This window comes from Gymnoscopelus microlampas (genome assembly GCF_963454915.1).
Source record: "Gymnoscopelus microlampas genome assembly, chromosome: 20".
Taxonomy (NCBI): domain Eukaryota; kingdom Metazoa; phylum Chordata; class Actinopteri; order Myctophiformes; family Myctophidae; genus Gymnoscopelus; species Gymnoscopelus microlampas.
The window spans coordinates 10,548,824-10,693,002 of NC_139957.1; the positions used below are offsets into that span (position 1 = coordinate 10,548,824).

General features: G+C 42.5%; 4 protein-coding genes and 1 long non-coding RNA gene across 9 annotated transcripts in view; 1 reads left to right on the forward strand and 4 right to left on the reverse strand.

Annotated features, from left to right (window-relative positions):
- Window positions 1-1,813: 1,813 nt before the first annotated feature.
- On the reverse strand, window positions 1,814-2,494 carry LOC311035864. The gene is made up of 3 exons (XR_014599797.1): window positions 2,361-2,494; window positions 2,189-2,253; window positions 1,814-1,876 (listed from the first exon to the last, which is right to left on the reverse strand). It is a non-coding gene; the product is annotated as an uncharacterized lncRNA (long non-coding RNA).
- Window positions 2,495-5,901: 3,407 nt separating this feature from the next.
- On the reverse strand, window positions 5,902-70,031 carry crybg1a (crystallin beta-gamma domain containing 1a). 3 transcript variants are annotated; one of them, XM_084044229.1, is made up of 24 exons: window positions 69,538-70,031; window positions 38,408-38,537; window positions 31,927-33,371; window positions 29,697-30,835; window positions 26,366-28,092; window positions 23,765-25,810; window positions 22,810-22,848; window positions 22,348-22,466; window positions 21,610-21,787; window positions 20,903-21,042; window positions 20,086-20,212; window positions 19,884-19,919; window positions 17,361-17,521; window positions 16,329-16,455; window positions 15,020-15,165; window positions 13,119-13,245; window positions 12,794-12,823; window positions 12,256-12,368; window positions 11,485-11,617; window positions 10,550-10,689; window positions 10,079-10,202; window positions 9,608-9,766; window positions 8,158-8,320; window positions 5,902-6,749 (listed from the first exon to the last, which is right to left on the reverse strand). In XM_084044229.1, exons 1-24 carry the CDS (start codon window positions 69,918-69,920, stop codon window positions 6,661-6,663), a joined length of 9,021 nt encoding a protein of 3,006 aa, XP_083900355.1. In that variant the 5' UTR covers window positions 69,921-70,031; the 3' UTR covers window positions 5,902-6,660. The 3 variants fall into 3 exon arrangements, with proteins under 3 accessions (XP_083900355.1, XP_083900353.1, XP_083900354.1); XM_084044227.1 differs by having other exon boundaries at window positions 23,765-28,092; XM_084044228.1 differs by lacking the exons at window positions 38,408-38,537; window positions 69,538-70,031 and adding an exon at window positions 34,324-34,554 and having other exon boundaries at window positions 23,765-28,092.
- On the reverse strand, window positions 49,825-51,580 carry LOC311035895 (geranylgeranyl transferase type-2 subunit alpha-like; the record flags this gene model as incomplete). Its single annotated transcript, XM_084044375.1, has 1 exon — window positions 49,825-51,580. The coding sequence occupies one exon, from the start codon at window positions 51,578-51,580 to the stop codon at window positions 49,838-49,840; it is 1,743 nt and encodes a 580-aa protein (XP_083900501.1). The 3' UTR covers window positions 49,825-49,837.
- A 10,200-nt stretch (window positions 70,032-80,231) lies between the features above and the next one.
- On the forward strand, window positions 80,232-81,627 carry ccr6b (chemokine (C-C motif) receptor 6b; the record flags this gene model as incomplete). The annotated part of the gene is made up of 1 exon (XM_084044786.1): window positions 80,232-81,627. The coding sequence occupies one exon, from the start codon at window positions 80,232-80,234 to the stop codon at window positions 81,375-81,377; it is 1,146 nt and encodes a 381-aa protein (XP_083900912.1). The 3' UTR covers window positions 81,378-81,627.
- Window positions 81,628-97,359: 15,732 nt separating this feature from the next.
- Window positions 97,360-144,179, reverse strand: part of pxdn (peroxidasin) — a 96,849-nt gene continuing 50,029 nt past the window's right edge. Inside the window, exons 8-24 of one of the 3 annotated variants that reach the window (XR_014599861.1) lie at window positions 142,104-142,221; window positions 141,200-141,369; window positions 137,358-137,630; window positions 136,272-136,547; window positions 132,966-133,078; window positions 130,766-130,922; window positions 128,942-129,050; window positions 125,894-126,051; window positions 121,141-122,147; window positions 120,155-120,651; window positions 119,242-119,376; window positions 118,093-118,301; window positions 108,568-108,679; window positions 106,256-106,391; window positions 103,699-103,812; window positions 99,000-101,960; window positions 97,360-98,894 (exon numbers count right to left, since the gene is read on the reverse strand). Coding sequence is in view for 2 of the 3 variants with exons in the window: in XM_084045303.1 (XP_083901429.1) it covers window positions 101,814-101,960; window positions 103,699-103,812; window positions 106,256-106,391; window positions 108,568-108,679; window positions 118,093-118,301; window positions 119,242-119,376; window positions 120,155-120,651; window positions 121,141-122,147; window positions 125,894-126,051; window positions 128,942-129,050; window positions 130,766-130,922; window positions 132,966-133,078; window positions 136,272-136,547; window positions 137,358-137,630; window positions 141,200-141,369; window positions 142,104-142,221 (3,731 nt within the window). In the remaining variant the exon portion in view is untranslated. Of the gene's footprint in view, window positions 101,961-103,698; window positions 103,813-106,255; window positions 106,392-108,567; window positions 108,680-115,521; window positions 117,524-118,092; window positions 118,302-119,241; window positions 119,377-120,154; window positions 120,652-121,140; window positions 122,148-125,893; window positions 126,052-128,941; window positions 129,051-130,765; window positions 130,923-132,965; window positions 133,079-136,271; window positions 136,548-137,357; window positions 137,631-141,199; window positions 141,370-142,103; window positions 142,222-144,179 lie in introns of those variants that run through there. The other 2 variants (XM_084045303.1, XM_084045304.1) reach the window with 2 other exon arrangements.

Genomic DNA, 144,179 nt, shown 5'->3' on the forward strand with positions numbered 1-144,179 from the left:
ATCAAGCCAGCTTTGAATTATTTTCGACAAAACAGAAGCGGGACAGCCACTTAACTCCCACAATGTTGTTCCATGCAGTCTAGCTCAAGACTGAATACAGAAGGTCATACAGAAGGACACACACACACACACACACACACACACACACACACACACACACACACACACACACACACACACACACACACACACACACACACACACACACACACACAAAGCAGTCACTAGGGCTGATTAAGCTTGATCCAGAACAGAGCAGTTAACTTCTCTTTTTTTTTTTTTTTTACACGTCAGAATCAGAATCAGGTTTATTGTCACATCACAGGTTTACAAGGTACAAAAGTGGGTGAAATTCGTTTTTGTACATCGTTCCCAGCGCAACGTTAATTTCCATAGAAAGAAGAGGGGGGGAAGAAGAAGAGGGGTGGGGGGCAAGTGGGAAGGAGATCAAACAAGAGAACAACAGAAGGCCAAACAAGTTATCTACATATTTACAAAGTACCTGAGATAATAAAAAACTAAGGTGCCTGAGCATAGCAGCAATGTATGTATACTGTGCATGATATACTTATGGACGTTAAGGTGCTTAGAGAAAAAGAGCACAATAAAAAAAAGACAAAAAAGTCAGTGCGTTATACATGGGATTAAGGTGCAAAAGGTCAGTGCGTGTCCACCTAAGGTGGACTGACCCTGGTATAATCCGCAAGTAGCTCCATGAGGGAGAGCAACAAAAAAGTCATTTGTACCTGGTGTAGTCCACAGGTATGTCCGAGGGGGGCTAAGTCCAAGTCCACGTCACTAGTCGAATGAAAATAAAATAATAATAAAACATAATAGCACAGCCTACTTTGCAGGGACACCCTTTTTGCTTGGGCCGGTTCCACAACAACTGAAAAATATTAAACAAGTGCTGTACTGAATAGCCAGTGAGCTACCAGGGTAAGGTCCAACCAGAGCTACTTCGTTGAACAGAACACAAGTTCAAATTACACAATACTGTACAATACTGTGACACTAAGATCCCCCACAATGGACAGTGAAAGTTCAAGTTAAATCAGTCCTGAGTGCCTGCTGTGTGTCCTCCGCCTCCCCTTCTCGCTGGAGCATGCTTGAGGTGGTCTGCGGCATGCTGCCTTATGAGGTCCTCTGTGGCTTCTGGGTCGAATTTCATGACTGCATCTGCATAGTAGAAAAAGACAATAAAAAATGTGCAACGGCAACATGCTGTCCTAGTCCCTATCTGACATAATACACAGCTCGATTGAACTCCTGCCATCTGGTAGGAGGTTCAAGAGCTCAGGGGGAAGCACCAGCAGGTCATCCAACAGCTGCCCCAAACCATCAGAACCCTGAACCCATGCTCGCCATATATTGCCCCCAAAACCAACATCTTGAAAGACGGATTGCACTTTGAATGCATCAGCACTTTTTACCAATGTTGTCTGCTCTTTACTTTTTAATGTTTGCCTCTTTTTAATGTGCACCATGAGTTTGCCTAGTGTGTATTGTGGAAGTGACAATAAAACTGATTGTGAGTCTCCATATTGACATGCAAAAATGCTTGTACATCCACAACTTGTTTAATACAAAGCCATCTCCCTTCTACACCTAACCACCAGTTATTTAAAATGTTATGATAGCAACGGTAACGGTAGACAGTTGGTATTGTATTTTTTTATGTCAACAGGGAAGGACATGTTTTACCCAATTAAATTTAGAGATTGGTGGGTGCCACTTGTCTGTCCTTGGTCAACATGAAATATGGGCTTACCTTGTATTGCTCTAAAAGGTCCTCTTAGTCTTCTCCAAAGCAGTCTTCTCTTTTTCCCCCTTCCCCTTCATGTTCAACTGTGCCATCAGGCTGTTACTGAAGAGCCTGATGAAAAAGAAAGAAAAAGAAAAACAAATGACATTTATGTTAATAATGTAGTAGGACTAGGATTTATTGTAAAACATGGTATAAACCGTTTATACTACTAATTTTAACTTAATGTTCAACCATTATGTCATTGACATGACATAACAGAGGGTTCAGGTGTTAAGTAAAAAAAAAAAAAGGCAAATTAATAGAAACATGCAGTCAGGCCCTCATCTAGAAGAATTAACCAAATAAGTGTTCAGACATTGAAAACCATAGCGCACCCAAACATCACACAGGGGTTCATTCATAGTGCATGTTGAAACATACCGGTCAATAACTTTGTGGACACAGTCCTTAATGTCCTTCCCTCCATTACGGGAAAGTTGCAGCACCTGTTGGAAGTCCATGAAAACTTTCACTGACATACCCCAGAAGAACATAAAAAGTGTGCAAGTGCATCTTATGCTGTTCATTACTTCCAGACTTTTGTAAAGCCTACCAGGGTATTAAAAGCTTGGACATCACTGAGGAGTTGCTCCTCTCTCTGGAGACTGGCCGCTGAAGAGGCAGGTTCTTTAATGTTTATTAATATGGTTAGGACTTTCTTCTGGTATACTGAAAAATAAGTAAGTGTATATTAACACAAATAAATGTTATCTGACATTATAGACACCACCCTACAATAATACAAAACACTGCTACAATTGAAGAGCAGTTTTTGTGTCCCGATAGGAGAGGAGACAAGGACAGAGAGAACAGTAAAGGAAGAAAGGAGAGAAAGGGCAGAAGAGAGAAGGGTTGCAAATTAAAAGTGTCCCCCAGTTTTCTTGGCCAGTGTCCTGTCTTCATTGAAATAGCTCAGAACTTACCTTGTGTTGGCAATGCCCATGTTGGCCTCTCAGTCACTGCATAGCACCTGTAATAAGAACAAAAAGTATGTCTTAGAAATTACAAAGCGATATTTTTAGCATTACAACTTTCCAAGACAGATGACTATAAATCGTACCCAGGAGAAATAATACATCTGTCATATTGTAACAATTAGGGGTGCACAATACTACTTGTTGAATTATAAAGGTCTTCATTACTTGGGGCCTTTGGACAACTCACCATGCCTGACGGTGTCCCTGGATCTGTCATGTCTGGACCTGACGTTTCCCTCGACCCATCACTGCGGTGTGACCGGTCATCCTGTCTGGACCTGACAGAGTGCCTCGAGCCACTGCTGTTGCTGTACCTGGAGTCGTGGCTGGTCCTGGACCTGATGCTGTGCCGGTATCTGACACTGTGTCTGAAGCCATCACCGTGCCTGGACCTGATGCTGGATCTATCACTGGACCTAGAACATTTGTGGCCATTTCATTTTTGGACATACCACTACAATACCATGTTACACTGAAAGAGACTCACCCCTACTGGGTGGTCTTAGATGTTGACAATCACACATGTCCTCTGCTGACAGGTGGCCTAGACCAAGCTGTAGGAAATCACTAGGTCAGCGATAAGGGCTGGAGACAAACCAGTAGAAGTCAGTCGCTACTGATGCTGTGCCCTAAACTTACCTGGAGCGATAGCCATGCCTTGGAGGACCTCTAGCTGCTTTCTGGTTTGCTTGTTGAGCTCTTGAAGAACACACATGTTCTTAGATTTAACATGGCTCCGTTAGTAAGTAAAAAGGTGACCTTTTAAAATGTGACGAATACTCACTGGGTGTGGAGGACGTTTCTCTGCTCCGAGGTGCTAGGCTTGCATGTCCAGAGGCTGGAAAAGACAAAAAATATGCTTAGATTCCAAATATTGATTTGTAAACAAAAAGGTAAATGTTTAAATGTGATGCATACTCACTGTGTGTAGACATTTCCCTGCACCGCGATCCCTCAGCACGCTCCACCGGGCGTTCCCAGAAATTACATTTAGCGCAGGCGAGATTTTTTTTTCTCTACCCCCCGGGGGGGTAGCCTACTCGGGGAAAATGTCGGGGGGAAATCTCGGGGGAAACAAGTTAACAACAACACTACACTGACTACAAAACTGAAAAACGTTAATAAAAACAATATGCAAGTATAATCAATCAATCAATTATTCAGCGGTGGTCTCTTCATGTTGTAGTTTAATGGCTCAAGCTGCTCTCAGAGCCCCTTTTATGCTAGGTGAGTACAGGTGATGGCCCAGACCCCCACACCTGGCACTCCTGGCACCCCATGAAGATAAAGGCAAACATTTGCATCACTATAGGCGACGTCGCTCTGCCGCGTGAATGGACGAGGAGGTCCGACGGCCACTATTGTCTTTGGATTTTTTTCACTGCCTGTTTTTCAGTCTTTTACTTTATTTTCTAGGGGAGGCTAGATTTTAGTTGGGCAGGCGGCCGCCTGCCCTGCCTCTATGGTGGGTACGCCACTGGTTACAGCATAAATATATTGCTCCAATCCGTGCCAAACTCGTTCAGGGGTCTGGCATGAGAATAATCATACCAAAAAAAAAAAATAGCACACATAAGGGATGCTACAGCAGTTTTTAACACTTCAAATGGTCATAACTCGTGACTATTGCTCTGATCCACGCTATATAGGACTAGATGTGAGCAGCCTGAAAACCAGTGCAAATTTTAAATTGCACTGGTGACATTAACCAGAATCTAACCACCTGAGATGAAGCGAGATCATCAGATTGATAAGGCTTTTGTGTGTGTAAACATGGGGAATTCTGTTTTGAGAGACAACGCTGGCCTTACATGATGACTAATGCTACAGTATTTGTTGACATCTTTGAGGAGGCCTACGCCGGTATGTGGGGCAGGCAGGCATGCTTGAGTTGCAGGATCAGTTAATTTCAGCCCCAAGTAAAACATAATAGTCCACACAACAACAGTGTCACAAGTTTATCAACAGCACACACCAAGGAAACACAAGGAGATTAGTAATCTATAATACCTGACGCCAATTTTCAGGCCGCAAAAATTATCCAGTGGCGCTTTTGTGATTGTGATGCATATTGGTAGAATCAAATCACAAAAAGTTAATTTGGTTTTCCCTTGGCATAACATTTTTGTTTTTGATCAGCTCAATTTATCAGTGGCTGTTTGAGCTCACATTGTAGCTCTAAAAAGTCAAAATATTGTTATTGCAGGAATACATGCATTGTTCAAATTAATCATAAAATGGTCTGTATTAGGGACCCGCGGGTCAACCCGCGGCGCGGGTGGGTCAAGTCAGAATTTATGAGGCAATTATGCGGGCTGCGGGAGAGCAGCCGCTCTCACACGAAAAAAAAAAAAAAAATCACATGCTCTTGTTTTGTCTTTATTCCTAATAAGAATAAGAATAATAACAATAAAACAGTTTGAATACACTTGGGGATTATTTTCTAACCATGATTTTACAGAATAAAAAAAAAATCGCGGGGCGGGTTGAGCCATAGATTTATATATGGGTTCGCGGGGCGGGTTGAGGCGGGTTGGGTTCCGTCGCGGGGCGGGTCATGAAAAAACCCGACCCGCGCATCACTAGTCTGTATCAATTTCAGTCTTTCAAAAGTAGTTCTCTGAGTTGCCACAAGGTGTCACTACATAGGCTTAAAAGCTTCAGACAAGCCTCTAGAGTTCAAAAACGTGCTTGATGAAACAACATGAGATGTACTCATCATGTGGTGATGAATGATCAAGGATTTCTCACACAGACAGTCCATCAGATGTTATCACTGGGAGCTCAGATACACTCTATGTTCAAACATTACCTGACCCATCAAAACGCTTAACATGTGGACAATATGGACATTATAACCGATAAAATGGCCTTCCTTACACTGAACTACAGTGTATGGTGTATTTATTCTTAAGGCCTTTTTAGGAGACCGGAAGCAGGCTCACTTCACGCAGATAGCTACGCGAGACGCGAGACTATGCAGATACGGGAAGTAAACCGGAGATGGTTTTCTATCTGTCTGTCTCTTATATGTCATCATGATTTGTGTGCATGGGGATCTAGGCCTTTTGTGCTTCAAGCCCTCGATATCTAAAAGAGAGAATACTTTGTTTGGTTTTCATGTGTATGCTTCTCCAGAAACAAAAGCAAATCTTTATTATCAAATGTAGCAACAGCAGTCTCTTCAGCATTTACATATTTACAGTCAAATTTAGACACAGTGGTGAACATCAGTATTGCGTTTCCTTAAATGTATACTGCTGATGCTTCCATGCAACCTAAAGCTGGTAAATTGTAAAAACCTACAGGTTAATAAGATATCAAAACTTTACAAAGGGCAAAAGAAGTTTCCCTAAAAGCATCTTTAAACTATTAAGGCACGTGGAACAACATGAATGAAGCAGTCAAAAAAACAGTCAGAAAAGATTGAATCCATATTGTACTATTATGAAGGAAGGTTGAATGCAGCATTAGCACAGGGCTGAGTTTTCAGTGAACGAATACAGAGCAATGGGATTGAAGGTGCATTAAACTGTCTCTTTGTTATGCTGTGCCAGATACTAACTAAAAGGAATCAATCAAGGAACAATCAAATGAACTATCAGAACATTTTCAGAACAAAAGAATACACTCATTGATAGAAATAGAAATACCTACATATGTATCTATCTGTACAAGTGAAGAGTACCACTATGTTTCACATCAGACAGGTTTCAACAAGACAATCATATAAAGCCATAGTAACACCAAAGTCCAACTGGGGCTATTTTCTGGTGCAAACTGTGTCCCAAAATGGAGCTGCATCACAGAGCTACAGTAAGTCCGATGGGCAGAGCTGCAGCAGAGGGCTCTTAAGAACATGGCAGAGCTGGTATATTATAGAATCTGCAATGTCCACCTTTGGCTCAGCTTTCTCTCATCAAACGTGTTGAGGATCACCTGGTTCTTGTCATACTGCTGTCCCCCTGTGAAACAAAGACCATCAGTTACAAATCGGGGTTTTACCTTACAATGAAATCCCACAAGACACTCAGAAGGTATTCCAGTAAGTACCAATTTTGGGCATGTCATTCTAGTGAAAAAAGGTCCCAACATGTTTTTTTTTATTTCAAAACATTTTTTTAAAATGTCAAGGATTTTCACATTTTCAAAAGTAAGATCTGATCTATAATCGTGCCATGATGCAACGACACACTGCGATCTTTTAGATTGGCTATTTTCACCATTAGTTGTATGACAAAGTATATAGTGTTTAAGTGGTTATAATTTTGGTCCCCACTCCTTGGGATATTTTTTGTCACTGTGCATTTGCACATACGGGAAATATTTCCTCTGCATTTTACCCATCCTAGGATGGAGCACTTCGACATCGAACCTGGGACCTTTGGCTTCCAGGGCGGGCTCGCCCCACAGGTTAATCCAGGGTTGCGTCTCAAAACGGCACTAATTAGCATGAATCAGACATTTTCTAGGCTATCCCAATGCCAACATCACTGTAGATGAGTGGAATTTCAGCTGTCTAAAGAATTCCCATATGCATCATAAAAAACATACACCGACTTTAGATACCAGTCATAATAATACCTCAGAATGATATAACGCTTTTCTAAGTTCTCAAAGTCACTTTACAAGGGAGGATAAAAGAGAGAAAGAAAAAAAAACTGTATAAGAAAAAAAAAAAACATATGGTTGGGGAGGGAGGGTGCAGCCACAGAGAAAGCCCTGTCACACCAGGTTCGGAGCTTGCACCAGGAGGTCACTGGACCTGAGGGAACGGGACGGATAGGATGATGGATAGAATGATAGATACTATAGGCATTGCGAACTATCCTGCCGATACATGATGTGTTGTTGACGTTAGATCCTTATCACTGTACAGTAGGTGCTGCCTTGGAATCCATCACTGACCCTTCAGTGAAATTCAGGTTTGAGACAACCCAGCTATCTTTAATGCTGTACAACTGCTCCTCACCAACACACCAGGAGATGGCGACATTGGGTTAAGACTTAAACTAATAATGAAGAGATTGATGCCAGCACTCACATTGTGTCTCTCAGATACTTCTTGGCAACAAGGCAATCAGGACGCGTTTCGTCTCTATGCTTTCATCAGCTAGGCCCATTAGCTGATCCTGAGCCGTGCACCCGGCAAGTTTGTCTCATCGTTCATGTTTGACTGTAGTGCTCGCATTCTTTCTAGTAGGACTGAAACCAAGTCATTCTGTGCCGCGCTATGAGCTTGTATATCTGCTATTTTTGAATAGCCAAAGAAATCTAAAAATGACACAGATGCGTTCCCGGTCTTGAAGGGTTAATCAACAAAAGCAACTTTAGAAGCATACAGTACAGTACAGCTCGATAAGCCAGTGATACCTTTAATCTCCAGGACCAGCTCAGGTTTGAGGTGGCATCGAACCACGCCGTCCGCGGTGATGTTCCACAGCTGGCTGTCCTTGCCACGCTCTGGGGAGACACACAGCCGGCTGCCGGCCATCATCACGTTGCTGGTGGTCTCCAGACAACAGTCCTCTACCAGCTGCACACACGGAGGTGGAGAGAGAGAGACACAGAGACAAGACAGGGACATTAGGGCAGTGGTTCCCAAACGTTTTAGCTCGAGACACAAAAGAGAAATTTGATGTCTCTGTGCAGATCTACAAACTACAAGCAACGTGAGCTATTCTCACTTCTTAAAAGTTACATTTATGGAATTTCTTTACATTTATTTTATGTATGAAATTATTTTGGAAAATGTTACAATTAGTTTTTAATGTAGAAACAATATGATTTAAAAAAAAAAAAAAAAACTTTTTAAATAATAATAATTTTAAAAAGAAACAAAAAAGGGGGGGATATTTGCTCGCGACCGATAAAAATGGGTCCCGACCCACTGTTTGGGAAACTGCATTAGGGTAATCAGTCACTTTGTTTGTGGTTGATTATTTTTCTTAAAAGCAAATATCAAGCTGACAAATGGAATGAGAAGAATAATAAAGAATCAGCAGAGATGTAAATGCGCATGAGGAAATCCAAGGTAATTTTCAAAAGGTTCAGGCACTATTTTGTATGCATTTACTGACTTCTTCAACCGTGGATGTTTTTGCGATATTCTATTTTCTCAGTTTTAGTCCATTTCATGATTTTTACACAATTTGAAACTCTAAGTGTGCATAGACCCAAGACCCAAGCAGTGCATAGACCCAGGAGAAAGAAAAGACTAGAGGTTACAGGAATGCAAAGTCATAATAGCGTTCACATTACAATCACAAATTCCAACACAGAGCTGCACTTAAACCTAAACCTGCTGCGATTGGAACCTAACCTTCCAACACAACTATCAGTTCTTTGGAGATTCAATGATTTTTGGACACACCACTTTTAGTCTAAAAGACAGCTACACTGTCATTTTGAATACATTCTTGAGCTTCTGTGTAACAAATTGAGATACTGACATCTCACATCAATGGAGTAATCTCAAGGTCCGACCCTTCCTGTCACAACCAGATGCAGAAAAAGTTTTCCATGTCTTCATCACCAGCCGCGTAGATTACTGTAATGCTCTACTCACAGGACTACCAAAACAAGCCATAGACAGACTACAACTCATACACATCTGCTACCAGATTATTAACCAAAACAAAGAAAGGAGAACACATCACACCACTCCTGTACACCCTACATTGGCTCCCGGTCTCCCATAGAATAAATTTCAAGGTCCTACTCACAATTTAAAAAGCATTCAACGACCAAGGCCCTTGACATGAAAAAGTTTGAGAACCACTGCTGTAGCTAACCATGACCAGTCATTGATCAATGTACGCACCTTGCAGGATAGCAGCCCACCCTGGTAGAGCCAGACGTGCTCCACTCCCCCGGTCTCCTCCAGGGCCTGTAGCCTCATCAGTTTGATGTCATCCAGGGTTCCTGTCAGGGTCATCACACAGCCTGTCTCCTTGCTCCGCAGGCAGAAGTACATCTGTTTCTGTTGGAGTGGAGATCACATTCATTTTGTATAAACATATATTTAAAAAGATTGCGTTATGGTGCTCTGTGAAGGGAGTATTAATGAAATTATAAAACATTTGTGCTAACAAATATATCAAAATATGAAATATTCTGATGAATACTATTAACAGTTTGGTTTTGAGATATAAAAACATATTGTCCCCATCCTATCATTAAAAAAAGTCACCAAAATAAAGAAAAAATAAAATAAAAACAGATACATTTTTTAATTGTATGATGAAGAACCATGATCACTCAGCACTAGTGAGAATTGTAGATGACTCCATACCTGAACTAATGGTCGTAGGGATCCAATCCGCTGCCAGCCGCTAAACTTGCACCAATCACCAACCTCGCTGGGCTGGAGCAGGATCTGGTGACCGCGGTAGCTTGAGCCCTCGTACAATACCCACCTGCAGAAACCACCAATAGTTTGTTCAATAAAACATACGTAAAAGATAAGGAAAAGTCACAAGTAAAATAACTGCACCTGTAATGGTCATCTATTGCTGCCAGATAAACTGACCTGATTAAAGGGAATTTTCATGCATCCATGTTGAACATTATGTTACCTTATATCAAGGATACTGTTTTTCAGTTCTGGGCATGTCTTCAACAGGGGATATCAATTGGGGAAATACAGTACCCTCAAACTAATTTAATAGTGACGTTCTGTTATCACACATACATCAAAATGTGTCTGCCTTTACTAATAAAACATAGTGAAATTAAATAAAAATAATTTAAAATTGTGACGCACATTCCTCTGGCCACCACTATGGAGCGTATGCATCCATCTAGGCCTGCCTGCTGTAGGTTGACAGTTCCGTCTGTCAGTGCCACCTTCCGACCCCTGCAGCCTGGCTTACTGAACAAGGTGATGGAGGGCAGAGAGAACTCCTGCGGTGACATGAAAGGGGAGAAATAAACAGGGAAACAGGGCAATTATAGATTTGTATTGCAAAATTATAATATTATCAATAATTATGGCTATTATCTCTATCTCTGTCGTTAGAGATATTTGGACCTTTTTTAGTAAACGTTTAACCTTTGGATTGTCGGGCAGTTAACCGCGGTTAACCGTCTATTGCGTCATATCAATAAATTAAGTTGCAGTCCTATGTGTGGGCAGTTCAAATAGGGCCTATAACATGTATTGTAACATACTGTACATTAGGTCTATATCTCATTCTGTAAGGTTGTTTTCTTCTCTTCAAATGTTTTTTTTTAAACATTATTAGGTATGGCGAAATATTGTATGTAACAATTATAGATAATGTTTAAGTGATTTATTCCATTAATAATTCTGTTCATATTTTATTTATTTTAATGTGACTTAATTTCAGTACATTTCAGTTATTTAGTTTACGGTTAGTGACACACATTTCGGGTTTAACCATCCCATCCCTATCTGTCATACGTTCATCTTTAACCTCTTCCTTTCTCCTTCAAGCCTTTTACAGAGCAAAGATTTGTGGTAAAAAAAAACATGTTAAGCCTGATGTATACTTTGTCGGCAAAGGCGGTGCACGTCAAAAAAATCCGCTGCCGCCGCGACACGTTGTGAGCCTGTAGCTCTAAGATTTTCGGCTGTGTGACACTGTCATACAACGGAGTGTAAATTTAAGCATTAGAACATTGCAGAGAAAAATCCCAGCGGTATGAATTACCCCTCAGTCCTAAATGAGCACTTACGTGTCCTATGGTGTGTATGGATCGCATGGTAGTGTCAGTAGACGGGAAGCCCATAGCCTCTGTGTTGGAGTACTCTCCCTCCTCCAGCACGTACATGCGCCCTGTGAACTGGGCTTTGTCATACACCACCCAACTGCCACAGAGAGTACAGACACACAAAGCACAGAGAGAAGACATGTACACACACATTATGGATTTGACACTGATAATCTTCACTTTTACAACTATATCGTTGTTGTCGGGCGGAAACCTATTCCAACATATTCTAACTTTTTGTGTTTTTTTCGTAAATGAACGCCCTACTTGATCATACTACAGCGTCACACGAAAGTATCAAAAGTAGCAGATCCGCAAGGTGACGCGTTTCGAGCTTGTTGATCTGCTACTTTTGCTGTTTTTTCATTTGAATCCTGAAAAGTAACTGTTTTGGACATCTTGGGCTTCCACCAGACAGAGACGATATAGTATAGATAAATAGTTAACTAAAACTAATGAAATAATGAAAACTAGGTGTGATAAAAAAAAACAACGGTATTGTGTATTTACAAAACGAACTATAAAACCTACTAAAATTCTTGAGAAAATGACATTTTTCAAACAATAAAAGCCAAACTAGCCAAACCCATTTAAAAGAAGAAATTGAAAAGAAGTCTGAACAAAAATAAAAAATCAAATCTATTGAAAAATGCTGAACTATAATAACTATAACTATAATAACCTTGCTAAGAAAGCTGTTATGTCCAAGTTGATTACATATCAACTTGTGCCTACCTTCCAGCCAGCACTCTGCAGGACCTAGGCTCAAAGTCCTCATCTAGAGCTGCCACGCTGTCCTCCAGAACCACCAGCTTTCCCTGGCAGCCTGGCTCAGAAAACAGCTGCACCTACAGTATCAATAATACACGCCAAAACATCCTTAGTGACTCGGGCAACAGACGACAGACCTGGAGCGATACACTACTTCCATAGTCGTCGCTGTCAGGGCAGAAACCTCTTATCTCCATATTTTAACTTTTTGTGTTTTTTCGTAAATTAACACCATACTTGATCATACTAGAGCGTCACGCGAAAGCATCAAAAGTAGAAGATCTACAAGCTCGAAACTTGTTTTGAGCTTGTCAATCTGCTGCTTTTGCTACTTTTGAATTTGAATCCTGAAAAGTAACAGTTTTGGACATATGAGGTTTCCACCCGACAGACGATATACAACAGAAGGTCTACATCCTTAAGTGCAGCACTGAAAGATGTCAGCAAATCTGTCATGCATGATGTTTTTGATGATAATTGTTTATTTATTGCCAGAACTCACCTTGAATTTACTCGAACCAGTCATGACGTCCTGTAAAATGCACAGTAAGAGCAATTATTACCAGCCTTGCACTGTAAAAGCTACACTAAATCAGCAGCCCAGATGTTACATACAAAGGAAAAACTTCTTGAAAGTCTTAAATGATTTATGACAGACTTAAGCTCTTCCTAGTCGTGTTGAAGCTTTTCTGACAGTTGTAAAATCCTTCCTACATGTCTTGAACCCTTGTGAGCAGACTTGCATCATTCCTATCTGTCTTTATCTCTTCCAACAGTTTTGGACCTCACAAGAATATCTGTGATTTAGCTAACAGAAAATGCCTTACATGGAAGACGGGCTGCATGGAAGACATCTTGGGGCTGTGTGCTCCCCAGTCCTCTGGGCTCCCGTACAGGCCTTTCTCTAGAACGTAGAGCTCTCCATTGAATCCAGCGTTCTCAAACAACACCCACCTGCCATCAACAGACAAACCACATCCTTACATACTGTACAAACTGAGACAAATAATGCACATTAATGCTAACGTATGCTGACAATGACGTACGACAAAATATGATAAAGCAATACACAGTCAACCAGTTCAGGTGGGCTGTCGCATCAGTCAATTTTGTTTTATTGTAGGCTGGTGCTAAACAGTAGAATTTGTTCTTAACCACTCAAGCCCTATACACTTCGCCAATAGCGAAAATAGCTCATAATGCCACGCTTTGTGAGCTTGTAGAAACGTTTGGTGGAAAATATATAAACAATATTACTTTCCGTTTCCACCACAAAATCTATTCTTTTTCATTATCACTCAAGTCAATTCGTTGGATTGACTGTTGCACGGTCCTAACTAAAAGATGACGCAATGGATTGAGAGTCTAAAATTAAACACTGTGTGTGTTAGTGTGTTTTCCATTCTGACCAAATCACTGGCTCTAAATCTGTCTTATCTTTAACCAAACAGGAAGTCTGTGCTTCTACAAGGCACTAAATGATTTAGCAGGCCAGTCACACTCAGAATAAATTACACACGGTTCCACAAAGAATGGATAAAGGTTAACCAAATTCAATGTTGCCTGGGCAGGCAGCTGGCAGATATAAAGTAAATTATTGAAAAGGTCGTATTGTTGTGTAGACAATTATGTATTATGCCGGTTGACAAAGTATTTTTAAAATAATTGTATATAAGCTGTAAGTTGTTTAGGAACTGCACACCTCCACAACATAAATAATAGTTATCATCTGTCTTTTTCTTTCTTTTGTTAAGGTTAAACGAGTCCCAGCTAGTTTGAGAGCTCAACAAACCACATGGCTCGAGGCTACCTTCTATTCTATTAGGCTACTAGTTGCATACATGCATTGTTAACATTAAGCTTTCTAAACTGGAAATGCTGCTTCAAAAAGCCTATTATTTTAGCTACAGTAATATCATGCCCTAGAACAGCTGAGAGAGAGATGAAGCAGGGACCCCCTCTATATTGTATAAAATTGTGTTTCAGATGAAACCTTTTCATAGATTTCATAGATAGCTTCATAGACAGCACTATCATCAGTGTATGTTGGATTCATGTTCATGTGTATTTTTTAAGCACTATAACAGTTAATACTTAGCAAACTTGACCTTTCACTCTGTACTTGGTCTGCCAAATGGCTGTCCTGTCTTCATTTTTCATAAGACGGTGCTTGTTACAGGTCCCTGCAGAATTCTTACGCTTGAGACAGTAATCTCATGTCCTATAACCCAGTGTGAAACCTGTCCTATCAATTGCCTAGAAGTATCAATGCTCAGAGGGAGGCCTAAAAAGGAGACCAGAGAAACACCCACAAAACGCCCAGCGCACAATGGAGCAGATCAGAGACACACTTTGTTTTCCTGCTTCCTTTTTCATGCCTGGCAGCTTACAGCCCCATTGATAACCCTCGTGCAGCGAAAACAGCCGATCTATAAACTCACAATTTTACTTTGACCAGGGGTCCTTGAGGGGGTTCTAGAGGGTCCCCAACTAAATGTGTTAATATAGCATCAGAAATCACTTTAACCCTATATACATGGAATATTTGAAAATAGCCTATCTACAAGCTCACATGTGTGGGCAGTTCAAATAGGGCCTAAAACGCACATATAGTAGGACACAAATGTGTTGTGAGCTTCTTCTGCTACAAAATATTGTTAGATGGCGGTTCACGGCCAAATACATATCAAGTTGGGGGTCCCTGACATGAAAATGTTTGAGAACTTACACTCCTGCTAGGACGTTGACGGACTGGGTCCTGGCAGAGAAGCTGGTGTCCTCTATGTTGGGAACGGGTCCCATGAAGTCCACCTTCAGACTTCTCTCCAAAAGGTCCCTCTCACTGAACAGTTTCACATAAGGCGACTGGAAACCCTACAGTGGATAATACATGGATTAAAGCTAAATAAAATCTCACGACTGAAAATTACTTTGTTAGGCCAAGTCCTAATGTGCGATCGGTGAAACAGCGTGAAAGGAGCCTCCCACACACTATGCGCCGTGTTTCATAAACAATCAAAATATGTAAAATAATTATGTTTTGGTAGCCATGCAGCCAGCCAGTTGAAGAAATTGCAGATTGAGGCTTTAATCTTGGCTCTTACAAAATATCCGAGATCATTAGGGTTTTCTGGAAGATTGAACATGTATTCTATCGCTAGTTTGACCACTTCAAATACTCTTTAATCTTAAAATAACGAATGGTGAGTGACACGCTTCCACAGAAGTCATGCTGACTATATGGAATTCAAATGACTGAAATCAGTCTGAGAACTTGAATCCATTGGATAATAACAGCAGATCAGGAACGCTCAGTTCATCCCCTCTGCCGGATCTTAACTTTATGTGGCCGAGCCCCGGAGCAACAGCAGAGGGAGAGGTCACTATGTATGTTTCATTTCCTCTCTACCTCTTCCATCCACCTCTTTTAATCCATTTAGACCGGGAAAGAATCTGTGTCATTTGGGTATTCAAAAATAGCAGATCTACAAGCTCATAGCACGGCACCGAGTGCCGCGCTACGAGCTTGTAGATCTGCTATTTTTGAAAAAAAAAGTTGTAAAAATGTGTGCAAATCTTTGAATATATATATATTTTTAAAGTGAACATTTGTCAAATATTTTGTTCCAGGGACCTCCAGAAGCAAAGATTTGAGTTACAAATGTTCACTTAAAAAAATTAGTATTCAAAGATTTGCATGTGCCGCGCTATGAGCTTGTATATCTGCTATTTTTGAATAGCCAAAGCCTATAAAATAATGGTTTAAGTGGTTACACAGATGGGTTCCCGGTTTAAATGGGTTAATGACGCAAAAAAAAGGGGGGTTCCGGGGGGTCCCCAGCAAAATGTGTTAATATAGAAACAAAATTAGATGAAACACTTCAACCATATATACAGTACATTAAAAAATAAAAATAAATGATTTTTTGAAACATTTTAACAACATTTTGTCCCTAGCACTAACTATTTTCAGATGGGGTTCAAATACATATTCAAGTTCGAGACCCACTGATATAAAGGTTTTAGATCATGCTTACAGCGAGTACAGGACGTAGGGACATGAATCCGTCCGCGTCCCCTCCCCAGTCACTGCAGTCTGCGTACTCCCCCTCCTCCAGGATGTACTGCCGCCCCTCAAACTCCGCCTCGTCGTAGCCCACCCAGCTGGTGGGGAGGAACACATCAGGGTAAAGATAAAGAAAACATTATGGAAATCATCTTGTTAATGAAAGACCAGATACATGTGGCAGTGGAGAGGATAACAGGCTTGGACATCCCTTACTCTCTCGTCTGTTCCGTCTGTTTATTTTGGGTGATCCTGCTACTTAAAGGGATAGTTCAGCTCCAAAACGACTTTTTTTCTATCGTTTACTCACCCCATGGAGCCTTGAATTCATGCAGATGTTGTGTTTTGTAAGCCAATAATTTGATGACCAGCGGAGTCTCCGTTAGTCAAAGAGTCTCCATTGAGTCTCGTACCGGACACTCTGCTGGTCATCAAATTATTGGCTTAGGAATGCGACAAAAAACATCAAAATCTCCATGAATTCAAGGCTTCACGTGGTGTGTAATTGATAGAAAATAAGTCGTATTTTGGGTGAACTACTCCTTTAAAGTGACATGTTTCCTCTCTTATGTTATGAAGGAGGCTAGGTGGCACACATCTCTTGTTGACAATTTTGGCAGCCTTGGAGCGATTGTTATATAATAGACAGCTTGACAAGATTGAAATTAATGATTTGAAATGGGGGCAATACCATTTGTATATGATGGGGGTCTGATGGTGTTTCCGGCTCTAAATAAGTGTATGACATGGAATGGTCTTTGGAGTTTTGGTTAATGGCTAATGCTGTAGGTGTCTGTGTTTGTTTTTTGTTGTCGTCTTATTTGGTGTGTATGTTTTGCTTAGTGTGTAGTTTGTTGTTTTGTGATTATGTTCATTCATGTACTGGCTGGGTGATATATTTCTGATGATGCTACGTTATTCTGTGTTTTATGTTTGTGTGTTTTATGCCCCGACAAAAATCTAATAAAAGTGTTAATCAGTTAGTGAAAGACTAGATACTCACAGGCCACCGAGGATCTTCAGAGACCCCACAGTAGAGAGTGTTCTCCTCTTCTCAACATTTCTTTCTGCTTCCCTGTCTTCTTCACTGTCTGTGAAGTCGTACACTTCACTGTCCACCTCCATGCATTCTCCTTCAAAGGCCGGCTTCTCAAAGAGTAAGGCCTGAGGAAATGAGCAAAAAAGATGAGCGTCTCGAAATGGACCTTGCATTGACACGTTGTGAGCTTGTAGATCGGCTATTTTCCAATAGCCGATGTTAAGTGATTAACCCATTAAGACCAGGAACGCATCTGTGTCATTTTTTGATTTCTACAAGCTCATATGAGCTTGTAGATCTGCTATTTATTTTAAATCGTGAAAATGTGTGCAAATCTTTGAATATATATTTTTTAAAGCGAACATTTGGAACAATTGTTCCAGGGACCTCCAGAGGCAAAGATTTGAGTTAAAAAATTTCGCTTTAAAAAAGTGTATATTCAAAGATTTGCACAAATGCTCACAATTTTTCAAAAATAGCAGATCTACAAGCTTGTAGCATGGCACTCTGTGCCACACTACGAGCTTATAGATCTGCTATTTTTGAATAGCCCAAAGAAATCTAAGAATGACACAGATGCATTCTCGGTCTAAATGGGTTAAGCTGTTATTGATGCTATATTTAACTAATTTTTTTGGTTGACCCCACTTTGAGAACCACTGATGTGCAACATCGTGACAATCAAGAATGCGTGTTATTGTGTGCACGCATTTGAGTGTGTGTAATGTGTATGTGTATGGCCCATGCTTGTCCCAGCAGGAGGAATACCGGCCATTCCCCAGATTCCAGTGCCCATGGCCATGTACAATACAGTGGCCGTGGACATATTTCAATCAGAGAGTAACTACAGAAAGTCAGGGTTCAAAATACAGGGAATCTACAGGGAGTTCGGCTCCCCTGAAAGAGACATGAGCGCTCTAGGAAGCCTCATTTGAGACATTTAGGGGGAGCTCTGAAATATAATGATATATTTATACAATATTTGTGTTTTTTTTGGACATTTGCCTGATAAGGTCTATAAGGTCTAAATGTTGTGACATTAATAAAAGTGTTTGGGAGCTTTAACCCAGTGTGCGGATGTTTTAACCTTCTATTTGATTCTTGATGGCCTGCACATGGCCTAAATGTGCACACAATCTCTGTTATTACTGTATACATTTATACAATAGGTTAATAGTAGAGTAATACATTTTAGTAAGGCACTTGTCAACTTGCGTGTTTATGTGCACGGTTTCGCTATCGCAATCGCTCTCCACTGAGAAACTACGAAAAAATTATAACACACAGTGGACAGGCTAGGTTTGAATTACTTTGTTAAACAGAACAGACCTATATTGCTTCCATCCTATGACAATGTTGAACATTGTCATGGGAACACCAAAAGACACACAATACTGTCTATTGCTGCAGTGGCTATCCATGTATGCACACTTAAAGGGATAGTTCATCCAAAATAAACATTTTTTTCTATCGATTACTTCACCCCTTGGAGACTTGAATTCATGGATTTTTTTTTTTGTTTTTGACGCATTCCTAAGCCATTAACTTGATGACCAGCGGACCGGTAGGCAGCAGTTCCGGTAGGAGACACAAAGGAGACTCTTTGTGTCTCCTACCGGAACCACTGCCGGTCATCAAATTATTGGCTTAGGAATGCGTAAAAAAACAAAAAAATATCCACAAGTCTCCATGGGGTGACTAATCGATAGAAAAAAAATCATTTTGGGGGAGAACTATCCCTTTAACGAACGTTGTGCACCGTACATTGTCTGAGTGAATGCCTTCAGGTGTTTGAGGATGTGTGCATGTTCATAATTGTCATGGCCCTGCATGGGATGCAACCAACCACGGTCTGGTGTGTTTAGCAAAGCAAAGCAAACCAGGCCGGCTGCTGATTTCAGACGTGCAGAGACAGCGGCCAGTGATGCTCTGTGCCAGCTCAGTTGGCAGGGCCTACTGTATGTAGTTCCCACACCAGCCAATATGCTGGCAATAACATGCTGTGGTGTTTCACAACACCCTGAGGACCACAGCTAAACTGTCAGCACATTTAATCACAGTGAATAGAGGCCCTGGCATATTCAAACATGACTCTGTGATTCTTGTTCAACAACATTGTTTCCAATGTGTCATTTTTGGTCTCCTGGTCTTGTTTTACATTAACCACTTGAACCCTGGCATCCCTATTCTGGGCGGAACATTTGCGGGAAAATAGCCCATCTACAACCTCACAGTCGTAATGCGTTGTGAGCTTGTAGATCGGCTAATTTCGGTGAAGAGGTTTGGTGTAGAGGGAAAAAAGAGCAGACCAAGTACCGAGCCGAAGCACACATTTAACATGAATCCAATATGTAGTGGGGGGTCCATGCTTCATCTCTCTCTCTCAGCTAAGGGGTCCTTGGCCTATTCTATAAGAGAAAGCGCATGCGAGTGTTTTTTATGTAGATATCAGTCATGGATTGGTGTTATGATCCTTTTAAAATGTACCTTCACTTCTTTGGGACGTTCCACCCTTATTGCACCCTGTGAAGAAAAGAGAGTTGTGTTAGACAATGCAAAACCAGTTTTACCTTCAAATAAAGCGTAACAATTAATGCAAATATCAACACTTTTTCATAGTCACACTGACAAATGCAGTCTGAAAGTGATTAAAGTAAGTCTGTAACATCTGGGTCAAAGGTTAAAATACCATTCGCAGAGGTCGGACAGAGCCAATGATTGGCTGAGGGAAGCCCCAGGACTCTGGACAGGGGTACTCTCCCTTCTCCAACACCACTTCAAGACCCGCAAACCCTGGATCACTGTACACCAGCCAGCTACAGACGCAGGGAGAGAGAGAGAGAGAGAGAGATAGAGATTCATTTTGTGTTTTTTTCATAAATTAATGTCATAATTGATCATACTACAGCGTCACACGAAAGTATCAAAAGTAGCAGATCTGCAAGCTCAAAACGCGACGCGAAACGTGGCGCGAAGCGACACGTTTTGAGTTTGCAGATCTGCTACTTTGGCTATTTTGGAATTTGGATCCTGAAAAGTAATAGTTTTGTTTTTTGGACACGTGAGGTTTCCACCCGACAGAGAAGATATAATGCCCATTGCAAACTATTTGAAACGTATTATTTTCACTCCCTACACTAGTCGGCTACAACTATCAGTTGACCATGACTTGAGCATGAACACATAGTGATACAGTAGGTGTCTTTCTGTCTGGCTAGCACTAGCATTTCATCATACATTCCATCATGCAGCAGAGAAAACACATGAGCTAAACATTACTGTTTCTGACAATGTATGTTGAGAATATTTCACTGAGTCTAATGAAAATAACCATCTTTAGTCGGGCTGCCAACTGCAATGAAAAAAAAAAGGCTAATACAAGACTTACAAGACAGATCATCCTGGCAAGGTAATTCACCATTAGTGGCCACTGTTTAAATAAAGCCACATCTGATAACTTTGAAAATCCTTCTTTTGGTTTAAGATGAAGTGGTTGCATGACTTACACGCCAGATTGGACTTTGATGGAGCCAGTGTTCTGTGGTATATTATAGGATCCGATCTCTATCGTGTCGTTCCAGTACGATGACAACCTGCCCCTCCCATTCACCTCAGCGTACAGGTCAATATGTGGCGCGCTGTAGTCCTGTGTCACATCAAATAAACAATAGCACCGTGAAGAGTCATAATCAGCAATTGTCTGAAATTCCACAGTTGAATCTATAATTCTATAATTGTACAATGCAGTGGTTCCCAAACCGGGGGTCCAAATTAAAACATTTGGGGGGTTGCCAGTTGAATAGCTTAATGTGCAACATTGTTTTCTCACTCAACAGTATAACAAACCAACATACAGTATAAGTGTATACACGGTATCTGCACATTTCTAAAGTACAATTTAATGACTTTTAAGACCTTTTTAATACGAAATTGGCTAAATTGTCAAATATTACGTAAGAAAGGGCAAACGTAAAAACAGCCGATCTACAAGCTGCAAGCTCACAACGCCTCGCAGTGCGAGGCGTTGTGAGCTTGCAGTTCGGCTATTTTCACAATATTTATCTGTGTAACCGAGTCAAACTAAATGTAATGCCTACAATTCTAAGTGGGTCCCCAGTTCAAATATGATTATTTTGGGGGGTCGCGGCCTGAAAAGTTTGGGCACCCTACATATACATTGTTATGACAGAGGACATATTTGTCTGTAACTTACCCTAACTGCCAAGCGAATAGATCCAATGACCATAGGTGCCGTTGAGATGGTCTGACCCATCTGGTCTATTGTGGTGGGGGTTCCCTCCTCTGCCCACATGTTGACTATGTGATCCATAGCACCCTCCTCAAGAGCAATGGCACGTCCCTGGAACCCAGGTTTTTCATACAGGAGCCAGCTAATGAAGAGAACGAGAGAATGACATCATATATTTTATGTTATTAGTTATTTGAATTAGAATTACATGGGGATCGTGGTATATTATGATAGCAAATATGCATAGCAAAGCCAGGGCGAGTCTGGTCTAGGACAGCAAACACTGTGTACGTCAGCAAGATAATGTACACCGTGGAATACTTGGGTTCATTAGTTAATGTCAACCTCTCTATTAAAGGAGTAGTTCACCCAAAAACAATCATATTTTCTACAATTACACACCCCATGAAGCATTGAATTAGTGGAGATTTTTAAGTTTTTGTCGCATTCCTAAGTCAATATTTTGATGACCGGCGGAAAGATACTAATGTGTCCAGTAGGAGACTAAAAATTGATAGAAAATAAATATGTTTTTGGGTGAACTACTCCTTTAAACTCAATGTACAAATCCCATCAACAGCATTCTCTCATTGTACCATTCAGTCCCCTTTCCTCTTTATAAAAAAATAAACAAAGCAAATCTACTGCTGGAAATCATATAATATCAACAAACAGACAAATAGAATTTAGATCGTGTCCCACCATCCTCTGATGACCCTGGCTGAGATGACCGGGGACAGCGTCATCGCGGTGGCGTCCTCCACATCGCGGTAGATCTCGTGGGCCTCCCCTCCAAAGCGAGCAAACTGGTGCATGACAATCTGAACCAGGAAGTAGAGGTTTCAGCACCACATCAAGGAAGCAGTATATTTTATCAACACATTTGTATGAGTATATCGTCTCTGTCGGGTGGAAACCTCATTATGTCCAAAACTGTTACTTTTAAGGATTCAAATAAAAAAATAGCAAAAGTAGCAGATCTACAAGCTCAAAACGCGCCACGTTTCGAGCTTGTGGATCTGCAACTTTTGATGCTTTTGTGTGACGCTGTAGTGTGATCAAGTAGGGCGTTCATTTACGAAAACCCCCAAAAGTGTAGAATATGGAGATAGGAGGTTTCTGCCCGACAGCAACGACTATGTTAAAGATGGTATAGTATCGTACCTTTCCAGGCCTTTTGTGGAATCCTCTTATTTCACGCGTCTGTGGAGAAACCAGAAACATTTTGAATATTGTAAAAGGTGTACTCTCCCCAATGTCCAGACATGACCCAGGCCTATACCGGGCAACAGCTGGTGACCACCTGTGGGTAGTGAAGCAGCACAGCGACTGCCACAGCCACCCCAGCCTGTCCAAGCAGCCCCTCCAGTAGTTCCAAGCCCAGAGCCACCTCCACCAGCCAGGAGGTTGAGGGAGGGGGGCTATTGGCTGGTCACTCTGGGGAGGTGTGTGGGACAACTGTGTGTGTGGGGGGGTGTTAGAGGCTGTTTTTTTAATCTTTTATGTTTTTGGTTTCGCTTGGTGGGAGGGGAGGGTAAGCAGTAGCATGTGGCTACTTGGAAATAAACAACTTTGAACTCGAAACCTTGTCTGTTGTCTGTCACGCATAGGTTTTAAATATTTGCATGTGGATGGCTGCATCTGGTCATGAGTGCTGACACAGAGTGAGATCATGTTGGCAACGTCTATTAAGCTGACAGTACGTCTATTAAGCATAGTACAGGCAGTGTGCTTACCTTGCCTGCCCCTGCTTGCATCAAGTTAGTTCCGATCTTATGAATGTGGCAACAACAGCAGAAAATATTAAGCACATCTCCATGGAGATGACAAGAGGATATCAGCCCTTTGAACAGGAAAACTATGACTGTTTGCCCAATGCCTTGTGGGTCCAACCTCATTCTGTTCTATGCATGAATCAGTCTTTTGTGAGCGTTGCAATGAATGAATAAGAGAGGCCAGTGCTGACAGGTGAGCACAATGTGTTTGCTCTCATTTTCTTGTTCTCTTGAACATAACCACACAGGGGTCTGGAGAATGTCACTAGATTCTACAACTAATTCTACAAATGAACAAACAACAAATAAGCACATGAAAACCAAAAGGGAATTAAAATCCTTACCTTAGGTTTAGAGTTGTATCGTCCATTTTGAGAGGCCGCCTGGACAGAGCTGTTGAAAGGGGGTGGTCCCGCAGAGCCCTTTAACCCTTCAACTTTAGGTCCCGTGGTCAGGCCGGCGTCCATCATGGCACTCCCCTCTGGGTTCCCTTGACTGCGAGAGGTCTGAGTGGAACCGTTGTCCTTCTTGAGGTACTTCTCTAAATGATCGGGCAGCTTTATCTCTGAGAATGAAGGGAGAGGAGGAGCAGCAGGGGAGGGACTCATTGCTGTGTCACCAGCTGCTGCAGCTTTTCCCACGCCCACATGTGGGCCCGGGCCGCTGCCTTTTGTTCCCGCCTCACCTGTCACCGTGCCAGTTATAGGTGAGAGAACTACTCCCTGACTCTCGGGGGAGGCGAGGTCCTGTCTCTGGCTAGATGGAGGCGTGCTTTTGGAGCCGGGGGGAGTTTCCTCTTTGGTCTTCCTGGAAGACCTAGGGGAGCTCATCAGGCTGGACAGGATGGACATTCGTTCTAATCGCGACTTGGGCTTGCCAGGCTCCTCTACGGGCTTCTGCTCCTTGTCCTTTCCTTCTGCCTCGTCTCCGACTGAGTTGATTCCCTCCACCTCGTCAAAGAAATGCGTCTTGTCTTTGGTCGGAGAGTAGATGGATTTGTAAAGGAGACTTTCTTCTACGCGTTTGACGATACCATTTCCTTCCCTGTCAGCGGCCTGTTGCTTTAGCAACATCGCGGGTGAAGTGGGTCTTTGGCCATTGTTCCTTTTCTTTAAACCAAAACTGAATTCCGCTAGGTCAAATGCCTTCTCAAAATGGTCCTCCTTGATGGCAGGCATGGCGAAAGGCGGAGACGGGGGCTTCTTGAGAGTGCGCTTCTTTCGAGGTTCGCAGAAGGGCATGCCGCCCGCTTTGATGCTCCTGATGAAATCGTCATTGTCATCTGCCTCTAGACTTTCATCATCACTCATTGTGACATCTGGTCTTCTTTTGCTCTCCTTCTGATAGCGTTTTGGACGTTGGTCGATGTCTAGCCAGTTGGACGGAGACTTCTCGATGTCTAGCCAGCTGGGCGGAGACTTCTGCTCCAGCTTAAGATTTTGGAATGGAGATGGAAACATTTGATTAAAAAGCCGCATGTTTTCGTCATGGGTTTTGGTGACTGTCAAAGTCTGTGCCTCTTTGAGGCCGCTTTGCTTAACAATGGCCTCCTCTTTCGTTCTCTCCACCGTCTGAGCTCCAGTGTTCAAGGCTTTTGGTTTTTGCGTTGCATCCGTTTTGTATTTTGAAACTACATCGGCTGCATTTTCCTGTTTTGCACCCATGTGTTTTAACTCGTCATCATTGGTGGAAACTGCTTTTTGTTCCCGTTCAGTGTCTGTCTTTGACTTTATCTGCTGAGCCTCCATATTCCTCTTATATACATTACCTTGATCTGTCATAAGTTTGGGCTTGAGGTCCTGTTTGATATTAAGTTGAGACTCTGTTTTCTCCATTGATGTCTCATTCACCAAACACTTTGTTGATGACTCGTGTGTTTTCGCCTCCTCTTCGGTGCTCTCCCCCTTCTGAGCTTCGGTGATTATGGCTGTTGGTTCTTGTGTTGAGTCCAAGTGGACAAACTTGCTCTCTATTAACACTGCATTGTTGTCCTGTTTTGTGCCCCTACCATTCATTTCCTCCTCTTTTAATAATGGTTTTGGCTTCTGTCTAGTGTCCAACTTCTGTTCCTCCATCTGTGGATCATCTGTACTTTCTTTGATGGCTTCCTTGCATTCCTGTTTTATATCAATCATAGTGATTGAATTTTCTGCGGGTTCTGTCTCTTTCCTCTCCTCCTCTGAAGTTGCTCTGTGGATTTTCTCTGGTTCTTGTTCTGACTCACTCTTTTGACACGTGGCCTCGGTTGCATCCATTTTGTATTTTGAAACGACATCGGATGCATCTTTCTGTTTTGCACCTTTGTCTTTTACCTCCTCGTCATTTGTGGAAGGTGCTTTTCGTTCCGGTTCAGTATCTGTCTTTGACATCTTCATCATCATCTGCTGATCCTCTGTCTTTGCATCTTCTTTGGTGGTGTTAATTGTAGTGACTGTAGTTTCAGAGACAACACTTGACTCCTCTGCTCGGTCTGTTTCTTTGATCGTCACCTTTGGAGCGGTTGTGTCGAGTCTCTCTTTTGGTTGTTCTGTGTTCTGCATTGAGTCTTTGGTTGACTCAGTTACATCCGATTTATATTTTGAAACTACATCAGATGCATTTTTCTGCTTTGCATCTTTGTCCTTCAACTCCTCATCATTTATGGAAGGTGCGTTTGGTTCCCCTTCAGTATCTGTCTTTGACATCATCTGCTGATCCTCCATCTTTTTCTTGTTATATTCACTCTCTGCATCTTCTGTGGTTTTAATCGATTTTTCTGCTCTGCCTGTTTCATTCCTTGTCACCTTTGGAATCATTGTGCTGAGTGTCTCTCGTGGTTGCTCTGTGTTCTTCATTGAGTGTTTGGCCTCTGCTGATGGATCAGTTTGTTTCTCTGACTTTGTCACCTTCTCACCTTGAACTTTCATGGGTTTGGGCTCAATATCCTGTTTGGTAATACGTTGAACCTCTGTCTTTTTCTTGTTATATCCCCTCTCTGCATCATCCTCTGTGGTTTTAATTGCAGCCACTGTACTTTCAGAGACAACACTTGATTTTTCTATCTTTTTTGTCACCTTCTCACCTTGATCTGTCATAAGTTTGGGTTTAGTAATAAGTTGAGACTGTGTTTTCTCCATTGATGTCTCATTGACCAAACACTTTGTTGATGACTGTGTTTTAGCCTCCTCTTTGGTACTCTCCCCCTTCTGAGCTTCAGTGTTTATGGCTGTTGGTTCTTGTGTTGAGTCCAATTGTACAACGTTGCTCTCCATTAACACTGCGTTGTTGTCCTGTTTTGTGTCTTTGCCATTCCGTTCCTCATCTGTTGTAATGGTTGGTTTTGGCTTCTGTCTAGTGTCCATCTTCTGTTCCTTCATCTGTGGATCCTCTGTACTTTCTTTGATGACTCCCTTGCATTCCTGTTTTGTATCAATCTTTGCAACTGGATTTTCTGTGACAACGACACCATTTTCTGCTGGTACTGTCTCTTTCGTCTCCCCATCTGAAGCTGCTGTGTGCACTTTCACTGTTTTTTGTTCTGACTCAGTCTCTGGGCATTTGGTGTCTGATGGATCACAATGTTTCTGCGGTTTTATAACCCCTTTCCTCTCTCCATCTTTAACACTTATGGCCCCGAGGTCCTGAATGGTGCTTGTGGTGGGATCACTGTTTTCTACTGATGTTTCGTCCAGCCTTTGGTTTTGCTTTGTGTCTTTCTCTAGTCTTTGAGATTCTCCTGCCAAATCCAGTTCAAGTGAAAGAGGCTCTTTGTCCGTCTGATTCTCGACATTCTCAGCACATTTAAGAACAATCGCAGCCTCTGTCTGCACATCCACTACTTTTGCTGGTTTCCTGTGAATCTCTTCCTCTGCTCTCCTCTGAATCTCACCCTTTTTAGAAGTGCCCAGGTCTACATTTGATGTGAGCTCAGTTGTTGCTGTGAGGGAATCGTCATTGGGAGCAATGCTTTTCTGATTAGATAGGATCTTGACATCACAGGGGCTGTCAGGTTTACTTGCTGTATCCGTTACCTCCTCAGGGGTATGCATTATGACCAGGTCTACCGGGCGTGGCTCAATAAAGCTTGTTGCCAAGATTAAACCAGTGTTTAAGTTACTTAGCTCCTTCGGTAACTCTGGCATGGCTTTATTTACTGTATGTATTTCTTCAGTTGTGCTACTGGTGATGTCCTTCACTAAACCATTTGTGTCTGTAAGTGACGTCGTGTTTGTCTTGACTTCACTGCTACCAGACTTTATGGATTTTGTTTGTGTTTCTTCCACCGAGGAACCATCCACAAGTACGTAGTACTTGTTGATCAATGATGCTGTGTCACTAGTTGTCACTTCACTGGCGATCTGATCAGTCTCCTCAAGCAGAGATTCCTGTTTTGTCGTCGGTGTGGTTGTGGAATTCCTTGTACTGGACTCATTTTTTCTGAGTGTCCCCTTAGTCGGGCTAGGCTGACGTCGCATGGGAAGTTTGCTCACTGGAGATGAGCTGTCACTTGGATCCTTCGCTGGACCTTTTGAGGTGTGTTTATTGGTGGTGGATGGGGCGTCCTGCTGCTTCTTGAAACTCAGTGAGGCGGGTTGCTCTGCTTTGGTGGAAGGCGGAGAGAGACAAGTGGATGTGCCCGTCTCCTCGTGGCTGCTGCTTCTTTTGGAGAGCTGTTTGGGCAGCACCTTATTTCCTGTTGGCAAAGGACAGCCAAGGACAGCTTCAATATCACAAAAATGAATTCAGATTAACATTGCGTTCAATAAAAGCACTGGTTCTCAATGTGAGGTCCCCCAGGGGTGCTTGGGGGGGGGGGGGGGGGGGGGGTTTGAGGGGATCCCCGGCTACGTAAAATATTGATATTTAGGAACCAAATGGACCCTTACAGGATTGTAACTCTCAGAGTGTGCAAATTGAACCAAATGGACCCTTATGTTAGGTTCCATTTGCACACTTTCAAAGTTAAATTACCAAGGCTGATTTTACAGTGTAGACTGGGGTCCCAGAGATTAAAATATATATATAAAATGGGGGTCTGTGGCCTAATGCTTATCAAACAGGTGGACCTTGAAATGAATGAAAGGTGAGAATCACTGCAATAACTTACAGCTAACCCTAACCCAATGAATGAACTGCCATCGTAGAACAGTCATGTAATATTGTTTTATACTTGTATCCATTGAATTACGCCAAAATCAACCAACTCCCAAAGATAAAGATGACAGAATGGAAACTCTACAGTGGGACATAAGAACCAAGAGCTGCTCTGCTGACAATAAAGCGAGGGCCGACTCAAGTGTCTGTTTTCATTTAACTCCCAGTTGAGCTTTGTGTAACACACACCTGCGTGAAAACAAAACTAGGGGGCGTGCCTGTTGGCTCATCCAGTTAGCAGTGCACAGAGTAGACCATATCGTTCGTTGCTGTCGGGCAGAAACCTGGTTTGAACCCGGATTGAATTAACTCATTCAATCCGGGAACGCATCTGTGTCTTTTTAGATTTCTTTGGCTATTCAAAAATAGCAGATATACAAGCTCATAGCGCGGCACTTGGTGTCGCGCTATGAGCTTGTATACAGTATCTGCTATTTTTTGAAAAATCGTGGAAAATGTGTGCAAATCTTTGAATATTTTTTAAGCTAAAAATTGAAAAATATTTTGTTCCAGGGACCCCCAGAAGCAAAGATTTGAGTTACAAATGTTCGCTTTAAAAATAAATAAATATATATATTCAAAGATTTGCACAAATGTTCATGATTTAAACAAAAATAGCAGATCTACAAGCTCATAGCACAGCGCTATGAGCTTGTATATCTGCTAATTTTGAATAGCCAAAGAAATCTGAAATGACAGAGATGTGTTCCGGGATTGAATGGGTTAATGCACTACAGTGTCATGCAAAAGATAGCAAAAATATCCTGCTATAGAGTGTTAATAGTAACAAGGCTGTCCCTGTTTAGTGAACAGAAAATACATTTTCAGGACAGGATACCAATTTCGTCCAATCAGGAGGGAGAACTAATACTGGATACAGGATAAATAAGTTAAATTGGAAACAAAAACAATGAGCAGATGAAATTGGAACCAAAACATTATAAAATCGAAGCTGATAAATGGGCTCTCTCTCCCAATGGGATGACATTGGTGTCCCACCTGAGGCTGTATTTTCCATTTACTAAAGAGCTGGAGAGACAGGGCAATGATTAATATCAGAATATAGCGCTTAATCTTTTTAAAATAAAAACGTCTTTGTTTTAACCAAAATATATCACTTATAGGATAACTACGCTCTCTTACCTTTATCTGGGCTTTCAGGGCCAGAAGACGGTATTTCATTAGCAGGCCTCTCCTCAGGACTGGCAATGTTCTGCTGCTCTGTGCTGGTTATCACTGATGGCATACTGGCAGGGCTGGCTTCTGCCACGGTAGCTTTGTTGCTTTTACTGTCTGTGCCGTTATGTTGAGTTTTTACACTGTCCTTCCTGGTTGGAGATGAAGCAGATGTTTTGGGTAACCGGCTCTTCGGTATCAAGGACACATTGCTCTTTAAATGTCCCTGTTTTTTGACCTCCTGATTGTCTTTGTCAGTCAGATTAAGACTTTTGTCCCCGTGGCTTTTCTCCAGTCCATTAATGAGCTTCTCAGAGCTATTATCCTCGCCCGTTTTCCCTTTAGTGGTCTTCGACACCATCCTCGATGACGCTTTGGTGGGGGAAATTTCCCTCGACGCTGGTTTCCCCCCCTGACCTTCCTCAAAACTAGGCTTCTTAACAACTTTGACCGGAGAAGCTGTCTGTTTCAATAACACCTCTTTGGGTTTGATTTGCTTCTGAGCTTTGGAGCTGACGACTGTCCCTGACACATCAGCCACCGAGGATTTATCCGTTGTCACTTGTGACTTCAATAGAGCATCCGATGTCGACTTTTTAGGGATTCTAGACCTTGGGCTGGTGACGTCTGAAGGTCCAACGGCGGTTGCCGCAACAGCCTGGTCTTTCGAAGAAGATGACACGTCGTTTGTTTTCTTTTCGATATGTTCCCGCCGGGGTGAAGAATCACCGGAAGTGACCACTTTCGCGCCGTCTTCAGATCCCTTCCCTTTTGCCGTGACATTTTTGCCCTTGTTTCCAGTCACAGAAAGACTCTTTACTGTGGCTGGCCCACTCTCTGCTCCTACTTTGACCCTCTGCGCAGGAGCCGTGGGTTGGACCGTCCTCTGACCTCTCGACCCTGATCCGCCGGCCTGTGGCTTTGGTGTGTGACCGGGCATGTTTGAGCTTGAAGAGGTGTCATCAAGGGCAGACGCCTCCACGTCTGTCTTTGGTGAAAGTTCTGCAACTAAAGCCACATGGATGTCTGCGTCGGGCTCTGTCGTTCTGATCGTCTCATGGCTTGCTTCCTTGAGCTCTGTGTTGACGCAGTCGACACTTGGTGGTCTGAGGGGAGACGGAGAGACAGAGGCAGGGAAGAAAAGTAATTAACTTTGAGGACAAGATGGTATGACTATAATGTATAATGTGCACACACTTATAACACCACTCCTTATTAGAATCTCTAACCACATCAACCACCTTTCAGTAGTGCATACCTGAGATAAAAAAGAAACCCATTCTTATCATACTTAAAGTAAGAATGGCCTGAACAAAACAAATCAGCAGGTACTGTAATAATAAATAAATAAAAACTATTTAAACATCCAGACAAGTGTTCAAAACAATGTTCAAAGAGGAAATGCAAACTCAAGATCATTCTCAAGATTAGTGTCAAGGACAGCACCTTAAAATGTTTGACCAAAGTGATTTATATAACTTCAAAAACTGTTCAAGCTGGCCAAGCTATGCAGGCCATTGCCCTGTGGTAGTTTATGGGCTGTAAATCACTCATACTGTATTCCGTGAAATTCCAAGCATTTCTCTGGTGACTCCATGGTCTAGGGTTATCTAAAACCATTCCAATACAAAAGCGTACAGCAGAAATTAAGTGTAGCTGGCAAAAGGCTTATTTACTGTATTAAACATAATTATATTGTATTCATATAAAATGATGAATGCACCATGCCTTATCCACTATTAGTATTCAAAGGTCAAGGTACAGTATAATGAATGTACACATTAAAAGATTAAAAAGGTAAATACAGCATAAATGCTATTGAAATTATACATTGTAGTAGTACTTAATAATTGTAGTACATCTGCAATGATATGTCATCTTTAATAATGCAATAAATCCCCCCAAGGAATGTTAAGTCTAACCTATGGTGCAAACAGAAGTCATTGTTACTGTCAAATTAAAACGTACAGTATATGAATATTTCAATAACACAGTGCCATTTCAGATGAACAAAGCACTGCTCGCATTGTTCTGCTATAATACAAAAGGGCATGGGAACGCAGAGCTCAGGTTGCACTGAACCCTTCTCTCTCTTGCTCTCTCTCTCTCTCTGTCTCTCACCCACACACTCACTCTCTCCCTCAGGATAAAAGTCATTATTACAAAATAACCACAGAGAGGGAATAATGGTACTCACGGTTTCACTTCTGTCGTCGGCGAACCCTTTGAAGTTGACCCTGTTCCGTCCTCGACTTGCTGCTGACCACTTCCTGCCTCGCCGTCCCCGTCCACAAACACCCTCTTGGCAAAGACCTTCTCTGTTTGAGAAAGTTTTACACTCCTGCGCGCTGAACCTGTTCCTTCGGTGCCGAGGTCGTCCTGCAGCGCGCCCTCCTTTGAGGCCGTGCCAAGACCGGACTCTGCTGACGGGATAAAGTTTGTTTGGAAATCCCCCGAGGTCGCTGCCGTGGAGACGCCTGACTCCCAGTCACTGAACACCGGTATCTCAGAGGGGGTATCTGGGCCGTCCGCAGCACCCTGCGTAACTGAGTCCTCCTCAGGAATCACTGTGACAGGCACGGCCAGCACAGGAGGCGAGCCCGGTGTCAAGCCCTCCTCCCTCTCTTTCACTCTATTCCTGGCTTCCTCTCCCTCCCTCTCCCCCTCCTCCTCCTCCTCTCCCAGGTGTGTTTCCACCCTTATGGCTATGTGGAGTTTGACAGGAGAGGTGCTGCTGGGTACTTCCTCTCCCCGAGCTGAAGGGCTCTGCACGATGGCTGCACTTCCACCGCAGGGCTGTGTGGGTCTGGAATTTCTCCGCACAGTGTCCTCATATTCCGGCGGGGGCCGGTTAGGAATAGGAACCGAGTCGGACGAGGGACGGGAACGGGAGCCTAGAGTGACTCCTGCGTGCGCAGTGCGGTTTTCACCGACCCTGAATTTCAAAGAGGTCTTTTTGGATTCAAGGCGTATGGAGGTGAGGTTGGGTGACTTTGGGGCGTCAGACGTTGTGGGTTTGGGGATTTCAAGCGACCGCGGGGCGACCCGGTCCACCAAAGCCTCCTGGTCCTCCGAGGCGCCATCCCTGGATCCCTCCTCTCCACTCACCGGGATAGTCTCTCGCAGAGCGACCCCCTGCAGCCTCCTGCTCACCTCCTCCACCACGGCGTCCGCAAAGCCCAGCTTTGAGCTCGCGTCGGATTTCGGCAACGAGGAGGGCAGAAGATCGAGCTGGGTGGGAGTCACATTCCCAGAATTCTCCCCGTCGGCTGTGCGTACCGTGCACATGTGCAACTCCCTCACGCTGCCCCGACCGCTGCTGTCGCTGTCCGCAAACGGGAGCTCTCCCTCCTCTGCCAACAGAGAGGCCATGCTTGAAGAGCTGAGGCCGCTGCTGCCGCCATGCCGCGCCGCGTCCGTCTGGGGTCGCTCGTTTGGCCCCGGTACCTCGTTCTCTCTTCGGGTGGGAGTAGGGGTCTTCAGCCCGTCTTCCACTGAGGGCTGGGAGGCCGGGCCGCTGCCGTCTGACTGGGATGCATCGCGAGGGGGCTCCGAGTTCTGCTTGCTCTGGCTCCGCTTACTTTTGGGCTTGAATAAGCTGCTGAATCGCTCAAACACTCCTCCTTTCTTCTCATCAAAGCTCTGTGAAAAGGAAAGATGAGAGAGAGAAAGAGAGAAAAGACAGACAGAGAGAGAGAGAAAGACAGAGAGAGAGAGAGAGAGGGATACATAGTTAAATATTTAGGTGGGGAACGTGTTGTTTTTGGCTCTGCTCACAAAGAAGATCGGAACGTGGATGCTGTAAGCCGTGCTATTTAACAATAACATATATTTTGAGCAAGATGTCTCTGTAGAGATCAACTCCTTTTCACAAGCAAGATTCCTCAAATTGTTAAGTCTTTACATGAAGTCAAACACACCTCAAGCCGACTCCCCAGTACAAAAACAACCCTTGAGGAAAATGATTAGACAGGAGCACCAAAGACGGTGTCTAGGGGGGATATAACATTTCACTGATACCCAGCTCAAGAGTCAAACTACCACAGGCATTCAGCCACACCAACAGAACAAAATAAAGACCATTAAGAACGATATTTGTCTATGGAGGCAAATAGACAGTAGTCGTTTAGGAATGTGTTCTGAAGTGACCTGCCTGGTTAAATAATGGTTAAAAAACTAAGAAAAAAAGGAACAGCAGCAAATTCCAAATGCCGGTATTTATTGTATGCTCTATGCTGGCATGGCAAGTTGAGGTTTTGTATTTACAAATCAATCTAACTATTATAAACAAGGACATTTAACTACATAAATTGTGGTTAAATGTCACACATCTATGCCACATGATACTACATTCTTTAGCATATGTCACCTGGTGGTATCAGTCACACAGGTCTCGAGACGTTAAAGAGGCTTACAATTACAAACAGTGGACACAGCCAGCCAACACTGCCTCTCTTAACACAAAGGTGGAAAAACACATTGTTTGCATGTTAGAATTTCAATAAACTCCTGTCTTTCTGTTCTCACAATGTACCGAACACAAGTTTGAAGCTAATGGCACAGGACACCACGTAATAAACAAGACGCTACATACCATTTTATATATTGATGTAATTACACCTGTTGAATTACTGTGGAGTGTTATCCAAGTGCATCCGCAGACCGTGAGAATGGCAGGCGAAACAAGTTAATGGTTATCGGCTTCAGATTGCCCCTTAGACTTGGATAAACGTCATAAAGTTAAGAATGTGAAAACCCAGTGTCCAGCTTACATATTAAAACAATTAATTAGAATAATAGCCGGAACTTCTCCCACATAATGACGTGTAGAAATATCTTCCGTCTACCTGTGTGTGTGTGTGTGTGTGTGTGTGTGTGTGTGTGTGTGTGTGTGTGTGTGTGTGTGTGTGTGTGTGTGTGTGTGTGTGTGTGTGTGTGTGTGTGTGTGTGTGTGTGTGTGTGTGTGTGTGTGTGTGTGTGCAGTGCTAATGGACCTGCGGTGAACAAAGTGCCTGACTTCAGGGCATGCCTCCATTTGCATCACAGCGACAGTGAGGGGAATATTGTGAAAGAGCTTCACTATGCCAAACAAACCACATGAAAGCCAGTTAAAACTCATGGGCGTGGATGAACATGCCATGCCTCACCCTTTCTCATAATGATAAATGAGAGCACGAGAGCAAGTCCAGACCATGCATTACCTACTATACTGTATGTGAAATGTGAGATGAGGATAAATAAACATCTAATTTAAATTCAGCACTATACAGGAAACAGTTTCTTATGTGTCTATTACTTGCACAAGAGACAAGAGTGTGAGGTACTCAGTATTTATTTAAAAATAAATAAATAGCACACACCCTATAAATCTATATTTTATATTGTTTTGTTTTTATAATGTTTCTATAATTTCCTCCCCTTTTTTGTGATGTGACAAATAAAGTTGAAGTTGAAGAGGTGATGTATTGCCAGAACTCATTATTATTATGACTAGATTAATTGGAATGTTATTAATTTGATAACATTAATGCATACACTTTCCACTTTTTCTAATAAGCCTTTTCACCCATTCGCCTTTAAGGAAAAGTGATATTTGAGGGTGCGTTCGGAAATGGGCACCGGGTGCGCACTCGCCTATTAGTTTGTATTGGCCAGTGCGCTCAGTGCTTTATTTCCGATTAAATAAGATAAGATAAGATAAACCTTTATTGATCCCAGAGGGAAAGTTCAGGTGTCATAGCAGCAACAGCAGTAGGAATGAAACACAGGAGAGATACAGGCGAGAGTAAGAGTCAAGTGCCAAACCAAGGTAGATAAGATAAGAATAAAAATACTCAATAGACATCTGCCTTGGGTCTTTGAATGACTTAGTTATCATAGGTACAATCTATCAATAAACGTACATCAGTGAATGCTCTTTAGTTAAAAACACCTGTACCCACTACCCAGACTGAAAACCAGTTTTCCTGCAAACATGGATGTCTGTGCCTACAGGTCATTCTTCTGTCATGAGTTATAATATGCATGAAACCCTTGTTTCAACACTGTTCACCGCTCCCCTCGGGTTCCCAGCGGTCAGAATACGTTACTACTGAGCAAACAACAGGTGAAGACAGGTTGTGGCCAGCCCTTCCAGTTCATCTCTAAACAGATCAAACAACTGAACACAATAACGGCTGGCGCCCAACTCAGTGTAGTTGTGAATTTACTGCACTAGGCTAGCCCATTCGAAGCAGGCCGATTCTGGACCAGTGTTGACAGTTTTTGCGAGAGAAATACGCAACCAGCTCTATGGAAACAAGCCCAAAAGAAGCAACTATAGGCCACATGAGCACTTTAAACCTATATGCATCGGCTATTTGAAAATAACGAAAAACGAAAATTATTGGTAGTTGCAACCCGCAACTACCAATAATTTACAAGCAACTTTACAGAAAAACAAGCCCAAAGTCGCTTATTATAAGCAGACATAGCAACACTGCACACCAAAATAGCCGATCTACATTGCTCATTGTGACACACTGTGAGCTTGTAGATCGTCTAAAATCAGGCAACAGACCCACTAAAGTGTGAACCGGATGAGTTCGCAAGATATGTAAACCGCAGATAGACATGCACACATAGACACAGATATTCTGTAAATGTATAGGTAGATGATGTGTCATACCTTCAAGACATTTTGATTCATTTGGACTTCCTGTTTGTGAGAACACAATTCAGATAAACTTAACAGAATAAAAATCCATAAATGTGTCTCACACACTAATTATCAAACAGTGCTTCTTCTGTTTGCACCGCATACACATAATGTATTAACGGTCGCCTATTGTCCCTTTGTGCCTAAAGCCTCAGTGTTTGTTCTGTACAGTAGGCCTAGTTATTCAGCGCTGACATTTGTTGAGTACAGGAGGAGACACGGTGCCATGTTGCTCACTTCCTAATAAGTCAGTTGTTCATTCTCTAATATCAGGTGCCGGGGTATTAAAACACACGCACACACATAAAGTACACACGCGTACAGTAACTGATAGACAATCAGTGGTTACTATTTAATACAAAAATGTTAATAATTAACGCGCGCGCGCACACACACACACAGGTTAACAATGTTAAATTCCTGATATTTCCCATGTTGAATAAGTAAAGACCCTACAACCCTCCTGTCTCTGACACTATTAATTAACTATAGAAGGACAGCTGGTTTGACAAGTATGAGAAAGCACAGAGATAATTATCTCCTTTAGTTTATATTGTCTCGCCTACACACTGTATGCCATATTACTGTATGACATCTTATCTTAAAAGGTGAATGCCACTGAATTCAAGATCTCCACCCATTTATTTGTAAAGATTGGTTTGTATAAAATGAACTTAGGCCTAATTTCAATTGTAGCTTATTGTGTATTATTACTCATATTACTTATTTAGTAGAGACATTAAGGGAGTCACGTCATGCTGTTTATTACATTTCCATCCAAGGAAGTAGTAATGAAGACACTAAAGTTGCACTCTAGTGCCTACCAATGGACTGACACTGCACTACAACAACAGGCAGCATTGCCTACAGAAAACACACTTAAATGAACTGACTATGGCAGATTTATGACTGTGAGAAATATTTCATGAGCTCTAGGTATCCGGCTGAAATGTTAAAGTTTAATTGAAAACATGGCTATGAATTCAGTTACGGTATTTCCATTTGTCATGGAAGTAGCCAGCTAACTCAAGCCATGTTAGCAACTTTTAACACATTTATTTACCAAATACTTTAATTCGGGAGGGGAGGCATTGAGCCTGAATATCCTGCTTGGCTTTTACACAGAGGGGAAAGACCATATGCACTTTCACATGGAATAGTTTTCAGTGATATTATGGATTTCAATTCTGAAGTGCCAATTATCCAGTAATTAGTATTATTTACAGAGTAATAATTATTATATGGCTATGGTAGGTATATTGAAAGGTTATTTTTGTTTAGTTTATTGTCATGGTATAGCTCTTTCTTCAACTTGTGTTGTTTTTAAATGTGCTTTATAAATAAATTGACTTAACTAGACTTGAAGTATGATAGTTATGCATAATTGTCGTGGGAATTGTGAATAGTGGTGTGCTATGAATGTGTGCTGAAATTTACTCTCATGGTGAACGTGTGCAATATTTCTGTTTCGGAGTGGCTACAGTACAAAAGGGATCATGACAATCTGACTCTACAAAATGGCTGTTATAATCTGTAAAAAAATATATATAAAAACAAAACAAAAGCAAAACACAATTTCAGCTACTTCTGAGAATAAGAGACGTACTTACTTAATTATTCAGAAATATGTTTTAAACAAAGACTATGCAACACAATTAAATACTGTCTTTTTGTCAGACAGTGGAGATGATGGATACTGATAATATTAAATTACAGTAATTAATAATTTGATCATTGCATATTATAGAGATTGTGCAGGCAAAGAAATCCTAACATTATGGACCATGATCTGATTAGATTACTGAGTTTGAGTATTCAAGTGTAAGAGTATCCTAGAGTAAGAGTATTCTTACTGCATATTATTATGTAATTTGGAAACCTGTCCAGGAGTGCCCTTGAAAAAGAAGAAGGAAGAAGTCCCTGATTATTATGAACAAGGAAACATACTTGACCTTTATGAATGCAGAGGAGTTAAAGTTACCTTGAAGAACCTGGAGGGTGAGGTGGGTCTGGGCAGCTGAGCCATGTCGAAGCTGGTCACAGAGTTGGTCTCAGCGTCGGATTCTATCCTGTAACTGCACTCCGTGGACACGCTGATCTGGTCATAGCTCCTGGGCAGAGACACAGGGAGAGAGAGGAACAGAGTGACAGGATGAGGGGGTGGGGTGGAAGGAAAAGGGAAAGGGGGCTTTTTACATCCCGCTGCGCTCAACAACAGCTTTTGTTGTCCCCAGGCTCCAACTGTACAGTTAATGTTACATGATATCAAAACCTCTCTCACAGTCACGAGACAATATAATTGAGCTGTTTGACATAAGCGAGTCTATTACTTTGTACAGTACATCAGTGGTTCTCAAACTTTTGAATTTCAAGGACCCCCATAACTCATGTAGTTTACACATGGAACCAAATAGACCCGGTCCATTTGTACACTCTGAGAGTTGCAGAGCTGTAAGGGTCCATTTGGAACCCCTCAAGGCCTGAACCCTATTTTAAGTACCACTGGTAAACAAAACTGAAACATACATACAAGGTACATTGTGTACCTTATGTACAGTACATTTGTTGCAGTGGTGTAAACTACAGTAACTAAGTACATTTACTCAAGTACTGTACTTAAGTACAATTTTGAGGTATTTTTACTTTAGTGGAGTATTTCCAATTTTCTATACTTTTACTTCACTACATCTCTGAGGAAAATATTGTACTTTCACTCCACAACAATTATTTGAAAACTTAAGCTACTTTTTAGATTCAGATTTTGATTACTAAACATTTAACCAAAATATATCTGCTATTTTCAAAAGATTTTTTTTTGAAATGGGACAATCTGCATTTACTTTAGGTACTACTACATTGTGGTATACTCAAGTAAAACATTTGGGTACTTCTTCCTCCACTGATTTGTTGTCATTTACTGTATGTTGCTCCCACACTGTGAGCGCACGCAACAACCCAAACAGTAACCCGCTCCGCCTTTTCAAATTGGGTGTGTAAGTCTGTCTGCTAGTAGAGTCAAAAATGGAGGTTCCGTGACCATCCTTTGGCAAGTAAGGTTTGACGATTGATTTGACCTCTATGGACCCTTTAGAAAAGATTTAGCCCCCAGGTCCCTCCCAAAAATCCTGGCATTTTTTGCTAGACAGCCAAATTCAAAATGGCGCCCGGCGCCATCTCTAAAAATTAACTTTTGATCTGAATGACCTAGAATCATGTATGAAGGCACTTTTCCATACAAGTCAACCATGAGGATTCCAAATCTGACACAATTTTAATTGTAAGACCTTGTTTTGACTCCGAAATTCAAGATGGCCGACATCCAGTAGAGTAAAAACTTATACCCAGGGGGCAAAGGGGGGTATGCTGCATTTGTCCTGCCATAAAAGGTTGGCCACCAGAAATAATATCTATGACCCAGTAGGATCACAACCTATATGGACAACCCGGTCACCTTGCTGCTGGAAATCCAATATGGCCGCCTCAATATTATCAGAAAATAGCTTTGGCAATAACTTTTGAACCAGATGGGCTAGAAATAAAAACTTGGTGTCTATTTCATGGTTTCAGAGCATGAGAAACTCAATGGAATACTTATCTTTATGATTGGGTGTGTCTGGACCTTTCATTTGCATATTTCCAAGATGGACGCCACTCGAAAATGAGTTTTACTATGACTTTTACAGCAAAAAGTCTGCTTTTTAAGCAATATGAACACATTTGGTCAGTTTGAGCTTTAATTTATATGTTGTCAATATGGCTGCAGTCATAAATAATGTATGGTATTACATTTCCCCTCAGATTTATTGATTTATAGATCTATAGTTGTGGGGATGATTGCAGAGAAAATCGGAGAAAAAGCCCACAACGTATCTTATGTATCATTTTAATAAACTAAATACAATATAAACCGACACATGCACACTCCAAGACTTGCCATAAACTTCAACTTTAGGGCTATACAAATTAACATAGTGGTATGCATTCAAGTAACATAACAAAAGATAGACTACTTAGTGACAAATAGAGTAAAGGCGGAATTGAGGTTGCCTACAAAAGGTTCATTTTGACCTCTATGGTGCTGTCTTGCCTGCTTCTAAAGCCAATGATACTATGGTACAATGCTATTCACTGTCACTGTTGTCATGTGTTGCACTGATCCTGCTGCATCGTGTCTCCAGTCCCTGGCAACGGCATCCTAAGTAGCATGGAATTGCCTTCTTTGCACGGGAACAGTTTTTTTTGGCAGCCTTTGATACAGCTGCATGATATTGCCTTGTTCATTGACACAGGCCAGGCTGGCTCGGTAGATGCAAGGGGGACTGCATTGCTAGCACTGAGAGACAGCTCTTCTCAGGTGCAGGTCAAAGGCATTCTCTGTCGGGGGCAGCAGCTTTAAGACTACACTCTAAGCTTACTCAGGTCAAAATCCTCCTGGTGGTCCTCTTTGGATGTACATACAGCAATTGTGAGGTCTCGTGCCGGATTTATGGACGTCATCTGAGAGGGAATCATAAGAGTTTTCACCAAACTCCTCAAGTGCAGAGATCCAGACGCATGATGGCCTTGAACCATGCCTTCTTCCCAGTGAAGAAGGGATAGCTGGTGGTACAGTATCTCTGCCACTTAAACTATGGATAAAGGGCAGGGCACGACACTGTGCGAGCCCCAGTGCTGATACCATTTGATGGAGAGGAAGGTATGAATTTTGCTCTGTTCTCACCCACAGCTCTGGAAGGCATCTGAGATGGGTTGCTGCATAGTAAAGGCACATGATGATGTTGTCTGTGTCATTGGCATGGATGAGAACTCTGTCAACTTTGTCATTCTGGACGCTGTACAGGGTGTGGAGTATTATTCTTGTATCAGCCTCCTGTTGTGTGGATTCTAGTGCAGGGACATCTTCAATAGACCCCTCATTGATCACCACACTCCTTGTCTCTTCTTTAACCCCCCCACCCAGGTAAAGATGTGTTGGACCAAGGGCCGCCTTAAGTTTCTCATTTTCACACCATTCGTCACAGAGGAAACTCAATAGGTTTGCCTTGTTAGCTGACACAGCAAAAAACTCCTGAGGATCTGGAGCTGTGTAATGCATACTGACTTCATATTCTTTGGCAGGTTTTGGTCAAGCATATCTGTGTTCTTGCTCAGCTGTCTTAAGACTAGGTCCACTGTACCGGTCAAAACAGAAGTGAATGATCTCTGTGCCAGCAGGCACATCATTCTACAGCAGACGTTGGTATCGTTCAGCGATTGTTCCAAATGCTTCACCTTTCAGGAACGACCAATGGCGCATGGCATACATGGCATCAATAACTACTGCTGTTTTTATGTCTTCTGTAGGCAGGTCAGGGATGCATGCAACTTTGGTCTCCTCTTTCAGGACCTTAACAAGGCTTGCCTTGGTACCTGTTCTCATCCTGCCATCTTCCTGGAAGAGGGAAGGGGGGAAGTCACTGCACTCGTGGTTGCCTATAAAGACAAGGTTGAGTTCTCCACCACTGGCTATGATTTGGGTCATGCGCAGGAGGGCAGTAATTTCATTGCTCTTGCCAGGTGCTGAGGTTTTCCCCTTAGATATTTTAGATGATGTGTTTTGAGTGTAGAAAGTGTTAAGCTTCATTATGCTTGTCTTCTTCTGTTCACTGGACAGTGACTCACACAGTGCCTTCAGTGCCTCCCAGTTCTTTCACACTCATCAAGTCGTCCTTGACTGTGGAATCAGCACACTGTCCTGTAGATATGTTGATCATGGGTTAGTCTCCACTGCTGCCATGACCTTGACTACCATCTCTGTGTCCCGGATTACACGACTCTGACCAGACTCATGGTGTGGGTCTGCCATATTGACAACATATAAATTAAAGCTCAAACTGACCAAATGTGTTCATATTGCTTAAAAAGCAGACTTGTTGCCATAACAGTCAGCTGTCACTGTAAAAGTCATAGTAAAACTCATTTTCGCGTGGCGTCCATCTTGGAAATATGCAAATGAAAGGTCCAGACACACCCAATCATAAAGATAAGTATTCCATTGAGTTTCTCATGCTCTGAAACCATGAAATAGACACCAAGTTTTTATTTCTAGCCCATCTGGTTCAAAAGTTATTGCCAAAGCTACTTTCTGATAATATTGAGGCGGCCATATTGGATTTCCAGCAGCAAGGTGACCGGGTTGTCCATATAGGTTGTGATCCTACTGGGTCATAGATATTATTTCTGGTGGCCAACCTTTTATGGCAGGGCAAATGCAGCATACCCCCCTTTGCCCCCTGGGTATAAGTTTTTACTCTACTGGATGTCGGCCATCTTGAATTTCGGAGTCAAAACAAGGTCTTACAATTAAAATTGCGTCAGATTTGGAATCCTCATGGTTGACTTGTATGGAAAAGTGCCTTCATACATGATTCTAGGTCATTCAGATCAAAAGTTAATTTTTAGAGATGGCGCCGGGCGCCATTTTGAATTTGGCTGTCTAGCAAAAAATGCCAGGATTTTTGGGAGGGACCTGGGGGCTAAATCTTTTCTAAAGGGTCCATAGAGGTCAAATCAATCGTCAAACCTTACTTGCCAAAGGATGGTCACGGAACCTCCATTTTTGACTCTACTATGCCCTCCCCATACCGTGACACTGGTCAGACGACATTCACTGACACTGCAGTGCAGTAAACCATGAGTAACGCCTATGTGCTGCGTAGTTAGAATGTCAACGAGCATTCTGAGACACGAGTGTGACATGATGATGTCCCTGCTTTTCAACAGGGGCGGGTTTCCTCACCTTTGTGGTCGAAAGTATTCATTAGGCCAGCACTCCCAGGCCATTTTCGTTAAATAATCATAGTGACATGCTCAGTGCAAAGATAAAGCAAATGGCATTCCATGCAGTTCACTTTGGAGCGTGCTGAATGTGAACTATAAGGAATGCTGTAGGCCTACTATAGCAGGTGACGTCGTGCGGCACCTAAAACTAATTATAGGCTTACCTAAATGATAAAACCTTGTGTTTATAGTTACAGCAAAGGGACCGGGCGCAAGACTATATCTTCGAAAATCTTGACAATATCTTTGGTTTGACGTCATTAGAGGTACCAAAGCAGAAAGCATCCCAATGCACCAAATCCATGCAAAATGATTGTGATAATGACTAGAATTACACTGAGTTTGAATTGCAATGATTAATGTGGAGCTGGTGAGGGTTGTCAACTGTTGGCATTTATATTAGGTACGAATCTTACATTATTCCTTAGTGTTAACCACATGAACCCTAGCGCCCCAATTCTGGGCAACGTCATAATAGTCTAACATTCAGCGAAGACAGTTGAACATTCGGTGAAAGTAGCAGATCTACAAGCTCACAACGTGTCGCATTCCGACATGTTGTGACGCATTGTGAAAATAGCCGACCTACGGATATTTTTAAGAGAATTGGTGTAAAGGGAAAAAAGGGGTAAAGTTTCCTGGGGGACCATGGTCAACAGTATAGGGTTAACTTAATATAAAATACTCCTAACCCATATCACTTAACATAGACATTATTTTGTGTAATACTTTGTTTCCCCACAAGGGGGTAGAAGCACATTACTTTTCCAGTCATGAGCAGTGAGCACACTAATGACTCAGTAATTAAGTCAATTCAGTATACAGGAGGTACTGCTATGCATCATTTGGGCGCCAATACTTTGAAGCCAGGCTGCATTGTTGATGACTGATTGGAATCTATATAGAGTATATATGGAGGGTAAAGAAAAGACTGAATGCTATGGCTCCATGTGTGACATTCATTTTATATATGAATATAATGTTAACATACTGTTCTTATTTACTGTACATCCTCAGCATATGTTGCTATACAGAACATGAGATGTTTGTATAAACAACAGCTTTCAGTCTGAGAGTAAACAAAAAATGATAAGAGCGTTAAGGGATTGGTGTTAATTTACGAGGACACATGCATGGATGTTTTTGATTAGGAACTGTTCCCCTGTTTCCAGAGTTATGTGATGCTTGCAGAACTGAGGAGGAATTGAGGAGTGGCCTAGACTGCTATCAGATGTTCGATATGTTTACATTGCTTAGCCTACATTCTTTCTCAAAGCGATGGGATGAACCACGCCTGACCTCTCATAATTCACCCCTGATGTCCTTAACGTTTTGGTTCAGTAAAGAGAACCAATCATCCTCTATGCTAGAGTGATCTATTGCACAAGCTAGTACAAACGTGCATATCAAACAAAGACTGACACCCTTTGACATGCTGGGTCTGTGTGTGTGTGTGTGTGTGTGTGTGTGTGTGTGTGTGTGTGTGTGTGTGTGTGTGTGTGTGTGTGTGTGTGTGTGTGTGTGTGTGTGTGTGTGTGTGTGTGTGTGTGTGTGCGCACGTACGTGTGCGTGTGTTCGGATGGGTGCATCCCAATTTTGAGTATGTCATTGTAGGCGAACATTTAAAAAACAAAATCAGAACTTTTGAAACATTTTCAAAAACATTAATAAGCTAAAGAAACCGAGCTTGCAGACTGGCTATTTTCGCTGTTTGTAGTACAACGAAATATATACAGTAGGGCTTAAGTGGTTAAATGGAAAACAGTTCTGCTGTCTACCCCTGAAGTCCAAACGGGGCGTTTATGCCTCCTGCTCCTGCTTGGCAAACAATTCCTCTTGCAAAACAAAGACTTGGGCATTAGTCGCAGAGGATCAAAAAGGATTTTGAAGCAAACTGAACAAGAAGCAACCTATGCCTTGTTTAGCCAAGACATATTCAGGCCTATTCTTTGCACTGCTAGACTGCTACTGGGTCACTGCCTTTTGAGCAATCCTATTGTGGATTTAGATCCTACTAATACCCTTAATGTATCTTTTACCATTAATTGGGTTGTTAATCATATTTGGAGACATTGGTTAAAGCAGCAATCTGTATGTTTTATATTATGTCCAAACTAGTAGACCAAACATCTGCTACTTAGCCAAGAATGCTTCTCCGCTTGGCCACGGGAGATGTTGCGCTTATGAGTTCAACGCATGCTAAAATATACTTGTCAACCAAAAGGTGTGAACCAGTAGGTCTCGACACTGCAGATGTTACTACATATTGTAGTGTCTATGTAGTAACTGTAGTAATACTCATTGAAAGTTCAATGAATAGTTCAAATTGTGTTTTGAAAGGTGACAAAACAAGTCGAGCCATTTGAGACAGGAAGGATGTCAGGTGCTTTGTGATGGGAAGGTAAAAGTAACCGGATGCATTCTGCCGTAGGAACATACCTGACCCTAACCTTTGACCTTAGGGTCAGATATGCGGATTATGCGGATTTACCTGCCGTGGTTACTGGTTTCACCTGAGGTGGTTTTTAACCATGTGAAATATGTGGGGTTTTATTACCTTTCCATGTTGCACAAACTGGTCTTTGAAACAGCACATTAAGAACACTGTACCTGCTACTTTTTATTTGAACCCAGCCTCATGGCAGCACGTCATGCACACACCTGCATACGATGCTAATGTTTCTAAAATGCACATACCTATGTATAATAATATCCACAATAATTGGGGCGTTTTTTTTGTTGTCGTCACTGTATATTTGCACATACGTGACATTTGTCCTCTGCATTTTACCCATCCAGTGAACAGCCGTTGGTTGTATATCTGCTATTCAAAAATAGCAGATATACAAGCTCATAGTGCGGCACCGAGTGCCGCGCGCTATGAGCTTGTAGATCTGCTATTTTTGAAAAATCTTGAAAATGTGTGCAAATCTTTGAATATATTTTTAAAGTGAACATTTGTAACTCAAATCTTTGCTTCTGGGGGTCCCTGAAACAAAAAATATTTTACAAATGTTCGGTTTAAGACAAGTCTAAGACATAAATTTAAAGATTTAAAAAATGTTCACGATTTAAAAAAAATAGCAGATCTGCAACTGCAAGCTCATAGTAGAGCTTTAAACATCATGTACCCTCTATCACATACAGTATCTGTACTAGGGCTGTGAATAGTCTTGCTTTCTCACGATTCGATTCCGATTCTTGGGGTAAAATCGAAATTTCAGTCATATTGTTTTCATCTGGACTTTAACAACCACGTGTAGCCTAGTTATTTCTAACAGCTCAAACAAAAAAGTATATAATACCAGAGAGGGTTGTGTAAAAATTCTTGGCTTTGATGGAATCTTAGATTAGGTGTAGTTCTATTTGATGCAGAAACACAACATAATTGCTTTGATGCAAGTAACATTAACGAGTGTCAACGAGTGTCAGCTGGACAGTGACACACACACCTCAACTGTGCTGAATTGAAAACGACTGGAGTTAGTTTAAAAAACGAGCGTCAGCTGGACAGTGACACACACACCTCGGCTGTGCTGAACTGAAAACGACTGGAGTTAGTTTAAAAAAAGCCGTTGAATATGACTGAAGACATGATAATGTTTACTGTGATTATGGTAAGCTTACATTTCATATCACAAACACCATAGAATAAAAACTACATTTTTGGAAATTGTGAATCTATTTTGAATCGTTGATAATAAGAATCGCAATTCTTACATGAATCGATTTTTTCCTACACCCCTTATCTGTACATGTATGTACCTTTATTTGTTTTATTTAACCCATTTCTAACTCTTTCCCTTCTGCTCTCACTCTAACTCTATCCTCTCTCTTCTCACGGAAATAGTACAAAATGATGCGTGCACACAAAAAAAAGAAAAAGATCACTTACACCTGTAAACCTGTGATGTGACGAATAAAAGCTGATTCTGATTCTGAAGTAAAGGCAGAGGAACTAAACCAGCTGTGACTTGCCTTTTTCACTGTTAAGCCACAAACAAAATCTCTGTTGTTCCAAGTACATGACGTGTGCTTTTACTTGGGAATATTTACTGTTTGCCTGTCTCTGATACTGCATAGCAACTGAATGTCTGTATAAGCTACACATATGTGTATTGTTTTGCCTGAGGGTTTCTATAGGGTGTCTATAGTAAGGTGTGATGTATGAGTTTATGTCTGGATTTCTTAATAACTCCATTTACTGATGCCATAATGAAAGACAGCGCCCGTTTGAAATGGATTGATTTGTTTTTTTTGTGTACATTAAACCATAAGCAATTAAGCATCAGCTAAATCTTGTAAAAGAGTTCACTTTGATAAGCTTAGCCTAAAAGAAAGTCTGCAACAGCCCACCCACAGTGAACCAGAGAGATGCTGTCATTATCTGTAAGTTATGATGACACAAAGCAGGATAACACACAAATGCATTCACACCAAATATATATTCATAATATTACCGTCAGTAACATCCTCCTATAATTCCACAAACCTCTGTAGTGGTGGTGAGCCCAAAACTTTCTGCCCGGTTCTCCTCAGTGGCTGGAGCAATTGATCTGCATTTGCACACAGCCATTGACCATTACCATGTGCACGGAACTGCAAAGCCCGTTTTTCGATTTCACCAAATCTCAGCTGTCTACTAGCGTTTTTGTGTAAAAGAATGTCGCCCTGGTTGCGGCTGCCCAGCTGTGGGATGGCCCCGCAAGCTATGGGACGAACTGCCTCCCAGGTTGCCAGATCATGTGCGCATATCACCCCACGGGTATGGACTAGTTCAATATAATCTAATTATTGTCATTTTTACCTGAATGTATTTGAATTACTTCATTATTTACTTACAGCCACTCTTACTTACTAACCTTTATCCCAGGCAGGGTCAGGGGAAGCAACAGAATGATAATCCCCCCGTATTCATTGTTTAAATTATAATTAATAGTAATCCTTCAAAAAAAGATCAACGGGTGGAAACAAAACTGTTTATTTTCAGGATTCAAATTCAAAAATAGCAAAAGCAGCAAAACAAGAGCAAAACAAGCTCAAAACGCGTCGCTTTGCACAGCGTTTCGAGCTTGTGGATCTGCTACTTTTGTGTGACGCTGTAGTATGATCAAGTAGGGCGTTAATCTACGAAAAAGTTAAAATATATCCATATTTTCTGGAGGTTTCTGCCCGACAGCAACAATATACTGTATATGTAGCTTCACAATATCAATATTGCCCACCAGTAATTCATGTTTAAATTGATATGAATGAATCTGCTGACACTATTGACTATCGAGTTGGCACAAAAAGACGAAATGAACAGGCACATGGGTGTAAACAACTCAATTACCTGCAACCATCCCTTACTGTACATGAACATAATCAACCTCAAATCTCCAGCCAAATTAAAGCTTGGCTCTGCCAAGCTAAAGTCATGCCAGCACCAATCAAAGTTATCGGCACAGACAAATCACTTGCTGCACACAGCTCCAAACCGGCAAACAAAGCAAATAAGCTTATCCAGGGAGCCAATTCACCCTGTGCTGTGGACCCGTGGAGCTACTGAATACATTGAAACAAGGCATGGATGCAAGTCAACAACTGACTCACCCACTGTTAGAACTTATGAGGGCTGCTATGACTCATGGGTGGCTGTTGATGAAAGATAGCTTGTTCCTAAGGCAGACTCCACAAACACACTTCAGGAGGGCAGTGGCTTACTCCTAATGTACACTTTGTACAAAGTGTGTCGCTCGCCGAAGATGTCCTCTAAAAGGGGGGTTATATTAAGACTTGAATGTCCTCAATCTCAACTGTCAAACTGTTGTTTTGTATGCACAATGATTAAATGCAATAAAAAAATAAAGAAACTAGAAAAAGTGCTCCTCGAAGCACAGGTCTCCCCCAGGTGGTGGCGCTATAACAGGCCCATGTGAATAATTTGGGGCAGAGGTTCGGAATTGGCATCCAGGGAGTGTGTGTGCAAAGTTTCGCTGCGATCAGGCCGACGGTGCCGGAGATTAGCTGTTCAGACAGAAGGACGGAAGGACAGGGTGCAAAACATACTCTCTTGCCAAGTCTTCGGCCTGGCGGAGACAAAAAAAAACATGCATACAGTATGGCGTGGCTCTGCAGGAGGCTAGCCCTCAATACGCATTTGTGTATTTTATGTATTAGTTATGCTTTTATTGTTTATGGATGCCAGTGTGCCAAAGGCAAATTTCCATTTTATGTAAAAATGTATGGACAATAAAGTTTTCTTTATCTTTATCTTATGAGAGGGTCTTGTCTCTGTGTCGTGTTGTGTTATGCACCACATCTGTATCATACAGACATGCCCACGTAAATCTACAAGCCGATGTATAATGACTTATAATGACGCATGCACACAGCCACGGACACAAACATGTGCACACACATTCTTAGACTTCATGTTAGGACTTTGGTGAGGGTAGTTGTAAGTGAGGTCGTGTAGAATGCATTAGATTCTCTGTTGGCTGTTGCAGAGACACGTACAAGACACATGTAAAAGCACCCACTTGTTCTTCAACAGGTATCCGCTAACAGCTCAATGCTAATGGTAGTGCTCCCCCTGCTTGGTGTCCAATCAGAGCATGAGGTCGGTGACCGAGGGCAGCAGCTCAGCGAGATCTGATTGGATGTTGGCAGTCTGAGCGATGGGGTTGCCACGGAGATCGAGGCGCGTCAGCTTGGGGCAGGAAGCCAGAGGCTGCAGGTCAGCGAGCTTGGATATTTTGTTGTTTTGTAAGAGAACTTCCTCCAGCCTGGGAAGGTGATACAATCCCTCCAACTCCTCTATGGAGTTATTATCTGCCTCCAACACCTCCAGGCACCGTAGCATGGCGAACTTCGGAGGCAGCCCTTGGAGCTGATTGGACGACAGATTGATATGGGTAACCAATAGCAGCTGCTCTAGGTGGCACAAGGTAGTCAAGTTCTTGTCAGGGATGCTGAAGATGCGTACTTCGGCGTACTCCATTTTGAGAATGGTGTTTTCGATCATGAACTTACTGCACAGGTCACTGTAGTAGGCCAAGCGCATGGAATCCACTTCTTTGAGCGTTTGAAAATGAGCCAGAGTCTCCTTCTCATATCCCAGCGGGTCCAGCGCCCTCATCAGGAGGATGATTGTCAGCAAGCACCATTTATTCAGAGGTTCCAACTCCTGGAGTTGCTTACAAGACTGCAACTCAGTCTGTAAGACAGAGGTCTTTTCTACTGACAGTTCACTCCTGAAAAGTTCCCGGTCAGTCGCGGAATCCCGACACCAGCTCTCAGTTCGACCTGTGTAGAGAGCGCAGTCTCGATGTGTATGTTCCTCAGTCCAGTGTACAGTTAGGTTATGTTCATTACTGATGTCGCTGATGGTCCCAGGGGGCAGATCACAAATCCAGACGGGGCTGTGCTTGAAGCGAGGATGGACACTCCTCCACTCCACTCTCTGGGGCTGGCCGTCAAGCACCAGCATCAGACCCACCGACTGCGGATTGACGGGCCTGGAGAAGGCCGCCGCCACGCTCTCCTCCTTGCGGCTGACGTACACGCAGCTTATCGTCTCGCCGCGCTCCGCTCTGCCCAGCAGCCACCGATAGTAGAACCAGGCGCTCTGGTCATCGGGGTCGGTGAAGCATGCATTGCGTACAAGCTCGTATTCTTTGAGCAGCTGCTCCTCGCAGACGTGGTGGGAGTGGGCTTCCGGGGAGGGTGGCGGTGAGGCATCGGGTGGCTGGAGGCAGGGCGAGGGGGGCTCCAGGTGGAGCATGGGCAGCAGGGTGCTGCGGTAATGCCAGCTGGAGTAGTTGGAGATGTTGGAGTGTATGAGGCGATCGGTGAACTGCAGCTCCTGTTCCACGGGCACGCCGGACATCTTGACCGCCATCCGCCGATAGTCCCAGCAGTGAAAGTTGCGGTCGTCCAGTTTGAGGCAGTCGTCGCACAGGCTCAGCTCCCTGGCCCAGTTGGGCTGAGGCAGGCGGGCTGACACCCAGCCCCGGTGGTGCCAGCTGCCATACGACTTGGGGTTCACCTTCAGACAGGATTCCAGAAAGGACAGCTCGGCCTCATATATCTTCTGCACATGGTCCTCCTCCCTGACAGTCTCCAGGTGCATTAAGATCTCTCTCCTGTAGTTCCAGAGGGTGGTGAAGTCGGGATTGGACAACAGCAGCTGTTCCGACAGCTGAAGAGCCTCATCATCGAGCATGCCGTCCTTCCTCTTAGAAAAACAGGCATCTCTCGCAGCTACATAGATCTTTAATTTTTTCTCCTGTTCATGCTTCTCCTCCTCCTCTTTCTGAGCCGTAGATTTGATTTTCACTCGACCGTGCATCTTTTGGTGTGGAACCCAGACACCTAACAGACACCGTGAAATTCAAATCCACAGCGGATGTGGGCTGCAGCCTTAACAAAATATTGAGTCATACATCATAGATATGTCATAGACGACTGTCGTCACAGACAATTGATGTCACAGGCTGGCCACACGAAGTCCGAGATCCACAATGGAGCCACGCCGTTCCCATGTGGACCCCGACATCCAGTGTTGCCAGATTATGTGAGAGAAACAAGCAACCAGGTCTAGGAAAACAACAAGCTCACAAAGCGTCTCATCGTGAGCTTGCAGATCGGCTATTTTCATAGTTGGACACACTGCAGCACACAGTAGCAACAGAGTGCAGCAACATACAGAATGTGATTGGGGTTTTGCTAAACCTGCAAAATAAAGTGCTGACTTATCCAGGGTAGAGCTGCCGAATAGGAACATTGAAAATTTAAGGAGGGCCAAAGCAGACAGGCTCTCAACCATATTCAGTCTCTTACTGTTGATCACTATGGTAAAAAATACCTTATGCTTATCATACTCTGCATCTGTAGGCTATAACAACAGATCTGTACCCTGCCAAATGCACATTTTTCATCATATTTATTAACCATTATAATCCTGACGTCCCTATTTTGGGGCGTGTCACAGCACGTGTTGTTTTCTTTATTCTGAAAGTAGACCTTAAGTGGTCAAACAAACAAAAATCATCATTACCTTAAAAGTATTGCTAATGGCCGGTCATAAACGTGCTCATATTCCTGTGTAGCCTCACGCGAACCAAAGCAGCTGTTATTTATAAAGGCCACCGGGCATTCTGGGAGCGCCCCTGGAAAAATGACTGGGAGACCCGGGTGCTTGCCAGATGTGGGGTGGGTCTGTATCGACCAGTAGGCTGCGACTCCTCCAACCCCACTTGGACTCAGACGTGTGTGGAAATGCAGCTTTTGGCCTGCAACTAATGTCTATAGGGTTGCCAACCGTCTCTTGAAATAAATAATTGTCCCTTACTTGGAAACTAAATAGACGAGGTCTCTTATTGCATTGGTTCTCAAAGTGGGGTCCGGGGACCCCCAGGGGTCCTTGAGGAGGTCCCCAGATAAATGATGGATAGCTAGGAACCAAATGGACCCTTATGTGGTTGTAACTCTGAGAGTGTACAAATGGGACCAAATGGACCCTTACGGGTCCATTTGGTCCCATTTGTACACTCTCAGAGTTATGGTGGTCCGTGGTCTAATGCAGGGGTTCTCAAAGTGGGGTCCAGGGACCCCCATGGCCCTATATATAAATGTATCAGCTATTTTCAAAACATCTTGACATTCTTTGAAAATGTATTTTTGAAAATGTTCACACTGCAAATCTTGTATGGGGGTCCTTGGCACAACATCTTATCAGATGGGGGTCCGCGGCCAAATTCACATTAATTTAGGGGTCCTTGACATGAAAAGGTTTGAGAACCACTGCTTTATTGAACTGATAAGGGACATGCTTTGTTCCTTATTTTTAGGGGAATCACTCAATGACACACATCTTAAGTTCAAACAGCTCGTACAATATACTATAATACGGGTTGTTAACCACTTAAACCCTGTAGACTTAGTAATCTGCACCCGAGTTGTCGCTTTTTTCTCTGTCTACACCAGATCGCTATGCCAAAAATAGCCAATCGACAAGCTCACAGCGTGCCGCAATGAACGACGCGTTGTGAGCTTTTAGATCGGCTATTTTTGGCTTTTTAATGACCCCCCCACACAATATGGATGCAGGGGTTCAAGTGGTTACTAGAATATACAAAAACTTTACATAATTATATACAGTACAGTGAGGTTTTATCTTTTTCTGAGCGTCCCTTAATGTCCAAGAAAAATACCCGGCCAGGTGTCCCTTATTTGAATTTCAGGTAGTTTGCAACCCTATAATGACTGAATATGATGGGGAAAATGGATGCCTTTACTCACTATGTATTTCCCTGCAGGGATTTTAACAGCATTCTCATTTCAGTGTTGCAACGAAGAGTGGCAATTTAACTCTGAGAGTGCAAAAATATCATGTTACATTTGTACAGCACACTCTCAGAGTTCAATTATATTTAGTAACTAAATGGATAAATTGGGTCATGGTGAGACAAAGTCACACTTGTAAAACCAGTTCCAACCTGACAAAAATAATAATAATGCAAGGTGGAAATAACTGAACGCAACAATAAATCACCCTGGAACAACAGAGACAGTTTTGAAGTTGCTACCACATGTACAGTACATGGTTACACAATGGCAGGGAATAAACCTGACATGTTGACTTTGGAAGGAGAGGAAAAGAAATGTTTGGCTGTTGAGCAGCTCTTTCTCCTTCTTTTTTCACGTTCACGGAACAAGGAATACGATTTCCCCGTTTTTTTAGAGAACAAAAACAAGACTGGGTCAATAATGGTGTCACTTCATGTGGCCAGTCTCTTCTGACATATCTATCTATGAGATGACTGCATATATCGTTGCTGTCGGGCAGAAACCTCCTTTCACCATGTTCTAACTTTTGTTTCGTAATTGAATGCCTTACTTGATCATACTACAGCGTCACACAAAAGCATCAAAAGTAGCAGATCCGTTTTGAGTTTGTAGATATGCTACTTTTAAATTTGAATCCTGAAAAGTTCAGTTTTGGACATGTGAATTTTCCACCCGACAGAGACGATATGGTCAAGGTTTCAGCCGATTCGACCGCCATTCACTTCCTTAGAGGCCCATTGACTTCCATATAGACCGCTATAGTTTACTATGCATTAGGCCACGGACCCCCTTAACTCTGAGAGTGTACAAATGTAACCAAATGGACACTCTCAGATTTACTGATCATTCAGCTGGGGAACCCTCAAGGACCCCTGGGGGTCCCCGGACGCCACTTTGAGAACCACTGGTATAGAACATAATGTTCACAAACATTTGTGGGATTCTACATTATAGCCTAGTGACAGCTCCGGACAGTCACACAGAACCTCTTATAGACGGCTAACTCTTTCAGAGTCACACCATAAAAAGACTGTTGTTCACACTTTATATGAAACTATATGTTTATAATGCACTATAACACTGTATGATTATAGTTATAAGCACTCATAAATATTCATAAATGCTTTGTAACTAATTAAATAATCATAATACATTATAAAGTCATTTATAATTACTCATAAGGTAAAGCATCATAATACTTCATAATTGCTACTTAGATTTGTTTTTATTTTGTCTAGTATCATAGTGTATAAAGCATTATGAATATTTACCAGTGCTTATTATATAACTATAATTATGCAGTGTACATAAGCATATTAGTATGCATTATAACTACATTTACAATACATTATAGATATGGGCTTCAAACAAAGTGTTACCAAACACTTTTGAGTGGAATGGAATGAGGCAATAATGATGAGTCACTGTGGCAGCTTTCTTCACCAGGGAAAACGATTAATCAGTTCCATAGAGTTTACATAATGCCAATTACTGTATAATAGAACCACTCCTTGCCAAAGAAGGTGGCTTTTCTAAATAGACTATATAGTCTATCTATAGTCTCTTGCAGATGCAATTAGGCTATGTGTTGGTGTCATGACCACGGCCTCTGTCTGTGTACAGTGTGCCCATGTGACTGTTTTCCTCTGAGTGTGCCTCTGCCCCACCCTCCAAGAGTCTGATTGTCCTGTATGCCGTCACCTGTGAGGACCAGCTGAGCCTCATTTGGTGACAAGCTGTTGAGACTACAAAGACAGTGTTCAGTGCTGGGTCATAAGTTATGTGTCATGTTCCTTGTTGTCAGTGTTAAGTGTAATGTTTTGAGTTCAGTTATTGTTGTTAATCTGCATTGTTTGCGAACACGGAAGGAGGCGCGGAAGGAGGCGCGCAAGTGGAGCTTACTATGAAAGTCTGCTCGGCTTGTGTGTCTGTCTGTGTGCAGTGCACTGCCTGGGTGCGGCCGACAGAGTGTGCCAGAGTGCAGCTACAGTCAAAACACAAACACACACACACACACACAAAGTCCGTAAATACATAATATTTTGGAGCTGCGTTCGCTTCCAGCGTTCGCGCGTCTTACTTGTCCTAGTAAAGTGAAGTTAATGTTATCCTCATTCTTCTGCATCTGTTTTGAGTTCCTGCACTTGGGTCCTAACACCCTGATCCTGACAGTTGGCACCACCAATCATGTGTGTATGTGCATAATACAGTCTGTATGGGTCTTTGTTTGCATACTTATATGTGTGAGTGCCAGGTCATGTTTACATTAGTCCCCTGCCAATGTTTGCTGCTTTCTCACATTGGCTTCCATGGCTGTGCTGGAGAGCCTACTATAGCACAAAGGAGTAAACAACATAAGTTAACCCTTGTGTCCCTGTTTTGGGCATGTGGTGAAAACATTCAAACATTGGCAAACATTTTCCAAAACTTTTACGAATGTCAATATTAGCAAAAACTAGATTGGCTATTTTCCATATTTGTCACACAACAAAGTTATATTATAGTGGTTAAGATTAAGAATTGACACCCTAAAATCCTGGCTCTTATTCATTCTGCAGCAGTAAAGACCACGCCAATGTATCTTATGAATGGAGGTATTGTGGGGATGAATATGTCTCTGTCGTGGAAACCTCAGAAGACAATGTTTTCCGATGTTTTCTGCAGGACAATAACTGAGGATGACAGTTTGAGGAACTACGGTGTTACCTTTTGTGCACAATAGGCATACAGTTACAGTTAGTCAAACAATGAGTCAAACAAACTCTGCAGGCTACACAGCAGGCAGGTTACAGCTCATGCCATAAGTAAATGAACGAATGACAAAACCAAACATTGTGGATTCTCAATGAAGAGCAGGAGCACACGCCAGCATGCCTGCGTGTGCACACACCCCCGCATACGCACACACACAAACAGAGGAGGGCAGACACACATGGGCATATTTTTGTTTGTTTTAATTGGAACCCAATCGTATCGAGATCAAGAGGGTTCATTGTCACTCACATACTGGTACCAGCAGCCACAGGTTATAGCACAGTCTTGTGGAACATGCCACACTAACATTTCACTGCTTGTACATGTAATAGAATGAGTGACAAATAAACCATCTTGATCTTGATATGATCCAATTAAAACTAACAAACACAACTAAAAAGACACACCGTCCCTAATTGTCGAGTCAGAACTCCAGTGGTGTGTTGTTTATCGTGGTTTGTTTATTAGCCAAAAACATACAATGAATATGATATCACTAAACCAACCAACCACACTGGAATGGGAGCTATTTAGACCTGTTTGTAAGAATCTATTGCACTTGATTCCAAATCACCACATCATTACTATTACAATACAGCTGTCACAGTGGTTGGATTAACAGCAACTTGTAAAGGACCTTTAAGAGGCACAATCAGACTGCATTGTAAACAGTACGGCACCAACGAGCTGAAACTGTGACGTATTCTGTGTGGACAGCCTGAGGCGAAAATACGAAAAGACATGTTCGTGAAAAAGAGTCTGCTGTTTTAGCTCGGCTGATATATTGAATGTCTTTGCGGTGTGTTTATTGTGTAAATTCCTATCACAAAGATGTTCAAATCAGTCATATTTGTATTCTTTAGTCCCAGTCGGGAGAGGGCAGTGTGGAGGGGGAGAGTGATGGCATAGTCGGTTGACATGTTGTGCCTGTAGGCAAACTGTAGTGGGTCTAGTGTGCTGAGCAGCTAGGAGGTGATCTATGCTTTGACAACCACTCAAAGCACTTAATAGTGACTGATGTAAGGTTTACTGGGTGGTGCAGTGGTAGTAGTTCAGGCTACGGATGGGCGACATGACTTCATATCAATATCACTATTATTTTGTTGCTGTCGGGCAGAAACCTCTTATCTCCAGATATATTTTTTTGTGTGTTTTCTCGTAAATGAACGCCCCTACTTGATCATACTACAGCGTCACACAAAAGTATCAAAAGTAGCAGATCTGCAAGCTCTGGTTGGTTTTGAGCTTGTAGATCTGCTACTTTTGCTATTTTTGAATTTGAATCCTGAAAAGTAACAGTTTTGGACATATGATAGCCTGGTTCCAGACGAATCTGCCTTTGCAAAATTGCTTGCACTTTAGCTCTCGGCAGATAAGGTCTGGCCCCCCTCCATAGAGAATTTATTTCTCTCCCGCAGAGGTTGTGCCGGACCAATCAGGGCCCAGTATCCAAATGTGGGCGGGCTTATCACCTTATTTGGAACAATGACGAACAAGGAAGCACTGCTCTGATTTGTTTGTACAAGGAAGCACTGCTCTGATTGGTTTAGGTCTAACCAATAGAGTCCGTTTGGATCTTTTTGTAACCGCCCCTTGAAAAAAAATCTATCGTTGATAGGGACCAGACTAATATCCACGCAGTGTGTCGTGTGATATTGTCTGGCTACGCAAAGCTAGACATATGAGGTTTCCACCCAACAGAGACAAACTTTTGCCTCTATCATGATTAAAGAACAATATATAGTTTTATAGTGAATAGCTGATCTACAAGCTCAAAACTCGTCGCGTTGAGATGTGTGTGTGAGCTTGCTAGTTTCACAATTTCTGTACGCCACCAGTATACAAAAAGAACGTTTTGAATGCTGAAAATTAACAGTTTTGGACATATGAGATTTCCACCCGACAGCGACGATATGTAGGTTACATGTAGCTACTCGACCATGGCAAGTAACACCGGCCCCAGTGTCTGGATAGAGTACACCCCATAGCCTGGAGGGATGGTTGCTCTGCGATTGGCCAATTTGTTGTTGGGCTAGCCGGCATCCCACCCCTGGGGCGATTGCACTGTGACTGACTAGTTCTTTGTTAGGCCAATGGTGTAACTTGACTGTAACGTGACTCAGAGACATTTGCATATAAACACACAATCTAATGCGAACGTGCGTGGATCCCATGTGGATCTTCATGTGTCCAGCCTGTGCCGTCAGTCATCTGTGAACGCAGTCTATGACATCTCTATGACGTATGACTCCATATTTGGTCACGGGTATAGCCTGATCAGAACCGAGTCAGTCGGCTGACTTCCATTTTAAGATATTTCAAGTAGTATACAACTTATAATAGTGGAGGTACTTTGGCCTACCAGCATCTTCAAGAAAATGATCGACAGTCGCAGCTTTACCTCAGATAAACCCTATAATTAAAGCTAAGTCTGAGAGAATCAACCTTTTGATGGGCTGAAAAGCCTAAAGCCTTTTTTCCCTCACGAAGCTGTAGACAGATCTGTCTACTTAACCAAGAGGAAAGCAGAGAGCCATTGATTATTAGCACTGCTGTTTGCGTCGTTCAGCCTTACAGCGGTAGAGTAGAATGGCCGATGACGGTTACAGTGCAACAAATTCCCTACTTTAGTAGTTTTTAAGTAGTTGGATCATACAATTTTCTTCAGACTTCAAGAACAGGTCTGCCTGGGCGGTTGCAAACGTCTCGTTTCACAACCCAGGCCCTGGAGGGAAGCACATGAAAGCTAGTTCATTCTACAGAAACAGGTTGCACGCTATTCCTCCCTGTGCCTGAAACCTCATTTTCTCACCCAACCTGAGTTGGGTTTCTCAACCCAGCCTGATCTAATCTGTTGTTTTACTCACAGGTCAAACCTTTTCATGTCAAGGACCCCCAAAATGATATGTATTTGGCTGTGGACCCCCATCTCAAAAATATTGTGTGCCAGGGATCTCCAGAAGCAAAGATTTGAGTCACAAATGTTCGCTTTTAAAAAAAAGTATATTCAAAGATTTGTACACATTTTCCCGATTTTTCAAAAATAGCAGATCTACAAGCTCATAGGTATGAGCTCGTATATCTACTATTTTTAAATAGCAAAGTATAAAATATGGTTAAAGTGGTTAAAATGATTGTGACGCTACAGTATATTAACACATTTTTCTGGGGACCCCCTGGCACCCCCCCAGGGACCCCTGGGGGTCCCTGGACCCCACTTTGAGAACCAATGCAGTAGATACTACACAAACTACAGTATATGAGTTCCCCATCTGAAGGCTGTAATACTTACGTATGTAAAGCTTGACAGACGTACGTGTAAAGTATTACATGTACGTCTGTCACCACATTCGCATGTCAAAGTATACATTAGGCTTAAGTGTTTTGTCTGTGAAGGTGTTTGGTCGAGCTTTGCGTGTTTGCGGAGTGGTCACAACTTCAGCAGCTAGCCATTGTTCTCGGCCGGAAACCTTCAGCGTGGGACTAGATTTGTGAATTTTCTGTGGCTAAAAAGAATCTAGGACTATAAAATGTCCTCCTTTGATCATTACTTAAAAAGGTTCACAACATGGAAAAACATTCCTTCAGGAAAGAGAGACGATGCTTGACTGAGCATCTGAAAAGGTAAAAGGATTTGTGTCAATATTGCTTTCTTGGTTGCTATGGACTGAGCTGGGGAATCAGTGCATTATCTCCAGAGGAGAACTCAATTGTCAGTGCTCTGCTTGCTGAGTGCATTCCTTCAGAATGAGCCTAGATCAGTAGTTTTCAACCCTTTCCATATCAAGGTCCATTATTTATTTGGCATTTGAGCCACGGACCACCATTTGATGAGATTTAAGCTCTCAGACCCAAAAACTTTATTGATGTTGGTACCATTAGGAGAGATAACGTTGATCAAAATAACAATTATTGAATTAAGTAATGCAGAATCAACAATCATTTTACTCTTGAGAGGTCCATTTGGTTTAATTTTACACTCAAGAGTTAAAGATCTATAAGGGTCCATTTGGTTATCAACTCTCCATCATTTAGCTGAGGACCACCTGGTACAGCCTCAAGGACCACTGGTGGTCCCCGGACCACTAGTTGAGAACCACTGGTCTAGATCAGTGGGAGCAAGGAGCAGGTAGTGGAATGAGCTGGAGGACAGCTGAAGAGCTGCAGATCGCTCTGGGGGAGGAGATGTGTTGAAACACGAAGAGGCGGTTACTATTTGAATATATTTAATTCAAGTAAGATTTGTGTCGTTTTCTTGTTGCTCACACCTTCCTTAGGGTTTCAAAGGTTTAGAGTATAATTATATTACTATCACTCTTTTTTTTGTTACAAGTTTTATAGTTAAATTACATTCATGGATGCAATGTAATACATTCATGGTTGGATCATAATTTATTTTTGCTGTGCACTTATTATTAAACGTATAGTTTGAATGACAACAAATGTAACCTTGAACATACCGCGTGTGTGTGTGTGTGTGTGTGTGTGTGTGTGTGTGTGTGTGTGTGTGTGTGTGTGTGTGTGTGTGTGTGTGTGTGTGTGTGTGTGTGTGTGTGTGTGTGTGTGTCTGGTGACTGTGTCTAACCGTGTATAAACGTAGACCACAGCCCCTCTACTTTCACTCTGTAATAATGGTACACAAACACTTTCACTGGAGGAAGCTGTGATCTCAAGAGGTCCGCATTCCAGACCGTATCTGCCTTCCCTTCAAATCCTAAGCGTTAAATTGAACTCTCAGAGTTCGATTTACACCTGGGATTTTACAGTCGAGGGGATTTGGCTGACACACTGTAGCTGTGTTGTTTATAGTTGGCGCTTCCCTGGGGCAAACTCTCTCAACAGCAGTCAGCGATGATTCATTTTTCACTCCTGTGTGGAAGCCTTAGTGATAAGAAACTGAGATATACACATAATACTGTACATGTGTACAGTATGCAAGGGTGAATAACACTGGCTAGGGTTTAGGCCCTCACGCTAGCAATTTAAAATAAAGACTGCAGCTTATATACTGTACATGTAAGATGAACTCAAATTCAGATACAGCTGATATAGCTTTTGATTGATCACAGACTCAGTTATTGAGCTAGAAGAACATTTTTTAATGAAGTCCTTCTGAATGCCAGGGGTGGATAACTACCCTTGTACAGTACTCTTACTTTTTCCATGTACATGTACTTTTTTTGAGTACACTCTAAATCTGTAATTCTACTTTAAATTTAGATATGTAAATGTTTTAATATGTGGATTTTCTTTTATGAAGTAGTGCACTCATGCAGCTACTGTTGGAAAGTCAAGAATGACAGGGGTTCCAGTTATCATTTGAGGACACAGTCAGGAGGAGATACCATTTAAGTATGAACATTTCTTCCCTTTGAGAAAGCTTTCTCATAAAGAAAAGATGGCCGTTCACCACTTTCCAGAGCATCAGTGAAATGGAGAGGGATTGGCGGGTAGGGTGTACACAGAAATAGTTACGGTCAGGAAGCCACATTGGCCCTTCCACTGTGACCATAACTACTGGTTACTCAGAGTAACAACTGTTACTCAGAGCTGTCCTCATAAGAAGTACGTTTGTACTTGTCCTTGAGCCGTTTTCAACACAATAATATGACCTGAGCAATAAGTTAAGCAACGTCAGCTTGAGTACTCAAGTAGTTCTTCTTAAGGCTATTCTAATACTCTGTCCATCCCTAGTGAATTACGTACACGCCGGACAAGGAATCTTGTTACATTCTTCAGACAAACTATGATATCGTCTCTGTCGGGTGGACATCTCATATGTCCAAAACTGTTAACTTTTCAGGATTCAAATTCGAAAGTATCAAAAGTAGCAGATCCACAAGCTCGAAACGTGTGGCTTCGCACCACGTTTTGAGTTTGTGGATCTGCTACTTTTGAGTGACGCTGTAGTATGATCAAGTAGGGCACTAATTACAAAAAAACACAAAAAGTTAAAATATAGAGATATAAGAGGTTTCTGCCCAACAGCAACGATATGCTACAACAACACTGTGGCTTGCCGTGAAACAAAACCAGCCAAGCATGGACAGGATATGACTTCATGTATGTCTTAACACCTTACAGAAAGTACGGAAAATAAACCATGTATCTGGAGCCCTATTGTTTGTTAAAACATGACAGTCAAAGGTGACTCAAACATCTGGGATGAAACACGCTTGTGAAAGAGCACATTATGTGCACACCTATTCTACTGTACCATTCGGAAATGAGTCAGCATAAGCATCATATTCATAAACGAGTGCAAATTAATCAGAAACCACAGATGAGGATGGGTCTTGCCTGCAGCAAAAAGTGAAACCACACCGGTTACATTGAAAACTGTGGCCTGTTCATTCTGGCCTTGATAGTCTGGATTTTTGAATGGGGAACTATGACATGTCTATTCAGCTGTTATAAAAGCCCAGAAGCATGTCAATTAACAACATATATCATTCTTAATTACTTTTCAAAGAAAGTGCTTCACAGTCTATGCTACTTTTGAACTTCATGGACAATGAAATGTATGTACATGTCATGAACATGTCACTGTAATTGAGTTTTGCAGGGGTGTGTGTGTGTGTGTGTGTGTGTGTGTGTGTGTGTGTGTGTGTGTGTGTGTGTGTGTGTGTGTGTGTGTGTGTGTGTGTGTGTGTGTGTGTGTGTGTGTGTGTGTGTGTGTGTGTGTGTGTGTGTGTGTGTGTACAAATACAGATAAGCATAACGTGAAAACTCCCTCACACGCAGCCTTTGCACAGTCTCACATTGTGCAGACCCACATTGTTGGGTCCTTTTTTCTTGCTATCTGTGAGCTTCCCCAGTTTCCTTTCTCCTACTCAGTCAGTCAGCACACACAGCTTTTCAAGTATCTGGTCAAATTCCAGCAAGTCACTGTCTGGTAAACTCAACCCTTTCATTCGGGAAAAGAAAGAAAGCAAACAAACGTATTTGACAACCCTAAAGTGGTCTATTTCGGTCACTGCTTAATTTCTCTATATACCTATGATGAAATACATTATAGTACTGTAGGTATCTGTGCCATCAGACTGTATGTATGCTGGGAATTCCCCTGAGTGCTCCAGGTGTTCCTGATGGGTTGTTTCTCAACAGGCAATGTACAAACGCAGTGCAATGAAGTTCAATGTATGGCTGGGCTCATATCACAATATTTGAGACCAAATACCTAAATATCAATGTTGTGATAATAATATCGTATTGTGATGATTATTTGATTCCCCCCCCCACCTAACTTTATTAAAAAAATAGCATATCTATAAGCTCACAACACATCACATCATGAGTTAAAAATGGGCACATTTTAAACAATTTAAAAACTATTAAATAGGCTTTAAGTGATTAAAACTAGGGAAAGACAACTCTTATGCCATATCACGATATCCAAATCCCAGTCGACATTTAGTCTCATATCACAATATCTATATAATATTGATATATTGCCCAGCTCTAGTAAATTGACCTTTTGATGCTGTGATAAAGCCGTAATTGATCATTAATAACCATTTATTGAATAGGTTACATTTAAGTATTTCTGTGTGCCAGCATTAATGCAACTGTACATGAGAAATCCACGCTGGTATCCAATGTCATCTAAATCAAATCAATCAAACAGATTTTAGGTTGCGGACTGGATTGATCAAAATGTGACATTAGCGGGTGGGGTAGGGTTACTTTTGGTGCTTGCGTGCGTGCGTTCGAGCGTGCTCCACTGCACCCAACGCTGAAAGGCACAAATGCCGTAATAGTATTTGGTCACAACACAGAAAACATGACGGGTAACATTCTCAGAATACTAATTTCAGGTTTAGCACTAAACAGGAATGTGTAACATTAACCATAAATATATTATTTGACAGAAGACCAGAAAAAACAGAGGAGTTCTGCCTGCAGGGTCCAAACATCCAACATGCCTATGGTGCGCACCATGTTTTCTACTGTATGTATCAAATGTACGCATAGCACTATTATGGTCTCTCCCTCACAGTCTTCAATGCAGCGCTACAGCACAGGAGTGAGACTACTTCACGGTAGGTGCTTACAAATAGCGGATGGTTACCTGCTGCCTCCATTGTTTTCGATGTTCACACAACGCCAGCTTTGCCAGCACGACAGCAGCAAGTGGGTTGAGACTGGCTACCACACGCAAAGAGATTGTTTTTGTTCACTGTCTTTTTTCCCAAATGATCCCGCGGGCCAGATTGGACCCCTTTGTTGTCAGTTTGCCTCCCCCCTCCCCCCGAGAACAATGTGTGAATAAGGTCCATTGTTGAGTTTAGTCAGTTTTCTGACAAATAACTTTAAAAGGATCCCTGGCTAATAAGCCAAATATGCCTTAATATATTATAATTGCCCTCTATAACTAAAATATATATTTTAAAACACCTTAAATATTCTATTTATTTTAGAAACAGTTAATCTTTCACTCAATAGGGGCAATGCCCGTCGCAAATTGATGATGTAATTTGCCCATGTGTGTTCTAGCCCTATGGAATTTATGGAATACATGTGACAATAAAAAACGACTTAATACTTCCTACGGTTAATATGAGCATCAAATCAATATTTTAAATAATTTTTTTGCACATGCATTGCATTCCATAAAGTCCATAGGGCTGGACCACACATGGGCAAATTACATCATCAACTTGCGACGGGCATTGCCCCTATTGAGTGAAAATTAACTGTTTCTAAAATAAATAAAATAATCAAGGCGTTATTAATTTTGACATTTTAGTTATAGAATACAATTATAATGTATGAAGGCATATTTGGCTTATAGCCAGGGATCCTTTTAAATCTTTCCCTAATTTGATTTGAGCTAGGAAATAAAATAAGTCTGTAGTGGATAGATGGTGTGCCACACAATTATTGGATTAACCTTTGATCCATAATTTAAGCTATTATAGTAGACTAAAGCTATTAGCCTACTATTATTATTTGCAAACATGCGCCAAACAAATGCCAAGTAGTCATTCAAGGGGGAAAATTAATTTCACTCAATGCCATACAGGTATATTAAATACAGATTGTGTCATGGCATTGCCCAAGTGTTAATTATACAGGAATTTGACTACACTGCCCCTAGTCTCTGCATGAAAGCCTTATGGCTCAGTTTGGATCAGCAATACATCTTTTATTCTTTTCCCATCCCTATCCATACAGCATGCTAAAAACATGAACTAACCGACTTGACACCTTCCTTTTTTGTAGTAGTGGACCCTTATGTGGCCTTAAGTGGTTATGTGAATACTTATAGCTTTAAGCTGGGAGAAGATGCACAGTTGGTACAAATGTTGAAAGCTTCAATAAAGCTTATGAAAGCTAAATCAACATTAAATAACCGATGTAGGAAAGATCCTGCCTCCTCCATGAACATAATTGATGGAATAAAGGTTAAGATTATCATCTATCAGAGAAAGGTATCAGGCCTACTGACCAGCCTATCAAACATAAATCATTGTCTTTATAACATTAGGAGAACGTGGAATTGCTGGGTGACCACCTATTTAGTTTATTCTTTGTAACTTGTGCTGTCTATGGAAAAAAATATGTTTTAGCATATTTCCTTGTCTGTAATTGCATAAAGTGTTGTGGTGTTAGTGTTTGTAGCCATTCAATGGCTGGTCTGTCATATCTTGTCTGCATGTCCGTTGTTTGAAATGTATTGACTGGGAAAAACAAAACACAATTATAAAAATAATAATAAAATCAGAAATCTTGTTTGGGACCAAAGTGGTGGACCGATCAACATCACAATTAGTGAAAATGAAACTAAAAGTGTCTTGGTTGCTGCTTGTGTGCGTGGGAAAAAGAACATGAGAAGGATTGAGTGAGAGACTGGGAGTGAGCTATTGTGTCTTGTACTGTGCCCAGTTATCTGTGTAAGTATCTGACTAACTGCTCTAAACTACTTTATTACTTAATTACTGTGCACCAATATGCCCTTATTGCCCTATTTGCCTAGTCTGGGTCATTAAAGTGAGTAAGCGTGATCTTATTATAGTGGAGGGTGACAGGTGCCATACCTGCATAGCAGGTTTTTGATCCCACTATTCAAATATTATGTAAGGCTGGCCTCCTCATATCAGTAGAGAGCATGTGATGTATGTGATGCAGTAATATTCACAAATACTTATATCTGAGTTAATGTAAACAGATACAAAGTAAAGCTGGGCGATATCACGAATATTTTGCTTCTTCTTATTTTGCTTCTTCACACTTTGTGAGCTTGTAGATTGGCTATTTTCATTATTTTTGTACACCACCATTGTACAACAAAGTATTATACAGGGCTTAAGTGCTTAATCAGACTAATCGATTTAGTCAATTATAAAAAATATATTAGAATATTTTGCATCGATTCGTTGATATAGAAGAAATAAAACAAAAATGTACTTCTCGAAGTACAGTAATTCCTCCCACATAAAATAAAGCATGTCAAAATCAACTCATCAATAGGTGTATTGGGAAAGATGGATTGATTGATGGCATACACAGAAAAATCCTCAGTACTACTTTATCCATTTGTAGGTCAGAGAGTGTACAAATGATACACTCTCTGAGTTAAATTGTCACTCAGGATTTTAACAGTGGAACAGTGGAACTCTGCTAACCAAGCATTGAATACTGTCACTGCCTCCCCATACACTGTCACCCTTTCAACGTAGTCACGTCATATCCTCCGACACTAAACTCATCTAACAAAAGGGCTTATTATTACATTCAGAGCTAACTCGGTACAGCATGGTAAGAATAATAATAACATCACAGTGTGACAGCAAATAGGTTAGGCCAGTTGTGTTGTTTGGCTGCACAACACAATTAATTGTGTTCAGGGGCAATCAAATCTGCATGCATATTAACCCAGAAATAAAACAAAAAGGCCAAATTGACAACCACCACTCTGCTATTCCCAAATCCAGTTATAACACTGCTGTCTGCTCTCACGCTGTCCTCCAAATAAAAACAAGATTTATGTTGTGTTTTATGCATTGTTGCCTCAATTACCTCATTCAAAATATCTCCCTCCACCCTCTCTATCTACCTTTTCTGAACTTGAGTGAACGCATACATCGCATGACTGAACTAGCTGAGCAAGCTCTGTATAGCCTTCTGCTTCAGGGGAAACAGTCACTGCCAGAAATGTATAAATCAGCAAATACACGCATGGGTTTATGTCGAGACTGTCTGTGACGGTAATGAGTTTAGGCATTTTGGCTAATGTAATAAGGCATTATTAACAATGAGCCTACTGTTAGTGTGGTGAACTATGAGCATATCTACTCTTATCATTCTATTTAGGTCTCTACAGCTCTTTAGTAAACAGGAAAATCATTTTCAGGTCAGGATACACATTTTATCAATCAGGAGAGAGAACTCAGGCAGGACCCAGGATAATCAAGTGAAATCGGAAGTTATGACTCAAATAATGAGCAGACAAAATTGAAACTGGAACACTATACATTTGAAGCTGATCAAACGCTCTCTCCTGATTGGCTGAAATTGGCAACCCCCCTGAACATGTATTATGTATCTTTATTAAAGAGCTGCTGAACAAACACTCTATAGCAATGATTGCTATCACAAAATAAAGCTTTAACCTTTTAAAAATGATCAATTGTCCTACCTTTATAAGCACAGAAAACCTCACTAAGCCACATGACATGTGTAATGCCTATGTTGAAAGCAAAACATCAACAGAAGGCAATCAGCTCACTTTAGGATTACAGGCATGATCTATTACTCTAAACTGTGTGAATGCAACTTAATAACCATTGAAAGGTGGACTGTGTGTCCATACAGAACTCCATACAGAACCATCGCCAAAACAAAACAGCATACTCATAGTTTCCAGTGGTGTAAAGTAACTAAGTACTTAAGTACAATTTTGAGGTATTTACTTCACTGGAGTATTTTCAATTCGCAGTACTTTTACTTCTACTCCACTACATCTCAGAGGCAAATATTGTACTTTTTACTCCATGACAATTCTTTGAAAACTTTAGTTACTTGTTACTTTGTAGATTTTGATTATTAATACAAAACATACATTAACCACTTTAGCCCTATATACATTTCAGTCATTTGAAAATAACGGATCTACAAGCTCACAATGCATGAAGCATGATTGTGAGCTTGGATCTGCTATTTCCAAAAGATTGTATAGGCTACATTTGAAAACTTGTGAAATGGCCTTGGGACATTCTGCATAATGAGTAGCCTACTTTCTACTTTTGGTACTTAAAGGACAACTTTGTTTTTTTACAACCAAGGTTTATATTTTAGCTTGTAATTAAAGTAAGTCAAAGATGATATAGTTTTAGCAATTTTTGCGATATTTTTTACAGTGGGCGGGGGCATTCTGTCCGGTGGCTAAATATGCCTTTTACACATTAAAAAAAGGTCCTGTGGTCTTTGATGGCCAGATGTGAGTTATTGGGGGCTAGAAGAGCTACTGTAATTAATAATAAAGAAAACGCTGGGTTATTGTGTAAAAAAATACATATTTAGCCAACGGACAGAATGCCCCCGCCCACTGTAAAAAAGATCGCGAAAATTGTAAAAACTATAGAAAGCAGTAAATGAAAAAAAAATTGTAAAAAAACAAAGTTGTCCTTTAAAGTACATTTTGACACCAATACTTTTGCACTTGTTTTACTCAAGTACATTTTGAATTCCGTACGTTTACTTGTAACAGAGTATCTCTACATCATTGGTTCTCAAAGTGGGGTCCGGGGACCCCCAGGGGTCCTTGAGGGAGTTCCAGGGGGTCCCCAGCTAAATGATAGATTAAGCACCAAATGGACCCTTATGGGTCTGTAACTCTGAGAGTGTACAAATGGAACCAAATGGACCCGTTCCATTTGTACACTCTCAGAGTTAAATTGACATAGATTTTACACTCCAAGTGATAGAAATGCCATTACATGGGGGTCTGTAGCCTAATGCATGTCAAACTGGGGGTCCTTGAAATTAAAATGGTTGAGAATCACTGCTAGAGCCGTAAAAAATCTTCTCTTATGGGGGTCCCTGGCATATCTTTTGAAATGGGGGTCCGCGGGCTAATAAGTGTCAATTTGGGGGTCCTTGACATGAAAAAGTTTGAGAACCACTGCTCTACATGGCAGAATTGATACTTTTACTCAAGTAAAAATGTGTTAGTACACCACTGATTGATCTGCACCTCACCTGTACACGTCGCTGCTGAAGCTGTCCAGCTCGGAGGTCTCATCGCCGGATAACACGTCGCCCCCCGTCGTGCTGCTGGTCTTCTTCTTCTTCTTCCTTCTCATACTAGTCAGCTGAAACAGCCGCGTCCCTTTCTTCTCTTTGGGGGAAACGGGACCGTTATTGCCGGGAGGAGGAGAGGTCGGCTGATCGTCGGTCCTGGAGATCCTGGTCGCTGGCAGAGTGGGGGATCTGTCCTCTGGGGCTCCTCCATCTCTAACCTCTGACCTCAGATGAGGATCGTTCAACTTATGGACCGCATTAAGCTCCTTCTTCTTGTCTTTGTGATCCGCGGTCTTTGATTTAAATAAACCCTTGATCTTCAGCGTGCTGGACTTGCTCATGGTGTCTCTAGATCAGTGGCAAGCACAACCCGCGCTCCCTGTTTGAATAAGAGTGAATACGGTGCATCAATGCATGGAGAAAGAAACTCGTTGCTCTCGTCTTGTCTGCAAGCTGGTAGGAGTGATAGTGTGGGTGTGTGTGATTTGCGAGGTTATAACCTGTGCAGCTGCTACAGTGACATGGTGATAGGGGACTCCCTCTTTCTTTGGTGCTTTGCCCAGGTGGGCGTGGTTATACGCGATTTGAGCCTGCCCTCTGTCAGGAGGGGGACACAAAATCCATCTGTGAGGAAGTGCACAGTATGGTATAATGGTTAACTTGGTAGTGGTACACTATGGAAATAATACCAGCAGATAATTCTTTATACTAGAGAGTTGCATACTAAATGAACCCAATAGAGCATACATAGCCTACAGCTAATGTGGCAATTATATAGTCTAGATGGAAAGTGTGGTCCATGTGCATACTAGGGTGGATTCTTTTTCGCCACCTGTTTTTTCTTAATCATTGAAGTGTGTATTTTAAGATTCTGCCAGGTACCAGGCTGGAATAATGTCCCATGGGGTTCATTTTTAACCCTATCTTATACATATCCTACCCAAACCCCTAAATGGAAAAAAAATGTAAATATCTAATCTTAGGAAGTATAAAACATACAGAGACAAATGAATACATTTGTTCATACAATGTGGACTCAAGGACTTCAATAAAATTGGTATTAGTAATATTAAAGCATATCTTGACTCTATTTCAAAATAGCAAAAAAAACATCTAGATTTGTCTTTTTACTAAATACTTGATTGTTTTCTTACTTCTTCTTACTATTTTCTAATAATCCAAAATTATTGGTGTGCCTAGAGAGAGAGAGAGAGAGTGTGTGTGTGTGTGTGTGTGTGTGTGTGTGTGTGTGTGTGTGTGTGTGTGTGTGTGTGTGTGTGTGTGTGTGCGTGTGCGTGTGCGCGTGCCTATGGAGGCTTACTTTATGGTTCCTATAGAATCTCCAAGAGAGAACTTTCTGTGGAACAATCTTCTAGGTTTGGTCCAAGAGGCAGACAACCTAAGTTTAAGAGCAGGCTTAAAAATTGACTTCCATTTTGGGAACAACAGCACCATCATCATCCATAGTTTCTATATTGTTAAAGCCAGTGCAGTGTCACGTTTGATTACCTCATTAACAAATGACATGACCTGCCTGGTGAAACAGGTTTACAATTTTCAATTTAGCCTTTGTTTGTCAAGGCTCGGTCAAGTGCTACGCTTGTTCAACAACTCTTATGAACCTGTAGTGTGGTGAAGTAAGTATGCACATCTCATTTGTATGGCACTTCTCACAGAGAGAACTCAAAAAGTGCTTTACATACAACAGAAATAAAGACACAGCACGAAGCATTCAAAAACAACAACAAAAAATCTAAGATATTCCACAAATGCTTGTTTAAATGGTAGTGTCTTAAGTGGTTCTTAAAAATGTCCACAGAGGCTGCAGCTCTCAAGACCTGTGGAAGTCCATTCCATACCTTTTTGTTTTTGGAAGCAGTTAGGGGTCAAGTATCTTGCTCGGCGACACTTCGAACCTTGGGCTTCCCAGGCGAGCTCACTAACCATTCAACTGACAACAACAAAATCTAAGACATTCCACAAATGCTAATTTAAGCAGTAGTGTTTTTAAGTGGTTCTTAAAAATGTCCACAGAGTTGCAGCTCTCAAGACCAGTGGAGGGGCATTCCATTCCTTTTTGTTTTTGGGAGCAGTTAGGGGCAAGTATCTTGCTCAGGGACACTTTGAACCTCAGGCTTCCCAGGCGGCCTCACTATAACCATTCAACTATTGCCGCCCAACCTGGTACGAGGACTGACCAATAGACCCTGGTCAGCTAACCTTGCTGCTGGGCATGTATCGTTGTAGCAGGTCACTGAAGGGTCCTGGACATCACTATATGCTTCAAAGTGAGGTTCTATTCGCAGGACTGGTGGACCAAAGTATTCCACCCAAGTACTTGAGTCAAAGTATAGATACTCCTGGTGAAACATTACTCAACTACAAATGAAAGTTGCTCAGTCAAATTTGTTTCGTATTGGAGTAGACGCTTTTAAAAATGCTTAAGTCTTTGTTTCTGTTGTATGTAAAGCACTTTGTGAGTTCTCTCTGTGAGAAGTGCCATACAAATAAAATGTACATACATTATTCACCACACTACACATTCATAAGAGTTGTTGAACATGTTTCACCAGGCAGGTCATGTCATTTGTTAATGAGGTAATCAAACGTGACACTGCACTGGCTTTGACAACATTAAAGACTATAGACCTCTTAACAGACGACGTCACACTGATAAGAACCAGTATGCGTGCAACCAGTATGCTCTTAATGAAACCCATTCTGTCAGGTCTCGCTAGGACGCGCCTCACTAGCCAACACATAAGAGGGGGTTGGGGTGTGCTGAAACCAGCGCACCCCAAAACAACAGGTTGGGAATTGATTGCATGAAACAATCACCTGTGCGTTCAGTCTCAATGTTAGTAAACAAATAATTGGTCTATGGATGATGATGGTGCTGTTGTTCCCCAAATGGAAGGAACGTTTTAAGCCTTAAGCCTACACACTCCAAGGATTATGAGAAAATATTAGGCAAGAAAACAATCAACAACAAATATTTAGTAAAAAGAGAAATATAGATGTAATCTGAACAATTTTGGCTCTGTTTTTTTCTATTTTTTGCCCTGAAAGATATGCTTGACTCTTAATAATACCAATTTTGCTGAAGTCCTTGAGAACAAATTGTATGGAAAATGTATGTTGTATACTTCCAAAGATTTGCTATATGTTATTGTTTCCATTTTTGGGTTGGGTACGATATGTTTAACATAGGTATAAAAGACCAAATACTCGACTGGTTGTTTAACCTGATTCAAGACCCGCTGTGATGGTATCCAAGCTTCCTGCTTGGATACCAAGATGCCCCTTGGCAATCTAGGGAGAAGGAGAATCAGTGGGAACGAATCCGTGGAATGTGAGTATCTGGGTTGTAAGGCCAGATACCTGGGATCTGTATTGCTGCTTCGTGTCTTAGAGGTGGTTGATGTCGCTGGGTCTCGCCGGTGTCATCACGCTGATGTCACTGTGTCGGCTCTGTTTCTTTTGTGTTGTTTTTGTCCTGTAATAGAGTCCAGATGTGCTTGAATTATTAATAATAACCACTTTAATTAATTCCTTGGGTCCAAATTGTATGGGATTTGTTTTGTGTCTGTAGGTTGTTTCCTTCAAAAGTTATGCTCTTTTCAATTTCTTTCCATTTTCGGCTTTGGATTCAGGATATATGTAATAAATGGTTAAAAATGAACCCCATGGAACATTATTTCAGCCTGTTACCTGGCAGAATCTTAAAATGCACACTTCAAGGATTAAGAAAAAGTGGACCCCGCTTTCCATCCTTGTTAGTAGCCTACCTGGCAGGCTTTCATTCCATACACAATCTATTTACAGTAATGCCACTTGTATGCAAACGACAAATCTGTATGAGAACTCAATAAATAGCTACACTTTAAAAACATATATTAATCAATAGATCAGAACTGGGCTGGCCAATCCCTCTGCCCTTACAAAATCGCCACTGCCCTAATCCTAACCTTAACCTCACTAAAACTATTCCTAGACCTAACCCTAAACTTAACCTCACTAAAACTAACCCTAACCTTAACCTCACAGGAACTATGGCTAAACCTAACCTCAAAACCACGCCCACCTGGTCGAAACACTGGGAAAAGAGAGAGTCCAATGGTGACATGCCCACAACTAGCCAGGTGAGGTGGAGGGAAATAAATAGACTCCCAAGCGCCACCTTTTGGACGTACTGTACAGGCGAGCTAAATCGTCAAGCTGCCTCACCGGTAAACAGTGGTGGAAAGTAATTTATAATACATACTTAAGTACAATTTTGAGGTATTGTTTTACTTTGCTGGAGTATTTCCAATGTTTCTATACTCATAGTTCTACTCCACTACACCTCAGAGGCAAATATTGTACTTTTTTACTCCACTACAATTATTTGAAAACTAGTTACTTTGTAGACTAGATTTTGATTATTATTACAAAACATACATTAACCACTTCAGCCCTATAATTCGGCCATTTGAAAATAGCAGATCTACAAGCTCACTTATGAGCTTGTAGATCTGATATTTCCCAAATATTTGTTGTTTATACATATAGACCCCGGCCCTTAACAGACGACGTCACACTGGTTGCAAGCGTCATACTGGTTGCAAATCAAACCCATTCTGTCAGGTCTCGCTAAGGCGCGCAGCACTAGCCAACACACAAGAGGGGGGTTGGGGTGTGCTCAGTGGTGAGCTGTGGATTTTTGAACTAAGGGTACTGTATTTTATGACGTCACGTGCGCGCGCACAGGCATGTGCATATAGCCACTTACTAATACTGTATTCAACATGTGATTATTAATGTATTTATATTTCTTATTATTTTGTTGCATTGTTAATTTGTTGTTTTTATTTTTGTTTCAATTAATCAATTATTTTATTTTCCTTTTAGTTTTATATAAAAAAAAAACTTACTTTACTTTACATAGACTCACCCACACATAAGCAGTTAAAATAATCAGACAACTTGTCTTTGTCTTGTCTCAGAGAACTGGGTGCTCTGCTAAGCAATCCCCTTCACACTGCAGTGCAGAGACTGTTGTCTCTCATTGTGAGAGGAATGTAACACATTCAATTCAAGTCCATGGCTTTTCTCCAGTAGCCCAATGTTATGCAAAGCAGCCAGGTAGACGCTATTGAGAGTCTCGCCACTGACGGCGCGAACCTTCAGATGCTATTGTTTAAACTTTAAGGTGTTAACGACCGCCGCTGACGGTGAGTGCATGTGGAGCACGCGCGAGCCCCCAGCCCCCACAGTCTCAGAACTAAGGGTACGCCGTACCCGCCCGTACCCCCTAGAGCTCAACCCTGGGTGTGCTGAAACCAGCGCACCCCGAAACCCTAACAGGTTGAGAATTGATAGCATGAAACAATCACCTGCTGTGCATCCAGTCTCAATGTTGGTAAACAAATCATTTGTATTGAACTTGTGGAATGGGACATTCTGCATAATGAGTAGGCTACTTTCTACTTTTGGTACTTTAAGTACATTTTGATACCAATACTTTTGTACTTTTTCTCAAGTACATTTTTTATTCTGGACTTAACAGAGTATTTCTACATTGCAGGTATAAATGGGAGTACTTTTTCCACCACTGTCCACTGGGGTGTGTGTGTGTGTGTGTGTGTGTGTGTGTGTGTGTGTGTGTGTGTGTGTGTGTGTGTGTGTGTGTGTGTGTGTGTGTGTGTGTGTGTGTGTGTGTGTCTCTGACTGTGTACACGTATGCACGCGCTCGAAATTGATATTACGCCATTATCACATCTGAAAATGCTACTTATTTACACAACTGCTGATTCTACGGCTCCATCTGCTGGTCATCTCAAAGAAAGACATGCCTATAGTGTGCTGGACACATAGACGGGTTTCCGAGCGACGTCATCACAGAGCAGAATGCGCAATCTGCGCATGCCTGGGGGAAAGGCGCGTTCGAAAATACAGCCCTGAGCGGCAGTGAGCGCACTGGCCAATACAAACTAATAGGCGAGTGTGCTCCGGTGCGTAATTTCCAAACGCACCCATAGGCTTACCCCCTCCTCTGCGCGGTCATATCCTCTCAATGTTTACAAACATGAAACCCGTCTATACACACAAAGAACATCAAAACCCACTATATCTGTTATTTCTTTCTGTTACAACTACAGATAAATATGTGGAAAAAAACATACATATAACAAAGACAATAAGACACTTCTTCAGTCTGTCTTAGGTCTTTTTTCACTTGAGAAACCCCATTGGCAATGTAGGCTAAACCCCCAATATCTCTAAATTACATCTGGTTGTCTGGAAAGGGGTATAGGTGCATGTTGTAATGGTGTCTGCTTGTGGGCTAAAGTGTATGGTTAATTCGTTCATTTTAAAGGGTAGTCCTACTTTGGGAATGAGGACAATTTGCTTCATTTATGGTATTTATAAATAGTTCATAAATACAGATTTTTTAATGTACCGGTATTCATGTTGAGTATGGAAAAAATATAAAATTCACCATGACCAAAGAATGGTCATGATGAATGTTCAGTCTTGCTGATGTAGATGCCTGATATATCAGATCTTTTCTGCCCAAGCAATATTGTAGTGTACGAGATCACATCATTTCAGAATTTTCAGAAACCTTTGTTCATCCAAACTGCTGATTTTAAATATGACTATACTTACTTTTTATCCAGTTCAAAACTGGAATTGCTGGAGACATTCATTGGCAATGACAGGAACTGCAGTACACATTGGCAATGTCTGAATAGGGAAGAAAATGGAAAACAACAAACCCTTTTTAAAAATGGAACTGGTGTGAATATATCATCTTCAAATGTATTGAACTTAACCCTTTCAGACCGAGAACGCATCTGTGTCAAAATAGCAGATATACAAGCTCATAGCGCGGCACCGAGTGCCGCGCTATGAGCTTGTAGATCTGCTATTTTTGAATAGCCAAAGAAATCTTAAAATGACACAGATGCGTTCTCAGTCTGAAAGGGTTAAACAAATTATAAGACTGAAAAAATGTCTACACCTGCAAGCTCAACTGCAGCCTGCAGAAAAACTGTACAATTTTGCATATTGGTGAAAGGAGCATAAGGAAGAAACAGCATTGACATGTATGATTGGATTTGAATATGGCAGACTGGGTTTGCCCCACCGCATGCTGAAACAATACAAAAGTGTTTTTTCTTCTCCTCATCTCAGAGGGAGCGCACACTAGATAATAGATAAGCTTTGTAAACAGGTGGGCCGTGAACGCGGATGAAAGCTTGAGATCAAAAGCAGGAAGATCAGATAAGTAGCTACTGTAGGCTACTAAACTAGAGATGTGGCAGTTTTCTCTGTCTACCAGTTGAGTTAAATCTGTTCCACTGAGCTCTGTACAGTTCATACCTAGTCAGCAGCCTGTGAGCATTCTACTATAGTGCATACTGTTATTCTAGCAGTATTTGTACGCTACAAGTTGTAAGACTCTGGGAAATAGGTCACTATCTGACTTATCTCTTTATTCAGAAACACTTTCTTCATATCTGAGACCACCGTAGAGCCTGTCTCTGACTGGTAAGTAATGTATTGTGATGTCTCTGGGAAATTACATATTTGTTTTAACATTCATAGATGCATTATAATACATGCTGAATTTTGCTGATCTCTGGAAAATGTTATGTTAAAGTTGTAATGCAGACTTGTTTCACAGATAAAGCCATAAAGAAGGTGGAACTGATACATACTGTTTTTAGATAGTTTACAGTAGTTTGGACTAGGTGAAAGTCTATTAGACTGTTTTTGTACAATACCACCAACAACACCACACCTAGATAAATTTGCCAAGTCTAAACACTTCCCTTAATGAAGGCTATTACAATAGACTACCATGTACATTCTTCCTGTTGACCTATAGAGCTTCTTAAGTGAAGGAGAAGTGAAATTAATTCTAATTAAAAAAGCGATATCAACAAATTCACAAAACATTGTTCACAAAACCAGAAAATGCTCTTTGTGCTACTGAAATAAGAATAGAGACCGAAGAGCACATTACTCAGGTGCTGCTGTGAACATTAAATTGCACGTTTCAAATCTATTGACTCATCTGCTCATCACAATCATTCATAAAAACAGTGGTTTTCAACCTTTTCTGGATCAGGGCGCATTTGAAAATATTGAAAGCATTCGCAGCCCAGCCATCTGACCACTACCACTTTAAGTTGTTTAATTAAGTGGTCAGATGGGTGGGCCGCATGCAGAGTAATGTAGTATACTTTAATTTCTTATTTATTAGTATAACTTTGTAATATTATATTATCATCGTTATATCATCGCTACATTATCATTAAAATCGTAGTGTTTTGTTTTGGCAATTATTTGGGTGCCTACTTGCAATACCCTTGCGGCCCACCAGCGGCCCCCAGCCCACAGGTTGAGAACCACTGCAACCACTTCTCCCACACATAAAAAAGCATTTAAAGAATATCCATCCACAAATTCACATGGCACAGCATTTATGAACCCTACACAACCCCCACAACATATGAATACAGACACACAGGGCACAGCAATGTCCACATGTCCACACACACACACACACACACACACACACACACACACACACACACACATTACATTACAGTCATTTACCAGACGCTTTTATCCAAAGCGACTTACAATAAAGTGTATTCAACATAGGTAGGGAACGAAAACTACTAATCACCAGAAGTCTTAAGTGCATTTTCTGCAAAAACAAGCAACCAAGAGTATACCTAGCGCTAAGGTAAAAGTGCAATATATCAGCTACCTATTTCCTTAAACAGATGAGACAAAATAGCAAAATCAAATGAGCATAAGCTAAAGCAAATAAGTGTATCGACTAAACAAGATCCAATAAACAATACAACAATAGAAAACAAGCGTTCGTACAAGTAGTTAACAACAAGTAGGCCAGGCAGAGAGGAAGGGTAGTGTTTCCTGAAGAGGTGGGTTACCTCGCACGCACCCACCCACCCACCCCCCCACACACACACACACACACACACACACACACACACACACACACACACACACACACACACACACACACACACACACACACATTACAGACCTCATGTCAGTTTGTTCAGCGAGTAGGACCATAATGACTCAATGCACCTTCACCAGATTTAGATTTTATTTAAGGTACAGTTAGGAGACCCGTGTCCAATGATCTGAGAGGACTGATTAGTTTATACATAGGCACTGAGCTGGCCAAGCATGTATCCAGGAGATAAACTATTAAGAGCCAATTTAGATTTTTCTTTTTAATTATTCATTGATTAATTGTTCATTTTTAAAAGGATCCCTGGCTAATAAGCCAAAAATGCCATAATACAATTATAATGTATTATGGCCCTCTATAACTACAATCAAAAATTAAAAACACCTTTATTTTATAAATGTGTGGTCCCAGCCCTATGGAATGTATGGAATGCATGTGCTAATAAAATGTATCTAAAATATTGTTTTGATGCTAAAAACATTTCTTAGGGCTGGATCATACATGGACAAATGACATCATCAACTTGCGACGGGCGTTATAAAATAAATCAAATATTTAAGGTGTTTCAATTGTTTTTATTTTAGTTATAGAGGGCCATTAAAATTTAGAATCTATTAAGGTGTATTTGGCTCATTAATACTATTATTTATTTTTAAAGATTCCACCTTAGATTCCAACATAGATATGCGCAGGCTGCCATAACTGCAGATGTACAGTAGCTGTGTTGGAATTGCGTGACCTTGATGTAATCTCCACCATCTGAGATGCACTGTTTAAGGACCTTATCAGGTCTAAAGATCACACAAACACAGAGCTCAACCACCACAATGCATCTATGTGTTGTCAAAAGTAGAACTAAAAATGGGTCAATCGACTTGAAGTGGAAGACACAAAGTTGCACAGCTGGTAGGTTGTGTAGATTAGAAAGTGGTCAGTGGGTGCTAACTAAATAAAAATTCCCTCAGTGATAAAACACCTCTCACCTGTTGTCGTGAGGGTAACATTAGCCAAAAACTGCAGCTCTACAAGCTCACAACGCCTCGCAGCGCGAGGCGTTGTGAGCTTGTAGATCGTCTATTTTCGCCGAAGAGGTTTGGTGGAGAGGTGAAAAAATAGCAGACCAAGTACAGAGCCAAAGGCCAAGTTTACTAAGTATTGTGGTTAAGTGGTTAAATGTCTGACAAATACACATTAACATGAATCCAACATATTAATAGAATACATCATGTGTAGTTAAATGCACAAACAAACATACAATAACACATACATTTATACAGCACTGATGACAGTACTGTCAAACAAGTCTATGAAGCTATCAATGAAATCTATGAAAAAGTTTCATCTGTGACACAATTTTATACAACATGTAGTGGGGGTCATGCTTCATCTCTCTTTCAGCTAAGTGGTCCTTGGCCTGAAAAAGCGTTGAAGACCCCTGCTCTACTGCATACCATCAATAAAGGCAGATTTATTTTTGCATATTTTCGCCAAATGTTCACCAATTATGGCATGCCCAGAATAGGGATGTTGGGTTCATGTGGTTGAATTATTTGGCCTTATTCAGTTTTCCTCAAAGAATACTCAATACTTGTCATGCGACAAAGTAATTTAGGCTTAAGGCTGATCTATTTCTTTTACAGATTCAAACATGGCCACAGAAACTCCAAACTTTGATGACATCTATAGTGCAGTGACAGGTACTCCAGATTACAGTTACACTGACGATCCAGACTATGAGGAGCCAGGACTTTGCAACCTTGATCCTAACCCAGTGGAAGTCATCGTGCAGACATACATCCACTCTTTCATCTGCGCTCTGGGTCTGATCGGGAACCTGCTGGTGATCGTCACCTACAGTTTCTACAAGAGAACCAAGACGATGACCGACGTGTACCTTCTAAACGTGGCCGTGGCCGACCTGCTCTTCGTGGTGGCCCTTCCGCTCATCATATACAACGAGCAGCACAACTGGGCGATGGGTTCCGCGGCGTGCAAGATGCTCCGAGGGGCCTACAGCATCAACCTCTACAGCGGCATGCTCCTGCTGGCGTGCATCAGCGGTGACCGCTATATTGCCATAGTGCAGGCCAGACGTTCCTTTGGTATCCGCTCGACAGCCGTGACGTACAGTCGCGCCATCTGCTCCGCCGTTTGGCTGTTGGCCGTAGGTTTGTCCATCCCCACGATCGTCTTCACTGAGCGCATCGAGGAGAGCGACCTGGAGAGCGACCTGGAGACCCAGATTGTAACCGTGACGTGTCAACCGTCTTTCAGTCACTATGCAACTGCGAGGCTGATGAAGGTGCTGGTTCCCGGTCTCCTGGTGTCATTTGGGTTCCTGCTGCCTCTGTTGGCCATGGTCTTCTGTTACTCCAGCATCGTATGCACCCTGCTGAGAGCGCAGAGCACCCAGAGGCACAAGGCGGTCCGTGTGGTCTTGGCAGTTGTTGTGGTCTTTGTCGTTTGCCACCTTCCCTACAGTGTGGTCCTGCTGAACCACACTCTTTCCCTGTTTAAGGAGAGGAGTTGCCGGGCAGAGCAGATGATGCTCCAAGCGCTGACCATCACCAGGAGTGTAGCCTACCTTCATTGCTGTCTCAATCCCATCCTCTATGCCTTCATTGGCGTGAAGTTCAGGAACCACTTTCAGAAGATACTGCAGGACCTCTGGTGCCTCAGCAAGAGGTACATCTATTCTGGTCGCTCGTCACGGGCGACATCTGATGGTTACATCTCAGGCCGTAAATCCACGGATGGGTCCAACAACGACAACGGATCGTCATTCACAGCATAAGGATGCAGTGGTTGTAACTCCCACAGAATGTTACAACTCTCTCAAAGAAAAACATTGCTGGGGCACCTAGGCTACAATGTATAGTAGGCTGACAGGCAACGCTTCGCGGGTTTGAGTACCGTTCCCGACGAACTTTGCTGCATGTCTCTCCCCATCTCTCTCTCTCCCCGTTTCCTGTCTGTCTATACTGTGCAACCATAAATAAAGGCCAGAAATCCCCCAAAAATATCTTTAAAAAAAAAAGAAAAACAACTTTGCTGGATACAGCATTTCCTTTGATAACAACCTGATCTTCAACCTGACCTTCCTCATGTCCAAACTATTTGGTTGAATGAGAGGAGTAGGATGGAGGAACTACGGTGGCGGCTCCGCACAGGCAGGTGAGCCAGTAGGGTACAACAGCAGGGGAGGACTTAATGGCATAATGACTAAATTGGGGAGGAAAAGGGGTGTGTGGTTTGGGCTTGGGGACATTTAATCAGTTGAGGTTGGTTTTAATCAGTCAGTGATTTCTTGCAGTCTAGATCTAGCTTACCACTTATTGCCGTTATACATTTGTCAATGTCACAAGGAGTCTTCACGTAGCAATAATCAAACTGTCGTTTGTAAAAAATACATTTGGAATGACAAAGTTCTGTATAATAGGTGTTGAACTGTCTTTCTGCTTGCATTTACAGCATGATCCAATGACAATTTGGGAAAGTGGTGGCCTGTGATTGTTTTCCAGCATAATTATTGAATTATTGCTTAAGTAATTCAGGTCATTCTGCTTTGGTTCTGTGTGATATAATCACAGAATCAACAAGAGGTTCACTGGAGAAACCCAAAGACATGGCCCTATATTTCTTCGCATTTTCCTCTTTTTTTCCCTCCAACTTGAATGTTTTTGTGAAGTTTGTCTGAATAATAAATTGAGAGCTTCATCCTTATCACTGCTGAATACAAGTGAGGACAGACATGGGGTCAAAGCACGTCTGAATTTATTAAATGATTTGCACATAGCTGTGCATAACAGTACATTAAAGGTAATACAAAATAAATCTGCCTGCAAATATAATGTATTGTTAGTTTTCAGTCTGTTGCATAATGTGTACACAAAAATGAGCACCTTTATTTACCATTACAATTCAGTACTTTCAAGTGCTTTCCTGCCCTGTGTCTACAGACTTAAAACAGTTTTGTTTAGTTAATATCTAAAAATGCAGTGTTTATTTAGTATTCATGTCAAGTGCATTCAAATCAAAAGCCATAAATGAATTAAAACTGAATAACTGATGTACAAGTATTCTTTTTTTCTTTCTAGATGCTTGAATCTTTCTTTAAACAAAGTGCTCTTTGTTGAATTTTGTGGCACCACGCCTAACAGGGTTAAACAGTGTTGGTCTGTATGCATGTATGTATGTATATGTATGTATGTATGTATGTATGTATGTATGTATGTATGTATGTATGTATGTATGTATGTATGTATGTATGTATGTATGTACTGTACTGTACTGTACTGTATGTAGGGCAGACTGGAAACAAAACCAGCCAGATAATTTAAATTACATCAGCAGCCTTCATATAGATTATTTCTATTTTTATACTTTAGGTTTTGACTACCACATCATCTAGAGTTCAGGTGGCTACACGGCCCTCATACCTATGTCACATCGCCAGTCCAACCGATATGCCATATACAGTATGGGTATATATAGGCTCAGTATATGGGCATATGTGGAGGTCCGGTTGTCCCGAACCACCGATCCGACAGTTATATGCCCATATATGGGCATAATAGAGCCCGTCCGACCGATCAACTTCAAACGGTTGTACGGAAAAAATTATAATAGATCGATCCGAAAATCCCCATATATGGAGTACTCTGATGTCATCAATATGATGTCATAGTACTGACTTCATAGTCTGGCTTGGACTTTTGGGTTAGGGTTAGGCTAAACGGAGAAAAAGAGGTTTTCCTTCCTTTTTTACCGAATGGATTCCCAGATTGGGGCATGTCTAACACAGGGAGAATGCAAAATAATTTGGGCTACATATTGGCTTTATTTGCTATTTAATTGCTCAAAAAGAACGATAACGATAATGTATTTTTTCACCTCTACTCCCCCCTCCACTCCCAAAACATCAAAACCTGTTCCAGCGCCCATGCCATGCTGTTCATACAATTAATGAAAGAGCGCATCAGAGATGAAGGTAGTAGAAATGCATAGGAACATCTTAACATTTCAAGAAGATGCATCTTTGTTTAGGATGGGGAGATATGATGGCTTGGAGGTTATAGCAGGTTATTTCATTCGCATTCAGACACAAGCAACAATGGAAACATTCAAATCTCCATAATATAATGGAGGTGATTGTATCTCTTGAGCCAGTGTGGCAAGGCAAGGAGAGAGAGAGAGAGATTTCTGTAAGTTACTACTTGCCATCACCTTTTCAACCACTGGATGTCCTCAGTCCACTGGTTAATGTTTTCTTCTTTCTGTCTTTTTGTCTTCAGTCTTTTCAGTGACTAACTCAATTGACAGGAGATAATTATGGGGCTGGACTATTGACAGCTCATGAAAAACCCATTGATGTACTTATCTAGTGAATGATGAAAACCCAGTGAGGAATGAAGAAGCATCATGTCCATGCAGAAAACAATGACAAATACACTTCTATGTGTGAGTCCAAAGGAAATCTTGAGCAAGCCAGAGGCTAACCATTTAAATGATCAGACAAACAGCTGTGTACACATGTGAGAAGACAGATCAATCAGAAAACAGACAACTGCTTTTAGACTATAAATAGGCAGAATCATTATTTTCAGATTTATAGTTACTCAGTCACACTCAGGTGTCCCATGCCAAAAACATGCTGATCTACTTTGCTCTTTTAAATTAATTGAAATGATCTGTTATGTCCTCCTGTCCCATTATATTCTCTGTGAAGCACATTTTATTACATAAATTACATAAAATAGGTGACTTGACTGAAATAATGGGCCTGGGTGCTAGTAAACAATGGCTTAGAAAAGAGGGACAGGCATTCAAAGGGAGTCCAAAAACAATTGTGGGTGGGTGTGGTCCTTTCCATTTGAAATAAATTAGTTCCAAACACAGATTGTTTTTAAAACAAGGCACTGCTGGACCTGATTAGATTAGTATTGGTACATTGTGGACAATCAATCAGTGCCAGGTATTCTCACGGTAAAGTCTACAATCTGAGCCAATTAATCTGTAATATAATATAATATAATATAATATAATATAATATAATATAATATAATATCTCTGCTGTCGGGCAGAAACCAGCTATGTCCAAAATATTAACTTCTCTGGAAACGTCTCAGTTTTTTTCCCATCTGACTTCGTCATTCTCATCAATGATGGAAAAAACAGTTATCTGGAGATAGGTGGTTTGATCCAATGGAGTTAGGGAATTTGAGTCAGAAGCGCTTTTTAATACTTTTCATTGGTTCAATAGTTGTAAAACCCACACAAAGACGTAAAGGGTGTTCAATAGCACTGATTCATAAAAAGAAACAAAAAAGTTGAAAAATTGAGATAGCTGGTTTCTGCCCGACAGCAACTATATAAAATATATATATTTATTTATGTATTTAATAAAAAATCCATGACCTGCACAAAATGACTTACAGTTGGCCACTAAACCAAAAGGAAAGCACAATTAATTAATGGCATAAATTCACAATACTGTATTCTTTTTTTGTGACTATCAGAAAGCCATGAGCTACATACTCACCTTACATACCTTCTGCCTTTACGAGCTGAATTAAAGAGTTTCATACAGTAAGTGTCAGTGGCGTGAACATTTCTCCACGTCAGCAGCCTGCACAATGGAAGGAGACAGACAGTGCAGTTAGTGCACAAACCATTCTATTATGTTCGTGTGTATACGAGGTATTGAGACACTTCACAAAGTGCACAAGTGCAAAAACTATCCAACCAAGGGAGGGCAATATTGAGTGCAAGTTTCTAAAGATAATACTGGTTACAGTACAACACAGTCAGAATCAGAATCAACTTTATTGTCACATCACAGGTTTACAGGTGTAAAACAGTGTGTGAAATTTGTTTTTGTGCAAGTTCCATCGTTTTTGTTATTTCCATTAGAGAAGGGGAAGAAGAAGAAGGGGAGGCAAGGGGTAAGAGAGATCAATAAAAACAAACAAATGATCTACATATTTACACATGGTACCGGATATCCATCCGGTGAGGTAAGTACCTGAGGTAAGACATAAGTTGCGGTACAGTAAGTACCTGAGGTAAGACATAAAGGTGCGTGAGCATTTCAGATACTGTACATGATATGCTAATGAAGCATAGCGTTAGTTCATGCAGGACACGGAAGTCTTGCACGCCTCAGCTGTCAGTCAGCTGAAGTGAACATCAGCTTTCTATTCCCCATTCACAGCTCTGCTGGTCATTACGTCACACATTTATACTCCAATCACAGCTCACGCATTAGCAAAGAGGTTCCTTCAGATACGGCTTCGTATTCACTATAGTCTCTGCTTGTTTGCTGCCTGATTCATTTCTGATAGCTGCCTCCTCCACCTCAGCCTCCACCTTTTGATTAGAGTTTGGCTGAGTATAGGCTGAAATACTTGTGATTATCATTTATATCTGCTAATTCAAACTAATGTCAATGTATTGCTTATTGTTTGATATTGTATCCCTATGGGGGTTTTGCTTAGCATTCCCTGATTTTGCTAAGCATGCATGCAGCTTGGACAAAATTCAGGGAATATCTCCAAGAGCAGAGCCTTTAACACCAAGCTTCACTGTTTTCCATTTCATTCCATTCCATTACTTTGATGCGAGTGGTCCTGACTGAATGGACGTTAGTTAAGGTGCAAGACAAAAAAAACGGAGAATTTTCTCAAGATGGTGACAATGTCAAGTCAAGTGGTAATGATTTCTCATATCTTACACATTTTAAGTTTTAATTCAATGAGTATTGAGTAATACACAGTGAAATCATGTTAATTTAGCCATTTGTTCACTCACAGAGTTAAATTAACTGACCTCAAGACACTTTGCAAGGTCTAAAATCCAACAAGAAAAACAGGTAAAGTATGAAAGAGAGTGAGAGCGTAGTGGAATGCAAAGTGTGCTTTTGTGCTTTTGTTTCTCTTTCGGTAGGTGTGTGTCTGGTAGCAATGTTTTGTACAGTATAGTACAGTACAGCTCCACTAGACCAGTTGAAGGTTACATACAGGTGGTATCTCTATCTTGCCTTTGGCCAAATTATGATTGTTGAAGGCAACAAGACTATTAACCCTTTCTCCATTCATGTCCCAGTTGGCCCATTATTTTTGAGTGACCTTTTGGTAACACACAGTGGTGAAAAGGAACCAAGTATATTTACTCAAGTACTGTACTTAAGTACAATGTTGAGGTACTTTTACTTTACTCGAGTATTCACATTTTTCTATAGGCCTACTCCACTACATCTCAGAGGCAAATATTGTACTTTTTACAATTATTTGAAAACTTTAGTTACAAGTCATTTTGTACAGTTTGATTAATATTACAATATATATATATACCCGTAAGCCCTGTTTTATCCTTTGCAATGTGTTGTGAGCTTGTAAATCGTCTATTTTCGAAAGATTTGAACAGTGAACATTTAGAAAACTTGCGAATTGGGACATTTTGCATGACTTTGTTTACTTTTGGTACTTTAATTATATTCTGATGCGAACACTTTTGTACTTTTACTCAAGTACATTTTTAATACAGGACTTTTACTTGTAACAGTATTTCTACATTGTGGCATTGCTACTTTTTACTTAAGTAAAGTAAAGTACTTCTTCCACCACTGGCCACACATATCTTATCCACTATCCAGTGATATATGAGCATTCTCTTATCTTCAGCAGAGTGACACTCTGCAAAAAGACCATTTGACTGCAGTGATTTAAAACCACTTTAGCCCCAGGCTAATTCCTGACTGAAACTTTCTCAGTCTCATGTTATGGACATGCTACAACGAGGTAGCATTAGATGCCATCTTTGGCGCCACAGTGGCTACACTCACAAAACAAAAGTACCTTCTTCGGGTATAAATTTACTCAAAGTCGATCGTTGGCGCCTTCTGTGAGGGGTAATCTTTTTCTCCCCCAACTGCCTCTGAGTACATTACACTAAACATCTGGTATTTGATGATGAAATCATTCCTTACGACTCGAGCCACGAACCTGTAACTCATTTTCCCATGATTCATCATTGTCAGCGAGCACCTAGGGCCTTGGAGGCTCTCACTGTAGAAGCATGCCCCCTCTGCCATGCCATTGTTTTCATGCTCTCTCAGTAGAATACCAAACACAGATGTGTGTGTGTGTGTGTGTGTGTGTGTGTGTGTGTGTGTGTGTGTGTGTGTGTGTGTGTGTGTGTGTGTTAACCAGATGAACCCTGACCTCCCTGTTCTGGGGGGTGAACAATCGCCAGAAATAGCTGATCTACAAGCTCAGAATGCGTCACAACACATGGTGAGCTTGATCGGTGAAGAGATTTAGTGGAGGGAAAAAAGGTGCAGACCAAGTACAGAGCCCTGAGGGACCCCAGCCAACTAAGCATAGGGTTTACGTGTTAATATCTACCAATATTATAAAAATGTCTGCATTTCTACTACGCTTTCATCCGAAGCATGTTACATTCACCCACTAACACTGGAGGCAGAGCCTGGCATCAAACCGGGAACCTTCCGGTTCCCAAATGGCCACTCTACCTCCTGAGTCACTAGCACCCCTTCATGTTTATCTGGAATTGTTTGTGGCAAGCGTAGGCTAGCATGCCTGTTTGTTTGTAATAGTGTACATGAAACAGACATGCATGTAGCATGAAAAAGCCGGGTCCCTGCCAGATGGCTGGGAGGAACTGCACAGACTAATTGTCCGACTTGGCACGAGGCCCAGACTCCATCTTGAAGAAGAAAACATCTCAGAAACTGGTGCAGAAGAATGCTTTCCAAGTCAGCGTGACATTTATGCAAGTCCACCGCCTGCTTGTTTTTGCAACTTCACTTACTGGGTCAGTGCAAACTCCTACTGCTTCCTGCTATAGAAGCTCTTTGTTTGGTACTGTTGGATACGTGTGCACAGATACTGTATGTTTGGATATAGTATGTTTGTATGTGGGTGGAAATGTCTACATACGAAGGGCTGGGGGGAGAAAAAAAACATTCTCAGAGAGGATGTGTGCACGTGTGGGTGTGTGGTTAGATTGTCCAGTGGCTTGCTAATAGGACAGCCAATGAGAAGACTGTTGTGTTGAGCTCAAGGCAGACTAAGATGTTGGGCTACATTGTCCTGAATTAGAGGAGGTCACCACTTAAACGGACAATGGAGAGTGGGAGTGTGGCCTTTGCCTTTAGGGAAATCAGCAAAGACCTCACTCCCATCAGAGTCAACGGAGTTGAGGAGCTCCAGATCATAATGGACTGACCGTCACACCAACCCAGGCGTCACACAAAGCACAACAACGCCTCTACTCTCTCAGAAGGTCGAGGACACGTCACAAAACCATTCTTGTTCATGTTACCCCGTGCGCTGTTGAAAAAGAGGTTGTGTAACAGTTTGGAATGGGCAGGTAGTCTAAAGCAGTGGTTTTCAACCTTTTTCGCGTCAAGGACCCCCAAATTGACGCATATTAGCCCACGGACGCCCATTTGAAAATATATGCCAGGGACTAATTTCTTAGGGGTCCCAATCTACACTGTATCATCATCATTGGTGTTCATTTAACTCTGAGAGTGTATTACGTCACTACATTTGTACGTCACTACGTACAAATGGAACCAAATGGACCCTAACGGGTCCATTTGGTTCCATTTGTACACTCTCAGAGTTACAGACACATAAGGGTCAATTTGGTTTCTAACTACTAATTTGGCTAGGGACCCCCTGGAACCCCCTCAAGGACCACTGGTGGTCCCTGGACCACTGGTTGAGAACCACTGGTCTAAAGCAGTGGTTCTCAAAGTGGGGTCCTGTAGCTCTAGACCACCGACCTATCGTACAGCTGCATCCAAAGCGTTCAGCCTCTGATCTCCCACCCTGGTGAGGATGTTTATCGCAGGCGTTGCCTTGGCAACACCCTCGTCACTGAGGACGCCGTTCTCACTGTGGTCCCGCAGGCCAGCCTTACCGCAGCATTACAGACAGCGACCCCATGATTTACGGACGGCCTCTGACCGCAGGCCATTCGTAAGCTCAACAACAAGTAATTAGACTAATGCACTCACAGCTGCTGCATTTGTATTGTTGCACTTTAACAGAGAGGTGTTGTTTTGTTCCCGTTCTATTATTGGCGTGACTCGTGCGATGTGACTCACTGACGTGTGGGGCTGCGTGACCGTTACTGTGTCGCCGTCTTATTGTTGTTGGGATGAGTGGAGCCATGAATTATTCAAAAGATTGAATTGTTTCCTCTGGTTTCCTGCTGTTGTTTCCTGTTCAAAAAAGAAAGAAAAAGAAAAGAATATTACAAAGTTGAACTCGAACCCAAAGAGCAATGACCTGAGAAACCTGGAGCAGAGGATGTGTGTGTGTGTGTGTGTGTGTGTGTGTGTGTGTGTGTGTGTGTGTGTGTGTGTTTATGTGGGATTTCACATCCTGAAGATCAGTTTGAACCAAACCACCACACCATCTTAACAGCCCTGTGAAGGAAGTTCAACCACAGTCATGGAAAAAAATCAAGGAAATGGATTTTCTTTCTCACAGATTAGATGCACACATAACCAGACTTATGTCTTAATCACAATCCACGTTGCAACTCGATATTTTCTTTGTTTTTGAAGGGAAAACAAGCACAGGCCAAAGGGTTAGGGTTAGTTGGTTTTTGTTTTAGGAACAGAGGATTGAGGAACATGTCAACATTCAAGTGATACTGCATCAGAGAAAACCCGCTGTGTCAAACTTAAGTTAATAAATGGAAAAACATCTGCGACAAGGTCCTAGATGTTTAGTAAACAACTACAAGGGGTGAGATTCTATTATCTCATAGTGTCTTTAGAGCGCTCACACACGCACGCTCACACACACCCACACGCTGATGGATTCCATTGTACCGCTCCAGTGTAGCGCCTGTAAATCTCACATTCTGACAATATTTGGCTCACAGCAGGGGCTTTGGCTTGTGCAGAGATATGTGTTTACATATTAGAAGAATTCCCCTCATAAAAAAATCTTCACGTCCACATTTTTGCTGACTTGTGCGAAGACTCCAAGTCTCTCTTGGCGGTGACTGTGTGAGGCACTTTTCTTTCACACCTCAAACAGGGCAATGGTAGCCAAGTAGTGTTTTCCTCAGTCCACAATACGTCTCTAATTTCCAACGCTATAGCAGATGAATAGAACTGCAGACAGGTATGTCTGTCGCTTCGGGCGTTGGAAGTTGGTGTGGTACGAGTGTGTGTGTATATCGTCTCTGTCGGGTGGAAACCTCATATGTCCAAAACTGTTACTTTTCAGGATTCGAATTCAAAAACAGCAAAAGTAGCAGATCTACAAGCTCAAAACGCAGCGCGAAGCAACGCGTTTCGAGCTTGTAGATCTGCTACTTTCGATGCTTTTTGTGTGACGCTGTAGCATGATCCAAGCAGGGCGTTGTAAACACAGTAAGATAAGTTAAGATCCATAAGAATATGGATATAAGAGGTTTCTGCCAGACAGCAACAATATGCATGCTCAGAATCCGATTTATTCAGAATCAGACATGATCGTGTGTGTGCATGCTTGTGCAGTGTATCACAGGTTCTGATTCCCCTTGCATCCCCTTAAGACAAATAGACTTAATCTTTGGCTGTGGGACCCCAATGCTAAATGGCTTAAATGGTTTCTATTTAAAACAAATCTACAAGCTCACAATGTCTCGCACGATGTGCTGTGAGCTTGCAGGTCTAATATTTTTGCTATTTCTATATTTAAGTGTTTTTTTAAATTTAGGAACATTTTGAAAAAAACAACAAAAAAACAATTATACACGCGCACACACACACACACACACACACACACACACACACACACACACACACACACACACACACACACACACACACACACACACACACACACACACACACACACACACACACACACACACCTTTTGTATCTTATTCATATTCCTCTCTGTTCCTATTGCCCCCCTCCGGCTCTCTCTTGCGGCCCCCCACAATGAAAACCACTGCTTTAGTGCATTTTAGGTCTAGAAGAGAGCTGATTAGGGCTCCATCCGAATCTGAGAGGATTAGTAGTGGGCCTGACACTGGGCCCTGCTGGACTCCACTGAGGAATGCACTGTAGTCAAGTCAGCCAGTAAGGAGTCACTCAGCCATCCCAGTGAATCAGCCAGGCAGCGATGATCAGTCTGCCACACTGAATAAAACTCCTCAGTGTTCATTTACCTCTGAGAGTGTACAAACGTAACCAAATGGACCCGCGAGGGTCCATTTGGTTACGTTTGTACACTCTCAGAGGTAAATGAACACAGAGGAACTTTTGCCGTCACCCACACAGTTAAGGGTCCATTCTTACACTCACAGTGAACCATGGTGTTCTGGGTAGTCAGTCAAGCCGCAGAAGAGATTAGTTTGGCTTTTGTAGCAGTAACAATTACTTCATAAGATTAAGTGTGCTCGCTTCCTCCAGCTATCCAACTATTCCTTACACACACACACACACACACACACACACACACACACACACACACACACACACACACACACACACACACACACACACACACACACACACACACACACACACACACACACACACACACACACACACACACACACACACACACACACACACACACACACCCTCGCGCATTTGTTTGCCAAACCATATCTATGTCAGGCCATTTGGAAGAAACCTTCGCTCCCCTAGTCTACGGACCTGCTTTTTTGTCTTTATTGCAGTGAAAGGATATGCCGTTTAGCTTGTTAATAGACCCAGGAAAGAAACTTGGCATTTTGCATGTTTATGTGCTCCGCTACACACTGAACAGTATCACTGAACAATTATGGTGTACACCAGTGGTTCTCAACATTTTCTGGATCAGGGCCCGCTTGAAAATCTCAAAAGGGTTCACGGCCCACCCATCTGACCACTTAACACAGCAGCCGTGTCAGAGTTGAACAAGAAAAGAGGCCAATAATCCCAGGTTCCCTCTACAAGCCTTTGGGAACTTCACATTTCTCGTCTCAATGTGCTTTGCAAATACTTCTTTGCTCATGACAAGCAGAAGTATGCCAGGCTGATTCCCCTTTAAATTGCAGAAATGAAGGCCCTGCAGACCGCAGATCCAGAGATATACCAAGAATGTATGGATGGTAATTTCACTGTCATTAAGAACCAGATACCGTTCTGTGCCATTGTGGTGGATAATGCACATCAATCACATCATGAAGGGCACTGGAAGCCTCTCTTCTATTACTCAGAAGAGAGAGAGTAAGCTCATTACCACACTCAAAACGCTGTCTAACCAGAAGAGGACTGGTGAGGACTTTGATGATGTTGATCAGCAACCACAGAATGCTACCACTCAAGGATTTTCCCTGCCAACAAAGACCAAAGATTGTAGTAAAATTTGACCGCTATGATCTACCATCTTTCTTGAAGGAGGCCACACGGAAGGGACGCCAGGATGGCAACAACACATACTTATCATGTGGGGAAGTGTCATACAAAAAGTTCTTGTCAAGTACCAGCACCAAATGAGCTGAATGTCTCTCTTGCCATGAGAGCCCTGAGCCCTCCAACACTTTCAGGGGAAACCCCAGGTTTTCATGGTAGCTGTCTGAAGAGGGACAGAACTCTAGATCAAGTCCCCTGACACTGATGTGTTTATTCTTGCAATTCGACAGAAACATCAGCTATGCAATCTAGTTTGGGGAACAAGAAATGCATAATCCCACTGGAAACAGTAGTGCCTGCACTTGGTAAAGGGAAACCTGCAGGGGAGGAGCAGGATGTAGAAGTTGAATTGAAACAGATTATGACGATAATAATGATGACAATGATGGTGAATAAAGAATATTAATACCCAAGAATGGATATTGGTATGACAGTATATAATATGGAGTTTATGAAGATGTTAATTGATTAACCACTTAATCCTTTGTTGACCGGGGTCCCCAGGGCTCTATACGTGGTCCGCTGCTTTTTTCACTCTATACCAAACTCTTTGCTAAAACAAAACGATCACATCGTCACAACGCAAGGTGTTGTGAGCTTGTAAATTAGCTATTTCCTGAATACATACCTTCATGGTTAAATAAATACCTTCACGGTTCTATGATAATATCTAGCTACAGCCATTATATTTTATTAAAACTATCACTGCTACCAATGCTATCAAATTAAATTATGTTCTGTCCCTTCGGTGGCAACGTGTTTGTCTGTGTCCGTTGGAGCTTCCTCTGGCCACAGTAACGCAGGATTATGCCGGAGACCTCATGGGTGTTGTACATCTTCAGGAGGACTGGAGGAGGTATTTTGAGACAATGAGCATCTTCTGTGTTGTCTCACTGCAGCTACATCCTCCCATTAGACTGAGCACCATGAGCAGTGTGTATGCAGCAACAACACACCCCTCACACACCATGTCCCATCTGACACTTGGACACGAATCCAAACGCTAAGTGTACATAAATCTTCAACGATATCCTCACACTGCAGGGGGTTTTCAGCACATCAGGCAGAGCAAGGCCAGACAGAATCTGGAGATTCTGCAGTTGGGAAACCAGAAGGAATTGGGATCACTTCATTCTGTCAAAGCTGTGCTTTCGGAATCTACATGGCTTGTGAAAGAGCAAGTGTTTTCGAGCAAAGCTTTCTTGAACGAGCGGTTTATCCCTTGACAGCAGCAAACGCGGTCCTGGTTTACACATAGTAAAAGCGTGTGCACCTGCATTATAAACTCTGCGGGCTTCATGTGCGAGAGCCAACGATGCTAGTGGGAGGCCATCTCCTGACATTTCCCTCCCACTGAGGATGACAAGGCATCCCCCCCTCCATTCCTTTGAGTCCCGCGACGCGTAGCCTATTTTTCCCCAGCGGGACAGCACTTCTCTTCCCTTTCATCCGCCTCGCTCTGGAAATGAGAATGACATTCCATTAGCGAGGGGAAAGAATTCTCCACCTTGGCTTGTGAGAGGTGCAACGCCGAGAGCCAAATTGCCTAAATGAAATTCCAGCATGTGATGAGTGGGAACTGGGAAGAGAGAGCGGCGTGCAGAGGAGCCAGGCTTTATGCAGCTGCAGGCTTGCACGCTGTCCAACCCCTGAAAAAACAAAAACAAACCCCACAGCCCTATCCCTCCCTATTCCGTAGACAGTTCAAGATATGAAATGTGTTAGAAGGGTGTAAGTGAGGCTAGAAAGTAGTACTTAACCTCTTAAACCCTATATACTTTGTTGACCGGTGTCCCCCAGGGGTCTATACTTGGCCCCCTTCCCCCCCCTCCCATCTGCACCAAATCTCTTCGCCGGAAATAGCCGATCTATACAAGCTCGCAACACATCGCATTGTAACGCGTTATGAGCTTGTAGATCGGCTTTTTTCACCTAATTAGATTATGCCCAGAATACGGACGATATGAGGTTCATGTGGTCAAGTCTCACATGCATCATATTTTGACACAGAATCAAATGTTTTATGGTCATGATTGACCAGGAGCCTGGATGGCTCGGTTCCAGGCCTAAAATAATTAAAATAGATATTTTCGGAAATCTCTATGGGAAAATATAGTGTGTGTGTTATTAGTTTTTAATGATGACAGACTACACACAACACATACTATTAAGTGTGTTGTGTGTGTTATTAGTTTTTAATTATGACAGACTACACACAAGTGTGCGTGCATGTGTGCGCATGTATGCGCGCGTGCATGTACGAGCATGTGCCCCTATGGCCTTCTTCTCCAATGTCTGGGATATGCCGGGAATACACACATTGCTCCAAGTAAGGCAGGTCCCTTGTCGTCGGGGTGATAATGGCTTTCCCTGCCGCGGCGGAGGGCGAGGAGTGCTTTTATCTGGTCAGCCACTGGAAAGCTCATTTCCTGGTCCACTTTCCATCCACAGCCTCCGTCCTCCACGCACCGCCTCAAGCTGCCAGGTAACGCTCAGCTGGGAGCACGACGGTTAAGAGACCCTTCAACGGAGGAGGAGACGAGAGGGAAAAGGAGGGGACGCGGATGGAAGGAGGAAGGGAGAGGAAAGCAGTGGTTCTCAAACCTGTGGGTCGAGACCCCCAGGGGGGTCCCCACAAGATTTTTTATTTGGGGGGGTCTCCCAGATGACAGTGAAGTGACAATTTAAGGACTTTTAATACCTTTTTAATACCTAAACAAAAACCAAGTAATCAACAAACTATACTATAAAAACTGGTGAGAAATTGGCCAAATTGTCAAATAATAGATAACATTTTGAAAATAGCCGATCTACAAGCTCTACAAGCAACGCCTCGCAACGCTGTTCTCTTCTTCTCTCTGCTACATTGTGAGCTTGTAGATCGGCTATTTTCACAATATGCATCTGTGGAACAGAGTCAAACACAATGTAATGTCTCAACTCCTACAATTCCAAGTGCTTGTCAGGGTTGGGGGTTACCAGTTCAAATATGATTATTTTGGGGGGTCACAGCCTGAAAAGAGGGGGACATGGGAATGATATGAGAGAGAGAGATAGAGGTAGAGATAGTGTGTGTGTACATACCGTTTCATTCCAAAGAGTAAAGCCAGTAATGGACACCATAAGTTCAACTGCTCTATGTCATGAGTTTCAATGTCGGGACATGAACTGATCAATCCTCAGGGGAGGCTAACGGCTTCATTAGGCACGCTCCATTCGCTCACGCCTTAGGAATCTTGAAAGACACAAATTCCAGTGCTGCGCTAATTCGCCACAAACCTCACAGCAACAGAAACGCTGATGAAAATGGGAGGCCTGAACACCCGAGCAGTTCTCTTGAGAACACACCAACACAAACATTCGACGGCAGACATAATGACTAATTGTACACATTCATAAGCAAGCTATACAACAATGACCTGCGGCTAAGATTATACATCTTTGATCAACAAAGCAACGTTACTCAAACGGTACACAGCTGCTTCCTGTTTGTCTATATTTGCATCAAGTTTCAAGTTGTCCCTCGTTAGCGTCAACATCCTAACAGATGAGAGGCGAACACAGAGGTTCAAAAGGCAACAAATGCTTCCAAAGCAGTAAAATTATTCATTGACTGAGGTTAATGTCCTATGTGACTAACCTTAATTTAGAAGCATTTTTAATCAACAGCTAGATTAAGATTAAATCCGAATGAGATACTTCTAGATGTCTGCATGGAGCAAACTAACTGCAGATTAGATTTCGGGGGCGGAAGATACTCATTAAAATTGCCTCCATTTTGTTGTTTGCTAGAGAGGACAAACTCAAGGGTTAAACACAAGACAGTGACACATGCTGTATACTGTACATGTTAGTATAGCACTAGTCTCGCATGGTCAGACTTGCCTCCCACAATTTTCAAATGCCTCCGGTCATTCAATCTAGAGCACAGAACCTCTGTTGATGATCAAGCGATTAAGCGGGTGTGAAGCCTCCTCCCCACTTCCGTTTCGTCTTTAGAGTCGCGCAAATGTATCCTAATATAAATGAATATCATCGAAGCATAATAGCTTGCTGCTTAGCAGAAATGGAAGTAAAAAAATAAAATCTAAAGATATTTTTAAATATATTTTCGTGAACGGAAATACAAACAGATGACATCTTTCTGCCTCGGATTTCAGGAGGTGTAGTTCCAGACTATGTTGCATTCGGAGATTGTGGAATAGTTGTCTGGCTACAAGAGACTAGTAGCACTGACTGACTTGAGGTCACATTGTCGTCCAAAACACACCGTGTACTGTATCTCCAGAGAGAGGACACAGGCATCAACGAGGGGGGCTGCAATTCATAACGTGGCCTGTTTATAAATTGTTTTTTTTTATTATTATTATCATTATCATTATTATCATTATTATTATTGTCAAGAGGCATACATTACAGTGCAAACAATTCTTTGGCAAACATACAATACAAATGTCAGATAAGATACTTATATCCACATTGACCGCTCGATTAGGGGACAGTGTAGGTAAAGCATGTTCAGTCTTGCAGAGCAGTGCATTCCATTGACAGTTGGGATTTGTTTTGGGGTTGGGGGAGGAGGATGGGGGGGGCATTAACATGAAATTAAAATAAAATAAAAATGTATAACTGCGATCGAAAGTAAAGGGGAATAGAGGTCACAGTGCTTTGAAAGCCAAACCTTGGGAAAACATTTACACATACAGTATACACCAGAACGAGACACACACACACACACACACACACACACACACACACACACACGTATTTATGCAAGCACGTGCATAATATGCACTTAGCAAAACCACACACATTTGTACACTCTTGAAGGAGAATGAAAACAAAAACGTTAACGTAGGGAAGGGCCTCCGATGACTGACAAGAGCTATAAGGCTTGGCAGGCAGAAAGTCCACACAGCATGGCGGACATACATACGTGTCAGATACATACGTGTCCAGTTCATTTATCTGCATTATACCTTTGTGCCAACATGGCTGGGCCTTAAAACACAACACTCCCCCCCCCACTGAAAGCCCTACATGGAACATTCCGGAGTGTACTATTCGGGGCCTTTGCGACAGACGTGTTCTCAGGGATGTGGGGAAGACAGGAACGGTGGGAGGCAAAAACAACAATATGAGTTGCAATGCATTAACCGCTCTACTTTTCAAAAATTTTCAAAAATGCTCAAACGTTAAACTAATTATAAGTAGTTAAAAAACAACAAGTAAAATTGTTTTCAAACGATTTTTGAAATATTTTGCATATCGTCTGTCGGGTGGAAACCTCATATCCAAAACTGTTACTTATCAGCATTCAAATTCAAAAATAGCAAAAGTAGCAGATCTACAAGCTTGAGCTTGCATTGTACATTACATTGTAGTGTGATCAAGTAGGGAACTAATTTACGAAAAAAAAAAAAAAAAAGTTAAAATACGGAGATAAGAGGTTTCTGCCCGACAGTGGCGATAAAGATATGGACAGGTTGAAAGTGGTTAGGCGGGCCAGCGCGAAGGCTTGAATGAGTGGTACCGTCTACAGTATGTACAAGCTATGCGTAGCGCCGTTCAATGAAATCTCATTGGTCAGTAACATTGGCGAGCCAGCAGAGACTGGTTTTGTTTTGATGGACAGTGTATATGCCACCTCCCCAGTCATATGGCTTCCATTATAGTGGAATTAGGGGTCAGTGGTCTAGAAAAGCCTGCGCTTCACACACACACACACACACACACACAGCCAAATGACGTCACCCGGGCCACGCAGTTTCCCACGAGGACAACGAAACCAGAGCCAGGTGATCTTTCTTACCCCGAAGCCAACACTGAAGAGGACAGCCATCACCGAGGGAACATCACAAAAAAAAAAACTGAGATTCTTACACACACACACACACACACACACACACACACACACACACACACACACACACACACACACACACACACACACACACACACACACACACACACACACACACACACACACACACACACACACACACACACACACACACACACACACACACACACACACACACAATGCAAAACAAAACAGATATGGATTGTAGAGAATGCTTGGCAAAGGAATGCATGCCAGTGTGTCCTTGTGTAAACTGGAGTCGGAGGGCTGTGGGTTCGTTCATGAGAGCAGCATAGACAAAAAAAAACAGTCAATGGATAAGGCAGCAGTCCTTCAAATATGTGTTGTCTACGGACTAAAAGCTTCCGTCTCTGTCGGGTGGAAACCTTTTATGTCCAAAACTGTTACTTTTCAGGATTCAATTTCAAAAATAGCAAAAGTAGCAGCTCTACCACTCACGCCACGTCTCGAGCTTGCGGATCTGCTACTTTTGATGCTTTTGTGTGACGCTGTGGTGTGATGAAGTAGGGCGTTAATTCATGGAAGAACACAAAACGTTTAAATATGGAGATATGAAGCTTCTGCCGGACAGCGACGCTGTACAAGAAAAGGCTGCGAGCGTTCACTCCGGGCCAGGCGGGAAAATACTGCTGTGGTAGACGTAGCAGCAGTGGTGGAAAGTAACTAAGTGGATTTACTCAAGTACTGTACATCAGTAGTTCTCAAACTTTTTCGTGCCAAGGACCCCCACATTTATATATGTTTGGCCGCGGCCCGCGGACCCCCGTCCCCGTCCCATCTGAATTGTGTTGTTCCAGGGACGGCCAAAAGAGAAGATATGTGAAAAAAAAAAAGCAAAATGTTTCAACATTATTCAAACACTTTCAAGATTTTTCAAAAACAGCAGATGTACATATCTGTTATTTTTGAATAGCCAACATATCATATATGGATAAAGGGGTTAAAATGATTGTGTCGCTATATTAACTAATTTAGCTGGGGACCCCCTGGAACCTCCTCAAGGACCCCTGGGGGTCCCCGGACCCCACTTTGAGAACCACTGCTGTACATAAGTACAATTTTGAGGCACTTTTACTTTACTTGAGTATTTACATTTTTCAATACTTTTTACTTCTCTGCTACATCTCAAGAGGTAAAATTGTACTTTTTTTACTCCGTGACAATTATTTGAAAACTTTAGTTACAAGTTACTTTATAGATCATTTAGAATCATTATTACAAAACACATACATCAACCAATCAAGCCCTACTTTATAGTTTGTCTATAAAAAAAAAATGCCGATCTACAAGCGCACATGCCACAGCGTGATGAGCTTATAGATAGACTATGTTCGAAAAGGTTTTGAAACATTTTGAACAATTTGAGTAACTTTTTATACTTTAAGTACTGTATTATGTTGATGCCAATACTTTTGCACTTTTACTCTTGGAATACAGGCCTTTTACTTGTAACAAAGTATTCTTTTTATATCGGAGTGTTGCTACTTTCACTTAAGTAAAACATTTGAGTTCTTCCACCACTGCGTAGCAGTATCCAAGGCTAAACTCTGATGTCACTTCAACACTCATGCATATTTCCATGGATAAACATGTGCTATTATGCAATTTGTTTGAAGTTATCAAGTTATACATTTGGCTTTAGACGAGTCTGACAAAACACCGAGAGGAATTCGATACAGTGGTAAAAAACAAAGGGGGTTGACAAGGCTTTTTGAAAGCGAAATGAGGATGAGAAGAGCACAACACTGTGAGCGCCGGCCTGGATGTCCACGACTCCGTTTGCTTACACAAATTCAGGGACAGGCCAGAGCACATACATACATTAATCCCAGATGCAAGTTAACAAACAAGTCGTCCATCGAGATAGAGGTGATATTCAGTAGACATTGTTTTTTCTTTTTCTTTTTTTGCATTACAAAAGTTTTCATAGGGCTTCACATTATCTTCATATGTAAGCAGTCAATACAAAAATGAGGGAGAAAAGAAATAACGTATTTATAATATGATATAGAGCACCTTAGATTAAAAGCCGAAGTAACTATTTATAAAATGTCTTTTAGAATGAATAAAAAAAGATTCTCTCAATTGCGGTTTAACATGAAACGCCATATAAGAAGATGAATGAAGAGTGTATATAGGATGCTTTGCGTATTGTTAAACAAACAAAAAAAATACTTTGAAGGCTTGTATTTAGTGACTAAATCATTAAAGGGGGTGAGAAGAAATAGCACCAGTTTTTTTCTTGTTTTTTTTTTTCCGGTATCTCGAACCTGAGAACGTTTTGTGAGACAATAAAAATGGCTGCAGCCTTTCAATTTTTCTTCCCTTTCCTGCGTGGTGGGGGGCGGGGGGCGGCGACTGGTCCTGCATTCTGTCACTACGTGTGATCACAGGGGGCGTAGGCACTTGGTCGCGCTTTTAGGAGGCCGCGACACATTCCTGCTCGGGATTGTGCAAGCAGGGGAAAAGGGCGCTATCCACCTTAGGTTTGACAGTCCATCAGTTCATCCACCCATCCGTCCGTCCGTCCATCCGTCCGTCCAGAAATTAATCCGTGTAGTAATTACTTGGCTCCTTTGCCAAAATCGGTTTCAAGCCAGGACCTCCGGCTGTGGGCCTTTGGGATGGGGGGAGGGGGAGGAGGAGGAAGGGAGGGGGCTCGACGTGTAAAAATAAAAACAACCCCCTCCCGAGCCACCCCCCCCCCACTCACCCCACCCAAAAAGCAAGGTAACATAAAAAAAAATATACAAAAATGAGGCAATTGGGTGCCGCTTGCTGTGGGCATAGGAGCACACCTTGAAGAGTCTTATCCTCTTATAATGATGGGATCTCTGCTTTTAAGTTGAGTGTGTTTCAGACACGTTGGGCATGTTGGCAGTGGGAGGGGGTCCTGAGGGTTTTTTCACGCGTGGCGATTGTCCGCTTGATGCCTGCTGTCTGTGGTGCCCGCGTGGTCGAGGCACACCGGGCAGCAGGTGCCTTTTAGCTTGGTGGGCTTCTGGCACTCGACCGGTGGACATGACTCCACAAAGCATGTCACTTGAGCATCCTGAAGGGCACAGAGGAGGGAGTGGGGGGATTAGCATAAGTCAGCTATCATATCGTCTCTGTCGGGTGGAAACCTCATCCTGTCCAAAACGTTGTGGATCTGCTACTTTTGTGTGACGCTGTAGTATGATCAAGTGCGGAATTAAATAACACATTCCATGCCAGCGTTTAATCTCTCTAAGACATAATGTATTCACCAGTGCCAGCGTTTTATTGTTGTTTTTTTCACGTCGCCATAGACCTCGTTAAAATCCTTAAGATTGAGCTCTAAACTGTTTGTAAACACAGCGGAGATCCTTCTCCGTCGCCCAGTGAAAACCCCATGCAAAACGGAATCACCATCTTGTAGTTAGAACGGTTTATGTTAAACAGTGATCAGCGACGAGGAAAACTACAAAGAGAAAATGGCATTTCAGTGTCCGCTTTAGAATGGAGGCGGATGGCAACGAAAATATCCGGAGAAGAATAATTCCGCTTCCGGTGGTGCTACAATGAAATGTGACGTAGCGAACGAGGCCTACAATGAAATTTCAACCTGTGAGTAAAAAAAAAAAAAGACCACTTCGCGTAGGTCTACGCGATTGGCACACGGCTTTAAATAGGTTTGCGTAGGTCTACGCGATTGGCACTCAATGTGTTAAGATAAAACACAAAATGTTACAATATGGAGATAAGAGGTTTTTCTGCCCGACAGCGACGATATTTGCTTTTTTCTTTGCCACTGTGCTTGGTACAGCAGCCAATTCACGTGCCAAGTCCTTGCTGCGGAGTGAAAGTGGAAGGAAATGGAGCTCAAGGCAGAAAGAGGCGGAGATTGACACTTCAAAAGGACTCCAGGTTTGGTGTGTGGGCACTTTTACCTCTGCTGGAACCGGTGGCAGAGAGATAAAGGGGTGAGGCCCAGAGGACGGACACACACACACACACACACACACACACACACACACACACACACACACACACACACACACACACACACACACACACACACACACACACACACACGCTATACTTGTGAGGATATCATATTTTCAGTGTGTGACACCGCACGCAAGTATCCCAAACTGAATATTTTCTAATTGTAACCTTGTTTCTTCTTTTTTTTTTTTTTTACATAAAACGACCATTTCTCTTGTGAGGGATCAGGAAATTGTCTTTGTCTTGTCTATTTCTCAAATTCTACTACACTTATGGGAACACTTTAATGTACAGTAATACATGTACTCTACGCACGCACGCACCCACACGCCCCAGGAGACGGGCAGTGTCAAACAAGTTAGCAAAGGAAGTGAAAACACTGGCAGTTGTGCCAAGCAAAAGACAGAACGGGGCATTTGAAGTGGCTAAACCGCTGCCACAGAAATAACTCTAATAATAATTATTAATAAGAAATGATAAACAAGGTATGCAAGGAACAATTTAAATAATGCCTCAGGTTTATTAGATGGCAGAAAAGTGTGACAACTGCACTCTGTGAGGTAAGAATGGAGTGTGTACCACCAAATGTGTGTGCATTTAGTGACTAGGTGGAGATCATCAATGAAGCAAATGTGGCGTTAATGTGCAATGACTTAAACATTCACGAAAAAAAGAAAGAATCCCCACTGTTAATTTATCCATTTGTAACACAGAGTCTACAAATTGTAACCAAATGGACCCGTAGACTATTAGAGTTAAAGACATATCGTCTCTGTTGGATGGAAACCTCATATGTAACATACGTAAGATATGTAACATACCTTGCATTCGCATGTGGTGCAGGGGTCTTTCTTCCACCTCTCGTTGTTCGATCGCTCGCGGCCCTCAGAATCAGTGCAGTCCGTTTTGCTCAGATGGGCTTCAAGTCTTTTAATCTGCACAGAGAGAGAGAGAGAGAGAGAGAGAGAGAGAGACAGAGACAGAGACAGAGACAGAGAGAGAGAGAGAGAGAGAGAGAGAGAGAGAGAGACACAAGGACAGATCACCCAGATGCCTGGAAACAATTATTCAACGAAGTCTACATCCACTACAATATACTCTCTTTTTCTATGACTGCGATTTGCTTCCTACAAAACTTGGCACAAGCAGGCCGTGCGTGTTAGTATAATCCCAGAAACAGCAAAAAAACAGAGGACTAAAAGACAAATGTTAAACACTGAGGTGTTATCTTTGGGTTGCTCATTCAAAGATGACATCACTAACCAATCACAGTTCTTTACGGATCGTTGAACTCTCACACTCTCCCCCATACTCAGTGTCAAATACTACTACTACGGTATAAAGACTATACACAGTTGTACACCCCCTCGTTCTCACACACACGTCAACCTCCCCAAAGCCCTAACTCACTGCTTCCAACATTGGGGTCCGGTGACCCCGAGGGGTCCTTGAGGGGGTTTCCAGGGGGTCCCCAGCAAAATGAAGGACAGTTAAAACACTTAAGCCCCGTTTAATTTTTCGGTTATTCGAGAATTGTCGAGAAAGTTAGGAAAATCATGAAAGATAATGACAAATCTTCTCTTATGGGGTCCCTGGTACAAAGTATTTTCAAATGGGGGTCCGCGGCCAAATACATGCGTCCATCACGGTCCATGACATAAAAAAGTTTGAGAACAGCAACCACTGCCTTAACCAATGATACCAATAATCTAAAACAGTGGTTCTCAAAGTGGGGTGCAAGGATCCTCAGGGTTCCTTTGGGGGGATTCCAAACGTAGGGTCCATTCAGTTCCGTTTGTACACTCTCAAGAGTTATGGGGGTCCTTGAAATTAAATCGTTTTGAGAAGCACTGATCTATTGATCTATCTAACGCCTATGAATGCATGGAGTGCCCAAGAGAACAAGCCCAGGATGCATTGCAGGGGCCCCGTCCACGGGAATGAACTGTGCGGCTGCAGACTTAATGAAAAACACGCATGTGTGTATAGGGGTTAGACCATGTCAGAGCATTAGCCCGCAGCTGGGTTACTCTGCACAGACTTGTCTTTTGCATCCATGCATGCATGCAACAGATGTATATATAGAGAGTGCATGTCTGTGTGTGTGTGGTATTATCTAGGCCAAAGATGGTTAATTTAGGAAGATACGCCATCCCAATTGGAGCCAGTAGAGGCAAAATGGTACACAAATCCTACAAATGGTCTCCTGCGAGAGAGTGTTGCTGGGACAGAGAAAGGTCGATAATAAAGTTGTTGATTTCTGAAAAAAAGCTATTTTAGTGTGAAAGTCTTGGGAAGATTCTGTGGCTTGAGACGATCGGGTCCAATATTTAGTTCAGTAACCATGTTCAGAAGCTGTGTTCATGTTCACTCTTCCATTGGAATGAATAGACTCCAACCTGCTTCCGGTCTGCTAAAAAGGCCGGCCACCTACTGTACGTCACACAGATACGGGAAGTAAACCGGCATGTTTTTCTTTCTTTTTTTTGGGTCTTGGTCTAGGCCATGGGGAGTCCTGGGCCCCCCAGGGGTCCTTGAGAGGCTTCCAGGGGGTCCCCAGCTAAATGACTGATAGTTAAAGTCATTATTATTACATGTACAAGTAAATACAACTACAGAACATACAGAATGGTTATTTTGGTCAGAGCTGTCATCGCACTGCCATCTCTATACAGTACCTACGATACATTACAGACATTAAAGGAATTATGGAAAAATTATAGACCACGTGGGACCGAATCATGTCTAAGAATAAAAATGCAATGAAGACTGGGGTCCAAGAGATGACAATCATATGAAATGGGGGTACGTGGCCTGATGCATATGAAATTGAGGGTCTTTGAAATAAAAAATGGTTGACAATTACAGATCTAGGCACACAGGGAGATTCTGCAGTTTAAACAATTGCAGAAGTGAAGACCACTGGTACCGGCAAGATAAGTGACATTAAATGTTGACATTTTATACCAGTGCTAGCAGGTGGTAAACATTTAGGGTTGGGCGGGCTCCTGTGCATGACAGGACACGTGATAATATGAGAACGACTCAGGAACACCTTTTGACCTCTTTTCACAAAAGTACACAAACCATAAACACGATTACTGATGTGCGCGTGTTTTATCCACATGGTGTTCCACACGTGTAAATGTCCAAAACGGTTAATTTTCAGGATTAAAATTAAAAAGTACCAAAAGTAGCAGATCTACAAGCTCAAAACGTGCCCCTTTTTGCTGCGTTACGAGCTTGTGAATCTGCTACTTTTGTGTGACGCTGTAGTATGATCAAGTAGGGCGTTAATTTACCAAAAAAATATGGAAATAAGAGGTGTCCGCAACGATATGCATGTTATATGTGTCATCATGTGTAAAGGGCACACACCTGCTTTCGTAAACTTGTGATAGTTTTCTGCATGTCGGAGACAAAGTCCTGGAAGTCGCTGGCTGATGGTTCAGTGCTTGGCTTGGAGGCCACAGAGACATTCACATGGCTTCCTTTGCCCTCTTCCTCCACTGGCCTGCAAAACAAAACAAAAGCAAGATCAACCACATGAACGAACATTTGGAGAAAAGTGCAGATCTACAAGCTCACAGCTTGTAGATCAGCTGTGGGGGGGGGGGGGGGGGGGGGGTGGTTAAGTGTTGTCTTGCTCAAGGACACTTCGACATGGGCAGGCAGGGAGGTGAACCGGTGACCTTCGGATTACCAGAAGGCCTCTCTACCCACTCAACTAGGGCCACCCCCCAAGTTTAGAGCCGTGGAGGAGCGCAGTGCACAAAGTATATCGTCGCTGGGCAGAAACCTCTTATTTCCATATATACATTTGTTTTTTTTCGTAAATTAACGCCCTTCTTGATCATACTACAGTGTCACACAAAAGTATTAAAAGCAGCAGCTCTACAAGCTCGAAGCAAAGAGTTTCGAGCTTGTAGATCTGCTACTTTTGCTATTTTAGAATTTGAATCCTGAAAAGTAACATTTTTGGACATACTGTAGGAGGTTTCCACCCGACAGAGACGATATAGGGGTTACGTCTTCTTAGTGTGCCAAGTTGAATGAATTCATCTCAAAGGCTGATTTGTTGACATCACTTTGGGTTCTGCCCTCATGTGCGCAATGTAAAAAAAATGCCATCTTTAGACATCTGTTTCTTGCATACCGAGTGATCAATCTTCATAACACACACACAAACATTTCCACTGTCTAGATGTCTGCCAAAGTTCTGAATTTCTCCGTCTCAGTTGTTGTTTCTGCCGCTATCGGATGCATGTTCTTCATGCGTTCTCCTCCACTCTGCAAACCAGCCGTGACGTCAACACGGCTCTGTTGGCGCAACCCATTCGCCTTCTGCCTGTGGCATCCAAGGTCGAGTTCAAACCCAGTGTGATGCGAATATTTCATGAAAACTCTTCTTCTCCCCCTCTTCTTCTCCGCCTTCCTCTTCCTCCGTAACTTTACCCGCCCCGTCCTCGCTGATGCGAAGTTGCCATCATTCAGTCTCATTAACCACTTAAAAGGAGTAGTTCACCCAGAACATGACTTATTTTCTATTAATTACACACCCCGTGAAGCGTTGACTAGGAGACTCCGGCTGTCATCAAATTACTGGCTTAGGAATGTGACAAAAAACTAAAACTCTCCATGAATTCAAGGCTTCATGGGGTGTGTAATTGATAGAAAATAAGCCATGTTTTGGGTGAACTACTCCTTTAAAGGACGACTTCAGCCATTTTCAACCTATCGTAATATAATTGGTCCTCACTAATGCTAATTATAACATTCCACTATTTTTGTCTATTCACACTGAGTCTCAGGGGAGGGCTGTGGACAGGTCAGAAACCCCTACCAGTGACATCATCAGTGAGCATGTTTGGTCATTTCAAACAAGATTTCAAGTTATTTATTTTACTTTTTATTCTGGTGGGAACAATGGCTTCTATTATAGCGTGCCAACTTTCCAGGAATAGAAAGCCTGGAGTTTCTATTAGCTTGGATTCCCCATCGATGATGCCACAGCCCTCCTCTGAGACACAGTGAGTAGAACAATAATGGTACCATATTATAATGAGCATTAGTGAGGACCAATTACATGAAGATAGGTTGAAAATGGCTGAAGTGGTCCCTTAACCCATTTAATCCGGGGACGCATCTCTGTCATTTTAAATTTCTTTGGCTATTCAAAAATACCAGATATACAAGCTCATAGCTTGATATACATTTTTAAATCGTGAACATTTGTGCAAATCTTTGAATATATATTTTTTAAAGCGAACATTTGTAACTCAAATCTTTGCTTCTGGGGGTCCCTGGAACAAAATATTTTACGAATGTTCGCTTAAAGAATATATATATTTAAAGATTTGCACACATTTTCACACTTTTTCAAAGAAATAGCAGATCTACAAGCTCATGAGCTTGTAGATCTGCTATTTTTTAACAGCCAAAGACATCTAAAATGACAGAGATGCATTCCCTGATTGAATGGATTAAGCTCTATATACTTTGTCTCACAATGAATAACAAAAATAGCAGAGCTACAAACAAACGCATTGTGAGCTTGTAGATCTATTTATGAAACATTTTGCCCCCCCCCCCTCCAATTTAAAGCTTTGGTTGGCCAGGTTGTAAGTGGTTAAGCCAAAAATCACATGGCCGATGTACAAACCTCTCTTGTCAACATGTCAAAATGTTACCTGGTCTCCTGCACGCTGGCGTCGGGCTTGTCCTCCGTGTAGCTCTGGTCAGCTGACCTGCGTCCTCTGAAGTGATAGGACAGGGCGTTGAACTGGCCTTTAGTTCGGCAGTCTAGGAGATCGAACACAGTGACAAAAACACGACACACTGCGGTTAGCTGACACAGAAAATGGATGTAAACCAGTGGTTCCCAATCTGTGGTCCCGGCCCCTTTTGGCTTAAGGGGCGCCAAAGATCAAAATCATAACGTGCTTATAATCCTCTGTCTGCCTGTATGTAGTCAATGTGATATGACTCAGCTCAGAATCATAGAATGTAAAAAAAAAAACATGATAATTGAAAAAAGACTCTAAACTAGTGACTGAAAGCATAAAGTATTTATGACAATGTTTACTAAAGGTAATTAAAATCGAGTGTAAAGGCTGGTCAAATCCCCATTGTAATCAATGGCGTGGTTATAGTTCTGTAACTTCCTTATTGGGTTCATATGCAGCGGAGCTTCCTTGCCGCCTGCTCAGAAAGCATCGCGGCGCGTTCTGAGCTTGTAGAACGGCTATTGTCGCTATATGTCATACAAGAAGTATATAGGGCTCAAGTGGTTAAAGACATTAAAGCAAGAAAAACACAGATGAGATAGAAATAAAGTAAAAAAATACAGGTAGAACGGCAGGTATGGTAAACCTCTTAGGTATGATATCTTTAGCAGCAATAAGGAGTGTGCATGAAGAGGAGAGAAGTTCCAAAAACGGTCGAGTCTGGTATAATTCTATATCCAAAGCTGTACTGCGGTCATATATCATTGTTGTTGGGTGGGAAGGGAACTTTGTAGGTCCAAAACCGTTCCATTTCAGGAAATGGGAAAAAACCTGTGTTCCAATGGATTCTATGCAGTTATTATTCAGTTACAAGCTCTTGTTAATACTAAAACTCAAAGACACACTTACTGTAACCACTTTCACTTTCACACCAACAATTGCTCAAATTGCAGATCTACAAGCTCACAGCGCATCGCGTTGGAATATGAAGATACAATGTAAACAACATAAGAACTCCATTTTAGCACAATCTAAGTCTCAAAAGGTTCTAAAAGTGGGGTCCGGGGAGATCCCCAGGGGTCCTTGGAGGGTTCCAGGGGGTCCCCAGCTAAATTTGTTAATACAGCATTAAACACTTTATTCATGTATACGTTGGCTATTCAACAATAGCAGATCTACAAGCTCAAGCCTTTTTCCCCCTTTTTTTTTTACACATTTCTCCCTGGCACAAAACATTTTTCAGATGGGGGTCCGCGGCCAATTTGGGGGTCCTTGACATGAAAAAGTTTGAGAACCGCCGATCCAGGCCACAGCGATTTGTTTTTCGTCTGAAGAGCAGCGCTGATCATCCGAGATTAAAAGCCCACAGAGACCAGGACAGAGGAAGAAGCAGAGCGTGTCAGAGAGCGGCTTGGTGACATTGTGATTCAGATGAGCGGGGTATAATGAGCAGAGCGGTGCCAGCGCTGCCTGCCATCTCTGCAGCCCTCGCTTTCATCACACTTCAAAGCGCTGTGAGCGGAGGAGGCTGGCGGCGCTACCGCGAGGCTTCATTCCAATACACCGCGCTCATCACACAATCACCGGGCCTGGATGGGCCAATGTGCCACAAAAGACACACAAACACACACGTTTGTATCGCTGTACTTGCGGGGACATTAGCATTTTAGGACGAGGATTTTATGAATCCCATATTCTTAAAAGTTTTGGCCATTTTTAACTGTAAGCCTACAGCTGAAAAATAGCAGATCTACAACGTGTGAGCTCTACTATACTTGTGGGGACATTTGGTCCTCGCAAGTATAGACACACACACACACACACACACACACACACACACACACACACACACACACACACACACACACACACACACACACACACACACACACACACACACACACACACACACACACACACACACACACACACACACACACACACGTGGGTGTCTACAAGCTCTTGTAGATAGGCCAATTTCGGTGCACAACTATGCATAAATCAGGCATAAGTATTAATTAACCATAAAACAATTCTTAAGAACATTTTTCTCACACAATATCTATTTCCCAAACTCTACAAAAGTTGTGGCGACATTTGGCCTTCACATGTAAGTACACACACACACACACACAAACGCACGCACACACGTACACACGCACTACCCCCCACACATCTGGGTCATGGAGAGCTGTAGTGACGAGCATCAAAAAGCCTTAGATTAGATCAACAACCCACCCCCCCCCCTGATACAGGACAGTGGCTGGGAGGTGGGCCCCGTAATTAGGTGGGCTGCAAAATGTAGAATGCTTAAATCCTGCTGCTGCTTTTCCTCAGAATGTCTTTGATTTGCCAGGCAATGGGCCATAAAAACACACAGCATATCTAAAGACAACAAGACATCCTTACCTCACGCTGACAGACATGCATGGGTGCACGGATGTGAGCTAGCATAAACCGATGCACAAAGGTTTACGCGCTCACACACGCATGCACGCACACCCACAAGTTCTACGGTCCCATTTAATTCATCATATATGACAAATAGCTAAAGTCTAAAAGCTGGAAACGTGTTGTATGCTTGTAGATCTGCTATTTTTGCCATTTCTTTTAGATTTATTTGAAAATCTTTGCAAATTCCCCCAAATTAGGGAGGCCAGGGATATTGTGGCTAAGCGATATACTGAATCTTTTTGTTTCTTATTGAGCTAAATAAAACTGTGAATCTGTCTACAGTCTAGCTTGCCTGACAGACAAACAACCCCCCACCCCCTCATCTGGCAGGATATTCTCTGTTTATTAGTTTAGCTCTCCCCTCGTTCACTTTGTTAAGTACGAACACTGGGGTCAGCGTGACGGATGAAACGAGAACAATTAAGAGATAATACACCCCCTGTTTGCTTTGTCCCAACATACTGTCACCATAGCTCTCAGACGATCAACAAGTGGGAGTTTTACTCCTTCCTTTTTTAATACAATCTTAAGAATCAAGAAGGTTTATTCTACTGCACTGGAGCTTGACAACACCGTAACAAATGACGTGGCATCGTTCATTTCACAGTTCATCATTGCATTTTACGTTATGTAGAAAAACTACATTAGGCCATGACACTCTCAGCTGGACACATTTTGTTGTGTTCACTTCACGACCGAACACATCACAACATGCACATTTCACCCCTCTCCCTCAAATCAGGGAAATAATAATCCCTCTCACAATTTAGTTACATTTCATGCTTGGAACCCTGTTGATTGAACACACATCCTAAACGGCCTCCAGATGTACAGTACGCGGATCGCTCCAAAATCACTCATTCACTTCTTAAGACCTGAGGCAGATTCTACAAATGCCTTCTAAACCAGTAGTTCTTTCAATATTTTTAAAACATGTTCAAAAATAGCAGATGTACAAGCTGGCAGCACGGCACGAAGTGGCGCGCTGCGAGCTTGTACATCTGCTATTTTTGAATAGCCAACGCTAAAATGACACAAATGCTTTCCCGGTTTTAATGGGTTAACCACTTTCAACCTGGTGTCCCTACTCCATATTTTGTTACTTTTTTTCTTCAAAAGTAGCAAATATAGCAGATTTACAACATTGCGACGCATTGTGACCTTGTAGATCGGCTATTTTAGCTTTTTTTTTTTAAATAGGGCTTATAGGTTATACCTCAAGTTTGCACTTCAACACTGGCAAAAGAAAGATCAATTCAGCATATTCTATACTGTAATTGTACAAAATGCAAATCTGATACTGTATCCACAAGTGATTACTGTGTGCAATGTTATTGACTCAGGTAGCACCAGTGGTTAGGATAGGATCCCATTATTAAAAAAATGGTAAAACATGGGCGTGTTTAGTGCTACTTAGAAGCCATGTAAACTGAATGCTGTTTTTCACTCAATACTGAATGAATGACTTCACCAGTGATCCAATGGAAAAGGTAGATGGAGACTGTGGTTTCACAGTAGGCAGTAAAATCACCACATTATACCTAATAGCCCCCACGGACAAAGGCCCTGTATTCTCAATCAGCCACCCACAAGAATCTGGAGCAATTATGAGTGTTTGAGAGTCAGGAGAAATATTAAGCACCTCGTGAAAGCGTGAAAAACTCTCTCGGTCTTAATAAATCCAAGCATTTACACTACGGGCTATCTGTATTCTTTCCTGGAATGGCAACCCCATGTTCTACTGTTATGCCACCAAAATGTGGTATGCCCTACCAACAGCCATCCAAAAGTGTGACTCCCTACCCTCCTTCAAAACCGCCATAAAAGAGCACCTGTCTGCAATTTGTAGTAGTCCTAGATAAGTCTTCTAAACTTGACACCAGAAATGACCCCCCCCCGCCACCCCCAATGTTTTCTGGACATATACTTTTATTGCTCCTAGTATTGATGATTTCCTGTATGTTATCGTATATCTTTAAATGTCTTGATGAATTGAATACATATACTGTACAACACATTTTTGTGTTATCCTTTTAGCATCATTGTATAAACGTTCCGCTGTACTTTGACAGCAACTGTTTATAAAGTATTCAATCAATCAATGAAAGACAGCCCCCAGCCCACAGGAGTACGTGCAGTGACAAGGATCACCCCTAGTCACCTCAGACTCCTGAGGTGGTGGGCGGGTACTTTACCCAAGCACCACCTCCTTTTTTCTTTGTCGACGGCACGCACTGGTGGAACACGCAAACATCCAGGCCTTGACTCCAAATTATGTCGCTTACCTCCTACTGTTACCTCTGCACAGCACCGACTATACTATACATAGACATGTACAGTACAGTTCAGACAATCAATACAAGGTTTCCTCAAATGCTTGACATTAAAAGGGACACTTCTAGTACAACAGTACATCCCTAAAATGTGCAAACTTATAACATGTGAAACGTAACGGAAGAGCTCACTCTGTACATCCGACCGACAGAGGGGGGCCTTGTCTTTCTCGAGGCCAGAGAGTAACAAGCACTGACGTTTAGCTCCAAAGAGCCAAGCTCCAATTCACTCGGAGGATCAGAAGCCTGAGGAAATGTTTATTCTTTCATTTCTCTCCCTCTATCTCATCTCTCTCATTCCGGGTTTCATGTACAGGCAAGCTGCTCTCATGCCTAATAATGACAGCTGCCATCGTCGTGTGTGTGTTAAGTGCCGGGGCAGATTCATATACTTCCTTGTGGTTGGTATACAACCCTTGTGATTATTTTGACCCTGGGCTAAATTTGAGAGAATTTGTTTAACCCATTCAATCCGGGAAACGCATCCGTGTCATTTTAGATTTCTTTGGCTATTCAAAAATAGCAGATCTACAAGCTCATAGTGCGGCAATGAGCTTGTAGATCTGCTATTTTTGAAACATCTTGAAAGTTCTTGCTAATCTTTGAATATGTACAGGTATATATATATTTTCTTTGCTTCTGGAGGTCCCTGGAACAAAATATTTGACAAATGCTCGCTTTAAAAAATATATATTCAAAGACTTGCACAAATGTTCAAGATTTTTCGAAAAAAAGCAGCTCTACAAGCTTGTGATCTGCTATTTTTGAATAGCCAAAGAAATCTAGAATGACAGAGATGCGTTCCTGGATTGAATTGGTTAATCACCAGGTGAGAATACTGTGTAGTTTACATCTTACAAAACCTTTCCAGTACTTGGTTCTGTCAGAGCCAGTGTATAAGATGTCAGGTAATTCCCTTGTTGTTGCTTTTATTCCTGCTTACACAGTGTGTGTTCTCTTGGCAAATCAAAAGGGTTATGTGTCATTGAGTGATGAGAGAATGATGACAGAAGTGTCTAGAGAGAAGAGGCATTAGAGAAACAGTGGTTTCAGTGTCAATTTTGTGTTCTCCGAAACCACAGAAATATTGCAAGACTAACCGATCCTGCAGTTTTTGCTGACAACTTGCAGCACCGCTTGTGATGTAGTACTGCAAACGTGGAAAGGAAAAGCCACATGATTCTTTATTCCAGGGGTCTTCAACGTTTTTTTTTAGGCAAAGGACCCCTTAGCTGAGAGAGAGATGAAGCGGGGACTCCCACTCCCCCAGATAACTTGTTTGACAGCACTATCATTTGTTTATTTGTTTACACACTATCTTTTCTATTAATATGTTGTATGAATGATGCCTTGACTGGGAACGATAGAACCGGAAATTACGTCCCCCCCCCAGACATAACCCTGTCCAGTCCTATGTTATGAGATTTAGAAAAACACATCTAGCTCGGATTTCTTCTCCCAGATTGCGTTCTTTGGTGAAAACGAGCCATATTCAACTGCCGATAACAACAGAACGGACGATCGCGGTTACAATGTTTTTGTTCCGGTCGAAAGAGGAGAGACTCGCCCCCCTAGGGAGACATTGTTTGTTTAAATCCGGGTTGAAAAAAAAAAGAAGAATGGTGGACCGTCAAAAAGACACAAAATAAGGTAAAACCGCTTAATTAATCAATACCTGGCAGTGAATGTGTTAAATGCATTAATTTCATAGAAAATAAAATATATTTTCTTCAAAGAATGATACTTTGATACGTTTTTGATTGTTTTTTGATGGGCCCTAGTACAAAAGAAAAGAAAAGATGTATTCATCATCATATTCATACATTTTATTTGATACCGTACTGTACTGTAAAATGTCACACCGTTACATGCCTATTTGTGTGTCTGTCTGTATTTGTGTGTGTGTGGATGGGTGGGTGTGTGTGGAGTTGTGTGTGTGTGTGTGTGTGTGTGTGTGTGTGTGGTCATTATTATAAGTGGAGTCACATGTAAAGATGGGAAAGTATTTGTGTAAGACACAAAATAATATAAGAGGGAATGTTTTTGTAGACGTTTTTAATCGAGCAATAACATTTTGCAATAAACAAGACGGCAGTAAATTTGTCTTTGAAATGAATAATAAAGATGCAAATTAAAGTGATTTTCACAAATCCAAAGTACGGAAATGGAAACATGTATGTGACAAAGTACAGAATGCAGGTAAATTAATGTAGGCTCGTTTCAGCACAACATGAAGCAGCTGTAAATGTACGTCGGGTCATGTTGAGGTGGGGCGAGAGGCCGTTCAGTAGAGTGGTAAATGTATTCTCTGCACTGGAAGACCTGGCTGTTGATCGCCACACCTGGCGCGCCATCAGTCACGAGGGCATCGCACACCTCCAGCAGCAGACCACACAGAGGAGAAAACAGCAACGTGTACAGCGACACCAGCGTGCTGCAGGGGCTCCCCACTCTCATGTGTGGACTTCATCTGCCCCCCACATGTGGCAAACCATGCAGGTCACGCATTAGCCTGCATGGTCACATGCAATTACACAAACGCAACAACCCGTAATAACCCTTTCTCGGAGCAACGTCATCATCGAAATCGATGGACAGCCATAAGCAAAGTAAGCAAATGTATTCATTCGTGTAGTCTCATCCCATCGTCAGAATGAGATCATTGTCTTTAGCTGACATTGTCATGTAGCACACTACAGGACAGGAACTGCAATCGTATCGTACTTTTGTAACAGTAACTTAAATCGTTGTTTTGTGCAAACATACTGGCGGACACGGATATTTCACGCGTTGTTTATTGCAAGCAACACGCCACACCATGTGCTGAATCTCTCTCTCTCTCTCTAATAAGACCCTTACGGGTCCATTTGGTTCCATGCATTTTTTACGAGTAACAAACACACCCAAAACAGCTCTTAAGAGCCACCCGAGAGGGTACAAATAAGACCCTTACGGGTCCATTTGGTACCATGCATTTTACCCACTTGAGCCCCCTTTCCACTGCAGCTTAAGCACCACACCACACCACACAGCACCACACTGCATTAAAATATCTACCGTTTCCATTACACAAAAGTACCCCCTCTCAAATCCACAGGTATGAGTAGCAGACTCCGGTCATCGACGAGGCCTCAGAAACTCATTTGTAATGTAAACATTTACAGGTTTACATTACATTATTATTGTTAGACATTTTGTCTAACAATGTAATGTAGGTGAGTGGCCAACTGTCCTGTATACAAATAAAAATCACCTGTGAATGTGCGGGTGAACCATTTGGTTCGGTATGAACCAAATGGATCCTTATAACTGTGATTATAATAAAATCTAAATTATAATGTATTGCAACTATGCTAATTATAATACACTATAATGGATTATAACTGATTATAATACAATATAAATTAATATAATTTATTACAACTATGATAATTATAACACACTATAATAGATTACAACTGTGATCAGAATACACTATAAAGTAGTATAATGTTTTACAACTATGATAATTATAATACACTATAATAGATTATAACTGTGATTTTAATACACTATAAATGATTATGTTTTACAACTATGATAATTATAACACACTAGAATAGATTTTAACTGTGATTATAATAATCTATATTATAATGTTTTACAACTATATCCTGTTCTAAATAAAAAGTTGGTGAGTGATCAGTCATTATGAAGTGTTTGGCCCCGTTTGGCCTAGCTCAGACCTACCCAGGACTGGGTACTTTTTAGGCACCAGTTTAGTACCACTTACACACCACTCTACCCACTTCATTGTAGTGGAAACCGAGACACAAGTGGACGGTTTGGTGTGGGGTAGGGTGAGGCCATGCATAAGGATCTACCGCCTCTGGAGTAGCAAACACACCCATAACAGCTACAAAATAATGATAAGATTAATTGAGAGCACATCGTAAAATAAGCATTTATACTTTGGAATTCATAAAACCCCCAAATACGACACCACTGCATGCACCCATGGCCTTAAAGAGGCCAGCCAATGAGGAGAAAGTGAGGAGAAAGTGCTTTGCGAAAGTGTTGAATAAGTGTCGACTAGTTGCAGGGTCTGTACATAGACTGGTTTGCTTGGCAAGGCAACCTGTAACAAAGCCAACCTGTAAAAAAGAAAAAAAGATCCTATCACACAAAGATGATTTGGTGTAGTAACTCCGAGGACCCCCCCCTAGGGGTCCGGACCCCCATGTTGAAGACCCCTGCTTCATTCCGTTCCCTCCACGCAGCGTTGATTTTGTCAGCAAATTTTGTTTTAGTTTTATTGATTTAGTCTTTTGAATAAAAAAAGTAAAAAAATGTTTTGTGAAACGTTTTAGAAGATTTATATATATAAGATTTTACTCAAGGTTGATATAAATATAAATCAGGCTATTAGCTAAGTGCCGAAAGTAGCAGATTGGCTATTTTCGGAGCACAACACCAGTGCATAACCAAGCTTAAAATGACTTTTCTTAGTTCTACTGGATCTCTTTTCCACTTGTCCATCCCAAACATTTTCGTCTAGTTTTTCATTTGTCAACGAAATTGTCAACATATTTAGTCATAGTTTGTGTCATCATAGCTTAGTTTTTATTTAGTCATTTACCGTTTTCGGCGGTGAATAAAAGGTACTCGGACGGAGCATTTTTCGTCTTAGGTTTTAGTGGACAAAATAACCATTTGGCCCTACCTTCGCAGCAGTCCTGCCACATGCGCAGGTCAATCCTGGGGACGTCGTCACAGCTGCCGTAGCCGTGCGGCAGCTCCGCCACGGTGAAGACGTCGTGCTGGATGCGCGTGATGTTGTCCCCGTTGTCACACAGCACTCGGGTCAGGGAGGCCTGCTTCAGCTGGGTGAGCTGGGCCGGCGTGAACACGCCTGGGTTCTCGTACCAGAACCTGAGGGGACGGAGCGGGAGGGAGCAGCAGTGTGAGTAGTGGCAGCGCAGCAGTGGCGGAAAAAAATACTCTGATTTTTTTTTTACTTAACCCATTAAGACCTGAGGCCGATTGTACAAATGCCTTCTAAATCAGTAGTTCTCACACTTTCAAGATTTTTAGAAAATGTTTAAAAATACCAGATGTACAAGCTTGCATGCGAAAAGTAATAGTACTACTACTACTTGATCATACTACAGCATCACACAAAAGTATCCAAAGTAGCAGATATACAAGCTCCAAACGTGGCGCAAATCAACACATTTAGAGCTTGTAGATCTGCTATTTTTCATTTGAATCCTGAGAAGCAACAGGATGTCCATCCGACAGACGATATGCAAGAGTACAGTGAGAAAAAAGACCCCAAGGAATGGGGTCAATATAATTATTATGATAATTATTATGCCCTACTAACAGCAGCGCAAAGCATAGGTTCTCACTGAGTTACTACGGTATAATTTTGTCCATATCTTGCCACGGTAAACTTTTCTCCCTGTATGATTCAGAATGCTGTATTCTATACCTCCCTAGACATGATGGTCTATACAGTACCTCCCCACAAAAGGAAGCATGCCTTTATCTAAGTATCTCATCGTCTCTGTCGGGTGGAAACCTCATAAGTCCAAAACTGTTACTTTTCAGGATTCAAAATAAAAAAACAACAAAAGTATCAGATCCGCAAGCTCCAATCGCGTCGCTTCGCGCCGCGTGATTGAGCTTGCAGATCTGGTACTTTTGATTATTTTGTGTGACGCTATAGTATGATCAAGTAGGGCCTTAATTTACAAAAAAAAAAAATACTACACAAAAAGTTTAAATATGGAGATAAGAGGTTTCTAGCCCCGACAGCAACGTTATACGCTTGTGAAGGAAGAGGCGCGGGTTGTGTTCTGATCTTTACCTGTCGCCGTCTCGCAGGCGTTTGAACTGGGCCGCCAGCAGACACATGAGGGTGGGCCCCAGTCGGCTGCCGGGGACCAGGTCCTCAGCCATCAGGGCAGGGAACAGGTCTATGTTCAGAGGAGTGCCGTACAGCCTGCAGGATGAGACAGCAGATAGGCTATAAACTCTAACATCTACCATGGAGCGAAACGTCTACAAGAATTTTAGATGATCATTGGTTCTCAAAGTGTGGTCCAGGGAACCACACAGGAGGGGGGTTTACCAAGGGGTCCTCAGCAAAATTTGTTAAAATAGCGTCACAATCATTTTAACCACTTTCCCCCATCCCCCAACAGTATATTTATTGAAATCCTCTTTTTACAAATTACATTAACCATATACTTTGGCTATTAAAAAAACAGCAGATAGACAAGCTAATCGTGCCACACTATTAGCTTGTAGATCTGCAATTTAAAAATAAAACGTTCAAATTTGCTTCTGGAGGTCCCCGCACAAAATATTTTTGAGATGGGGGTCCGCAGCCAAATGCAAATCATTTTGGGGGTCCTTGACATGAAATAAAAACGTTTTCCCTGGAGCCCCGGCTTCTCACAAGCGGAGAGCCCCAACGCTCCGGCACGCATGCACTTGTGTTGTTCAGACATGTTAACCAGCAGTGAAAATAGCCGCTCTACAAGCTCACAACAAGTTGTGAAGCTAGTATTTCAAGCTGTTTTCCATTTCTGTACAACAAGTGCATGAAACCCTCTTAAAAAAACAAAGCATATGGAAAGAAGACAAACTTATGTTAAGAAGTTTGTTCTTAATGTCCCTTCGTGGATGAATAATATAGTAATTATAGTATATGATAATTAGGGAAAATAACTCCCAATACAGGCCTTTGGATGATCCGAACTCATCCGTCTCTTTACCTCTGCAGTTTCTCTCTGACGGATGGGTTCTTAATCTCGTTCCTCAGGTCGTCGAAGCTCTGTGCCGAGGTCAAGTTGCAGAAGGTCCTGTAGTCGTTGTACGGCGGTATCCCATGGTCCCTCCCTCGCTGAATGTTCATGGCGGCCAGGTCCAGCGCCACGGCGTGCGCCATGGAGAACAGCCTCTCCGTCAGCTCCGTGTTCAGCAGCTGCGTCGACACGCGCATCTTCCCTGCGACGCCGAACAGGCCGCGGAGGAGCGGGTCGATGCCGCCCTCGTTGACGATGCGGAACGGGGAGAAGAAGGCGCGGTGCAGGGAGATGTGGCCCTGCGGGATGGGCTGGAAGTCCTGGTCCAGCCGGTAGAGGATGGGGTTGATGAGCGTGTGTCCGAAGCGGAACGCCGCCGTGGCGAAGGAGTTGAGGATGGCGGCGTTGACGTTGGGGTTGTAGCCCGCGTAGGAGCCCATCAGCCTCATGCCGGCGTCTCCCAGGATCTAGGGGGGGGGGGGGCAGGGGCATGAAAGGTGGACTGACATCATGATGGTCATCGATGACATCATAATCATCATGTAACATTATTGTTGCTGTCGGGCAGAAACCTCTCATCTCCATATTCTAACTTTTGTGTTTTTTCGTAAATTAATGCTCTACTTGATCATGCTACAGCTTCACAGAAAAGCATCAGAAGTAGCAGATCCGATCCGACTGAGCTTGCAGATCTGCAACTTTTGCCATTTTTTTTATTTAAATCCTGAAAAGTAACAGTTTTGGACATACGGTATGAGGTTTCCACCCGACAGAGACGATGCCCCATTTTCCCGTCTCCATCATTGTAATCGTAATCATATTTGTTTTTGTTTCATTACCGCTATTATGACCGTCTTCGCCGACGGGGATTATCCACAAAATAATTGATATGAAAACACAAATAATAAAGCGAAAGCACTGTAACCTGAGCGTAGTGCTAAGTTTGTGTGTCGTACTTTGGGCAGCCAGTGGTTGTAGGTGATGTGCTGCATCTGGGCGCCCACTATCTTCCGGGCCTCGTGGTAGATGGTGTCGCCGTCCCAGTGGGGGTTCAGCCTCAGCAGCTCCGTGGCCACGCGGTTGTGCTCCCGGAACCACACCGTGTGCATGGCGGTAAGGCCCAGCTGCTCGTTGGCGCGGTGGTCCCCGGCCATGAAGCAGGGGATGGGACTCTCGTTCTCGTCGCGCATGCACTCCGTGGGCGGCCCGGCGGCGAAGGGCAAGAGCGGCTTCCCCGTCCGCTGGATGATGCCCTGCCGGAGGAGGCCGCGCTGGCTGGCCAGGTCGCGGATCTCCTCCGACTCGTGCCGCGAGCTGCCGTAGACGTTGGAGGCGTCGATGTAGGAGGTCAGCTGGTTGATCTGCTCGCGCGGATACACGCTGTTCATGAGGAGCGACGTCATGCCGCTGCCGCACACGGGGCTGGACCGCACAAAGAACATGCAGCGCGCGCCGCTCCGCAGCTGCCGCGGGTCGTTGGGCGGGAACTGGATCGGGAAGCACGGCGGGTCGTTGGTGCAGACCTGCGTGCACAGCTGGCCGTCGGAGAAGCGGGACTGGCTGAGGGCCGCCACCGTCGAGTCCAGGTCGTGGTCCAGGAACTGGCCCCACTGCATCAGCATGTGCGTGTAGCGGTCGTCGGGCGTGATGGTCTCCGTGCCGATCATGCTGGTGGACACGAACCTCGGGAGGGGCAGCCGGTAGCCGTTGTGCAGCCGCTCGGTGGCGCCGCGCGGGAGGTTGAACCCGTTGTCGTACACCGACTTCAGGAGCCGCTCGAAGGCGGTGAGCGACGCGCCCCACATGGGGTGCTGCAGGTTGTTGCAGGTGCCGTCGTGGCTGCGGTACTTCTGGTGGAAGCAGATGTCGGAGCAGTTGTTGAAGCGCCGGTGCACGGCACACCCCGACAGGTTGGCGATCATCTCCAGGAAGCGAGGCGACACCAGGTCGTTGTAGCGGAATGCTGGTTTGGGGAGAGAGAAGAATATGTGTTTGACATTTCATGAAGAGCAAATAAGGTCTTGCTGGGTTTCGTTGTGTTAAGTGTGGTTCATATACCATATCGTTGCTGTCGGGCAGAAACCTAATTCTAACTTTTTGTGTTTTTTCCGTAAATTAATGCCCTACTTGATCATACTACAGCGAAGCGTCGCATTTTGAGCTTGCCGACCTGATACTTTTGCAATTTTTTTATTTGAACCCTGAAAAGTAACAGTTTTGGACATGAGGTTTCCACCCGACCGCAACGACAGTGCATCATATTTCTATTTGCAAACATGGCAGATGTAAGTAGTACGAAACAACATGACAACAGGAACACAATTGACTGCAGTTTGTTTATACACAGCAAATATCAAATATTCTTAGCGGATGCCATTGTGCACAGAGAGTGGAAAGAAACTCGAGACCTGTGGGCATAGATTGCACCATGTCACCAACGTGCCCCGACACGCTTCCATATGCGACGCCTCTTGCGAGTTAGCTCCAGTATGTTGTGTACAGTTTTGTGTGCAGCACATGTTGTATGTTAGCAGTGTGGTGTGAGGGGTTTAGTAGGAGAACAAGTGTGTGTGTGTGTGTGTGTGTCCGCGTCCAACACAAGTGGGGGTAAAGTGAGATCATGTTGTCCGCAAATGAAACGGCACCACCTGCTATGACGGCCATACCCCCACCTCCCCCAAATCCTCTCTCCCCGATGGTTCCCTTTCACAGAACCATTCACAGAGGAGAACAGGCCAAACTCATGTTGGCGTTGGTGTGCGTCGCTGTGGTTTTGCACGCATGCGCCTGCATATTACAGCGCGCTTGGTGGGGAGGACAGCGAGACTGCTGCGGTGGGTGTCCCCCTCCCAAGTCACGGAGAGATACAATCAAAACAGTCCCGATTGTTTTGTTTTTTTGCTGACTGGCAGAATCCCTCTGTGTGCCTGGTCCAGAGCCAACGCAACAATGAACACTTGGCTGTTGGCATAACTAATGAAAACATTGTCTCTCTCTCTCTCCCTCCCTCTGTCTGTCTACGCATTTCCCTCCCTCTTTCTGTTTCCAAAGATCTGGCTCTCATTTCCCTCCAAATCTCACCTAATCAAAGCCTTATTTTTCCTCCCTTCTCTTTCTTTAGCCCCGCTCTCTTACCTCTTTTCAATTAAACAATTTAGGTATCATCGTATCCAGAGCGACAAAGTGCAAGATCCGATTAAGTGGCATGAAACCTAGTCCATGAACGATAGGGTAATTGGGTAAATAAGAGTTCAAAAAAAGAAACAATTTAGAGCTACAAAGTAACTAGGATACCAGGTGAACATCAAATGTAGCATCTGGCTAAACAACATGCTACAGTAATTGTATAACTAGCATCTATAGAAAATAGCCTACGCCTACGTTTTCAGACTGTGGTGGAAAATGGGGAGTGAGTCCTGACTGAGGGGGGGGGGGGAGTCGGAGGTCATTCCACAGTTTTGGAGCCAGGAGGGAGAAGAGTTAAGGATGCTTGGAGCGTTGGCCAGGGTGTTGTCATTTTCTCTCTCTGTTTCCCAAGTCTGTTCACACTCATTCTGTGTTCTCCACTAATTGTAACTCAGGCAAGAAAATTACCTACTGTACAAGGCTCAATATTGGCCAGCAGAAAATATTCTCGGAAAGCTCACTGGTTCCCAGACTCCACACAACTAACCCCTTTAGCCTTTCATGGCTGTAAAATTTAGGCCCCATTAGTATGATTGCTCTCACATACCATAAAGATGAAATATGGTGGACATGTTGCTTTCTTGGCTCATTGAATACCTCTCCATGCGCATGCAAAGACATTTAACTCAAAACGTACATGCAACAACGTTCTACTTACAGTACATACCAACTCATATCCTGCTCAACCAGCTCGCTGCACGCACATGCATATATGAATCCGTAAGTACATGCATGCATGACACTATGCATGCATGCATGTCCATAAACAGCAACATAAACAAATTCCCCCCTGCCAGGTCTGTGTTTGCCAGTGATGTTAAGCTAAGCGTGCTGCGGTGTGACAGCGGGCTAGTAAAACTGTTTATAGGCGCCTAGTCTACCGCTACATGGTCGAGTCTCTAGCCCTCAGGTCACAAGGGGGAGAAAATGGCATGCAGATGGAAGAGTGGCCACAGCCAAATATGCTCATAACAACACTATGGTAATTCATAAGAGTGATACGAGACCCAAAACGTTGGCTGCTCAACGGTTTGTTTGCAAAACTTGAATGGGACACGTCGCTGAACCCAAAACAGGGTGTTAATAGGATTCTAACGGTAATTTCAACTTTAAAATAGTGGAAAATTATGTTGGCAATAAATAAGATTGGGAAATGAGGGATTAGGAAGATTAACCACTACGTAACCAGACTTTTGCCAAACTTGGACCTCTACTTTCTGCAGTGAGTAATTTTGTTTGGATTTTGACCCTTGGAAAAGCACTAGCAGCGAGACAGCTGACCAACGCTGCCTCTCCCATGCTGCCGAAGTCAGTTTCTTTGGCTCATATTTTGCACAATGTTTTAGTGTTTGCCTTGGGGTCCAGGCTTTATGGTGTGAGCCATAAGAAAACAAACGACGATCCATTTTCACACTTTTTCTTTAACAAGTCTACTGGGCTAACGTTCGTCCACTCAGGAACAATTTAACCATTGCATAACTTCACTAAATGCAATAATTATACTGTGGAGCCATTTTTTTTATTAGTAGAAATGTTGCCCAGTTTGAAATCTGGCATCCCTGGCAGTTATCACAACGAACACTAGAGTGCACATGTGGACAATTTTCAAACAGATTTTTAATAACAAGACGCACTGTCAACTTTTTTTTTATACAATAAGAAACTTTCAGACTTTCTCAAGACTTTTCTCAACCAAATCTCCACACTACTCCAGGTCTGGAAAACAACTGCACTAGCACCCTGGTAATTGATTGTACGTGTGTCTGAGGATGCAAGTCATGGAGCCAGATTTGTGTGAGATTTGTAACCCTGAGGGGATACAATTGTAGCCAAATAGACCGTAAGATTCCATTTGATTACATGTGTACACACTGAGTTACAAATGAATAAATTAACTCTGAGGAATTTACTGTCCAACATCCCCACAGAAACAAATTCTGTACTGTGTTTTGTTTTGTGAACGGACCTTGATTTTGGGGGACAGTTTAACAACAGAAGTAGTGTACCAACAAAAGTCTATAGTCTTCGGTCCCATACAGTCTGAAAACACCAGCGCTCGGCTCTCGACAGCCAACAAGAGCCCAGAAACCTCTTTTCAATGAATGCATGTGTAGGCACATCGGTTCCAGTCTGCGAGCGTGGCTGGTTAAAAACACACTAAAGCTGAGGTATATGTTTAGGCACGACATTGTTTGTTTTAAGTCTTTAATGACAATTGTGTTGTGAGTGAATTTGTGTGGCTTGCAGTGAATCTTAGGGGAAGGAAGGGAAGTGGAAAACCACTTGTTGTTAATTTTTCTAATTCAGCTTCAGTACTGTTAGGGGTTAAGTGTCTTGCTCAGGGACACTTCTGACGCGTAGACATGGGCAGGCCGGTGCGAGAACCGGTGACCAACTGTATACCAAACTGCCTCTGTACCCACTAAGGCTAAGCTACGGCCACCCCAAGTAAATACTCTGGAGTTGAGCGAGGTTTGGGTGAGATTTCACTCAATGAGACTTCATCTGCTAAGTCAGGCTCACCGGTGCCATTGGTGTCCACCATGAGGCCCTGGTTGACGTGGTTCTGGATGAGAAGGAGGGTCTGCTCGAAGATCTCCCCGGCCCGCGCCTGCTCCACTGTGTAGGGGTCCCGTGGGTAGCGGAACAGGGCCAGCAGCTCGCCTGGGGTCCGGGGCTGACTGGAGGGATTAGGGAGAGAGACAGAGGGAGACGGACGGATGACAGCAGAGCATTAGCGAGTGCGTGGAAATAGACAATGTGGTGAAAAGATGACTGAAGAAAAAGGGCGGGAATACGGGAGGAGAGCGAGAGATAAAAACAAAGCCAATGGAAGGTAAGTGAAAGAAAAACAGATTGATTTCCGACGTCATGTTCACATCACATTCCTAGAGGGTAATTTTTTCCTAGAGAATGAACCAACATTCTCTCCAGAACATTTCTTTATTGGTGCCAGGAGTAGGTGAAAGAGTTCAAGCCCAGCCTCTCACAAACGTGCACGTACAAGTTCAGTCACTACAGCTTAGTTTTAATCTAATCCACTGCAAGTTTATTTCTGGGTGCATGCGTGTTTGTCGTGCACGCTTTCCCTGCTCCACGTGAACCTCGCCGCATAGCTTTACTACAACTTTTTCTTTCTTTTCTTTTTGAACGTAGCGTTTCGACTGCAGTCTTTGAAGCGGGTGCCCAGGGGTGGACTCAAAGGCGTGGCAAACAATGGAGCCACGTGCCAGAGCCACAGGTGTCCCGCCCGGCCCCAGATCAAAACAAAATGTTCTCACTTCACAAGCGTGTTTAGGTGGTGACGTAATGTGCCGCTTGACCCAAAATGGGCTGTTCAGGATCGACATTCTACTATACTTGTGGGGACATTTGGCCCTCTGATGTTACGAGTACGGCCTGATGCATACTTTGTTGCGAGCCGGTGTGAAAATAGGATATCTACAAGCTCACAATGCGCTGCACTGCAACACAATGTGAGCTTGTAGTCTATTTTCAGCGAGGGACACTGTGTTGTATGACTACATGTATAAACCAGGCTTAAGGTGTTAATACATTTGAAGCCATAGAAACTCAAACTGACAGATAGCATTTCGCAGTATAGCACAGCAGCAATCTATACATGTAAAAGCTCCAAGAGTATTTTTGGTTATTTTTTCTAATAAGGCTGAAAGCATTATAAGCGCCGGGGCGTAGCCGAGAGCATGAAGGAGTATTTTGCCAAGACCTGTTAAGTCATCTTGGAGTGCCCATACAAGTGTGAAAAAAGGGGCTTTTTTTGAGAGCAACACATGCAGCTGCACAGCAAAGTGGACCCATAACTGTCCATTTTTACACCTTCAGAGTGGAATCAACATTCCACATTTTACTGTGTGGGAGCTCGGGACGGAGTGCAGGAAAGAGGAGACAGGATGAGGAGAGGACTGATGGAGATTCCAGAATGCTGTAAGGTATAAACAACTTTCTAAAGGATGTTCAGCAGTCAGCCAAGGAGAGCGCAGGTTCCTCAGCTGGAACTGTCATTAGACAAGAGCTGGAAATCCCCTTAACACAATTCAGGTCACCTGTGTTTGATCCTGTGTTTGGGTTTGATCCCGTGTATGTATCCGTGTCCAGGTGCATGTGTGTGTGGGCTGCATGTGTGTCTGCATGCAGGTGCACGCATGCGTGTGTGACGTGTGTGTGTGTGTGTGTGTGGGATGTGTGTATGTGTGCGCACACACACCAAGGAAAAAAACACCTCTGCTAACCACATCACTCAACAGGATGCAAAGACTTCATGACTCAAATTGCAGCCACCTACGCGTTTCACTGAGTGAAGAGAGTGCAATGAAAACTTCACTGGACAAACGTGGAGCGTCTTCCAAGACACATTAACGTTCTTTCTCTCCGTGCCTCAGTGAAAAGAGTTGTGGATCAAATTCAGCCGGGGCCTGAATCTTTAAACGAAATAGCATAAACACTTAAGTACAGTAAAAAGCAAAGGCCATTATTCAAAGTATGCCGTGGCACACATTCACAACACACAAACCCCCGGCACTCATAAAATATATGCTACACACAAGCACACACACACACGGGCGCACACATTAGTATTACTACTGTACACTTGTGAGGACATCAACATTTTAACCTTTTGTTTGCCATGTTTAACCCTTAACCCTAAAGCCTGACTTATACTTGTAGTCGTTGCGCGTCGGTGTCAGGCATACCTCTAACCCCAAACCCTAAACCTAATAACCTATAAATGCTTCATCCTAACCGTGACCCCAAACCCAATCTTTTCCTAACAACCATTTCTCTTGTGAGGAGGACCAGGAAAAAAAACATCCTCAATATCTATTCTCAAATTCAACTATACTTGACATTTATTGTTCGTTTCGGCATATGTGCAAGCGTTGCTTGTACATTTGCTTTTGTATATCGTCGCTGTCGGGTGGAAACCTCATATGTTCAAAACTGTTTCGGTTTCAGGATTCAAATTCCAAAATAATTAAAGTATCAGCAGATCTACAAGCTGATGCTTTTATGTGAGGCTCTAGTATGATCAAGTAGGGCATTGATTTATGAAAAAAATTAAGTAAAAAAAAGTGGAGATAGGAGGTTTCTGCCCGACAGCAACGATATTATCAGGGGTGTGCCGATATATCGTCCCGCGATATATCGCGATACGTTTTCGCGACGATATGTATCGTTTTGGAAAAAAAAAATATCGTTTTTGATTTTTTTTTTTTTTTTTTTTACAATCATAATAATCAGGCATGCAAACGGCCCCGAAGTGAAAAGAGTGACAACATGTTTTTTTTTCGGGTCAGGTGTCATACTATTTGGATTCAAAACGGCTATTGTAGCTGAAAAGCTACAAGTTTGCATGTCTGAATAATGCAAAAACAGAATTATTTGTTTGCATTTTCTTTTTTTCTCCTCCATATATTTTCATAATAAAAAAAGTGCGCATCGTATCGTATCGAAATCGTATCGAAGTTGTGAGCCAAATATCGTATCGTATCGTTTCGTGAAATTAGTGTATCGGCACACCCCTAGATATTATGCGTCTCTCTCACGTCTTACCCATCAAACAGACGTCTTCTGGTGGACTCGATGGCACTGTCCACATTGCGGATGGCCTCCTCTATGGATGAGGTGACGAAGGTGTCACCCTCTCTACTGACCAGGGGTACTGTGCACAGACACACAAGAGAGGCACGTCAGCGACAACAGCAATTGCTTTCCCAATAGGACATCCAAAATAAAAGAAAAGAAAATATGCACAGGACTCATAGTCCCAAAAACAATGATATCATGAAGTGCTGTTGTTCTGGGCAAACATATGATACATTTCATCTTCTGACTTAATGCGAGTCATGCGAGTTCATTTAGTGCCTCTAACTTAATTTGATTTAGTTTCATTTGAGTGAATCAATATTAGTTCATCGTTTTTGGACTGGAATGACAACCAACCAGCAAATTATTTTTCAAATGTTTCTCACAGTTGTGCGGCAGTAACTGAGATCACTATAAATGTCAAGATATTTTAACAAGCCTATGCTAAGCTGGAGTCTACAGTACATAATAAAAACCTAACCTAATCGTAGGTCAACAATGGTGTTTAGGTTCATAAATCTCCAGTACTTCCTCTACAGTGGGAGACGGCACCTTATAGGGTGCTATAATTCACAATCCCTCCCTATCTTGGAGTTTAGACAGTTCTGGCACACTTCTAATTCTCGAGCGTGCCATAGCAAACAGTGCGGTTGTGAGGTGAGGGTCTCCGAGAGTGGCCAACAACAACAGGACATGTTGAAGGTTCATGGGTCGCCGTCACAACTCCCGCGGTCTGACCTGAAACGTCTCAGCAGGAAACACACATCAACACACTCAGGGAGGAGCTGATGGGAACCTGATAGCCTCACTGCAGATTTTCAGTAATTCACTTGGTGACTTAATAAAGAAACAATCTGATAATCTCACTCTCTATGAGATCAATTCCCTGGTGTGAATCCAGTGTTCCGCCATTGTGTTGTTTTTTCTTTTCTTTTTTGCATTGGTGCATATTGGTCGATCTAGCTCTCACGTGTGTCTGTCTCATAGGTTAGCCCAGCTAATAGTCTGCATGTGTCAATAATAACACAGTGGCAAGAATTAAAAGAACGGATTTGCGTCTTTGGGAATAAATAACTTAAGACTCAAGTTAACATTCCATGAGACAAGAGAAGGCAACCCTAACCCTTTCTAGTTTGATACAGACTTGTACTTGAGGTCACGTGATCACGCACAGCTCGTGGTGTTGTGCGTTTCTGTCAAAACAGTGGGACCTAACATCTCCGAAAAAGTACTCTCCATCTTGATATATTGACCACAGATTTTAAGTTTAAACAAAACGATTTATTATCATTATTGTTGTTCTTGTGACAGACTCTTTTTTTAGGTCCTCACATACTGCAGCATCTCACTGCTTGTACCTGTATGAGTAGTGAAAAAATAAATAAACCTTGATTGATTTCTCTGTATTTTTGTGTTGATATTTGAACTGTTTGGTTGCTACTATATATGTCTATGAAATGAATACCAAGGACCTTAATGGAAACAAGACCGCAAGGACTTTTTTGGACAGACCTTTTAGACAAAGTATCATAAATGTATGTGATGTTTACATTTTTTGCCTAATAAAAATTTCAATCAATCAAAGATTCTTGATATAACTTATATAGTTGCCCAATGAAGTGGGTGGATATGTGGATCAAGTTCACATTATGCATTTGGCACTGAACTTGCCTAGGTGCAAGTACAGTTAATGAGAAATGGCCAGTGTTTGTAGCGTGAGACTATTAGTATGAGTTGCCAATGTCAAAACAAAAGTTAGTTTGTCGTCTGTGAACATTGGTTTGATCTTACTGGTCACAGTGAGCACCATGCTGACAGCCTGGTATCCGATGGGGTTGCGGGCCACGCATTCATACCGACCAGCGTCGGCCGTGCCCGCATCCTTGACCTCCAGATAGCCGTCAGGACTAATGTGGAACTTGCCGCTCTCCGTCACCTGCACTCCATCCTGTGGAAGGGAAGGGGGGGAGCGGGGTCAAGGAGCAAAGGTCATAACCCTGGGAGTTACCATGTGGACAGCCAAATAACAAGGCAGAGATTAACAGCCTCTGGTTGGAAAGCGTTGCAGCAGTGATTCTGATTGGATGTTAATACCAGCAATTGTGCTCTGCAACGGGCAATTCTGATTGGAAGCCCTTGTAGCAGTGATTTTGACTGAACGATTAAAACAGGAATTTGATTGGCTATGTAACTGAGATTCTTATTGGACGGGTTAATAACAGTAGGCTGTAGTGACTGATCAGATGGCCTTTTAACAGCGATTCTCACTGGCCAGGTTAACAACGGTGATTATGATTGGATGGTTAATAAACAGTGATTCCGACTGGACGGCTGCCATAGACATAAAAAGGTCTGGGGCGTATGTATCGGCAGGTGCCATCTTTGGGAAGGCGATGTCATAAGAGGCAGCTGCGCAGCAACTAGTTAGTTAGTTGGAACCTGCCGAAAATCCACACTCAGATTTGTGAAATAAATCGGATTTTACTGCAGTCTAAACAGGTCCCTAGAGACATGGTCAGATCGTGTGCAGCTTGGGGCTGTACAAACAGACGTTTGTGTGCAGCTTGGGATGAGATTGATTCAGAACAAAAATGTGTTGTTCAACAGCCATCATGTTATGTTATTGTCATTAGTTGTGTCTTAATTTTATAAATAGAGGCTTCATCACATCGCCAAACTATAAATTATGTGAGTGGCAACGTGGAAAGAGTTGTGCAAAATAGTCATCTTCCAGGGACTTGTATTATTATTTATTATTATAATTGATGTATTTGTTTGTTTATTTACTTACCAACCATATATTATAATGCTCTGCGACTTTTATGTTATAATTATGTTATTGCCTTCAACTGTCTTGGAGTGTTATGTGTTATTTTAGTTTTTTTTTAGTTTCAGTGGCATTAAAATATAGAACACAGACTGTCAGTGTCTCAAACCGATTTCATTTGTATTTACTGTCAATTGTCAATTGTTGCAGTCTTTCAAAGTTGATAACAGATAGAAGTGTTCTGTTTATTTGTTGTTTATTTATTTAATTGTGGTATTTATTTTTTAATGTTTGGACCTAAAAACGTCCATATATAGCTGTGTTTTATGTATATATATATAGACAGAAAAGGCAATTCTGCAATGTGGCCAGCATATTTAATGTATATACCGTAGTCTATTCCAGTGACTGGACTGACAAATGCTTTGTGACTATTACTGTTACTTGGATTAGATAAAAGTATTTTGGTGTAAAATATGCATTTTAGATGTAACCAAGTATAGGCCTACTGGGTCCATAACTCTGGCATTTCTTACTTAACCGCTTGAAAATCGGTTGAAAATACAGGAAGTTGTGATGATTTTAATAGTAGAGCGAATGTCTGCTTCAATGGACATAAATGCATTAGAAGGCTCGGCTGCATTCTAATACAAGTCGCTGCAATGAACTGCAGCGGCCAATGAGGTATCTAGGTTTCTATATCTATGACGGCGGCAGCGTCCAAGATGCTTAATGTACCAAGATAAGGCATCCCACGCCTCACCACTAGGTGCAAAATTGGCAAACAAAATGGTCTCTTAAGTGGGCGTGACTGCCTCTCCCCGCCCCCTTCTCCCCATCTCCCCGCCCCATTTGATGAGCTTGGGCCAACAGTATCTGTGAACGTTGTGTGCTTCTGGTCTCTTAACGGGGCTGGCACCCACTTCACACAGATACAGGAAATCAATTGAAGATGACTTTGTAACACAGATTTTGCTTCCTTGGTTTTCTACACTTTTCTTCCTTTATTGTACAGTACAGTTATAGCACAGTGGCAGAGTGACATGAAACAGGGTGCGAGGCGGGGAGTGACACACAGCAAAGGTCGTCGGGCTCGGGCATTCGAGCCTATATGTAACCCTAAATGAATGTTTTTATAGCGGCTACAATGACGGAATGGTTTGTGTCTGTGAATCTGACTGGAGGACACCTGGAATACTGACAGTGGAGTCTCTAGCCGCTAACCTTGTTCCAGGTGAGGACGGGCTGAGGTTGACCATGAGCACTGCAGGGAATCTGGACGTCTTGGCCAGACTCCACCGTTTGGTCCCTCGGAGCGGTTGTGAAAACAGGCGTTACTGAAAGTTAAAACACACACACACACACGTTAATGATTATGCAGCATGTACAGTACAATCATAGTTAACAGTAGACTTGACGCATGATGAGAAACAAGAGTTATCCATCAATCCATTGTCTGCATTGCAGCCTTAAGTGGCGCTGCGCTGTGAAGCACACATTAAAAGATTGAATGGACACATAATATCATCAAGGAATTTCTATACCAGCTTTTGTTCTCCAATCCCAAACAACTCGACCTCCCCTCCTGTCTCGGGCCTTGTTCCAATTATATTAAATGAGAACAGCTGATGTTTTTTTTTACCCATGTACAGAGACTGCATGGGGAGGTCAACAATCATTGACTGTAACACAGCCACAACCCTTACTTACACACACACACACACACACACACACACACACACACACACACACACACACACACACACTTGCACACTCAGGCAGACACAGAGCGTGATTCATTGGGTCACACAGTGAGCAAAGATCATGACACAATCCTCTCGCAGCTGGAGTCTGGGGTGTCTGGGGTGGGGGGTCTGGAGTTGGGGCTTGGGGGTAGGGGGGGTCATGGCTGTGGTTTGGTGGTCCCCATCCTCTTCCGCGTTAAAATTCCTCCAAAGCTGCCATTATTACGAAGAGCAGCGAGCCGCCTGGCCCACGGGAAATTCCCACAGGTCTTTGAGACCTCAAGCGGGCAGGGGGGTGGGGGTAGGGGTTTAGGTGTGGGTTTGGGGGGGGGGGGGGGGGGGGGGGCATCTGACAGCAGGGTTTCACACTAATTAACTGCTTTTAACCCATTAAGACCTCAGGCTGATTCTAGAAATGTCTTCTAAATCAGTAGTTCTCAAACTTTTTCGTGCCAAGGACCCCTAAAATGTTGTATTTGTGCCAGGGACCCCCAGAAGGGAAGTTTTGTGTTAAAAAGAAAATCTAAATTGTTGATAACATTTTGAGAACCACACACTGTTCTAAATCCTATGAGTTTTCTGAAAAAAGTACATTGCTATCTACACAGTATATAGCTTGAATCTAAAATGACACGTTTTGCCGGTTTCAATGGGTTAAATCAAAACACAAACTTTATTTATGGTACAGGAGGTTATGGCACTCTGGGGAGCGCTTCTCACAACGCCCCATAAGAATGTGTGGCTAATGCTCCTACTACAGGACTGTGTGACGACGCCTGGAATGAGACCGGGGAGCAAGGCTGTAGTCCAGTGGTGTAAAGTACATTTACTCAAGTACTGTACTTAAGTACAATTTTGAGGTATTTTTTTTACTTTACTGGAGTATCTTAAATTTTCAGTACTTTTACTTCTACTCCACTACATCTCAGAGGCAAATATTGTACTTTTACTCCACTACAATTATTTGAAAACTTTAGTTACTAGTTACTTTGCGTATATACATTATTATATTATAAAACATTCATTAAACACTTCAGCTCTATTTTATACATAGGCTATTTGAAAATAGCTGATCTACAAGCTCACAACACATCGCATTGCAACGCGTTGTGAGCTTGCAGATCGGCTATTTTCAAACATTTTAAACATTTTAGTACTTGATACTTTAAGTACATTTTGATGCCAATACTTTTGTACTTTTACTCAAGTAACATTTTGAACACAGGCCTTTTACTTGTAGCAGAGTATTGTTATGGTTGTGGTATTGCTACTTTTTTTTTTAAAGTAAAGTATGTGAGTACAGTACTTCTTCCACCACTGCTGAAGTCAGGATATGACACTGGAAGATCCTTGCCCGGAAACAACAACAAAGAGTTTACATCCAGAAAGAATGCTTAACTGTCAAAGTGAAAGCATGACAGAAGACCATGTTTCATCTCGTCCACCTTCCCTTTCTTTATCCCATTCCATGTTTAGTCTGTTTCCTCTGCAGAGCCACTCTTAAGCTTAAAAGAGATATTCAAGGGTGACAGCTTGGTTGTGGGTTTGTGCGCTGTAGTTTTACAGTGCTGGGGCCATTATGCAACATGTACTTTTGGGCCATGTTAACAGGCATTACTACATGGAAAAACATGGTGTCATCTGGGGATTACAGACTTCCATGCTTTCCTGGCCCGCGCCAAGCCTGTAATTTTGGCTACACTCACAGTATATATACACACACACACACACGAGAATCGGGCACACACAAAGCAGCGCACATACACGTACGTACACAAAGCAAACACATACACACTATCAAACACACCCAGAAAGAAAGAGGAACAATTGTCCCATTTGCACGAGAGCACACTCACCAGGAAACGTATTCCTACATGCAACGGTATACAACGCGTGACAAAGTTCCTCACATGCATACAGACAAAAACATAATTATAGTGTACACACACACACTTGTCTGTATTGTTTCACTCTAATGGCAGGCTGTCTAATTTGTGTAAACGACAAATTAGTGGATAGTGGATACAGCCCCGCTCCTCCCAACCCCCTTAACATCTAATACCAGCCTGCACTCCCCTCCTCTTACACAAATACACAGTGTTTATACCCAAACCTTTAACCCGACACTCAAATATGTCTGGCAGCAAGAATCGATTGATTGATTGATTTATGTTTATTTTACATGGACATAACAAACTACATTGGACAAACCAGATGCACTGCTTTAAGAGTTTTAGCAAAATTGTCAACATCTGTCTACAGGAGGCATAGAAATTTTATAGGTATGTTGTTTTCTGCACTTGTATGGTCATTGAGAAGTGAAGAAACGCACAAGTGTTTTAAGAGAGTACATGTTACACAGTCAAATCCTCAGTGTTCATGTAGTATCTATTTGTATCTCGGAGAGTGTCACCGAATGGACACTTAAGGGTCCACTTGGTTACATTTGGTTACAACTCTCAGAGTTAATTAATTTTAAAATGTTTAAATAGCACTCTGTCGGGTGTAAACCTCATTTGTCCAAAACTGTTACTTTTCAGGATTCAAATTCAAAAACAGCAAAAGTAGCAGCTCTACAAGCTTGTGGATCTGCTACTTTCTGTGTGACTTTTTGTGTGACGCTGTAGTGTGATCAAGTAGGGCGTTAATTTACGGGGAAAAAAACAGTAAAAGTTAGAATATGGAGATACGAGGTTTCTGCCCGACACCAGCGATATGCAGAATCTGGCATGAAGTCAAACAACTGGCATTTTTGTTCCCGTGTCCTACAGCAACGTGGTCTTACCTCTCTGCTGGATGCTGAGCTGCACGGCCGTGCGCACCGTGCCCACGGCGCTGACTGCCTGGCACTCGTACTGGCCCTCGTCGTGGGCGGCCACGCGGGTGATGCGGAGGGCGCCCGTGGACAGCACGGCGTGCCGGCGGTCCAGGGGGAGCGCGCTGCCCCCCCGCGTCCAGGCGATGACCGGCTGCGGGTAGCCGCTGGCCTCGCAGGGGAAGTCCACCGTGTGGCCCTCCAGCACCGACTGGTCCCGCGGCGTGACCGTGAACTGGGGGACAGCTGGGGTTTGGGAGGAGGAGGGGGGCATTTTGGCTAAGTGTGAGTCACTCACCCCGTCACATTTTGTTATAAAACAATGTGAGAGAGAGAGTGAGAGAGATCCCCTTGGGGAAATTCAGGCTCACAAATGCATTCAAATACACAATTACACAATGACACTTAAAATTGAGAAGTCCTCTAAAAAAATAAAAATAAAAGTCAAGCGAGAAACTGTTACTTTCCAGGAGTAAAATTCTAAAATAGCTAAAGTAGCAGATCTACAAGCTTGCGGATCTGCTACATTTGTGTGACGATGTAGTATGATTAACTCATTCACTGCCATTCACTAAATAGCCCAAAAACCGTGACTGCCAAATGTATTTTTTAAAAATTATTATTATTATTTTTTTAATGGCGTAGGAGTTGGTGTAAGTAGGGCGTTGGGGCGTCCGCTGGCCTAGCGGTCCAGGCGCATACCACATACGCTGGTAATCCAGCTTGACAGCGTGTTGCGGGTTTGATTCCCGTTCCCGACAACCTTTGCTGTGTGTCACCCCCCCCATCTCTCCCACATTTCCTGTCAGCCTACTTTCCTATCAATGAAGGCAGAAAAAGCCCCAAAAAATATATTTAAAAAAAAAGCATCCATTGAGTAGGGCGTTAATTTAAGCGTGAAAAAAGTTAGAATATGGAGATAAGAGTTTCTGCCCGGCAGCAACAATATCTTTATCCGAGGATAAGATCCAGTTTTCCCTCAAACATAAAGTAGTTCCAATGCAAGGTAATGCAAAGCAGCAGTTGGGGACGTTCCACAAAACGTGCAGCTCTCACCTTGCACTATGATGTAGGCCGTGGCGTGGATGGTGTCCACGTTGTTGGAGGCGAAGCAGGTGTACTGGCCCCCGTCGGCCTGCACCACGTTCTGGATGAAGAGCCCGCCGGAGGGGGTGATGTTGATGCGCGCGTCGTTGGGCAGCGGCGTGCGGTCCCCCTTGGTCCAGGAGACCCGGGGCTGGGGCTGGCCCGTGGCGCTGCACTCCAGAGTCACGCTCTCCCCCACCAGCACCTCCGTGTTCTGGGGCTGGATCACGAAGCTGGGCCGCGCTAGAGGAGAGGATGTCGTCGTGCGGAGGCGATGGCGGTTGTTGGGAGAAAAGAGGAGAGAGGAGAGGAGATGAGAGGAGCGAGCAGAGGATGAAAAAGAGATTTGGTATAAGGCGAGAGCGAGAAAACAGGTTTTGAATGGTTTAGTGGTTTGGTAGGTCCTCCAAGTGGGGTCCTTGGGGGGGTACCAGGGGGTCCCCAGCAAAATGTGTTGATAAAGTGTCACAATCATTTTAACCAATTTAACCATAATATGATTAATAATAATAATAATATCTGCTATTTTTGAATCGCCAAAGTGTAACATATTATGTTACTCTTTGGCGATTCAAAAATAGCAGATATACAAGCTCATAGCGCGTCACTATGAGCTTGTAGATCTGCTATTTTTGAAGAATCTAGATTTTTTTTGCAAATCTTTGAATATTATTAATATTTCAAAAAGCTAATTTCTTTTAACCCAAATCTTTGCTTCTGGGGGTCCCTGGCACAAAACACTTTCAGATGGGGGTCCGTGACCAAGTATATATCAATTTGGGGGTCCCTGACATGAAAAGGTTTGAGAACCACTGGCTTAGGGGGCAGGGATGAGCCAGGGAACACTGTAAAAGCCTTTTGTACACTCTTAGGAAAGTCATACTTTGTAACGTTTTCAATTAAAGAAAAGTTATCTTGATATAAATCTTTCACTGGTATATTTATCACAATAACCATTCCACATAACTGTGTTTTTGGACAACTTCTGTAAACACAATTTTTAGCCATGAGTGTCTGGCTCCCATTTTTGATGCATTCCAAAACATCCTCTGTGCAAGGACCGTTCAGCATTCGCTTTTGGAACGGTACTTCCGTGATTTTGGTTTCGAACTGAATTCTGGGAATCACAGTTCTAACAGACAATAGACCATATTCACACGGCGGCCATATTGGAATTTAACATTGAAAGTGCCGCCACCCGGGGTGGCTACTTTCATTGACTTCATAGAAACATGGCCGCCTTGTGAATATGGTCTATTGAGCTGTAGGTCAGGAGGTGTCACTAAAAAAGACAAAAACTAAACTGAATGTTACACAGAATTACTTTAACACTCAGGATTTTATTGTATGGGGAAACCTAGTGTCAACCCAAATGTAAGCGAAACCGTCAGGAGAAGGAATATGTCTGTTATGCCCCCCCCCCCCCCCCCCCACCCGAGCTACATTTTTCATTCCAAAGATGAACTCAAGTGTAAAATAGGTAAAATTTTGCATGTGACCGTAAAACGTTCATTTAAAACATTGGCATGGCGCAAAGAATGAACCATATTGTCTCTATCGGGTGGAAACCTCATATGTCCAAAAGCTGTGAGCTTGTAGATCTGCTATTTTTGGAATAGCTAAGTATAAATGGATGAAGTGGTCCCAAGTGAGCTTCAATTCCAGCGAAGGGGGTTTGCCCCTTGAGTGGTCCCCCAAGGACCCCTGGGGGTCCCCCGACTCCACTTTGAGAACCACTGGCTTAGCGAGTTTGTATCATTGATACATCGAGGCAACATCCAAAGTTTATGTAGAAACATTCGAGAACATCTGGACTCTAGACTCTCCCACAGTACGTGTTAACCGTATTGCTGACAGCACTTGCTATCTGTTCATGTGCCCAACTCTGGTACTGTGGCTGGTACTTATTATTATTATAATATTACCAGATCCCAGGATGGGAACCACTGCTATTCTATGCTTAGTCATTATAAGAACTTTACTTTTTAAAAGCATAACGCACCAGTGAGAGAAATCCCTCAAACCCTACCAAAACGTGCTTGCTTTCACAGACTTAATGCATATCGTCATGTGGAAACTTAGACATACTGTCTATGTCCAAAAACTGTTACTTTTCAAATGCAAAAAAATATAAAAAATATCAAAAAATATCAAAAGGAGCTTGAGTTTGCAGATTTGCTACTTTTGATAATTTTGTGCCTGCACTGCGTATGACCGTAAATAATGCCCCCCCCACCCTCACTGCACCGAACCACTTCCGATGTGTACACCACACTGGGATGGGCCCCCGTCCATATTTGGCCAGTGATTACAGTTGGGTCAGGGGAAAATATGTACACAGCAAGGCAGCCTGGCGTTTACAATCACATGGAGACAGGAAACGCTCGACATCTGCTCTCAGCGACAGTTCCTTCTTTAACGAGGGGACGCCCCTCGGGTCATCCGTCACCCGGGCGACGACCCCGGGGTCACCTGGAGACAGCCCAGTTAATCTCCCCCGTGGAGACAGCTATCAGTGGGGTAACTGATAGATGTGAGCGGCATACTGCGATTTAAGTGTGCGAGTGTGTGTGAGTGAGTGACTGAGTGAGAGAGAGACACATGGGAGTACAGAAATTATATTTGCAAGTGTGTGTTAGAGACAGACAGACAGACAGAATGTATGGACATGGGTTTGGGTGTGTGTGTGTGTGGAGAACACGTTCTTTCCATGCAAGCCAGCAGGCTTTGCTCACGGCTCAGTGGCACATCCCAGTTATTTGACCCGCCGACCTCTGCAGGCGACCTTGGTGACCCTCATAGTGAACGCACACCAGGAGCCGAGCGGTGCACCTTGCAGCTCAACTGCCACTCCTCTCAGAAACAGCAGATTAATATACCTCTGTGCACACGTTAAAAGCACAATTAAACGTTGGTAGGGGTTTGGGCCGTGTGGTTACCTTGCCGTGATGTAACTCCAAATCTTGGCAAGACATCTTCAATAGTTGCTCCATAGATAAAATTGTTTATGATCCAATACATATTCTTCTTATGACTTAGATTAGGTCTCAAAATCACAGTTTTAGCACACATCTATTCTTGTTACCTGTAATTTGAAGCACAATACAGTGGATATTCCTTTTTTTTTATCAGGACAGACCTACATTTAAGCTATTCCTTCCCGATAATGAGGAAAGTTTTTTTTCCATTGATCTGGGGTGGTCATTACCACCAACTAGGGATTCCTTTCTGTATCAGCCAGTTATCTTGAATCCTCTTTCATGTCCCAATTTAGTCGTTCTGCAAATTCATTCCTCCCCACACATTTCTGTGCTGCCACTGCTACCCCCTACTGACTTATCTGCCAGCGAGGAGCCCCAACCGGGAGGATGTGGCACCTCCGTCCAACTCTGCATGTTCAACATTCTCTGCTCCAGCCCGTAGAGGTACGTGCAGCGACAAAGACCATCCTTCCCGCACGTCTTCCCTCCCCCAAACGCAGCCAATCGACACTCCCTCAATTTGTTTGCTCCATGGTGGATTCGAAGCCCTAGACTCTACGGTGGTGGACACAAACTTTACCCCATGCGCCACCTGAGCACCCCTTGATTCCTACACTTTCAAATGAAATGATGTCACCAGAGTTCAACACCCTTGAAAAGCAACAGTTTTGGTTTCCACCCGACAGAGACGATATACTGTAGATCAAACAATTCACTACCTACACAGTAAAATCCTCTGTGTTAATGTATCCATTTGTAACTCCAGAGTGTACAAATGGAACCGAATGGACGCCCCATTTGATTGGTATATATACACATGCAGTTGCTTACAGGGTGCACCAAAATAGCGCAGCGTGACCTCTGAGGTCTTGACCTCCCCGGCCACGTTCTTGGCCATGCACTGGTAGACCCCCTCGTCCGTCTCCCGGGTGTCCTGGATCATCAGCGTCCCATCCTCCAGCAGGTTCAGACGGCTGTCGTCCCGCATGTTCAGAGCATTACTGCCAGGAGCACAGATGGAGACAGACCGGATCAGTTATACCAATAAAACAAATTTTCTTAAAATGTCACCTATCCACACAGAAACCCTTTTGATTCGTTGTTAATTTGTATGCGGTATAAAACCCGGCTAAGTGAGGAGTCGACCGATGTCAAGGACTCTAGTCTATAGAAGAAAGGACCAACACTTGCAATGGAAACATGTGTTGGGAACAATGTTTAAAGGGATAGCTCACACCCAAAATGACTTTTTTTTTTTCCTATCGACTAGTCACCCCATGGAGACTTGAATTCATGGATATTGTTTTGTTTTTGTCGCATTCCTAAGCCAATAATTTGATGACCGGCAGCGGTTCCGGTAGGAGACACAAAGAGTATCCATTGTGTCCCCTACCGGAACCGCTGCCTTTCAAATACATTTCTTCTTTTTTTTGTTGAAAACGAGCCATACGAGCCAGAATGGACGATCGCGGTAAAAAATATTTTTGTTTCCGGTGGATAGACGAGACCCTCCCCCTCCGCCAGACAGCCTTTGTTTACATCCGTGTTCACAACGTGGCTTCCGTGGCTCTACATGGATCGTCAAAATAAGGTAAAAAAAAGCTGGCAGTAGCGGATGAATTCATTAATTAATACCTGGCAGTGAGTGTGTTAATAAAGTATTCAATCAATTCATCAATTAATCAATCAATCTGAGGCTCTGAGGGTCTTTCCGTCCTGGGTGAACGTGTCTCACTTATTCCTGAGCCAGATGATCTGAGGTTTGGGGTTGCCCTCCGCCCGACAGGTGAAGTAGACGGTGTTCCCTGAAGTGACGTCCACGTCCTGGGGCTGCGACGTGATCCTGGGCACCTCTGGAGGAGAGGGGAGAGATGGAAGGATGAGACGGTGGAGGAAAACACGGAGACAACGCTAAAGACGCCAACTGCGTTGGTGTTGCGTTAGTTAACCCATTCGGGAACGCATCTGTGTCATTTTAGATTTCAGCTATAGCCATTATTTTATACTTTGGCTATTCAAAAATAGCAGATATACATGAGCTATGTGTTTGTAGATCTGCTATTTTTTTTTTGAATCTTGAAAACGTGTGCAAATCTTTGAATACATTTGTAACTCAAAGCTTTGCTTCTGGGGGGTCCCTGGAACAAAATATTTGTGGGGAAAACGTTATTTTGCAGCTTCTGTGCAGGACAAGGTGGTGTTAAAGAGGTGATGTGGGTAGTGGGTACACATGAGGGCATATCTGTATTATGTTTTTTTGTGTGCGTCTCTCCCACAAAGCCTCGCATAGAGAGCTGGAGGCCATCTCTGACCAGTCTCTCCCAGGGTGCTGGGCTGGCTGGTGATAAGTAATAATGCCTGGGAAGACAGCCAGACAGCCAAGGACAGACTGCAGACTAAAGCCAACCCCTGGCCGAAGATCTCAGTACATTATTATATATATATAGACTATTAGGCCTACTAATAACTGTGTGTGTGTGTGTGTGTGTGTGTGTGTGTGTGTGTGTGTGTGTGTGTGTGTGTGTGTGTGTGTGTGTGTGTGTGTGTGTGCGTGTGTGTGTGCGCGTGCATACGTACTTACTTTTGAGGAGACAAGGTATGCCTCCTCAAAAGTAAACCAATCACACAGCTCCTGCTATGTGCCTGACCCCATGAAACAGAAGAAATGCCCGCTCATTTAAGACATTGGTTCACAAAGTGGGGTCCGGGGACCCCAAGGGGTCCTTGGGAATATACCAGGGGGTCCCCAGCAAAATGTGTTAATAAGGCGTCACAATCATTTGAACCCCTTTATCCATATTTTATACTTTGGCTATTAAAAAATAGATCTACAAGCTTGTAGCGCGGCACTCTTTGTCGCGCTACGAGCTTGTAGAATCTACAAGCTCGTAGCGCGACAAAGAGCACGACAAAGATTTGCACACAAGATTTTTCAAAAATAGATCTACAATGTAGATCTATTTTTGAAAAATCTTGTGTGCAAATCTTTAAATCTTACTTTTAAAAGGCAAACATTTTTAACACAAATCATTGCTTCTGGGGGTCCCTGGCACAACATATTTTCAGGTGGGGGTCCGCGGCCACATACATATCAATTTGGGGGTCCCTGGCACGAAAACGTTTGAGAACCACTGATTTAAGAGGACTGGGACACGCACACGAACCAGTGTAGCAATGCGGCTTGGTCACTGAACAATGCATTGTGAGTTGTGTGGCTTCGTTCACAAAGCAGCACACATGGTACAGTAACTTACTATTGATGGCTAATGAGAGGACAGGAAGGCCACACTGTTACTAGACTCTACAGTATGTCTTTGTTCTTTGGCCAAGTATTCAAAAAGGTACAGTATGTCAATACGTCTTTAACCACTTAAACCTTATTATACTTTGTTGTCATGTCAAAATATACGCGTATTTCCGCTGAATGTTGTTCGTCTTTTTGTGACACGCCAAGAATCGGGACCCTAGGGCTCATGTGGTTAACCACTTAAACCATGTATGGTCGACCGGAGTCCCTCAGGGCTCTATGCTAGTGTATATTCTGTTATTGTGGGGAAAGCTTTCGCTGAAAATAGCAGATCGACAAGCTCACAACGCGCCGCAGCTGCGACGCGTTGTGAGCTTGTCAATCTGCTATTTTCTACGATGCGGGGGTTTGAGTGGTTAACGAGGCCTAAACACACGTGCATAAATACACAAATGCAAGTTTATATCAACGCTAATGAGTAACGCCATGGGGCAGACTCCAAAGCGTACAAACAAAAGCTCAGCCTGAAGTGTTAACACTAACATTTCTGTCCAGATCCAAGTA

What these genes read in the sequence shown, in the direction of transcription:
- crybg1a (XM_084044227.1), bottom strand. Translation starts at nt 69,920, where the DNA reads ATGAGCAAGTCCAGCACGCTGAAGATCAAGGGTTTATTTAAATCAAAG. An exon ending in ATAGTGGTGGCCAGAGGAAT is followed by an intron (nt 10,203 to 10,549) that starts GTGCGTCACAAT and finishes TGGTTTCTGCAG; the next exon opens with GTGGGTATTGTACGAGGGCT. An exon ending in GCTGGTCCTGGAGATTAAAG is followed by an intron (nt 6,750 to 8,157) that starts GTATCACTGGCT and finishes TTTGTTTCACAG; the next exon opens with GGGGACAGCAGTATGACAAG.